Consider the following 122968-nt stretch of genomic DNA (forward strand, 5'->3'; position numbering starts at 1 on the left):
CTTCTCCTGCCTATGTCATTGTTACCAATGTGTACCACGAGCTCTGGCTGCTCCCCCTCCCCCTTAAGAATGCTATGGACTCTATCTGAGACATCTCTGACACTGGCACCTGGGAGGCAACATACCATCCGAGAGTCTCGCACTTGTCCACAGAACGTCCTGTCTGATCCCCTGACCAATGAATTCCCTATTACTACTACTTGCCTCTTCTGCCCCCCTTAGTGACCTGACCACTGTGGCTTTCCCCTGGTAGATTCCCCCAACACTATCTAAAATGATAGATCTGACAGTTCAGAACTGGGCGCCCATGACATCATAAGCGGCAGAAATGTGATGACCACCATCTCATGGCCCGGCACATCCCTCTCGCCATCATTGCTATCAAGTCGGGAAAGCGCCTGATTCAGTGAGGAGTGCAGAGGAATTTGATGGACATACATTAAAAATGGTGACATGCCAGTCTTGCAAAGCTACAATAAGATAAGATATCTTTATTAGTCATATGCGCATCGAAACACACAGTGAAATGCATCTTTTTGCGTAGAGTGTTCTGGGGGCAGCCCGCAAGTGTCGCCACTCTTCCAACGCCAACAAAGCATGCCCACAACTTCCTAACCCGTACACCTTTGGAATGTGGGAGGAAACCAGAGCACCCGGAGGAAACCCACACAGACATGAGGAGAACGTACAAACTCCTTACAGACAGAGGCCGGATTTGAACCCAGGTCCCTGGCTCTATAAAGTGTTACGCTAACCACTACGTATGTGTGCTAAATAACTAAAACAGCATGTAATAGGCAGAGCTGTGATCTTACAACCAGTGGACTAGATCAACGCTCTGCAGGCTTACCACATCTCGTTGCAAATGGACAATTAAACAGCTGACAGGAGGAGGAGGCTCCAAGAGCATCCCCATCCTCAACAATGCAAGGGCCCGTTGTGTGTGCGCGTGCCAAAGGAAAGGCTGATGCATTTGTACTCATGTTCATCCAGAAGTGCTGAATGCGTGGTCCATCTCGGCTTCCTCCTGAGGTCTCCACTGTGCAGGATCCCTCACGGATTGAACCTCGTGTGACTTGAAGTGACCCTGCTCATTTTGTCCCTCTCAGTGGCAGTTGTCGGGACTTTGGGTGGTGTGACAGTGCATTCGTGTATCTGCTCTTAGCTTAGTTTAGCGATCTACAACCCACCCATGTACTAATGGAGATGGTCAGATGCTTTGGGCTCTTCACACTGGCCAATGACACTTGCTGGGAGCGATAGTTAGAAACAAAGAAACATAGAAAACCTACAGCACAATTCAGGCCCTTTGGCCCACAAAGCTGTGCCGAACATGTCCCTACCTTAGAAATTACTAGGCTTACCCATAGCCCTCTATTTTTCTAAGCTCCATGTACCTATCCAAAAGTCTCTTAAAAGACCCTATCGTATCCAACTCCATCACCATTGCCGGCAGCCCAATCCACGCACTCACCACTCTCTGAGTAAAAAACTTACCCCTGACATCTCCTTTCTACCTTCTCCCAGCACCTTAAACCTGCGTCCTCTTGTGGCAACCATTTCAGCCCTGGGAAAAAACCTCTGACTATCTACCCGATCAATGCCTCTCATCATCTTATGCACTTCTCAGGTCCCCCCTCATCCTCCGTTGCTCCAAAGAGAAAAGGCTGAGTTCACTCAACCTGCTTTCATAAGGCATGCTCCCCAATCCAAGCGGCATCCTTGTAAATCTCCTCTGCACCCTTTCTACGGCTTCCACATCCTTCTTTGTAGTGAGGCGAACAGAACTGAGCACAGTACTCTAAGTGGGGTCTGACCAGGGTCCAAAATAGCTGCAACATTACCTCTCGGCTCCTAAATTCAATTGCCCGATTGATGAAGCACAAAATACCGTATGCCTTCTTAACCACAGAGTCAACCTGTGCAGCTGCTTTGAGCGTCCTATGGATTTGGACCCCAAGATCCCTCTGATCCTCCACACCGCCAAGAGTCCTACCATTAATACTATATTCTGCCACCATATTTGACCTACCAAAATGAACCACTTTACACTTATCTGGGTTGAACTCCATCTGCCACTTCTCAGCCCAACTTTGCATCCTATCTATGTCCCGCTGTAACCTCTGACAGCCCTCCACACTATCCACAACACCTCCAACCTTTGTGTCAACAGCGTTTACTAACCCATCCCTCCACTTCCTGATCCAGGTCGCTTATAAAAATCACAAAGGGTAAGGGTCCCAAAACAGATCCCTGAGGCACACCACTGGTCACCGACCTCCATGCAGAATATGACCTGTCAACAACCACTCTTTGCCTTCTGTGGGCCAGCCATTTCTGGATCCACAAAGCACTGTCCCCTTGGATCCCATGCCTCCTTACTTTCTCAATAAGCCTTGTGTGGGGTACCTTATCAAATGCCTTGCTGAAATCCATATACACTACATCTACTACTCTCCCTTCATCAATGCTTGTTCCATACTCACACCACCCTCTGAGTGAAGTTTCCCCTCAGATTCCTCTTATATGTTTCACCTTTCACCCTAAACCGATGACCTCTAGTTCTAGTCTCACCCAACCTGAGAGGAAAAAGCCTGCATGCATTCACCCTATCTATACCCCTCATAATGTTGCATAATTCTATAAGATCTCCCCTCATTCTCCTGCGCTCCAGGGAATAAAGTCCCAACCTATTCAACTTTTCCCTGTAACTCAGGTGCTCAAGTCCCGGCAACATCCGTGTAAATTTTCTCTGCACTCTTTCAAGCTTATTGATATCTTTCTGTAGGTAGGTGACCAGAACTGCATATAATACTCTAATTCTGGCCTCACCAATGTCTTATGCAACTTCAACATAACATTCCAACTCCTGTACTCAATGCCCTGATTTATGAAGGCCAATGTGCCAAAAGCTCTCTTTACGACCCTATCTACCCATGATGCCACTTTCGGGAATTATGGGTCCCTCTGTTCTACTGCAGATCTCAGAGCCCTACCATTCACTGTGTAAGTCTTACCCTGGTTTGTCCTCCCAAAGTGCATCACCTCACACTTGTCTGCATTAAATTCCATCTGCCATTTTTCAGCCCATTTTCCCAGCTGGTCTAGATCACCTTGCAAGCTTTGATAGCCTTCCTCGCTGTCCACTACGCCCCCAATCTTGGTGTCATCTGCAAATTTGCTGATCCAGTTTACCACATTATCATCTAACTCATTATATGGATGATAAACAACAATGGGCCCAGCACCGATCCCCACAGCACACCACTAGTCACAGACCTTCAATCGGAGAGACAACCATCTACTACCTCTCTCTGGCTTCTTCCGCTAAGACAACATTGAATCCAATTGACTACTTCCTCCTGAATGTCAAGCAGCTTAACCTTCTGGATTAGCCTCGCAAAGGGGACTTTGTCAAAGGCCTTGTTAAAGTCCATGTAGACAACGTCCACCGCCTTCCCTTCTTCAACCTTCCTGGTAACCTCTTCCAAAAACTTTATAAGATTGGTTAGACATGACCTACCACGCACAAAGCCATGTTGATTATCCCTAATCAGGCCCTGTCTATCCAAATACTTATATATCCTGTCCCTCTGAATACTTGCCAATAATTTACCCACGACTGACGTCAGGCTCATCAGCCTATAATTTCCCCGCTTATACTTAGAGCCTTTCTTAAACTACAGAACATCATTAGCTATCCTCCCGTCCTCCAGCACCTCACCCGTGGCTAAGGACGTTCTAAATATCTCTTCCAGGGCCCCTGCAATTTCTGCACTAGCCTCCCACAAGGTCTGAGGGGGCACCTCGTCAACTATAATAAAGCAAATGAAACCAACCAATGACGCTTTGTAATAAACTGTAAAAGCTGTGGAATGCTTGGAAATAAAAAAATGATGCCCTGTTGACATATTATAAGTGAACATTATGATATGCTTGGTACAGTGATTGAAATGATGCAACGTTCTGCATCGTATTACTGAATATTTTCTGATGGAAGTACACTCTGGAATAATAATCAAAGTAAACGAAAATAAGAAAAAATACACTCATGATTTATAGTTTGGTGTTGTTCAAGGTAAGGCCTGGGAGATAAATAATTTCTGGAGATCCAGGCCTGTCCTGGGGATAGACCATCCCAGCTTCCAGACCTGAGAGGCCGTGGTGACAACATATCTTGTGGGAAGTTAGTCACAAACATTTGCCAAACTGATGGCAATTCTAGATGAAGCAATCAAAGGCAGTAATTCAGCCCGGTGCCACGAAAGAAGGTGATGAGAAAATGTTGAAGTAATGGTCATGGTGCAACAAAGGAAAGACCAGGGATTTCAGTTTCATTATAACTTTGTTGTTTTTTTCAAATATTTGCAAAATAAGCAAAGGCATCATTGAAAGAAATGCTACAATTCCTCACCCACAGGAATAAGTCCAAACTCACTCGTGCATCTCAGTCATGGAGTCTTATGCGCTTTAGTCTACTGGACCTTGTCCTCGCTGAGTTCCCTGTGGCAGATGGATCTGTCAGTGACAGCACTGACCACCACAGTCTTCACACCAAGGGCACACTCCGTTTTGCGAAATGGGATGGTGTTGGATAGATCTGACAGTTCAGAACTGGAACTGCAATTTCTGCACTAGCCTACCACAAGGTCTGAGGGGGCACCTCATCAGGCCCTGGGAAATTATCCACCCCAATTCACCTCAAGACAGCAAGCACCTCCTCTTCCATAATCCAGATATGGTCCATGACCTCACTACTCTTTTTCTCAGTCGTATAGACTCTGTGTCTGTCTCTTGAGTAAATACAAATGCAAAAAAATCATTTAAGATCTCCCCCATCTCTTTCGGCTCCATGCATAGATGTCCACACTGATCTTCAAGAGGACCAATTTTGTCCCTTGCTATCCTTTTGTTCTTAATATAGCTAAAGAAACCCTTCAAAGAAACTCTTTCACCTTGTCTGCCAGAAAAGCCTCATGTCCTCTTTTAGCCCTCCTGATTTCTCTCTTAAGTGGTCTCTTGCATTTCTTATACTCCCCAAGTGCCTCATTTGATCCTAAGTCTCACTAATAGCTACAACATCATAATTCCACATACAGATCCGTGCTCCAAGTTCATCTGCCTTAACTACAATACTCCTTGCATTGAAATAGCTGCAACTCAGAACATTTGTCCCAAATGCTCAACCTTTCAGTTTCCATCTTTGCTTGTAATCTTAGCATCTACTTTCCCCACAGCCTCTCTACTTGCTGCCCTGCCACTGTGATTCCCACCCCCCTGAAACCCTAGCTTAATCACCCCACCCCCCCCCCCCCGAACAGCGCAAGCAAACCTTCCCACAAGGATATTGATCCCCCTCCAGTTCAGGTGCAAACTGTCCCGTTTGTACAGATCCCACAGATCCCACCTGCCCTGGAAGAGAGCCCAATGCTCTAAAAGTCTGAAGCCCTCCCTCCTGCACCATCTGCTTAGCCACGTGTTAAACTGCACTATCTTCTTATTTCTCGCCTCACTAGCACATGGCACGGGAGCAATCCTGAGATCACCACCCTGGAGGTCCTGTCTTTTACCTTAGCACCTAACTCCCTGAACTCACTTTGCAGGACCTCGTCACTTCTTCTGCCTATGTCATTGGTACCGACGTGGACCACAGCCTCTGGTTGCTCCCCCTCCCCTTAAGAATGCTTTGGACGCAATCTGAGACATCTGGCACCTGGGAGGCAACATACCATCCGAGAGTCTCGCTCGTCCACAGAACCTCCTGTCTGCTCCTCTGACCAATGAATTCCCTATTACTACCACTTGCCTCTTTTCCCCCCTTCCTTTCTGAGCCAAAGAGCCAGACTGAGACCTGACCACTGTGGCTTTCCCCTGGTAGGTTCACCCCCTCTCCAACACTGTCTAAAATGATATACTTGTTATTGAGGGAAACGGCCACAGGGGTAGCCTGCACTGACTGCCCATTTCCTTTCCCACTCCTGACGGTCACCCAGCTACCTGCCACCTGCAACTTAGGTGTGACTGCTTCCCTGTAACTTCTGTCTCCCGAATGATCTGAAGGTCATCCAGCTCCAGTTCCCTAACAGGGTCTGTGAGGAGCTGCAGCCGGATGCACTTCTCACAGGTGTAGTCATCAGGGACACTGCAGGTCTCCCTGACTTCCCACATCCTGCAAGAGGAGCACACCACTGCCCTGGGTGTCGTTCCCACTGCTCTACCTGTGCAATAATAAAGAAAGAGAACTTCACAGCACCTCACCTTAGCCTCCCCCTCTTGCGCCAAAGCCTCAGCTCCCCACTCTAACACTGATCCACTCCCACTCAGCATGAACCTAACTTCTTTTTATTGGTTGCTGCCAATTTTCTAATTTCCCAAACAATTATCGCCCAACAATTTGCAGTTTTTCCTCTTTTATTGTCCCGGAAAAGAATAGGGTCCCGACACTCACCTCTTTACGCGACTCCCACTTCTCACACCGAAGATGTTATCCAGATCCTTGAACTGAGCATCTAGAGACAGAGAGCAGAGGAACTTACATTGCAGATTAAATAAATCTGGAATAAAACACTAATCTCACTGATGACGACCATAGAACTAAGATTATCATAAAAGCTGTCTGGTTCACCATCACTCTGTGTGCGCTCACATGGTCTCAGCCTATCTGATTGGCTTTCAATGGTTTCTAAAATGCCCTCAAGCCATCTAGTTCAAGGGTAATCAGGAACGACCTTGCAAATGACACTCGCAGTGAATTAAGGAAAAGCACATTGGGTGAGACAGAGAGGTTGGGAACCTGTGGTGAAGCAGCCCAGGGAAGGACTAGTTAAAGGAAAAGCGACGTGCTGCCAATCTCTCACTACAACCCCAGGAGGTTTTCAGAATCCATTTAGAGCTGCAGAACTCCCTAACGCCCATTTGCAGTCAGTTACTTCAACATTTACTTGCAACAAGAGCTATAAATTGAATTTTAATTAAGCATTGCCACTGCATTTAGGGCAATGTAATATCAGTATCAAAGTAGCTCATTCTTTCTCCATCAAGCCTTGCCAGTAAAATATCATTCATTGGGAAAATTAACAAACAGCCTGGTGATTTCTGCTGGTGACTTAGCATGTAATACTTTACATTCCTCTTTCTAATCTCATTGAGGACGGGCCTTGGGCTTCGATCCAGCTCATTCAACCTCAACACCATTGGGAAAGCCTGTTCTTTTTTTCTCTTTAATGTTTAATTTTTTGAAAAGTACATAATTAGTTTGCTTCAGATTTTTTTGATTCTGAGAACAAAGCCAAATGCCTGGCTTGCCCTGACCTCAGTTGACCTTGGTTCTGGTGGGGAAGTGCAGCGTCACACTGAGTAAGGCAGACCAGAGGAGTCTGAGCTACAAAGCCCGGTCCGTACTGGGTAAACTCGTTTCAATCTGGCTGACAGCTGGTCCCATTGCTCTCAAGCCAAAGCGGGCAAATGTTTCAGCCTCACATCATTGGTTCGCAACGGTGCTGCTCGACCTGCTGAGTTCCTCCAGTAGAACGTTTGCTGCTCCAGATTCCGGCATCTTGTGTCTCCAGTGACTTCCCCTTACCTTTGTAAATTTAAACTTAAAATCTTGGCCTGGAAATTCAGTCACGTGATGTATACCTGTTCTGCGCTACCTGACTGAACTGTAGGCTAAGATTGATCTCTCAATGCCATTGGGTTTCCCTACAATACAGAAAGCGCTGTGTAACTTTTAACCATGTGTCTCTCTGAGTGTGATGCACCTGTGCACAAGGACACTGCAGTGGCAGTGATGTTTGACGTTGCTGCCTCTATATGTTGGATGCCACAGCATGATGGAGGTGCAGGGTGGGCCCTGAACCGGAGTTAGGCCCTATCAGAAGGAAGTGGGCTACATGTGGTACTTAAAGAGATGGACATAACATGCTCCTTTAAAAATTATAATCCTTTTATTCAAGTCCCTTTACACTCCTCCCTAGATCTTTTCCAACCTACAATCCTTCCAAGATCCTTGTGTTCCACCAATTCTCATCTCTTGTGTATCCCAGTTTTTCCTTTATGCTCGCCTCTTGTGCTCATGCCTTCAGTTGCCGAGGCCCTAAGCTCTGGGATTCCCTCCCTAACCTTCTCTCTCCTCAGTCAGGATGCTTCTAAAGCAGCTATTTGTCAGATTAGGGTTCTCTCCACATAGGATCTAACCACTAACCTTCCTGGCCCTCATTATTTGCTGACAGGTCAAAAAACAACCTTGGGTTCCCTTCAAATTCCCATCACCTCAATTTTCCAGATTGACAGAACAAGGCAACTTCTAATTGGTAGGACAGCAGCATGAACCCTTAACGACTCTGTAGGTGAGTCCCAGGGATCTGGGACTCCTCTCAGTTTGCCCTTTTACTGGAGGGGAAATAGGAAGGAATGTTTGAATTGGGAAGTGCCCAGGGATTAAATGGCAGGCGAGGAAACATTTTGCCATTCCTTCATCATTGCTGGCTTGGAGCCAGGAACCTTCACCAAAGGGACTGCAGTGGTTCAAGACAGACGCTCACCACTACCTTCTCAAGGGCAATTAGGGCTGGTCAATAAAGGCTGCTTTGCCAGCGACACTCACATCCCATGAATGAACTTAAGAAAGTTCTCACTTAGAACGTCTCCTGGAGGGGATCAAGCCTCTCCAAGATTTTGTCAGTCACATTCGGATTGGCCTGTCTGCTGCTGTTTATCTATGTGTCTGCACCACCTTGGTTTAAATGTGCTTTGACATAGCACAGGAAAATAACTTTGGTATGAACAGTGAGAGAAACACTAATGTACATGACGGTCTGGGGAAGGCAGACATGACTTGTTCCGAGTGCATCCTATCAGTCATGGAATTGGCTTTGGACAAATGATGAGAAGGGACATTGCAGCCACTCCAACCTTGTCACCTCTCCAAGAAAGTAGCAGGTACCCTCCAGTCATTGTAAAGTAGGACATTCAGGCCTTTTGACCACAGCAATGTTTCTCCATCAAAGAGGAGCAGGCTGGATGTGGGAGACAATGACTCAGTGGAGGACCAGAATAATTTAGCCCCCACCTCATTAAAGCACACCTCAAATAAAAACCTCCTTGCATGTTGGGCTTTGCAGAATTTTCTACAGTTACCTGGCATTGAAGGAAGGCGTAGTGGTCTACAGACCAAGTGCTAGTAAATGGGATTGGTGTAAATAGGCACTCAATGAACGGCATGGACAAGTTGGGCTGTAGGAGTTTTTTCTGCGGTGTATGAGTCTATGGCTCTATGACTGGAACAGCTTTTAAAAGGGAATTAAATAGTTACTTGAAGAAGAGGGTTGTTGAAGGTTCTGGGACCAGAGCATGGTGCAAACATGAAGAGATGATGGACTTACTGCTGCACTCCCTGGTTCTTTGCATTATTACTTCCCACACTATTACTCAGCTGGCACTCCACTGTGGTACTGAGAACGCTGCACTGTTGAAAGTGCAATCGCTTACATAAAATATTAAACTGAGGCCTCCCACCCCCTTCACCACACCCCCCACACCCCACCATGCTTCTTCCCTTTCCTTTTCTCCTTTTTATCTCTTTCTTTTTTTCTTCTTACCTTTGGCCCATCCCCCAGTGGATCTGCTCTCCCCTCCTCCCCCGCACCTGCCCATCACCATCTCTTACCTGCATCTACCTATCACCTCCCTGTGCCCACCCCGCCTCCCTTCTTTTGTCCACCTATCACCACTCTGCTTTTCCCTCCTATATATTGGGCTTCCCTTTTTCCTATCTTCAGTCCCGTGGAAGGGTCCTGGCCCGAAATGTTGACTGTCCGTTTTTCTCCACGGATGCTGCCTGGCCTGCTGAGTTCCTCCAGCATCATCGTGTTTCATCTGGATTCCAGCATCTGCAGTCCTTTGTTTCTCTAGTATAAACTGAGGCCTCAACTTGCTTTCCAAGTGGATGTAAAGATCTAATGGCATTGCTCTGAAGAATGGAAGTTATTCTCATCCCCTGGACAATATTTCTCCTTTAAATAATGTGAGAGGACAAATTATTTATTCATTATTACATTGTTCTGACTGGTTGCATTGTGGTCTGGGACGGCAATTCGAATGCACAGGAACATAAGAAACTGCAGAGAGTAGTGGACTCTGCCCAATACGTCACGGGCACATCCCTCCCCACCATCGGGAGTATCTACAGGAGGCGCTGCCTCAAGAAGGCAACATCCGTCATCAAAGATCCCCACCATCCGGGCCATGCCATCTTCTCGCAGCTACCATGAGGCAGGAGGTACAGAAGCCTGAAGTCCCACACCACCAGGTTCAAGAACAGCTACTTCCCTTCAACCATTCGGTTCTTGAACCAACCTGCACAACCCTAATCTCTAGAGTTTAGCAACACTATGACCACTTTGAACACTTTGCACTGCAATGGACTTTTCTTTTGTTCTATTTGTGTTCTTTCTTGTATAAATTGTTTAATTCATGTTTTTCTTGTGAATGCTGCTTATCTGATGCTCTGTGCCTGTGATGCTGCTACAAGTAAGTCTTTCATTGCACCTGTGCATACATGGACTTGTGGATATGACAATAAACTCAACTTTGACTCTGTCTGTGGGACTTTGCTGTGCACTAATTGGCTACCACATATCCTGCATTCCAACATTGGCTCTACTTCAAAGCATGGCACTGGCTGCAAATGTCTTTGGAGCACCTTGTAATAGTGAAAGGGGCCAGATAATTCTCTGATGTTCTGTGGTGGATATGGTGCCCAGGAGTGAAATTTAATTTGCATTGGGTTCCTTTTCTATCCGAGAGGGGAATCGGTTGCTGGGTTGTAACTGGCTTGAGGGCATCAGGAAAGGTTAGAATGCAAAGGTGCAAGTTATTGCTAAGTTGTTGAGCTATCACGTGGTGAAATATTTTTAAAGAAATTTCTTTTTGGTGTAAAACGATTCACAGCAAATGGAGTTCGACTCTTTAATGATAAACCCTGCCCCTGTCCTTGTTACCTAATTCACCAGTGACCATAGCAACTAGATTTAGCTATGTCTATACAGCTCACAACAATGCCTTAAATTACACATAAATGCCCACTTGTTGTATTCACCTCCCCCATACTGAAGTCTAATAGTTAACTACTAGTCGCTGTGTAACTGATTCTTTCACACATTTAGTGATATAGGGCACGCCCCTTTCAGAATAACCTTTTTTCAGATTTTGTTAAGACTTGCATTGCAATTAATTTCTCTGTGCACTGTTTAAGCAATAACTGAAATTTAAGTGTCTATTTCTAGTAGAAGAATGGTTGAGTTGGAAAGTGCTACAGACAATAAAAAGCTAAGGGGTTTGCAATTACCTTAAGTGCTGTGGTAGTATAGCTCAAGTGATTAGTTAAGGTCACCTGAACCCTGAGATTGTATTACCATTGGCCACTCCCTGCGGCTGGCTACCCATTCTCTTAACTACCACCCGGGCATGTCTCCGTGTTGTGTGTGTGTTTGTCTGTCTGCATGTGCCTGTGGCCAGTATGTGCGGGTAACCTCATTTGTGTTGGACATGTGACTTTTCTTTGGATAAGTCAACTAATCGTGTACAACCTCTCTAGTTAGAGTGTATAACGTTAACCTTTGCGACAGAGGGGAAGTTATGCGAAAGAATCTCCTGATATATTGGAATTACACAATTCCAGTCTATCTGTATATCTTACAGTAAAATGTTGAGGCATTTTTAGTGCTTTTTTGGCCGTTAAATAGTTTTCCAAACCTGATCCTGGCAGACTATTCATTGTGGGGGAAAGATTTGAATATACAAAGTGTTAACCTCTTTTACACGAAGACTAAGTTTGGAATTGGAATTGGTTCAGTATTGTCAGATGTACTGGGGTCCAGCTTTTGTTTGCTTGTCATTGAAGGCAGATCATTCCATACATAATTACATCGAGGTAGTAAAAAGGAAAACAGAATGCAGAATATAGTGTTACAGTTACAGAGAAAGTGCAGTGCAGGCAGACAATAAGATGCAAGGGCCATGACAAGGTAGATCTGGAGATCAAGAGTTCCTCTTTTAGTATATGAGAGGTCAGTCCGATAACAGTGGGATAGGAGTTCTGCTTGAGGCTGGTGGTACATGTTCTCAGGCTTTTGTATCTTCTGCCCGACGGGAGAGGGGAGAAGAGAGAATGTCCAGGGTGGGACAGGTCTTTGATCATGTTGGCTGCTTTAACAAGGCAGTGGGAGGTGTAGACGGAGTCAATGGAGAGGAGGCTGGTTTGCGTGATGGACTGGGCTGTGTTCACAACTCTCTGCAATTCCTTGTGGAGGTGCTGAGAAGTACAGTGAAAGTGCACAGCTTAGAAAGGCTCAAGAGGTAACATGGATTTATTTCTTGAGAAGGAGGTGATCGGTGGTAGGAAGGGTCACTGAGGTTGAAGTAGGTTCATGGGTCTTTATGAATAACATGATGATGCTGGAGGAACTCAGCAGGCCAGGCAGCATCCTTGGAGAAAAGCAGGCTGTCAACGTTTCGGGTCAGGACCCTTCTTCAGGACTGAAGATAGGAAAAGGGGAAGCCCAATATATAGGAGGGAAAAGCAGAGCGGTGATAGGTGGACAAAAGAGGGGAGGCGGGGTGGGCAGAAGATGGTGATAGGTAGATGCGGGGGGAGGAGGGGAGAGCAGATCCACCGGGGGTTGGGTCAAAGGGAAGGAGAGAAAAAAGGGGGGTAGAAAAAAAGAGACAGACTACAAAAGGGAAGAAAAGAAGAGGCGTGGGTGGGGGTGGGTGTGGGGGGTGAATGGGGTGTGCAGATTACTAAAAGTGGGAGAATTCAATGTTCATCACACCTCCAGCATCTGCAGTCCTTTGTTTCTCCTTCATTGGGTTTTTATCCTTTCGTAAGGGCATGAACACGCCTTGGACTTTGCTTGGGAGCTGACCCTAGGACCTTAGTCAGCCGTCTGCAATTGGCACCGGTAGCATGTGCAATCAGGAGCCTGGAAGGCCCAAGTTCAGATGCCTTTGCGAAGAACTGAGTTTGAGCAACCTGAGGTTACCACCAAAGTCCCTGCAATTCCAGGAGGTTTTCATAAATTAGTGGAGACTGCAGTAGATAAAATCTGGAGAGATCCCAGGTAGGGTGGGCCATTCGACCACTCAGAGAATTCCACCATTTAACAAGATCAGAATCAGAATCAGAATCAGAATCAGATTTATGATCAATTAAGATTAAGATTTCTTTATTAGTCACATGTACATCAAAACACACAGTGAAATGCGTCTTTTGTGTAGAGTGTTCTGGGGGCAGCCTGCAAGTGTCGCCATGTTTCTGGTGCCAACGTAGCACACCCACAACTTCCTAACCCGTACATCTTTGGAACGTAGGAGGAAACCGGAGCACCCGGAGACCCACACAGACACGGGGAGAATGTACAAACTCCTTACAGACAGCGGCTGGAATTGAACCCGGGTCACTGGCGCTGTAAGAGCGTTAAGCTAACCGCTACACTACCGTGCCTGACTTATATGACATGAAATTTGTAGTTTTGAGGCAGTGGTTCAATGCCAAGGCATAAAATTACTATAAATTACAAAAATAAATAAATAGTGCAAAAGAAAGAAATGAACAGGCAGTGTTCATGGGTTCATGGACCATTCAGAAATCTGATGGCAGAGGGAAAGTTGCTGTTCCTGAGTCGTTGAATGTGGGTCTTCAGGCTCCTGTACCTGATGGTAGTAACAAGAAGAGGGCACGTTCCAGATGGTGAGGGTCCTTAGTGATGGATGCTATCTTCTTGAGGCAACGCCTCTTGAAGATGTCCTCGATGGTGGGGAGGGTTGTGCCTGTGATGGAGCTGGCTGAGTCTACAACCCTCTGCAGCCTCTTTCAATACTGTGCATTGGAAGCTCTATACCAGGCGGTGATGCAACCAGTCAGGATGCTCTCCACCGTACATCTGTAGAAATTTGTAAGAGTCTTTAGTGACATATTGAATCTCCTCAAACTCATAATGAAGTAGAGCCACTGGTGTGCCCACATTGCATTGATGTGTTGGGCCCAGGATAGATCCTCTGAGATGTTGACACCCAGAAACTTGAAGCTGCTCACCCTTTCCACCGCTGACCCCTCAATGAGGACTGGTGTGTGTTCTCCCGACTTCCCTTCCCAAGGTCCACAATCAATTCCTTGGTCTTGCTGACGTTAAGTGTGAGGTTGTTGTTGCGACACCACTCAACCAGCTGACCTATCTCACTCCTGTACGCCTCCTCATCGCCAACTCAGATTCTACCAACAACAGTGGTGTCATCGGCAAATTCGGTGAATCTTTATAAAGTAACACTTTATTCTGCATTCTGTTTTTGTTTTTACCTTGAACCACCTCAATTCACTGTTGTAATGAAAAGATCTGTATGGACGGTATGCAAGACAAATTTTTCACTGTACCTCAGTACATGTGGCAATAATAAACCATTTGCCAATTTATCTGTAACCCAACTCCATTTTCCTGCTTCTTCCCATGATTCTTTGGGCTTAGGTCAATAGGAATCTATCAAGCTCATTTGTTAACATTAAAAATTGATCCAGCTTCAACAGTTGTAGGTGAAAGAGAGCTCTAAACTTCCAACACCTTCTGTTTGTAGTAATGTTTCTTAAGCTTCATTTCTAAAAAGCTTGGCACTAATTTCTATCGATAATTAAACCCTGGGGTCCTGGTGGAATTCATGTAAAATTTCCTACTGTTCTTCTCATACAGCTGATGAGGATCTCTCCCCTCTATCATGTGACCCTGTTACCAAGATTAGTTGTGTCACATTGATGGGACATGGTTCCTTTCCTGATCGTACACATGAGATCAATTACAAATGACAGCTACATGCCAAGCAAAAGTAAAGACCCTTCACACGCAGGAGAGACTACACAGGACAGGTGCCATTAATTTCTGCCCTTTGGTAATTTAAAATGGATTTAATATTTTAAAGAAAATATAGAACATAGAATATAGAACAGTACGGCCCCCGATGTTGTGCCAATCTTGATGCCAATTTATACCAAACGTCCTCCTCCTGTGCATCCATTCCAGGCACCTACCACACTCTGCGTAAAACACGTCACCTTTAACTCACCCCCTCTAGCCTTAAAAGCCTCTGGTGTTTGACAATTCTACCCTAGGGAAAATATTCTGACTGTCTACCCTATCTATGCCTGTCATAATTTAAAAAACCTCAGTCAGGTCTCCCCTCAATCTCTGATGCTCTTGGGGAAACAACCCCAGTTTGTCCAACATCTCCTTATAGCTCATACCCTCTAAACCAGGGGCATCCTGGTAAACTTCTTCTGCACCCTCTCCACAGTCTCCACATCCTTCCTATAACAGGTGACCAGAACTGCTCATTAGAGGCATAGATCGAGTGGACAGTCAGAGACTTTTTCCCAGGGCGACAATGGCTAACATGAGGAGACATAATCTTAAGGTGATTGGAGGAAGGTATAAGGGGGATATCAGGGGTAAGTTTTTTACACAGAGAGTGGTGGGTGTGTGGAACACACTGCCGGCAGAGGTTGTGGGGCAGATACATTAGGGACATTACACGAATGATAGAAAAATAGGGGGCTATGTGGGAGGGAAGGGTTAGATAGATCTTAGAGCAGGATAAAATGTTGGCACAACATTGTGGGCCGAAGGGCCTGTACTGTGCTGTCGTGTTCTATGTTCTATACCCCAAGTGCGGTCTGACTAAAGTTTTCTACAGCCGCAGCGTCATTTTCTTACTATTATACTCAACACCCTTGCCAATGAAGGCGAACATGTCATACGCCTTCTTTACCACGTTATCCACTCGCATAGCCACTTCTAGTGACCTCCATTTCTATTGCACCTTTCTCTACATCAGGTTGTCTCACAGTCACTGATGCAATGTGGGAACTGCAGCAGCCATTTGCAAACAACAAGCTTCCTCAAATGTCATGACCGGATAATCTGGGTTTGTGTGATGTAGGATGAAAACTCCAGCTTCCCTCCTCTCACAGCGCCCAGGGACCCTTGCCATGCACTCACGAGGCTCCAGTAAAGATAACAGTCTGCTGTACACAGCACCAGAGCAAGACCAGGAAGCAGAGAATGGATAAAAGAAGCATTGAAGGGAAAGAGGAGCAGAGGAATAAAGAATGTACCAATGGCCAAAAGATAGAGAGAGAGAGAGAGAGAGAGAGAGAGAGAGAAAGGGAGAGAGAGAGGGGGAGAGAGAGAGACGAAGCATTAAGGAAAAAAAATGAATGAGCATATCTACAATAGATAGTAGGAATAATAACAAGGCGGAAGGAGGGAAACAAATCAGTTGTTTAAGTAATTTCATAACCTTGGATAAGTTTGTTGTGTATATAGATGTGTGCAAGCACTTTGGTCATTGGAGAAACTTATCTTTGCTGTTTTCCTGCCTCCTCTTTGATGGCTAGGACCTTGTGGCTTGTAAATTTTTCACAGCCAACAAAGTACCTTTAACACCTCAGTAAATGGGCCATGGAAGCAGGTTGAAGTGAATGGCCTGCTTCTGTATGGTATATGATTTGTCACTCTTTGTTAATCCCACCCAACTAACTCACTCCTGAGTTAGTTGGGAGGGATTAACAAAGAATCCTTTGTTGTACCTTTTCCATGTGAATCCTATATATTCATGCAGAAAAGGTACAACAAAGTTTGAGCCTGATGTGAAAATATCGAAATAATTGCACAATAAAAATGCTGTAAATTGGTAAGTTGGTTTATTATTGTCACATGTACCGAGGTACAGTGAAAAACTTGTTTTGCATACCATTCGTACAGATCAATTCATTACAACGGTGCACTGAGGTAGTACAGGGTTAAACAATTTCTATGTTTAAAGGATGGTTAAAAACTATAAAATGGAAGGTGGAGGGAGAGAAAGTATTTCCACTGGTTGGGTTCAAGGGCCAGAGGAATGTCTAAAGATTCAAGCAAGGCCTTTCAGGGGTGAGTTTGTAAATGATTCTACATGCAGAGTGGAGAACAACCTTTGAACTCTCTTCCACAATCGCAATGATGTTACCACAGTAACGTGTTCACTTAAGTCGGAGATGTACAGAATCCTGTTTGTTTACATGAAGAATAAGGAGGAATAAGTAGGAAGACATCTCACTGAAAGGCAGAACAGACTTATGGAGCGAGATGGTCTTTTAGTGTTCCCACTTTTTATGTTGCAATTTTGAAGTCCCCAGGATGTCGGAAATTCTTCACAGCCAAAGTACTTTTAAATTGTATTCACTGTTGTTCTGGAGAGGAAACACAGTGAAGAGCAAGTTTCCACATTGAGTGATGGATAAATGTTGACCTGGCCATCTACCTTAACCTTTGAATAGCAGCATGGGACTGTTTATATCCATGTGGTTAATGCATCGTCTGAATGATGACACCATTGACAGGTCTGCACTCCCTCACTACCATACCAGGTTAAATGGTTGGATTCTTGGACCTCACAAGCTTCTGAGCTGGAGGCAAGGGTTGCTCTCAAAGTGGAGCTGACACAGGCTTGCAGTTTGTGGGCCAGTTCAGTATCTTTGCCTCTGAATATGTACCTGGAGAGCGCTCATGGGCAGAAATTTCAGGTTGGACTCATTTGCTGATATTACTTAGGCTTTCATATGAAGAATGGACAACCTAAGAAAGGAAAAGATGGCCTTAATGGAGACTGATCCCACCTGAGGGCACCAGTATAAGGAAAAGGTATGAACAGAAGGGCAATGATTGCTTATCTTGCCAGCTGTACCCACGTCACATAAAATGAATAATGGTTGAATGTGGCTGGTCATAGAGAGATACAGACTTGAGTAAGATGGCCCTTTGGTCCATCAAATCAAAACTGACCATCCACTACCCATTTACATTAATCCTACCCCAACCCATTTTATTCTCCCCACATTCCCAGATTCCACGCCTCACCGATACATTTGGGGTCATTTACAGTGGCCGATTAACTTACCGACCACAGAATCAGAATCAGACTTATTATCACTGACATATGACATGAAGTTTGTTGTTTTGCAGCAGCAGTGCAGTGCAAGACATAAAATCTATGTTATAAAAATAATAAATAGTTCCAGAAAAAGGAATAATGAGATAGTGTTCCTGGGTTCATGAACCATTCAGAAATCTGATGGCGGAGGGGAAGAAGCTGTTCCTGAATCATTGAGTTTGGGTCTTTAGACTCCTGTACCTCCTCCCAGATGGTAGTAACGAGAAGAGGGCATGTCCCGGATGGTGAGGGTCCTTAACGATGGATGCCGCCTTCTTGAGTCACCTCCTCTTGAAGATGTCCTTAATGGCGGGGAGGGCTGTGGCTGTGATGGAGCTGGCTGAGTCTACAACCCTCTGCAGCCTCTTGCGATGCTGCATATTGGAGCCTCCATACCAGGCTGTGATGCAACCAGCCAGAATGCTCTCCACCGTACATCTATAGAAATTTGTAAGAGTCTTTTGTGACGTACCAAATCTCCTCAAACTCCAAACAAAGTAGAGCCGCCGGCGTGCCTTCTTCATGATTGAATCAATGTGTTAGGCCCAGGATAGGTCTCCGAGATGTTGATGCCCAGGAACTTGAAGCTGCTCACCCTTTCCACCGCTGACCCCTCAATGAAGACTGGTGTGTGTTCTCCCAACACATCTTCGGGATGTGGGAGGAAACTGAAGCGCTTGGAAGAAACCCATTTGGTCACAGGGAGAACGCACAAGCTCCACACAGGCAGCACCCGAGGTCAGAATTGAACCTGGGTCGTTGGAGATGTGAGGCAGCAGCTTTACTAGCTGTATCACTGTGCCAGTTAGTGGCATCTGATGTCGTCAATGAAATTAGCAACCGTATTCTTTTTTTAAGACCTGCTTAGGCTCATTACAGAAAGATGATATTGTTAATATTTTATTTTGTTTATCTCTCAGGTCCCACCTCCCTTCGCTTCCAAACAACCAGTCAAGAGAGCAATTAGTAGAGCTTCATATATGGAAATTAAGTTATGAGGGAGCAAGGCTTTTCTTTGTATTACATCTTATTACTTTTTTCTGAGTGCTTTCCATCCATCAAAGTACATCAAGGTACTTTGAAGTGCAGCTAGTATTTAGTATTCAAACACAGAAAGATCCCATTAATAATATTGTGATATTCAGTTAATCTGTTGGGGCAAACATGAACTTTGGCCAGGCCTCTGGGAAAATACTTGCATAAACTCATTGAGCAGGACACTCCTCTGTCTAACTTATTATCTAAGTAGAACAAACTCAAACCATGTAGCATTCCCTCTGCACTGGAGGATAAAACTAGATAAGAAATTATGTTCTTCTTAATCCCTTGGGGTTGAAGATGGCTTGCTTCACCTGTGCTGAAGTGGACTCTGCCACCAGTGAGACTTGACAGTGTTGACACTGAGTTGTTTGGTACGTTGTCTGCTCCTTCCACTTGGCCTTTGTATATTCAGTGCCTTCCTCGATGCTCCTCCATTTTGAGTGATCACAGGTCAGGGATTCCCATGAGTCAGTTGCAATTTTTGAAGTACTTCTTGCTGTAATGGAGCTTGGAGAGCTTGTTTCAGGAAGCTGACATCAGGAACGATGTGGCCTGCCCACTGGAGCTGGTTGATGGCTGCTTTGAAGCTGGGGATGTAGGTCTGGGGGAGGAGACTGATGTTGGTTTGTCGATTCTGTCAGTGGATTTGAGGGCACCATTGGTGGTACATCTCCAATGCATTGAAATGTCTGCTACATATTGTCCATGTCTTTGAAGCATACAAGAGATCAAAGGTTACTGAAGCCCAGTAGACCATGAGTTTGTTGCCAAGTCTGAGATCTTGTTCTTTCAACATTCTGTCCATCAGACGAATATGGGAGGAGACAAGGAGATGGGTGTTGGGAAATTGCTGAGATACAGCCTGTGGCAAAAGCTTGAATTTTCTGTGTGTGGGACAAGAGAGTGTGAGGAGCTGTTATGTGAGCATTTGTGTTGTTTTGTTTATATGGTAAATCCACACAGCACAGCCCAGTCTCCAATCATCTGGAACCCTTCCCTCAGACCCACACTTTGGCCAACACCTCACACTGTGAATAAAAACAAGTACCTATTCTGTAAATCTGAAATAAAAAAAATAAAAAAACGTTAGAAGTACTCAGCAGATCATGTTCGACCTGAAACATTAATTCTGCTTTTTATCTCCACAGATGCTGCTTGACCTGCTGAGTGTTTCCAGCATTTTCTGCTTTTAATTCAGATTTCCAGCATCGGCACTTTTTCGATTTTCTCCACAGCACATGGACATCACTGGCAATACCAGCACTTATTGTCTAAACCTAATGGTTCATGAACTGAGGAGGTGGTTAAGTGTCAACTACATTGGTTGGTCTGGAGCCACATTTTGGTGAGACTAGTTAAGGACGGCAGATTTACTTTCCCAAAGGACATTAGTTAACCAGATGGGTTTTTACAACAATCAGGTTACAGGCATTGAAAACTGTTTATAGCTTACACCAATTCCATATTGATATTATTTCTTGGATTTAAGTTACTCAGCTATAGTGGTGGTAAGTGAGCTCATGTCTTTGGGTCAATTGTCCAGATCTCTAGATGCCAGTTGAGGTCAGTGTAGGACAGGCTAATGTGCTGGAGTATGTCGAGGTTAAGAAAGAGGCAATGTTGGAGCTTCTGAAAAATATTGGGATAGATAAGTCCCTGGGGCTGAATAGCATATACCCCAGGTTACTATGGGAAGCAAGGGAAGAGATTGCTGGGACATTTACAATGATCTTTGGGTCCTCCCTGCCCACAGGAGAGGTACCAGAGGACTGGAGGATGGCAAATGTTGTTCCGTTGTTCAAGAAAGGTAATGGGGATAATCCTGAGAATCATAGACCAGCGAGTCTTACATCAGTGGTGGGCAAACTATTGGAGAGGATTCTTAGGGACAAGATTTACGAGCATTTGGAGAAGCATAGTCTTATTAAGGATAGTCAGCATGACTTTGTGAGGGGCAAGTCGTGCCTCATGAGCCTAATTGAGTTTTTCAAGGAGGTGAAAAGACAAATTGATGAAGGTAGAGCTGTGGATGTGGTGTATATGGACTTTAGTAAGGCGTTTGACAAGGTTCCCCATGGTAGGCTCATCAAGAAAGTCATGAGGCATGGGATCCATGGAAACTTGGCTGCATGGATTTGGAATTGGCTTGCCCACAGAAGGCAGAGGGTGGTAGTAGATGGAGCGTATTCTGCCTGGAGGTTGGTAACTAGTGATGTTCCACAGGGATCTGTTCTGGGACCCCTGCTCTTTGTGATCTTTATAAATGACTTGGATGAGAAAGCGGAGGAGTGTGTTAGTAAGTTTGCAGATGACACGAAGGTTGGAGGTGTTGTGGATAGTGTAGAAGGTTCTCGTAGGTTACAACGGGATATAAACAGAATGCAGAGCTGGGCAGAGCAGTGGCGGATGGAGATCAGTCTGGAGAAGAGTGAAGTGATACAATTTGGAAGATTGAACTTGAAGGCAGAGTACAAGGTTAATGGCAGGATTCTTAGCAGTGTGAAGGAACAGAGGAATCTTGGGATCCAAGTCCATAGTTCCCTCAAAGTTGCCACGTAAGTTGATAGGGTGGTTAAGAAGGCGTATGGTGTGCTGGCCTTCATTAGTCGGGGGAATGAGTTCAAGAGCCGCAAGGCAATGTTGCAGCTCTATAGAACTCTGGTTAGACCACACTTGGAGTATTGTGTTCAGTTCTGGTCACCTCATTATGGAAAGGCTGTGAAAGCTTAAGAGATGGTGCAGAGGAGATTTACCAGGATGTTGCCTGGATTGGAGAGCATGTCTTATGAGGAAAGGTTGAGTGAGCTAAGGCTTTTCTGTTTGGTGCGCAGCAAGATAAGAGACAACTTGATAGAGGTGTATGCTTTTTATTTCAAAAATAAACTTTATTCATAATAAAAAAAATCTACAAAGGAAGAACAGAGCAAAATGTAAAAGCTTAACATTAATGGTTGTTACATACAGTAGTGTAAAACATAAAAACCCCCCACAGACATAGCACCATCGCTACTTTGTGGCTCCCTGAGGTGATACCCCTTTCATTGTTCGAGGAGCTTCCCCACCCGACTCAGCCCCTCTGTGTGCGGTAGCGGAAGGAGCCCAGACTGTGGTCCTTCCCCACACAGCCTTTGCATTAGCTGCACTGAGCTTCAGTGCATCCTTCAGCACGTACTCCTGCAGCCTGGACAGTGGCAGTCGGCAGCGTTCCCTCACGGACATCTCGTGGTGCTGGAAGACCAACAGGTTTCGGGCAGACCAAAGGGCGTCCTTCACTGAGTTGATGACCTTCCAGCAGCATTTGCTGTCTGTCTTGGCGTATGAGTTTATGAGAGGCATAGATAGAGTGGACAGCCAGTACCTTTTCCCCAGGGCGGCAATGGCCAATACCAGAGGACATCAGTTTAAGGTGAGTGGAGGAATGGTTAAAGGAGATGTCAGAGGTAGGATTTTTACACAGAGAGTGGTGGGTGCCTGGAACGCACTGCCGGGGTGGTGGTAGAGGCTGATACGATAGGGACATTTAAAAGACACTTAAATAGGCACATGGATGTAAGAAAAATGGAGGGTTATGGGCTGTGTAGGAGAGAAGGGTTAGATTGATCGTGCAGTAGGTTTATATAGGTCGGCACAACATTGTGGGCCAAAGGGCCTGTACTGTGCTGTGCTGTTCTATGTTCTAGTCCAGGAATTTAATCACTACACTACTATACTTTCCTCAAACATATGCACAAAGTCCCACAGACAGTAATGTCTAAATAATCAGTTCCTATTTTGTTGAAAAACAGATGAACATTGGACTGGATATCTCCCTGCACCTCTTCAAAACTTTGGCCATGTGAAAGTTCAGCAAGTGTCTCCGTTCAATGTCTCAAAGATAGAACCTCTTTTCGCCATCTGTCAACCCTTTGTGAGACCATCCCTGTGTATAAGGACTGTCAAATCCTTTTGCTTCAAACCTGCAAGAAATTTTGACTGTGACTGGAAAAAAAACAAATTTTGAAATGTAGAACTAATTCAAAAACATATTATTACAAACATGTAAGATAAAATACGATGTATTCATAGAAATCTGCAGAAAAAGTTTATCCTCCACTGAAATCATTAAAATACAATGAAATGTGATGTAATATCAACATCTTTAACATTGCAATATTATAATCATTATAAAGTTGGATTTTTTGCTCTTTGACCATATGGGGTGACATTGTTATAAATACTGCTTTGAAAACATTCTATTGTTGTATTGTAGGTTTACCTTTGAATTATCTAAGCCCAGTTTAGCCTGCCTCATTCCATTGAAGTCAGATTTAATTAAGGCCAAAATCTCTGCTTATGTGAGATCATTGTCCTTCTCAAGTTTAATGTCAAACACTATCATGTTACTTCAGAATTCTCTGCCTATGCTATTAAAAGTCAGGAGGACAGCACTGTGTATGTGGGTGAGAGAGAGAGAGGGAGAGAGTGTGAGAAGAGAGAGAGAGAAAAAGAGAGAGAGAATTGGAATTGGTTTACTATTGTCACATGTACCGAGGTACAGTGAAAAACTTGTCTTGCATACCATTCGTACAGATCAATTCACTACACAGTGCATTGAGGTAGTATAAGGTAAAACAATGCAGAATGCAGAGTGAAGTGTCACAGCTACAGATAAATTGCAGGTAGACAATAAGGTGCAAGGTCATAATGAGGTAGGTTATAAGGTCAAGAGTCCATCTTATCATACTAGGGAACTGTTCAGTAGTCTTATAACAGCGGGATAGAAGCTGTCCTTGAGCCTGGTTACATGCTTGCGGGCTTTTGTATCTTTTGTCCGATGGGAGAGGGGAGAAGAAAGAATGTCTGGGGTGGGTGGGTCTTTGATTATGCTGGCTGCTTTACCAAGGCAGCGAGAAGTGTAGACAGAGTCCGTGGAGGGGAGGCTGGTTTCTGTGATGTGCTGAGTTGTGTCAACAACTCTCCGCAGTTTCTTGCGGTCCTGGGCAGAGCAGTTGCCGTACCAAGCCGTGATGCACCCAGATAGGATGCTTTTTATGGTGCGTCGATAAAAGTTGGTGAATGTCAAAGGGGATATGCCAAATTTCTTTAGCCTCCTGAGGACGTAGAGGCACTGGTGAGCTTTCTTGGCCATGGCATCCATGTGGTTGGACCAGGACAGGCTATTGGTGATGTTCACTCCTAGGAACTTGTAGCTCTCAACTCTCTCAACCTCAGCACCATTGATGTAGACAGGAGCATGTGCACCGCCCCCTTTCCTGAAGTCAATGACCAGCTCTTTTGTTTTACTGACATTGAGGGAAAGGTTGTTGTCTTGACACCATTCCACTGAGCTCTCTATCTCCTTCCTGTACTCCGACTCATTGTTATTTGAGATCCGGCCCACTACGGTGGTATCATATGCAAACTTGTAGATGGAGTTAGAGCAGAATCTGGGCACACAGTCATGAGTGTATAGGGAGTAGAGTAGGGGGCTGAGGACACAGCCTTGTGGGGCACCAGTGTTGAGAATAATCGTGCTGGAGGTATTGCTGCCTATCCTCACTGATTGTGGTCTGTTGGTCAGAAAGTCAAGGATCCAGTTACAGAGGGAGGTGTTGAGTCCTAGGTCTCGGAGCTTGGTGACGAGTTTGCTTGGAATTATAGTATTGAAGGCAGAGCTGTAGTCAATAAACAATATTCTAACGTAGGTGTCTTTACTGTCCAGATGCTCCAGAGCTGAGTGTAGGGCCAGGGAGATGGCATCCGCTGTAGACTGGTTTCAGCGGTAGGCAAATTGCAGTGGGTCAGAAGAGAGAGAGTCAGGAGAGAGGAGGATCAGGAGAGAGAATCAGAAGAGTAGAAAGAGAGAGGGTCAGTATAGAGGAAAGTCATGAGAGAGTAGAGAAAGAGCGCTTTGAGACAGTCAGAGGGGGAATTGGCAAAGGCAAATAGGGGGATTGGCTAGGAGGGAGGTAAAGAGTATGTGGCATAAAAAGACTTCCATTAGTATTGGGGTTTTCTCGTTCTCCCTCTTCTCCTCCTCCTCTCTCCCTCACAGAGTTGACAGTATGGGAGTCCCTCAATAGAGCAGCGGAGTCTCAGTCTATATGTTTGTGTTTGGGGGGCGAGGAACAACTCTGAAATCAATTACCTTGGAGGAGAGACTACTGTCACCTGAGCCACAGCTGACATTGTATTCTATTACAATAAGGCATGGGTGTTAAGTGCTGAGAGGCCTGGCATTGCTGGTTGAGAGAGAGTGTTGGGGTTGGGTCAGGTGTCAGGTCACCAGTCGGTGGACAGGGGTCAGGTGGTAGATCACCTGAACGTGCTGGTACAAATAACACTTTAACCGGGGGCTGGGCTGCCAAATATCCATGTTAATCGGGGTGCAGGGTTGAGGTTTATTATCTGCATGACATTTCTTATGGTCCTCCAAGTACGGCCAAAAGCACTGTTGGAGCTCAGTAAATGCAACAAACTCAGCATAAGGCTCTTTCTCAGCCTGCTGTGTATTTAACAGCAAGCCATGCCACATAATATTGCTAGTATGACTTGTAGTTAGATTTTGTTCAATAATGAAGTAACCTGAATCATAGTATTATCTAATCAGACACCTTATCTTCAGCTCCCTTTTGAAAACCCTGATTGACTCTGTTTCTCCTACCTGTACAAGCAGTGAGTTCCAGATCATGTACTCCCTGTGTCAAAAGGCTTTTCTTCACATCCTGCTGTGTCATTTGGCCGAAATTTTATATCTGTGTCATTTGGTCTTTGAGGCACCTGTTAATGGGAGTGCCTTCATGGTAGTGTAGGGGTTAGCGTAACCCCATTATGGGGCCAGTGACCCAGGTTCAATTCCGGCCGCTGTCTGTAAGGAGTTTGTATGTTCTCCCCGTGTCTGCATGGGTTTCCTCCAGGTGCTCTGGTTTCCTCCCACATTCCAAAGGTGTACGGGTCAGGAAGTTGTAGGCATGCTATGTTGGCACCGGAAGCGTGGCGACACTTGTGGGCTACCCCTAGAACACTCTATGCAAAGGTACATTTCCTTTATGATCTTGGTCACCTGTATCAAACCTGTGCTCTAAGGCAGACAACCCCAACATCTCCAGTCTCACCTTAAAGATGAAATCCTTCGTCTCTGGTTAACCTGGTAAATTTTTTTCTGCACCTTATCTAGGTCCAAGAACAGCTAACTCCCTTCAACTATTCAGTTCTTGAACCAACCTGCACAACTCTAATCACTACCTCAGTATAGCAACATTTTGACCAATTTGACCACTTTACACTACAATGGACTTTATCTTGTTTTAATTATGTTCTTTCTTGTAAAAACTGTGTATAATTTATGTTTAATTTTTGTTTTCCTTGTGAATGCTGCTTATATGATGCTATGTGCCTGTGATGCTGCTGCAAGTAAGTTTTTCATTGCACCTGTGCGTACATATACTTGTGCATATGATAATAAGCTCGACTTTGACTTTGATTTTGAAATGGAAGTATGCCATCATCAATCCTAAGGGATCATCTAAGAAAAACAATGCAAAGAAGGGATGAGGGCAACAGATACAGATGAAGACCCTGCTATCTTGTAGCATAAAAAAAAGGTAAAAGAGGCCTGAACTGGAGGAATACGGGATTATCATTGGTTTGAGGACTGCTTGGGGTGAGTGAATATAGTGCTCCCTACCACTGAGCAACTTATGGCAACCACAAGACCAGTGCTGTAGAAAAAATATTCAGTACCTAACCTTTCTAATGAACCCAGAAAACTGATTATATAAAGTGTAAATTAAAGAAAAAACATAAACTCTGAATGGTTTGGCCCAGAAACTGAGTAAATAAATATCAGATTTTAACACCTACAGCCTGAAGAAAGAGAGTAGAAGCATTTGAAAGTTATTGCAAGCAGTAAAATTCATGAAAAATATGACTTTTATTCATCTCACTGGGCTATCACGGACTCTGAGACCCCGTCGAAAGATACTCAAGTTGGTTCAGTTGTGGACCTAACAACACAAAGGAATAAATGCCTCAAACTATTGTGAAGTGCCTTTGGCTATCTTGCCGTCAGTTGACTGGATTCTTTCTGCTCGAGACTTGGTCAAGATTTCTGAGTTCCAACGCTCACCATGGCACTTAACAAATCAAATCAAAGGGCAGACACGGTAGCATAGTGGTTAGCGTAATGCTTTACAGCGCCAGCGACCCGGCTTCAAATCCGGCCACTGTCTGTAAGAAGTTTGTACGTTCTCCCCGTGTCTGCGTGGGTTTCCTCCGGGTGCTCTGGTTTCCTCCCACATTCCAAAGACGTACAGGTTAGGAAGTTGTGGGCATGCTATGTTGGCGCCAGAAGCGTGGCGACACTTGCAGGCTGCCCCCCCCCAAAATCACTACGCAAAAGGTGTATTTCACTGTGTTTCGATGTACATGTGACTAATAAAGATCTTATCTTATCTTATCTTATCTTATCAATACTTCCTTGAGGCATTTGGGTTACATTTTAACCAGCCCATTCAAAGGGTTAATTCCAGCTTCTTTTTTTCTCTCCTTAAAGTGTTGATCTGGGAAAGAAAACTTTCATTTATATACCATCTTTCATGGATTCAGTATGTCTCAATGTGTTTTACACCAATGAAGCACTTTTTGAAATGCAGTCACCATTGTAGGAAATATAACATCAAGCTTATATACAGTGAGCTCCTACAAAACGGCAGTGTGATTATTATCATGACAAGTGTTTCAGTAGTCAAAAAACTGCAGATGCTGAAAATCTGAAATAAAAGCTGAAAATGCTATAAACACTCAGCAGGCCAGGCAGCATCTGTGGAGACAGAAACAAAGTTGGTGCTTCAGGCTCATGACCTCTCTTCAGTTTTAGTGGTGTTGCTTAAGTGATTTCAGGACACCATTCAGGGATTTTTGGTACCGACCTGAGAGTAAACTGGGCCTCAGTCTAGAAACTCCTCTGAAAGGCAGTACCTTCAACAATGCAGCACTTTCTGAGTTCTGCTCCGGGGAGTTGGCCCAAATATTCTGCCCAAGTCTCTCGATAGGAGAGCAACGTGAACCCACCTGTACTGTCCCAAGGACAAGACAATGAAGCTTGGTTGGCACAGATTTGTAGCATGGCAACACTTCAACCAAGTGGTTTTCTTCAAAGTATGAACAGGATGTTCTGACAGAACATCTTGTTTATACATCAAATATTACCAGGAATCACAGGTGAGTCTAATTTATCTTTACCTCTGGATTCAATTCCCAAAAATAATTTTTATTCCTGCTTAAGATGTGGACATTGCTGGCAAGGACAACATTTAATGCCCAACTTAATTGTCCTTGAGAGGCTAGTCGGACGCAACCTTATCAAATCGCAGCAGTCCTTTTGGCAAAGATTCTCCCACAATGATGTTGGGTAGGGAGTTCCAGGATGTTGACCCGCCCACAGTGAAGGAATGGCGAAATATTTCGAAGCTGATGTGGAGTATGACCTGGAGAAGAATTGCACGTTATTGGCTCTTACATGTCCTTACCCTGTGTGTGGAAGTTATGTGTTTGTGATGAAGCCTTAGTGCATTGGGGAGTGTATTATTACGATGTCATACACTGCAGCCATTGGACAGCGATGGTGAAGGCAATGAATATTCAGGGCAGCAGATGAACTACTGGTAGTCAGCTGTTTAGTCCTCACAAGATCACAAGACAAAGGAGCAGAAGTAGGCCATTTGGCCCATCGAGTCTGATCCACTACCTCACCATGAGCTAAACTATTCTCCCATCTAGCCTCAATTCTAGTCCTGGCTGATCTGAAGTAAAAGTTGATTGAAGCAGGAACTTTGCTTGATGTTTTCTGACCCTAATCTTGGGTAACGAAGTCCAACATCATAAGGATTCCAGAATCCAGCTACTGCAATGGCCAGAATTAATCCTCAGTTTAGCCAACTGGATTCTCAGGAACTGAACTACCAGGAGGAGCAACTTGCCACCTTTAGCCGCCTCTTGCTAAGATTAGGAATGATAAGGAGAAATATCCTTTCATAATAGTTTTCCATTACCCCTCTGAGCAAAGCATTCCCTGTCTATTTGAAGTTAAAATAAAGAATGGACTTTTATAAGTCTATTGTACATCATGAAAGAGAGGCATAAATTAGGAGCCAATGGCAGTTTGTGAATACAGGCAGTTCCAGGAATATCATGTGTAGGCGAAGATCCATAAAAGGTCAAATATGCAATGCTTCCTGTCATAATAAATACACATTAAACAAATACACACAGATTTTAATCTGTTTTCATATTCTTACTTTCCAGACTTATCCAGGTCACTGTAGAGATGCAGCGATGTTAAAATGAACTCACATAGACCGGCCTCTGTTAATTACAGCAGGGACGGAAGTGCTGGCGTGAGCATTTGAAGTGACAAGTGACGTCGCCCTTGTCCAAAACCTTTCACTGACAAAGGGCTGGCTTCTTTCTTTAAATCGCAGAGCTGAGGAGAATACTATGGTGGGGATGGTCTCATCTCACTGAGATTCACCGGCAAGGGTTTATGTCTCCACAAAATACACAACACATTTGACCAGAGGAGGGAGAGCAGCGGGGATTTGCAGTTAGTTTCCTTCCTGCTGTTCTCTGCGGGTGAAACAAAGGGAGTGAAAACACCGTTTGTTGGAAACTCTCTACTCAGGCACTTTCAGAGAGCCACTGCACTCAGCTACCTGACACTGCAAGTAAACGAGTTCAGCATGTTTCCCCCAACACTGATCCTCCATACCCACCCTCACCACCAGCGTTATTGGTGAGTGCACAGTCCAGTTTGGAAACGAGGCACTCAGTGTGAGGGTGAAGGCCTGGTCTCTGCTGATCTTGTTGATCAGGAGCTGGGTTGCAATTAGAAGGAAAGACTTGCAGTCTATCATGTTATGCACTCAGGCGTGAGCCTCACCCTGACATGGAGCCAGATTTCCCAACACTGGAACCAGTGATCTAAAGCCTAGAGAGAAAAAAATGAGCAAACTTACTTGGAACAAAGATCTAAAAGTTGCCTTGGTTGGAATAAATGCATCAGAAGGAGACAGAAAAATGTCAGAGATTTGACCAAACGTTGACTTTAGACTCTGCACTTTACAATTCTGATTTCAGTATATTATTGCAGTGATTAATTCATTTCCTTTTCACCCCAGATGGATCCCTCATCCAAACACAACAAGTGTATTATGTCATCTTGATCCAAGTGTTGGAATAAGTTCTCCCAATTATTTATACTCCATTCCTCAGTACACTGAAAGAATACTGTCAACCCCTTGTCTGGTTCCACCCAGACTCACCAGCTTGCCTTGCCTGGCTTATTTTCCCCACATCTATACTTTCTTCTAAGTGACTGTTTTGTTAAAAGTATCCAGTTAAAAGGCCACTCTGTTAGTTTTATTCATTCCTAGGGTGTGGGCGTCATTGGCAAAGCTGGCATTTAATGTCCACCCCCAATGCCCTCAAGTTGGTGGTGAGACACCACCTTAAGCCATTGTGGTCAGTGTGGTGAACATACCCCAGCAGAGTGTGGAGGTTTTATACAAGTGAATGACTTGTTGAGCCACTTAACAGGGCAGTTAAGAATCAAATCTGTGGCTCTGGAACTGGAGTCGCATACAGGCTAGTCCAGGCAATCACAGCAGATTTCCTTCCCTAAAGGACATGAGCATCAGAGGCTGAGGGGAGACCTGATAGAGGTTTATAAAATGACGAGAGGCATAGATAGGGTAGACATTCAGAATCTTTTTCCCAGGGTAGAAATGTCAAATACTAGAGGACATGCAGTTAAGGTGAGAGCGGGCAAGTTTTTTTTACACAGGGAGTGGTGGCTGCCTGGAACAGGTTGCCGGGGAGGTGGTGGGAACAGATACAACAGTGGTGTTTAAGAGGCTGTTAGATGGACACATGGATATGCAGGGAATGGAGAGATATGGATCATGTACAGGCAAAAGAGAATTAGTTTAATTTGGCATTGTGTTCGGCACAGACATTGTGGACCAAGGGCCTGTTCCTGTGCTGTACTGTTCTATGTCTATGTTCTATAAGAAGGGGTTTTAATAATAATCCATTAGTTCCATGACTAGAAATCCTTAAACAAGCTTTCTTATTAAAATTCCAGCTTTATTTAATTAAATTTAAGTTCCCCAAATGTCATGGTAGATCTTGAATATACCTCCATGTTATCCAGTAATTTAACCATTATAGTACCATAACAAATATACACGACCAGGCTTTAGTTTTGTTTTCTTGGAGATGGAGCTAGTGACGTGAAATGGAAGAGTTTCCATTTTACCTTGTAGTTTTTTGCATAACTAAAAAAGACAGATCAAACAGTGAAATTTGAAGATTCCTCCCCTGATTTATCCAGTTGACAGAAGTGTGACCAGAGGGTTACCAGCGTTAACAGCAGAACTTGCAGTAATTGGCTCCTTCACCTTGCATGCAACTTCAGAGTATACCAGCAGCCGCCCCAGGAGAAGTCAGCCTATTTTACAGGTCAACAAAAAAGGCCACTTTAATATCCAACCTATGTCTTTCCCTTCACAATCTATATGCATGTCCTCACAACCTAGTCTACTCTTTTCTGAAGAATATAGACCCAGATACCGAAGTCAGGGTAGGTACGATGCTTTAAACTAGGAATAAGTCTTGCCGTTTTCCTCTGAATTTTTCCATTGGAATCCCTTCCAATGTGAGGAGATCAGATTGGACATTGTTTTCCAAATGAAGTATCTCACTGCCTCGGTAAAACAGCCAACATAATCAAGGACCCCACCCAGCCCGGTCATTCTCTCTTCTACCCCCTCCCATCAGGCAGAAGATACAAAAGCCTGAAAGCACGTACCACCAGGCTCAAGGACAGTTTCTATCCTGCTGTTATAAGTCTACTGAACTGTCCCTTAGTACGATAAGATGGAATCTTGACCTCACAATCTACTTTGTTATGGCCTTGCACCTTATTGTCTGCCTACACTGCACTTTCTCTGTAACTGTAACACTATATTCTGCATTCTGCTATTGTTTATCCCTTGTACTACCTCAATGCACTGATGTGATGAAATGATCTGTACGGATGGCATGCAAAACAAAGTTTTTTCACTGTACCTCACTACATGTGACAATAATGAACCAATTACCAACTTTACCATTGCTTTACAGTATCCTGCAATTCACAATACCAGAAAATAGTTCTATAACGAGATGTTGGAGCATATCTCATGATACCCTGCCAGCTCTCCTGGCCTTTTGTTGGAAGAAAGGTAAACAGGCTCAGCCATTGTTTCTCTACACTCTGATCCACTTCTTGTCAATGCAGCAGAGCCTCTGCTGTGACCTTGACCTCTCCATTGAGCTCAGAAACCCAGTAGAAATTTCTGCTCCTTGACTTAGCAAATCAGCGATCAAGGCAGCACTGACGTGAGCCAGCATCAGGACTGGGTCTCGACCCGAAACGTCAAGAATTCCTTTCCTCCCACAGATGCTGCACCACCCGCTGAGTTCCTCCAGCAGATTGTTTGTTGCTCCAGGTTCCAGCACCTGTGGTCTCTTGTGTCTCCATGTGAGTTTGTTGACAATTGATCCATAGCTCATGCCTCCTTGACACGCAACGGATGATGGGAAAGACATTGGCCACAAGATGCCCCTACCTCACAACTGGATACAGATCCAAGATAGAGTTCAAATCAAACCCTCTGCCCTGGAGCCTGGAATATTTCTGTCATCCATCTTGACATGAGACTCCTGCTGGATGTCAATCATGTACTTAGGGACCATGTTGTAGTTTATCCTTGCAGGAGCTGACTGCAAGAGTATTTAAACTCTTTGCCTTGTAACAGAGAGGCAGGTCAATTGAGTACACTGTGCAAGCTCAAACCAATATTATTTTGCTTTTCCAAGCACATGCAATCTGGTTTTGGCACAGAAGTAGCTGCAATAGTTCCACCTGCTGGCAATCTGTAACATCAAGCAGCATGGAGACCTGCAAGGTTGTCAGCGGGGAGGTGATGCTGACGGGGAAATAAGTGGGGCTGAGGCCAAGCTTTGTAGGCATTAGTTCATCCTGCACTGAGGGAATCAGTGGTTGCTTTGTTGCGCTGATCCACAGATGGACAGGCTGGACTGTGCCAAACAACCAGAGAGCCAGAAAGAAAAAATTATCTGATTCTTCAAATGCATTAAGTGACAGCTTGGACGGAGAGAAGGATTGGGTTCTGGGCAGTGGTCATTTATTACTTACAATCCTGGCGCTCACCGCTCCTTCAGACAATGAACAGAAGCTGAGCTGAGCTCCATCACTGTTTGTATGTACATAAGAAAATTCTCTCTGCACTATTCCATCAAACACACCTCTCGGGCAGGGACAGCATGGGCAAGAGACCTTTCTTGTAGGGGCTGCTCTTGCGCATTCTACACTTCCTCACCCTCATCTGTCATCCAAGCACGCTGTGGCGATCCGTTCTGACATCCAGCAACAGTGGCGTCCCCAGTGAAGTCCTTCCCCTTTACATCAGGGACCTGGGGTGGAGATTGTCGCTCAGGGCAGTGACATGCAACAGGCTTTTAAGGTGGTTTGGGGTCCATGTTCCATGTATTTATGGACATGAGAGGTTGCAGCTCCTCTCTGAGTATTGGAAGAGGCTGCTTTGCACTTCAGTCCCACTCTGTTGACCTGGTGTGACGGGTGGGGGGTGGGGAGGGTGTTGGTTTAGGGCACCTCCTCATCAGTCTGCTCTTGGGGCTGGCCAAGGTGGCTATTCACAGGACCAGGCAGAGAGTCACTGAGGGTTCTGCCCGTGCCAACTGCCTGCCCCTCATATGGGGACACATCTGTGCCCGGGTGTCCCTGGAGAGGGAGTACGCGGAGTCCACTAACTGGAGGCCTTCAGGGAACTGTGTACACCTCAGGAGCTGGAGTACATCCTGGACAAGGATGGTAGTTATTTAATTTGAGAAAGTCAAAGTCGAGTTTATTGTCATATACACAAGTACATGTGTGCACAGGTGCAATGAAAAACTTACTTGCAGCAGCATCACAGGCACAGAGCATCATTCACAAGAAAAACATAAATATAAATATAAGAAAAACATAACTATTGAATGGTTCCCTTATACAATGAGATGGACTCTGAACTCACGATCTACCTTGTTGTGACCTTGCACCTTATTGCACTGCACTTTCTCTGTAGCTGTGACACTTTACTCTGTACTGTTATTGTTTTTACCTGTACTACATCAATGCAGTCTGTACTACCTCAATGCACTCTGTACTAACCCAATGTAACCGCACTGTGTAATGAATTGATCTGTACGATCGGTAGCCAAGACAAGTTTTTCACTGTACCTCGGTACAAGTGACAATAATAAACCAGTATCAATATCAATACCAACATTGATGTGTGATAAAGTCTACTCCAGGTCAACCTTTGTAACCACATAATATTTCCTCATTAAAATGTTCCCAATTGTAATTTTCTCTCTATACCACTTGTTTAGTTGAAAGGCTTTTCTGCATGCAAAGCTTTCAGTTATAAGTATGAATGTGTTATTGCCTTTTTCTAGGTTTTTAGTTCCAAACCATTAGCCACCTTCTGCTGAAACATTGTTTCGTTTGTCGGCTGTCTTACGAGCTCTTCTCTACCGAATTGTTTATAAGGGAAATTATTGAGATAATGAGGGTGATCTGTAGAAAGACTCTTCAACTCTATGTCAATTTTGCACCACAGTTTCAACCTTTGAACTCTTCACCACTATAGCAATAGTAAATCTCGAGACAGTGGTGCGAGAATTGCTGGATTCTAAGACTTCAGATTTTCATCGGAGATAGCCTGAGCATAAAACAGGCACTCTGTATAACTATCCACCCTCTGCTGGGGAGGTATTTATGTGCAATTAGAGGGTGAAGTGATACAAGTGATAAGCAACACAATACTACTCTCTGGAGACCATCTCTGGTATGAATGGAATGCACTCCACATACATGTGACACACAGGAGAAACTTTAACCCAAGCCATCCAAGAGGAAACTGAAAGGCTGGTTGCAACATTTTCTACCCCTGCCTTATTTTAGTTACTGGACAGTTCGTTTCCTGCAGACCATGTTAAGTTAAAGTTAGTCCCCTGTTCAAAAAGATATTGGCTTGGATTCTGCAGGAAAATACCAGTAACGTTGCATTGAACTGGCATTCCTCTGTGTCGAAGCCACCATATCTATGGTTTCTATTAACGTGCACATGAACGCAGAGATCCCAAACTTACTTGTTGCAGTTTGCCGGTGATTTCCCAGATGCAATCTAAAATTGGCCTCCTCGTAGAATCCAGTGGCGGATTGCATAGTAGAAACAACTCCTCGACATTTCCACTGGGGAATTTCTTTAACCTTCAGGAGCCAGCTTTGCTCCCACAACAGCATTTATTTCCCATTCCTAAATGCCCCTGAGAAGGTGGTGATAAGCTGTCTTCTTGAATTGCTGCAGTCCTTCTGGTGAAGATATTCTTGCAGTGCTGTTGGGCAAGTGATGATGAAGGACTGGCAATATACTTCTAAGTCAGACTTGGAGGGGAGCCTGGAGATAGTGGTGTTCCATGTGCCTGTGGCCCTTGTCCTTGTAGATAGAGGTCATGGGTTTGCAAGGAGTGGCCAATGGAGCAGGCGGAATAGCCTGAGTGAGTCACTCACATGAAGAGCCTTGCCATCATTGTGGATGGGTATGTTATTGGAACCTGTTCCTCTCCTTAGCTGTTTAACTGCTCACCACCATTCACATCTGGATGTGGTAGGACTGCACAGCTTCGATCTGATCCATTGTTGTGAGATTTATGGCATGCTGTTTTTGTTGTTTAGCATGCAAATACTCCTATATTGTAGCTTCACTCAGTAAGCACTGCCCCCAGAACTCTCTACACAAAAGATGCATTTCACTGTGTGTTTCGATGTACATGTGACTAATAAAGATATCTTATCTTATTCCTGGTACTGCTCCCAGCAAGCCCTTCTGCCCTCCTCATTGAACCAGGGCTGATCCCCTGGCTGGATCACAATGGTGAAGTCAGGAATATGCCAAGCTATGAGATTGCAGATGGTTGTAGTGTACTGCTTGTCGTGTGTCATGGATGCCCAGTTTTGAACTGCCAGATCTGTTCTGAGGCTACCCCATTTAGCACATTTGTATTGTCAAATGACATTCTGGAGTGTGTCCTTAGAGCAAAGATGGGACTTTGTCTACACAAGGATAGTGCAGTTGTCACCTCTACCAATGCTGTCATTGACAGGTGCTTCTGCCACAGGTAGACTGGAAAGGACAAGGTCTCAACATTCTGTGCCACATTTAACCTGAATTATACCTGTATTAATTTGAGTGGAAAGGAATGGCTGCTAGGAAAAATTCAGTTTTTTTGTTATAATTGAGTTTGCTTAAGTATCTTCAACTGATTTAAGTGTACTTAAATGATTTAAAGTGATTTTGCTTTAATTAATGTTTTAAATTTTAAAATTGTTTGACTGATCTTCAATAGTTTTTGAATGACTGTGAAAGTCAGACACATTCTTAAGTATTCAAAGCTTTTGACAAATTTGACAGCCAGCTACACCAAAGGGTATGACTTTGCCAGCTGCCAATTTTTTCAGCTGTTTTGTAGGTGAGGCTTGGTCCAAGATGCCCCTCTTGTGACCACAATTATGTCATTAGGCCTCTGCATTCAAAGCCTCACTGCTGAGAAACCGAAGGACTGCATTCAGCCAACTCAAGCTACCGGAAACACATTAGCCAAGAATGTTCTTCGTACAGATACCTGCTGCAAGTATGGGTGATTTGTCACTGACTAGGTTTTTATTTCATCAAGCAGTGTTTAACCTCATCACCTTGCAGCTCCAGTGACCCAGATTCGATCCTGACCTTCAGTGCTGTCTGTGTGGAACTTTGCATGTTCTCCCTGTGACCACATGGATTTCCTCCGGATGATCCGGTTTCCTCACACCTCCCAAACATGTGTGGGTTGTTAGGTTAAATGGCCACTGTAAATTGCCCCTAGTGTGTGTAGATGAGTTGTAGGATCTGTGAGGGGAGGGGGAGTTGTTGTGAATGTGGAAAGAATAAAGTAGTTTAGCGTAGGATGAGTGTAAATAGGTGGTCAATGGTCGGCATGGATTCAGTGGGCCGAAGGGCCTGCTTACTTGCTGTATCTTTCTATGACTATGCATTTAAAAAAACTATTTTACAGGGTATTAAACCCATTATTTGTGACTGAATTCAGCGACATTTAATCTGTACTTGCTGGCCACAACAAACATTGCTTCATTTACCACATCCTCCCACCCCATAATACTCCGACACCTCAATGTTCCTTCAATTCTAACCTCTTGCACATCTGTGATTTCCATCTCTATCCACTGGCAGCCGTGCCTTCAGCTGCCAAGACCAAAGCTCTAGAATTCCCTCCCTAAACCTCTCCAGTTCTTCTCTTTTAACAAGCACCTTAACATTTTACTCATGTCTTAGTAACAGAAATAGACAATGACAGAAACACTCAGCAGGTCAGGCAGCATCAGTGCGATGAGAAACACGGTAAATTTTTCAAGTTGAAGACCATTCATCCTATTTCAGTGTCTTCAGGTTTGTTTTCTGGTGAAGAGATTCTGAGATGCTTTATTACGTTAGAAGTGTTACATGAGTGGAATTTAATCTTGGTGTTATAAAGGAATTTGATTAAGTTCCTGCCCCTAGTTTTGATGAAGGGCTTTTTTCCCATGAATATTAATCCCTTAGTTGTGAATTTAATAATCCTGCAATGTATTTCCAGTACCTTTTGATTTACATTCACCTTCAACTTTTATCCCACCCAGTGAAGAGGACCCATGAAGAAGCAGTGTGCAAATTCTCAATGGGTGTTTACTGCTGGGTCCCTTATGATCATCCTGCTGACCTGTTCTTCACTGGCCTCAATAATGTTTCCTCGGAAATGAGGGTGGTTCGAATAATGGGATATTAACTTTAAGAAAGAAAGACTTGCCTTCCAATAGCACATTTCCCAGCCACAGCATTCCCCCAAAATATTTTAGGGCCAATGAAGTGCTTTTCAAATGTGGCTATTGTTGTAATGTAGCAGCCAATTTGTGTACGGCAAGCTCCCACAAGCAGTACCACGGTAATAAGCAGATAGTTTGTTTTAATTAAATAAATACAGAAAATGCTGGAAGGTCAGGCAGCATGTTCGACATCAAACATTAACACAGACTGACGCTGCCTGACTTACTGAGCGTTCCCAGCAATTTCTGTTTTTATTTCAGATTTCTTGCATCTGCAGATTTTCTGATTATCAGCTTGTTTTAATGATGTTGGTTGAAGGATAAATATTGTCAAGTACACAGTGGAAACTCCGGTTCTTCTTTGAAACAGCAGCCATGGGATCTTTAATGTCCACCGAACAAGCCAGATGGGGTCTTGGTTTTAACATCTCATCCAAAAGAAGGCACCTCTGACCCACTGCACTCTAAATGGGGTTCTAATGCAAGCCTCTCTTTTTAGATGTGGTGCTGTGGGTGAAGTCCCCTCAGTTTAATAATTGGTAATTGGTTTATTGTTGTCACATGTACTGAGATACAGTGAAAAGCTTTTGTTTGTGTGCCATTTAGACAGATCATTTCATACATAAGTACATCAAGGTAGTACAAAAAGGAAAAACAGAATGTATAGTGTTACAGAGAAAGTACAGTGCAGGTAGACAAATAAAGTGCAAGGGCCATGATGAGGTAGATTGAGAGATCAAGAGTGTATAAGAGGTCCGTTCAAGATTCTGATCTTGAAAAGACTGAAAAGACTGTTTGGGCTCCCAGATGTCAGGAAGGGGAGAGGTGAAAGGCATATTCTTTTGTTTTTTTAGGGAAAGACTATCTATCAGCAAAATGCCACTTTCACAATCCACAACAACTCCATTTATATAACAGCTTGGAGTTGTCCTTGGGACTGGTGGTATGTGTTCTCAAGCTTTTGTATCTTCTGCTCGATGTCGGTGGGGGGGTGGGGAGAGGAGAGAAGAGACAATGATTTGGGTGGGAGGGGTCCTTGATTATGTTGGCTGCTTTCCCGAGACAGCGGGAAGTGTAGAATCCAGTTCTGTATTGATACCCCTTCGTTAAAGTGTGAAGTACCAAGATTGCAACCACCTCTCTTTGGCACAAATCACCCTCCTTGGAGGAGACCCAGACATTTGAGCACATCCCATGTTCCAATTGGCTTTGGATTTCATGATCTGTTACAGCTGAGAGAGTGGATATACTGACAGATCAGGATATTTGACCTTCCCAAATCTCTCTCAAACAATTGGATGATTGGAAGCAGAAACACCTCGGTCTCCAGTGAAGCTTGAGATTTCCCAGACCGCTGTTTGGTTGTGTCTGTTTGCACTAAGCTGTGTTGTATTTTACTGCTATTTGGCTGTACATCTGAAGAATAAGATATTTCTTACAAACTTTGAGAAATGCAGATACCAGGCTCACATGTGGGGAAATACGTGTCAAGTAACAGCCGCCTAAAATATTCGGCATTAGCTTTCGTTAAGTCTATTTTTGGCTTTGGGATTAGGTAAGACACGAAAACAAACTACTGAGTCTTGTATAGCTCCAGCTCTGGGAACGGGAACAAGTTAATACTTTTCCTTATAAATGGGGAGTCCACAAGGATGACTCCTATACAAAAATGTAAGGCTGAAGGTATTTTCACAATTTGGTCTCAAACAAAAAGAACAGGAACAAGAAGAGGACATTCTTTCTGTTTAGGATAGTTAAATAATCTGTTGGTTTTCACTGCCCAGTTTATACACAAGGAGTAGCCCACTGAGGAGCCTGAAAGGCTACTGAAGCAGTTTCTAGTGTCAATATCTCTGGGAAAGATGGCAAGATAAGAGGAAATGCCAGACCTGCACTTGTAGCCCACCTTTCACATTCTTGGGATATCTCAGTGTGCTCTCCAGACAACTGAGTACTTTTGAAGTCCAGTCACTGTTGGAATACATGAAACGTGGCAGCTAAATTGTGCACAGCAAGCTCTACCAATTAGATAATCTGCTTTTGAGAGATAATTCATAACCAGTACACTGGAGGGAACTTCTCTGCTCTGCTTCAGTATAGCATCAAGGGATACTTCATGCCCATTAAAATTTAACATATCATTTAATAGATGGCACCCCTAATTGTGCAGCATTCCCCTGGCACTGCATGGAATATCAGCCCAATATCTGTGGTCAAGTCTCTAGAGTGAGATCTGAACCCATAACCACCAGGTTCAGAAGGGAGGACTCTGTCCACTGAGCCACAACTGACACTGTAGTGGTAACAAAAGATTTTACAACCAATCGAGCATGGTGGTAGACTGAGTCAACCCAGAAGCCTGAACTACCAATCTAACTTCAGAACTCACCATAGCAATTTAAATTCTATTAGTAATCTGGAACTTTAAAAAAGAGCATGGAACTACCAGACTGTCAAAAAAGCCCTTCTCATTCACTAATGCCCTTCAAGGGAGGCTATCCGCCATCCTTACCATGTCAGCTTTATCTAACTTGAGATCCACAACAATGTGGTTGACCCCCAAACAGCCTAGCAAGTCACCCATTTTAGGACATTCAGGAATGGGTTTTGCCCAACGATGTCCATATCCCAAAAAGTGAATGCATTTCAGAAGAAAGACCTCACACTGAAAAAATCTACTCCTGAGTGGAATGAAAGAGTGAATTTGCAAGCACGAGAAATGTTCAAGCACACAAATGCTCACTCTTGTTGGGGGTAGTATTAGCTGGCATTGTGTGAGATAGAAGTAACTTGCCACAGTTCATTTCATGCCTGAATATTGTCTAGGCCTTGCTCCTTGCAGGAGTGCTCTGCTTTAATTTGTTGAATGGAATTGAACACTGTGAACACCTGCACTTCCAACTTTATATTGGAAGTAAGATTGTTGATGAAACAATTGGACGGATGTGTCATGGAACTGCCCCGAGGAACACCTGCAGTGATGTCCCAGGGACAACATGATTGACCAATCACAATCATCTTCCTTTATGTGGGGTATGACACTAACCATTGGAGAGTTTTCCCTTCAATGACCATTGACTTTAGTTTCACCAATGCCCTTTGATGCCACTCTTGGCCAGATGCTGCTTTGATGGCAAAGGCAATCACTCACACCTCACCTCTGGAATTCATTTCTTTGGTAGAAGGCTGTGATGAGTTCAGGAGTGAAGTGGTCCTGGCAAAACCCAAAATGAGCATCCGTGTGCTGGTTATTTGTGAGCAAATGCTGAACACTGTGGATGACACCTTTCATCACTTTCATCTCTGTCTATACTTCTCGCTGCCTCGGGGAAGCAGCCAACGTAATCAAAGACCCCACCCACCCGGACATTCTCTCTTCTCCCCCCTCCCATCAGGTAGAAGATACAAAAGCCTGAAAGCACGTACCACCAGGCTCAAGGACAGCTTCTATCCCGCTGTTATAAGTCCATTGAACCGTCCCCTAGTACGATAAGATGGACTCTTAACCTCACAATCTACCTCGTCATGACCTTGCACCTTATTGTCTGCCTGCAGTGCACTTTCTCTGTAACTGTAACACTCCATTCTGCATTCTGTTGTTGTTTTTCCCTTGTACTACCTCAGTGCACTGATGTGATGAAATGATCTGTATGTACGGCATGAAAAACAAAGTAGAGTGTGACCAATTTACCAGTTTACCAATTTACTTTGCTGATGATTGAGAATACACTGATTGAGCAGTAACTAACTACATTGGATATCTCCTACTTTTTGTGAACAGGACACAGACCACGAATTTTCCATGTTAATGAGTATATGTCAATTTTCATTCCTAGAGCAGCAAAACGTAACACCTGACCCACAGAATGGCTTGCTTCAGCTACACTCTGCATAGCCATCTTAGTTCCTGAAATCAGATCCTGACTGGGACAGCCTTGGGGAGCACATGGTCTCCGTGTCATAAATGCCAAGACCTGGCAGAAATTCCTTGTCTGTCAGTTAAGCCACACCCTGGTTTACTGGCTGTCAGTACTGTCAATGGATTTTAATGGTTAATTTCAAATTACAGAAATTACCTGAAACTACCTACTTCCTTTGGAGCTGTTTCTCTTTGTTAAACATAATGGAGTCACTGGAGCAGTGCCAGGCCTAATAACAGAGAATGCTGAAAATACTCAGCAGATCAGGCAGCATCTGTGGAGAGAGAAACAGAGTTAACATTTCAGCACTGTGATAGGGTAGACGCCCCAGGGAAAATGGATGACAAAGATTTATAATGGTGCAGGTTTAGTGCTGTGATCTCCCTGCTTTTTTCTTTCTTTTTGCATATTTCCTTGCAACAGAGAAGCAGGCCATTCAACCCATCAAACCCATGCTGGCTCCCTGGGCAAACTCATTCCCCACTCATTTCCCCACAATCCACCCTCTGACACATTCTCATTAACCCCCACACGATTCTCCCACCAGCTACCTACACGAGGGGTAATTTTCAGCAGCCAATTAGACTACCAACAGGAACATCTTTGGGATGTGGGAGGAAATTGCAGCACCCAGGGAAAACACACAGAGAGCCACAGGGAAAGCATGTAAACTCCATAGAAACAGCACCAGAATCCAAATGTAGAAACCTATCATTTCTCATGTGGAGTCTAACTTTGGAATGTGGTCAGAATGGCAGCAATGACGGACTTTCGGGAATCTTATGACTTCTGCGTAAGCAACTGGCAATCTATCAGAATGTCAATCTGCTCTTCCTGCAAAAAAAACTGTGCATCATTGTGGTAGAGCCCTGTAGGGTGGAGTGTGGGGAATGGGGGAAGAATCTCACCACTGAAGGATATTGCATTTTTAATTTTATTGGAAACTATTTTGTATCCTTCTAGAGGGAAAAGAAACAGAGCAGCAGATAAACTGTTCTGGCAATGCTCTCATTACAAAAGGCCACACATGCCATTATTCAGGAATCTTAAAGAGGAAGAGACTGACATGGAGCAGACAGAAAATGCCCAAGAAGGCATATAGGTCAGTTCCATTGGCAACCATAGGAGGAGTCAGAAAATAACAAAGGAGATGGGTTAAATCCTGCAGTTGCTCTCCCTGTCATCAGTGTCTGATGTTGTTTATATATCACTGGAGTTCAGCCAACAAGAATTCATAATCCTCTATCAGCTTCAACCCAGACATGACCAGATCAATGCATTTGGAAAAGACAACATCATTCCAACATTTGAGACAACAAGTCTGTCACTGAGAAGGCTTGCACCATCCAAAACAAAGCAGCTCACCTGATTGACACCCAATCCACACCCTCAACATTCAATCACCAGCACACCAATAGTGCAGTGTGCACCATTCACGAAATGCACTGCAGCAACTTATCAAAGGTCCTTTGTCAGCACCTCACAAACCCACAACCTCTAAACCCCCCAGAAAGATGAGGAAAGCAGGTCCCCTTCAAGTTGCACAACATCCGACAAGGAAATATTTTGCTGTTCTTTCATCATTGGTGGTTCTAAATCCTGGAATTCCCTACCCAGCGACACTGCGTGAGTACCTTCACCACGTGGACTAGTCCAAGAAGGCAGCCCACCACCATCTGCTCAAGGGTAATTAGGGATAGGCAATAAATGATGGCCTTGCTATCAATGCCCACACGGTAGTGTAGCAGTTAGCGTAACGCTATTAAAGCGCCAGCGACCCGGGTTCAATTCCCACTGCTGTCTGTAAGGAATTTGTACGTTCTCCCCGTGTCTGCGTGGGTTTCCTCCGGGTGCTCTGGTTTGCTCCCACATTCCAAAGACATACAGGTTAGGTAGTTGTGGGCGTGCTATATTGGCGCCGAAAGAGTGGCGACACTTGCGAGCTGCCCCCCAGAACACTCTACACAAAGATGCATTTCACTGTGTGTTTCGATGTACATGTGGCGAATAAAGAAATCTACTCTACTATCTACTCTACTATCCCATAAGTGAAAAAAAATGGGTCAAGGATGTCAGTTTCTGTAACTGGAGAGATCTGAGGCTTAAACATAAAAAGTCTCTCTGTGTCATCTGTGCCAATAATTCCTTGATATTAAGACCTGCCTGTCTGTTGACTCACTGAGACCTTGGGATACCTGTCTCCTCTCTACCAGCTATCCCTTCTTTTCAGGGTCTCCTGTCATAATCCCATTGTCTGACCTTTGGTATTCTGCTTTTCCTTAAGTCACTCCCAGTATTCCAGTATCAGTGGAATCTCTGCCACAGAACATTCACCCAAAATCCCTAGCCCATACAGTCTTTTCTATTCTGTCTGGGTCTGCACTGTGTAGTCAGAGGTGCTGCCTTTTAGTTGAGATGTTATCTCGAATCCATGCCTCCCCATGCCTCCCTTCTTATGGCATGCAAAAGATCCCATAGCACTACTCTGAAGATCATTCCTTGCACTCAGATCAATGTTCATCCTCATCAAGCATTACTAAAACAGATTAGCTGGTTATTGTCTCATTGCTGTGTTGGGAACTCACTGTGCAAAATGGCTGCCACATTCACTACACTATAACAGGAACTGCACTTTAAAAGTAAGTCAATGGCTGTAGATCATACTGGGGTGGGTAAAACACTATGCAAACAGCCTAGAAATTGCACTACCACCTTTAAATGGCATTACACCGGTTTGTGAGTCACTCTTAAACAGCTTATGGAAGCCCTATAAAGATTGAGATATTCAAATGCAAGGGCTCACAGAACAGTGAAGTTAAATTTTCCTGTGTAAAACCATGCTGTATCAATTCCAGTACTGAGCTATCACATATTCTTATAGCTGCTGATATTTAGTCTTACAGATGTGTGATCTCTGCAGCCAATTCTTATACTACATCTGACCTGAAGCATTAACCCTGTTTCTCTTTCCAGAAATGCTGCCTGACCTGCTGAATATTTCCAGCATTTTCTTTCTATAACACTCACATGGTCTCTTAGACACTATAATCTACAGTGAGATCACTGTTCTGTATAATAATTACAGGGTTTGCCACTCCTGTAATATGCAGAGAATATCCTATTCATCATTTTATAAACAGTACGTCTTATTGCCTAGTCCTGCTGGTCTGAAGGTCTGTTAGTATCTTCGACGTAATCTCATCAGCTATTCTTGATATCGGAAAGACAGGACTGCTATCTGCTGTAATAATAGTGATTTAAATCTTTTCTTTTCTCTTGGTTTGATTAACAAATAGTTTGTGAGACACTACGGGTGAATATTGACCAGCAGATACAATTCAAAGTGTAATAATGAAAGGGTGATAGTTTTTAAATAGATTGGAAGGGGACACATAAACAATGGCAATATGATTAAATAAAACAATAAAGTATCCTTGACTTTATAGCAAGAACCCGATCATCTTCTGGACCTCAGGATGCAGCCAGAACTTTGTAGGCAGATTTACAGTACTTGGGAAAATAGAAATACTGGAAAATTCATTCCTGAGTATTGGACATCACTAGCAAGGCCAGCATTTACTGCCTATCCCCATTTTGCTGAGCCAGTGTAGGGGGGCAATTAGGAGCAGTCACATTTGTGGGGCTGAAGGTACGCCAGCTCACATTGATGTAGGAATGGAGGATTCCCTTCCCCAAATTACATTAGGAAGGTGTAGTGTAGAGTCATTCAGATATCACCAGGAATGAGGTTATAAAGGATGATTTGAGAACTTATGGCTTGTAGTCTATAAATGGTTATTGTATAAATTGAGAAAGATTCCTTACAGTGGTTGGCAGACTCGGAACAAAAGGCAAACATTTTCAGAAAGTTATAAGGATAGTTTGGGAAAGTATCCCCACACAGAGGGTGGACAGAATGTAGAACCTGTGTCTCAAACTTTTAAAATCACATTAACATAATGCCTTGAAAGCCTGGAGCAGTGATGAAAATGTTTGTGTACTGCAACATGGGATTAGAATGGGTGGGAAATCTGACAAAAAGGCAGCAGAATGAATGGGTAAAACAGTCTATTTTTTGATGTAACATTAAGTAGTTTGCGCGGGTTTCCTCTGGGTGCCCCGGTTTCCTCCCACATTCCAAAGGCGTACAGGTTAGGAAGTTGTGGGCATGCTATGTTGGCGCCAGAAGTGTGGCGTCATTCGCGGGCTGCCCTCAGAGCACTCTACACAAAAGATGCATTTCACTGTGTGTTTCGATGTACATGTGACTAATAAAGATACCTTAAATGGCACCATAGTTCATTAATATTATGCATGAATTTGGTTAGAACTGTAATATAAATACGGGCTGTTTTTTCTGCTATATATTGTCCCAACATGCTAGAATTATATGTGTTGTTATTCCATGCAACTTCCACATTGTGGTGCTATTCTCTGTAATAGAGGAGGGATTCACTGTCATATAAATCAGTGATAATAAATCTGATTCTGGCTTTGGGTTACTAACCTCCTGCCTTGAAATCCATCTTTTCTCATTTACTCCATCAAGATCTTTCATAATTTTGAACACCTCTATCAAAATCTTCCCTTAATCCTTTTTTGCATTTAGCTGAAGGCCTCATCTCTTGCATCATTCAATAAATCTTCACTCCTCGACCTTTTCTGCTGAAATGCTATAGTCCCAGCTTTTCTAGTTTTGTATCATTGGCGAAAGCCCTTCCCACAATTTCCTAAATGCACTTTCTCAGTAATGGTATTATTGAGGAAATGTTCTCTCTACATCCATACTCTGGTTCGTACAGTAACATTTTATCAACATTACAAAAATGCCTACAGTGGCTCACAGGAACACCATCACACATAACTGTTTGAAAAGCCAAGTAGGTGATTATTCCAGTCAAGACTCAATTATCCTGATGCCTTTCAAATATCATCTCCTGTAAACGAACTCAGGTAAAAGACTGCTCTCCACATTCCAACAAAAGTCAGGTCCGATACCCCATCACTCACTCCACTCTTAGTTACTAATGTCTCAATTTCAACATTTTCCCTTCTCTGCTGATTTCTCCATAGCTTCATCCCCTGCACATTCCCTCTTCTCCATCTCTGCAATTTCCTCCAGCTTTACAATCCTCTGAGATTCCTCCAATTCTGGCTTCATGAACATCCATTATTGGATTCACCATGAGCAGCCATGCTCTAAGCTCATAAGGCCCCTAGAACCAAAATACCCTCCCGAAATCTCTCCAGCACTCCACCTCCCCTACCTCCTTTAACTCAATTACCTATTCAATTCTCCACATGACTCACATCAAACAAGTAGCTTCTGCAAGAGAACCAATGTTGTCAATCTGTGGCCTATCTGATGATGAAATCCCACCTAAGACTACACATCACTACTAGTCCACACCATGTACCCTTGGTACAACCTTTCCATGCTTCCTATCTGGTGTCTCACACTAGACTATTCTGCGCAATGTGTCATAGAACATAGAACACTACAGCACAGTACAGGCCCTTCAGCCCACAGTGTTGTGCTGACATTTTATCCTGCTCTAATATCTATCTAACCCTTCCCTCCCACATAGCCCTCCATTTCTCTATCATTCATGTGGCTATCTAAGAGTCTCTTAAATGTCCCTAATGTATCTGCCCCTACAACCTCTGCCGGCAGTGCGTTCCATGCATCCACCACTCTCTGTGTAAAAAAACTTACCCCTGACATCCCCCTTATACCTTCCTCCAATCACCTTAAAATTATATCCCCTCGTGTTAGCCATTGTCACCCTGGGAAAAAGTCTCTGACTGTTGTCTTGAAGCACCAAGATTCAAGAAAGGCCAGGAGGCGCGGAGGATTCCCCAAGAATTTAAACTTTTATTTGCAAACAAAAGCTGTGACAGTCAGAGAGTCAATCACCGATCACGCTAGATTGCCCACTGACTGCCCGCTGAATACAGTGCGCAGTCCCCCTTTATAGTACAAGAGTACGTGATTCCAAGCATCCAAGCCCAAATAGCAGAAATTAAAAAACAGAACCAAATGGCCAAAAAACAGAACCAAATGGCCAAAAAACAGAACCAAATGGCCGCACAAAGTAAAATTAGATGCCTAGCGGACAAGATGTCAGATCTCACCATATCAAACGACATCACCCCATCACCATATACGGTTGGCCCTTAGTTATCGACAGAACATTACCATATTCGGATACAATGAAACACTAGTTACCCAGAAGAACATTCTCGATTAGCTTTTTAGCCATCTTGTATAGAGCCATTTTGAAAAACAGAACCAAAGTTATCCAGCCATTTTGTATCAATCAATTTAAGCAAATACCAAGCAACTTAAGCATGCTTTCCATATACTTTCCAATAAATCTCCTATACTGTCCACTTGATCTATGCCTCTTATCATCTTGTACACCTCTATCAAGTCACCTCTCATCCTCCTTCTCTCCAAAGAGAAAAGCCCTAGCTCGCTCAACCTATCCTCATAAGATAGATGTGTTGGCTGGCATTTAAAGCAGGTGTCCAAACCATCCTACCTTTTTCACTGTTAGGGCAATAAGTTTTGTATTCTCCTTGGGTGCAACATTTGGTTTAAGATTCTTCTTGACCAGAAAATGATGAGGATCTAGTTTTGGAAGGTCTCGAGTCTGTAGGATGGTCTCGTTGTGAGCTTCCACCCACTGATCCCTGTAACAAAACACTTAGGACATTGCTGCTGAAGATCTTTGGTTATGCCTTCATTCCCATTTGATGCGTAGATGTTTTTCATAAATGATTTTGCTAATTTTAAATAGACCTTTCTCTCTGTCTCCATCTGTTGCTAGCTTATATCCCAGTGGCATTGCTGTTGATCATGGTTGGATTAGTTAATTTGTCATCTGACTAATCTTCATCAACTCTGCTCATTTTAAGTCCAAGGGTTTTGAGCAATCTCCCGTCAGTCTGTCTGTCTTCTCTTGCACGTCTGACAATTTGACAGCAGGTTGATATCTTTAACTTTATTTACACAGCATGGTAACAGCCCTGTTATGTTTGTTCTTCATCAAGAGACAAACTTCGCGTGGGTTTAACATCTGAACATTTTATTAACCAACATCAGCCTGGTTTGCTTTCCCTCTCTTTTTACAGCCACTTCCTGTCCCCCCATGTGACCCCTTGCATTGCCTACTGAAACTGTAGTTCTTTATTATAACTACATAATAACACAAGGCCCTTCCCGCCCATTACACCCATGTTAACCTACTAACCCGTACGTCTTTGGCATGTGGGGGGAAACCCACGCAGACACAGGGAGAAGGTACAAACTCCTTACAGACAGCAGCTGGAATTGAACCCAGGTTGCTAGCGCTGTGATAGCGTAACGCTAACCCCTACGTCCTTCAAGCAATCTGTAATAACCTCCTATAAGATTTCTTTATTAGTCACTGTACATTGAAACACACAGTGAAATACATCTTTTGCGCGGTGTTCTGGGGGCAGCCCGCAAGCGTCGCCACGCTTCTGGCGCCTTTGACTAAGCTTTGATCATCTGCCCTAATACATCCTTGTGCAGCTTGTCATCACGTTTTGTCTGATAACTCTCCTGCTTTAAGATACTGTTCAGGGTGTCATGTTCATTATTCAAAAGAACGAATAGTTCCAATTTTATGAAGTGAGCAATTTCCCCAACGTTCACTAGGTTGAAAATACATCACAGATAAACAATTCCAAACTGAAGTTCCTCAAAAGATGCAGTGAAACCAGAAATAAAACATTGACTGAGCGGGTTGACGCCTTTCACCACCACTCCTCGTCTCCCCGGGCTGGCCTCAACCGTTGCCCATAGCAACTGCTGCCGGAAAGCATCATCGAGAGCGTTTGCGGCATTTTGTGGCAGCAGGCTGAGCTGTCACCCCGGTTACGTGGCTGCCGTCGGGCGGTTGTGCCTGTGGCGGCGTGGGCTGGGGGTCGGCCGAGTGAGGCGCCGGGAGCTGACCGGGGCCGAGGCCGAGGCCGAGGCCGAGGTAGGGAGAGGGGAGGGTCGGGGTGGGGTTAGAATTAGGGAGAGAAAGGTCAGGGTGGGGTGAAGTCGGGGAGGTGGGTAAGGAGAGGGGACAGGATGGGGTTAAGGAAGGGCTCAGGGGGTTCAGGATAGGGTTAGGGAGGGGGGTCAGGGATAGGGAGAGGGGGGTCAGGGATAGGGAGGGGGGGACAGGGAGAGGGGGGTCAGGGATGGGGAGGGGGGACAGGGAGAGGGGGGTCAGGGATGGGTAGGGGGTCAGGAATAGGGAGGGGGGGTCAGGGATAGGGAGGGGGTTTAGGGTGAGAGGGGTGTCAGGAATAGGGAGAGGGGGGTCAGGAATAGGGGGGGTCAGGGATAGGGAGAGGGGGGTCAGGGATAGGGAGGGGGGTCAGGGATAGGGAAGGGGGACAGGGATGGGGAGGGGGGGTCAGGAATAGGGAGAGGGGGGTCAGGAATATGGAGAGGGGGGTCAGGGATAGGGAGGGGGTGTCAGGGATGGGTAGGGGGTCAGGGATAGGGAGGGGGTTTAGGGTGAGGGGGGTGTCAGGAATAGGGAGAGGGGGGTCAGGGATAGGGAGGGGGGGGTCAGGGATAGGGAGGGGGTTCAGGGTGAGGGGGTGTCAGGGATGGGTAGGGGGTCAGGAATAGGGAGGGGGGTGTCAGGGATAGGGAGGGGGGTTCAGGGTGAGAGGGGTGTCAGGGATAGGGAGGGGTGTCAGGAGTAGGGAGAGGGGGGTCAGGAATAGGGAGGGGGTGTCAGGGGTAGGGAGGGGGTGTCAGGGATAGGGAGTGTCAGGAATAGGGAGGGGGGTGTCAGGAATAGGGAGGGGGGGTCAGGAATAGGGAGGGGGTTCAGGGTGAGGGGGTGTCAGGGATGGGTAGGGGGTCAGGAATAGGGAGGGGGGTCAGGGATAGGGAGGGGTGTCAGGGATGGGGGATCGGTTAGGGAGTGGGTGTCGGATGGAGGGGTGTCAGACGGAGGGGTGTGGGACAGGGTCAGGGAGGGGGGTCAGTGATGGGGAGGGGGTTCAGGGACGGTTTTGGAAAGGGGATCATGAGAAGGTTGGGGGTCGGGGCAGGGTTAGGGATGGGATGAGTTAGGATGAAAATGGGAGTGGACAGGGCAAGTATTGGGAGGGGCTTTAGGATGTGTGTTGTAGAGGGAGGAGGTCAGGGTGGGGACGGACATAGATGGAGGACGTCAGAGTGTGGGTAGGGAGTGGGTCAGAGTAGAATCGGGCAACAGGATGGGCAGGTCAGGGAAATGTAGAGGGAGTCAGGGTGGGAAACAGGTCCGATCTGGGGAAAGAGGCAGGGCTGGGGAGGTGAGGGTTTGAGGAAAAATGGGGATCAGTCCAGGGAGGAGGAGGAAGGTCAAAGTGCAGGGGTCAATGAGAGTGGATGTTCACTGTGAAAGTAGGGAAGGGTGATAGGTGTTGCGTCAGTGTGGGGGAAGAGAAAAGGGGATGTGTTGGCAAAAGGGGTGTCAATGAGGAGGAGAACTTTAATGAAGGGTGGACATTAGTAGTTTGGTTATTGTTGGGGAGGAGGAACAGGTGGAGATGGTCATTGAGTGACAGGGGTTCACTGAGGGGAGATGGTCAGTGGGAGATTTGTCGTTAGGGGGACTGGGAGAGAAGATCATTGTTTAGTGGGAGGGAGGATGATGAGCAGAGAAGAAGCTGAGATGATGAAAGGAGAAGTAGGGAAGTGACGTTGCAGGAGGAAAGAGCAGAAGCAGATGGTTGGAGTAGATTGGAGGGTGTGACGGGATCGAATGCAGCACACTGAATGGAAAGGGAGGAAAAGAAACCATTAAGATGGTAATCATGAAGATTGGGAAACAGATCAATACTTTCAGCTCATCCAAACACTGTTCACAATACAGTTACATGTAAATTTTGAATGGTATCAGCCTGAATTTGCATTCTTTGCCAAACTTTTTACAGGTTTACCCTTGCTTGTGTGTAATTTCCGTGGTACCTAACCCAGTCTCCCATTTCAGAGAGCACATTTCAAAGACTGATGTGTCAGTGGTGTCAAATTATGGCTCATGGTTAACAGTAGAAAAAAGGAAGTCCTCAGAAGATTACAGACAATACAGATATAACTTGCATTTGCTGTATGGTGCATTCATTATATGGTGTGTCTTCTGGCTTTTTTTTTGTTTAGAGCTGCTAAAAATTCAGTAAGCCTGTGGTGATCATATTGCAATGCGCTGGGCATTAGTTGCAAAGGCCTAGGATGATTTTTCGTGCCTGTGGAAAAAACCCACTGATGGCTTTTAATGGCTTAACTCACCTCAAAGAAACCAGGTTTGAATCTAGTCTGTTAACTAGTGATTTTTGGGGGGGTGGTGGTTGGTGTTGGTGGGGGTGGTGGTGGTTGGTGTGGGGTGGGGGGATTGAATGATATAGAAGTTATTCCTTGTATTTCTTTTGTTAAAGTGAAGAAGTACTTGCTATTAGCAAATCAAAAACAAAATCAGATTGAATTGAAGGTCAGGAGCCTATTACAATGATGAATCCATTCATGATTTCTCCTCTGGCAAGCATGGGCAATATTGAGGTTCTCAGAGTTTTAAATAATATTTCACTGCTCTTTTGATTGACTTTGGCAGTCTTGCAGCTACCTTTCAAATCCAATTCATCTTCAGACTATCAGGTGAATTTAAAAAGGTTCACTTTTCATCCTCTTAGTTCTACAGAATGATTCTCAATTTTTCCATGTCATAAGCAGTTTACAATAATGTACTCTTCTAAAATATCTGAAGATTTGTGAAATTGTTTCCTAAGCATGTTGCTTGATATTTTTTGTATTTGGTTCCCTATTTTTTCTATTAGACCTGCACCAATATTTCATAGAATCAAACAACACAAGAGGCTATTGGAATCATATTGATTCTCAGCTTTCCTCAATCAAGTAGTCCTGTTCTTTCCCCATAGACGAAATCTTTCACTTTTCAACTACAATATATACTAGGACACCAGAGACTGCAGAAGCTGGAATCTGGAACGAAAAAACAAACTGCTGGAGGAACTCAGCAGATCAGGCATCATCTGTGGACGGAAATGGGCAGTCAATGTTTTGGGTTGAGACCCTTCCCTCCACAAATGCTTCCTGACCCACTAAGATCTTCCAGCAGCTCATTTTTTACACAATACACATTAATCTCATTTTTAAAAAATATTATAGAATAATTTGGGGGTGGATATTCAGGATAAAATTTCTCAATATGTAGGTGACACAAAGTTTGGAAGTGTGGTAAGCTGTGAGGAGGAAAACAGGTAGAATAAATAGAGCAACACACTAAACTCTGGAGGAACTGAGCGGGTCAGGCAGCATCTATGTAGCGAAATGGACAGTCAATGTTTCAGGCCAAGATTCTTTTCCCAGTGCTGAAGAAGGGTCTTGGCCTGAAACGTCAACTGTCTGTTTCCCTACATAGATGCTGCTGATCTGCTGAGTTCCTCCAGGATTTTGTGTGTTGCTCCAGATTTTCGGCATCAGCAGTCTCTTGTGTCTCCAGAATAAATAGAGGAAAGTTGTTCCTATTTTCAAATGATTCATGGTTTGGGGGGGACACTTTTGGATAAAGGGTAGAAGGAGATGTGAGGAAAATTCTTTTACTCAGCGATTAGTTGATCTGGAATTCACTGCTTGGAAGGGTGTTGGAAATAGAATCAGTTAGTGCCTTCAAAAGGGAATTGGATCAGCACTTGAAAGAGAATTTACAGGGCTATGGGGAAAGAGCAGGCAAATGGGACTGGCATTGCTTTAATGGAGTTGGTCCAAAGTAGATGGGCCAAATGGCCTCCTCTTGTACTGTGACAATTCAGTGATCCTCTGATTCTATGAATCTACTTACACTACCCTTTCAGGCAGTCATTTCACATTCATCCAAGGTTTAAAAAAAAGAAATCCTCATCTCCTGGTTCTTTGATCAGTTAATTCAGCTTGGTGGTCTTAAGTTACTGACCCTCCTGACACTGAAAATAGTTTATCCCCTTTCACCCTACTTTGATTTGCACCTGTTTAAATCTCCCAGAACCTTCTGTGCTCAATGTGAACAATGCTAGTTTCTCCAAACTGTCTTTTCATCACCTGGGAGCAGGTACATAATCATTGACTTCTGCTCTGCAGTTGTCTTGCAAGAGAAACAAGGCTGTATAAGGGCACATCAGTTTTGTGAAAAAAAAACTTTCATTTTGCGGAGAGGTGTTTTGTTTGTTCCGATGTAAAGTCACAGGAAAAGAATAGGGTTCAACTGAGATTGTTTGTCTTCTTGTAAATCATTTTGAGTGAATAGATAGATATTTATTTATTAGTCACATGTACGTCAAAACACACAGTGAAATACGTCTTTTTGTGTTGCTAAGAATGTGCTGTGGGCAGCCCGCAAGTGTCGCCACTCTTACGGCACCAACGTAGCATGCCCACAGCTCCTAACCTGGAATGTGGGAGGAAACCGGAGCACCCGGAGGAAACCCACGCAGACACAGGGAGAACATACAAGCTCCTTACAGACAGCAGTGGGAATTGAACCCCGGTCACTGGCACTGTAATAGCATTACGCTAACCGCTATGCTACTGTGCCGCCCTTTTGAAGTGTATTTCATGAGTGCATTTTGCATTTCTACTCTATTTATGTGTCTTTAACACAGATAAACTATCATTTCACCAAAAATGTTGTAAGGTTAGCTGGAGTAGAAAAGTAAAAGATGCTTCACCAGAGACAAGGATCTTGGGGCTGAGGTATACCAATTGAGACAATTTTACCCAACACTGGACTGTATTTGAGGCTTACACTGGGTGCCCTATAATGTGAGGCTTTCATTCACAAATTTTCATAGTGAGCATAAAATGCACATGCAAACACTTTAAGAACAAGAACAGGAAAAGTTTTATTAATAAACTTCCATGACAATTTGCTGTACAGATTGAAAGATGTGAGGCATTGAAATAGGGAATGAAGCACCCTGATTCAGGCTTTTGACGTCATGGAAAATGGTAGTTTGTATTTGTCAGTAAGTTAATAGCAGATCACCACACTTGCCTGCAAAAGATATTGGGAGGGAAGGAAAAAATGGAAAAATTATGTGCCACTTTCAGTGCATCAGTATTTGTTGCTGAGGTTCAATGTGTTTTATTGTTAATTTTCTGCTTCATTCCAACTTTTTCACTCTGTGTGCTTTTCTTGCTCCACTAATCAGTTAACCTGAGAGTTGCGGATATCAAAAGGAGGCAGGCCTGAGTCACGCTATCAGCAATGTGTACCTGTCGATTCGAGATGTGACGTTCACTCACAGGGCAACTAGTACAGAAGCTGTGTGGTCACCGTCCTTCCTCTCTACCAGTTGTGCCTTTACCATATGGCTAGGTAAGTAATACAACTCTTCGGTAGTGCAATCGCCTGGTAAATCCTTTTGTACTGCAGTTTTTTAATGATTGTGAGATAAACTAGACTACTGAAGGTAAATATATCATTTGGCATTTTCACTCAGTTGAAAGTCACTTGTATTTTGGCTGTTCAGGAATTAGAATTCCAACAACTTAGTTTTTGAAAGAACAGAGTTCTTTAATTTCCAGTGCCAGCAGATAATCAGGGTCCCACTTGATCACTAATTCTCAGTGATCTAGTGGCATACTGTTTATCTGACATGGAGAAGAGGGAATGTACAGGTGTGATGAACAGTCTTTAACAAAAATGATTAGCTGGTTTTACATTTTCACAAATGTAGTAGGTGAAGCAACAGAACAGTAAATACTGCAGTGTACAACAGTGACACAAGAAACTCTGCAGATGCTGGAATCTAGAGCAATACACAAAGTGCTGGAGGAACTCAGCAGGTCAGGCAGCATCCGTGGAGGGAAATAAACAGTCGATGTTTCAGGCTGAGACCCTTCATAAGGACTGGAAAGGAAGAGGGCAGAAGCCAAAAATTTAACCTGTCTATTTCAGTTACCCATGGGCTTAGCTTACTGGCTGCTGTAAGCAGCTGCTTTGTCTCTGTAGGATTCTAATGCATCCAGTAATTTTTTATCAATATGTGTCATTAAACTACCTACTAATTTTTTTTTACTTAAAAAGGGTCCAAGGTTTTGAAAGTGATCTGAGTTTCCCATGCTTTCAGGGCGTATAGCCTGACATCCTACTGGAGTGTGAAATTAGAAATGTCTCTTTGTTTTGGTACCATTGAGAACTTGCTCTACAGTGTAGGCTCTCCTTGCAGGTTTATGGCAGACACGATTACACTCACAAAAATACCTTGCCTTGATATAATGTAGAGAGTTACATTTACAAAATATTACTGTCTCAGATACAACTCCAAGTGTTTTATGTACAAGAATTTTATTTTTCATCATGTGGACAGTATTAATAATTTACCCCTCTGGATGTGGGCACTGCTGGACCTGGTAGTCATTGTCCTTCCTGAATGATTGAGCAACTTTCTAAACCACTTCAGAGGGCGACTCTGAGTCAGACACATATATGACTGCAGCATTCACGTCAATTTTAAATGGCAAGCATCCACGAATAATGAAAATTGGCTTTTTGGCATTGGCGACCTTGGGATGGCATTTCTGTGAGACGTGTCGCAGCATGCTGCAGTGCCATTTTGAGTGACGTTTAGTACTGCTCACGCAATCCTCCTCATGGTTATCAGGAGTACAAATAACTGATATCAGTCTCTGTTGTAATTCCACCTCAAACTGCCAATTGATAATACTAGTGAAAATTTAAAGAATTAGACGAATACAATTCGGTTGCTTTTCTTTAGCATCAAGAACCTTTTTTCCTGTTTCTCTGTTTTCCTCATTTGGCCTTGCAAGCCATAGGTATAGAGTACAGAAACAGGCCTTTTAGACAGAATCTGCCCCAACCAGCAAGCATCTATTTACACCAATCCTACACTAATCCCTTTTTAATTCCTCCTACATTCTCATCAACCCCACCCGTCCCTAGATTCTACATCTCCCACTATACCCACCTACACATTAGGGATAATTTACAGTGGCCAATTAACCCACAAACCTGCATGTTTTTGGCACATGGGAGGAAACCAGAGCATCCGGAGGAAACCCATATTCTCACAGGAAGAATGTGCAAACTCCACAAAGACAACACTTGAGATCAAGATCGAACCCGATTGCTGAAATTTTGAGGCAGTAGATCCACTAGCTGTGCTGACCTGCTGTGCCATGCATCCTCAGAAATTTGACTATGAAAATTACCTCCTTGTCTTGCTTATTGCTCCTGGTGCACTTAAACAGTGCAGAGGTGTGAATGTGAATTGAGTTTTGCATATACTTGGAACGTGGTTGACTTTCTAGAAGTACAACGTTCTGTGTGGTTTTTTTCTCCCCCCTCATTCTAATGATCTGTTCCCAGCTGGAAGTTTCTCACTACAAGGTGTTGTTTATTCAGGTGTCTGTATTTGTTCAGCTTTGGGCATTAGATCCTCCCCATGTTGTTGTACAACAAGTTCTAGGAGCATTGTAACTTTGTTCTTGCTTGAGTCTAATTCTCAGAAGACTGGACAGGTTTTTGCCAAAGAAAAAGAATAGAGAGCATTGGTAATGGTCAGCCGTTCAGGGAGTGTATGTGGAGAGAGAAGCAGTTAACATTTCGAGTTGGTGATCTTCCATTAGCTCACAGGTCTAAAACATTGAATGATGGCACGGAGATAACAATCCTCGCCGCTAACACACCCCTCAGCAACATCTACCTCTTGCAGAAGATGGGGGGGAATACATCCAAGTCCAACTTAATATCAATACTGCAAGTATCAAGTGTGATTTTATTGGCTGATTGGATGTGTATGCTCTCTTCTAAGCATTGCCACTGAGTTCACATTGTTTCTATTTATAGGATTAATTGTGCAGTAATGACCTGTTGAAATTTTAAATCAACAGATCTCACTGTAGTGTGTAGAAATATGCATTTGACATGCTTTGAACGAGACTGTGTTGCTATCTCTTGATGACTGGACTAAAGTTCAAATTCCCAAATCTGTTTTGCAAGATAATTTGATGGCATACAATTTCCAAGACACTAATCAATTAAAATGAACTCTTGTGTGTAACTCTGGGATGTCTTTATTCCCACCTTCCTTAATAATAAAGGGAATTCAGGTGTTTTGGGGATGGACTCAACCCTGGTCAGTAAGCTTCAGATGATTTTTCTACATTGCAAACAACAAAGATATTAATAAATTGATCGTTTAAGAATTAGTGTCTTGAGATTCAGTTGCATTGTCCAATTATAAACTGACTTGCTTGCAAATGGACATGAATACTTACAATAAATGTTATCAGATTATTTGTTTGAATTTACCCAAAGTACAATGCTTCACTACGATGAGAACAGGTTGAGTGAACTCGGCCTTTTCTCCTTGGAACAGCGACGGAGGATGAGGGGTGACCTGATAGAGGTGTATAAGATGATGAGAGGCATTGATCGTGTGGATAGTCAGACTTTTTCCCAGGGTCGAAATGGTTGCCACAAGAGGACACAGGTTTAAGGTGCTGGGAGTAGGTACAGAGATGTCAGGGGTAAGTTTTTTACTCAGAGAGTGGTGAGTGCGTGGAATGGGCTGCCGGCAATGGTAGTGGAGGCGGATACGATAGGGTCTTTTAAGAGACTTTTGGATAGGTACATGGAGCTTAGAAAAATAGAGGGCTATGGGCAAGCCTAGTAATTTCTAAGGTAGGGACATGTTCACCACAGCTTTGTGGGCCGAAGGGCCTGAATTGTGCTGTAGGTTTTCTATGTTCAGGTAGTACACATACTCTGAGTTGGATGATAGTGGATTCAAGTCTCACTCCAGAGATAAGACTAACCTCACACTGCCTTGGACTACATTCCCCCCCCCCCCCCCCCCCCCCCCTCCCCCAACATAGCACTAACGTCGTTATGTTTAGTTTATCTCTCTTGGTTGTGTAAATTATGTATAATTTGTGTTAATTTAAGATTAGGTTAACTTCTGTTTGTCATATTTGTAACGTACTGTGCTACTGCTGCAAAAAGCTAATTTTCACGGCACTTGTATCCTAGGTACGTATGCTTGTGACAATAAACTTGAACTTAAGAAAGCACTTGCCTGCCCTCCTTTGGGAATGGTGCACTGCTTCAGGTGCATTGTTTCAGATGGGACATTAAATAAAGGCTCGGCAGAGGCTGAGGAGAGACCTGATAGAAGTTTATAAGATTATGAGAGGCATAGATAGAGTAGACAGCCGGTATCTTTTTCTCAGGGTCAAAATGCCTAATACTAGAGGGCATGCATTTAAAGTGAGAGCAGGTAAGTGCAAAGGAGATGTGTGGGGCAAGTAAGTTTTTTCACACAGAGTGTTGGGTGCCTGGAATGCGCTGCCAGGGGTGGTAGTGGAGGCAAAGACCATAGAGGTGTTTAAGATGTTCTTAGATAGGCACATGAATGTGCAGAGAATGGAGGGATTGGACTTGTGTAAGCAGAAGGGGCTAGTTAGGCATTTAATTACTAGTTTAATTAGTTTGACACAACACCATGGGCCGATGGGCCTGTTTCTCTGTTGTACTATTCTGTGTTTACATCTTTCTTAGACAAGAAATAAAAATTAATACCACTATTCTGTGAAAAATGAGCAAGTTCTTTTTGTGTTCCTATCATTTATTCGTCAACAACAGCTGAGAAACCCGATTAATTTCAATGGTGCTTGTGGGAGCTTGTTGTCCAAAAATGATGTACTTTGCTTTCTGTATTACAATTACAATAGTATTTGAATGTGAAAGGCAATATACATCTTACTTTGACATTGTCATGGTGAGCAGTAATTATCAATTTTATTTAATGCTTTTTAAAAATAATTAAGCCATTGCTTTTTAATTTCCTTTCAGAGTTTTTTTCTCCTGTTTGTTTCCTGCATCGTGGCACTTCAGTGTGTCTCCCAAAAACACTACAACCAGGCAGAAATTGGCATTTGCAGGTGTCCTCTTCACATTTTGTCTGGTGTTCCTTCTCATCTTCATGGAATATTGGCATTGGAGGCCACAACTCAAGGATAAAGAGCTGGAAAAGTAAGTAAAACTGAAGAATATCACTAATGTCGTGATATAATTACTTATAAGTAAATAGAAAGGACTGTGAGCACTTAACGCTTCAGTCACTAGGGAGTGCTATATTGTTAAGGGTGCAATCTTTCAGTTTGGATATATAAGCAAGGCCACTTTAGAGATGGCATTATTTAAAGATGAGCAGGGCATGCGTGAATATCGAAGAAATGTTTGTAACAGAGCCATTAACCCATTTTCAGATTGTTCTGTTGAAATATTGAATGGCAAAATATGATGCAGGTGTGCTAAGCATTTGTATAACAAATATACCATTGGTATAACAAAATCTTTGGACTTCATTTACTCAACCCACAACAAAAGGTTGGGAAGGTTTTGCAGAAGGTTAGATTGTCTAGAGAAAGTGTGGGCAGCAATGGACCTGCTTATCTTTTCCTCTTTTACTATCTGTATGTGCAGCATTCAGTGGTAACAGTAGCAAGCATTGTATCTATAGCCTTTCTTACCACATCCTCATTTCTTTCATGACTTTATCGCTCTTTTGACTAAGGCCATTCACCCTACGCTCTCTCCACTTGCTGTCATGTATGCTCCATCCACTTCTGGAATTGACAGAGGTTTCCTCACCCTTAAGCACTTCTGCCTCTCTATCTTAAGGGAAGAGATTGATAAACTCGTATAAACTCCTATCAGGTCTCTCCTCAGCCTCTGCCGAGTCTTTATTCAATGTCCCATCTGAAACAATGCACCTGAAGCAGTGCGCCATTCCCAAAGGAGTGCAGGCAAGTGCTTGCTTAAGTTTGTTTATTGTTATAGGCATACATACCTGGGGTAGAATTAAGATTTGTTCAACTGTTCTCTGTATCTGTCCCCTCATTAATCACCTTCCCACCTTAAGCGTTTACATTGACCTTTCCAGTTGCCAGAAACCAGGTGATGGAATTAACTGTCTTCAACTTTCTTTTTGAAAACTGAAGTAATGTTATACATCTTAGACCATAAGATATAGGAGCAGGATTAGGCCATTCAGCTCATCAAGTCTGCTCCACCATTCAATCATGGCTGATTTTTTTTCAACCCCATTGTCTTGCCTTCTCCCTGTAACCCTTGAGACCAATCAAGAACCTATCAATCTCTTGCCTTAAGTAGACCCAATGACTTGGCCTCCACAGCCTTCTGTGGCAATGAATTCCACAGATTCACCACCCTCTGGCTGAAGAAATTCCTTCTCCTCTCAGTTTTAGAGGGACAGCCCTTTATTCTGAGGCTGTGCCCTCGGGTCCTCGACTCCTACTAATGGAAACATCCTCTCCACGTCCACTGTATCCAGGCTTTTTCTTGTGCATTTTCTCTTTAACTGATGTGTGTCCATCTTAGTTTTATCTTGGTTAATTGATTTTTGTCTCCTGTCTATTTGAGCTCATCTTGAATAAACAAGAAGCTTTAGTGTTAAAGAAAAATGTAATTTTTTGTGTAACTGACAGTACCAAATGAAATAGCGGGTTCAGACTTGTGGTGCTCAGGTCTGGAAAACGTATCGACATATAACTCCAGGCTTTTGGGAAAAGCTGATGTTTTAATGCATACTTTGATATAACTATCAATAGGTATCTCAAATAGGACAATTACATTTATCAATTGAACTGTGTAATTTGAAGTAGTTGCTTTGGTTGAACCCTTAATTCGACCTCAGAAATTCTGGGAAGAAAAAAGTTGTGAATAAAATTAATTTCAGAAAGCATTTTGATAATTGTAAGGACCCAATCTATAAATTGGCATCACGAACGTGGACTTAGGAATGTATTACGGAAAACCGTTGAAACACAAAATGTAACAAAAATCCTGTCAGTAAGAATTTGATTGGACTTGCAGTTGCAGTTGAACACACAAGATAATTTTAAATTGTCTGGTATAGTAGGAGTTAAAATCCTGGCTATGACTCAGGATCGATGCCCATAAGTTGTCATAGAAGATTTGTGGGAATCTTACTCTATCTACAGTCCAGATGCAGCCTTCTGCCAAGTTGTTCAGTCATTGTTAGTTATTCTATTCCCATGAAAATCTTCCACTTCGCAGGAACTCAATCAGTCTCTTTATCATCTGTGGCAGAGGACAGCCATCCGATCAAAGATTCAGTCAGCGATTGCTATCAAAACTTGCTGGTATTATTCCTTTTTCCTGTAAGACTTCCACAAGCTGCTGAGCCAAAAGCAATATTTCAATGCTGTGTCAAGATTTCTTAAATCTCTTTCAAACTTGGTTTCCTTTTGGCTTGATTAGCAGTATGTATTGCTGTTTTGTTTGTGAAACAAGAATGGGTATGATGCCACTGATGTACCAAAGGTCCTGCTTCATCTACAACTCTGTCTCCAGGTGTGTTGATAACTCCGGTCATTACATTTGAATCTAGTATATACTGTTCTGTAACCATAGAATCAGATTTATCACTGACTTAAAAAAGACGTGAAACTTGTTGTTTTGCGGCGGCAGTACAATGCAAAGACATAACATGACTATAAATTACAAAAACTAAATAGTGCAAAAAGAAGGAATAACGTTTATGGACCGTTCAAAAATCTGATGGTGGAGGGGAAGAAGCCATTTCTGAATCGTTAATTGTGTGTCTTCAGGCTACTATACCACCTGCCTGATGGCAGTTACAAGAAGAGGGTCCTCAGTGATGGATACCATCTTCTTGAGGCACCACCTCTTGAGGATGTCCTCGGTGGTGGGGAGGGTTGTGCCCGTGATGGAGCTGGCCTCTTGCGATCCTGTGTATTGGAGCCTCCTACCAGACTGTGATGCAACCAGTCAGAATGCTCTCCACCATACATCTATAGAAATGTGTAAGTGTCTTTGGTGACATACCGAATTTCCTCAAACTCCTAACAAAGTAGATCCTCTGGCGTGCCTTCATCAATGTGTTGGGGTCAGGAACTTGAAGCTGCTCACCCTTTCCACCACTGACCCCTCAATGAGGTCTGGTCAACTCCTTAGTCTTGTTGACGTTTAGTGCGATTACCAATGTTTTAAAAATCCTCATGGTAAGGAATATTTATGTTCTTTGTGATCCTCCAAATGCTTTACCTCTCACTGTTCCCCCAGAGGTACTGATTTCTTTCCTATGGCACTATTTTCAGGACACCAGTTGACTTCCACTCATTTGCCTCAAGTAGCCATGAGCAATGCTTGAAGTTTGCCAATGAATTTGGTGGCCCTTCCATTGGAGGTTGCAGTGTAGCCAGTCCTGGTCCTGTGCTTGCTGAGTCTACACTCACACATGTAGGAATGGACCTCAAGCATCTACATGTATATATGGGTTGCTGGATGGGGATTTAGAGTGGATGCTACAACTTGCTCCTCCCAGACCTAGGAGGCCAACTGTCTTCTACTTCTGCCTCAGTTGTAATCAATCAATGCCACAGACTGGAATTTGAACTATGACCATCTTAGTCAGTACATCTGAGCATCAAAAAGAACAGCTTGTGACCTTCATGACTTCAGGATGTCATCCTTGCTTTACACCCATATTTGAAGTGTTGCAGGTAATATAGCCACTAATTTGCAAACAGCAAAACCCTGCACACAGTAATGGAGCAATGACCATATAGCCTGTTCATGTTTTTGGGATGATTATTGGCCAGAGCACTGAGTATGTTGTATTTTGGAATACTTATTGACATAAAACAGTATGTTGTGTTATGCCAGCAGAATCAATATTTAGGATATTGATTGTGGGAACAAGGTGGGACCTCAAGCACTTCTGAAATGAATAGGTCAGCTTTGCCTTTACTGGAAAAACTTACTGGGTGTGACCTTGGTGAGGGAGTAAAACACAAATAAAGCCTCCCTGAAGGTTAACCTTGTTTAAAGAAAGAGCTCACTATTACAGCTGGGACCAGCCTATTCCACTGTCAGCTAACTTGAATATTTCTCACATGTGATATGTTCCCACATGCGATATGTTCCCACATGCTGTAGAAAAAAGGTTTTAGGAGGTATTTTGAGGTGACATACTTAGCTCTAAATTGATCAAAAATCTTGCAATGAAACCTTTTCTTGGGTACAAAAACATTGTGTGTCTAAGACTCCATGTGGCAAGTGATGCACTGGGCTGTGTCCACAACTCTCTGCAGCTTCTTGCGGTCCTGGGCAGAGCAGTTGCCATACCAAGCCGTGATGCATCCAGATAGGATGCTTTCTATGGTGCATCGGTAAAAGTTGGTGAGTGTCAAAGGGGACAAAGCAAATTTCTTTAGCCTCCTGTGGAAGTAGAGGCGCTGGTGAGCTTTCTTGGCCATGGCATCTACGTGATTTGACCAGGACAGGTGATGTTCACACCCAGGAACTTAAAGCTCTCAACCCTCTCGACCTCAGCACCATTGATGTAGACAGGTGCATGTACGCTGCCCCCTTTCCTGAAGTCAATGACCAGCTCTTTTGTTGACATTGAGGGAAAGGTTGTTGTCATGACGCCATGCCACTAAGCTCTCTATCTCCTTCCTGTACTCCGACTCATCGCTGTTTGAGATACGGCCTACAACGGTGATATCATATGCAAACTTGTAGATGGAGTTAGAGCAGAATCTGGCCACACAGTCGTGAGTGCATAAGGAGTAGAGGGCTGAGGACACAGCCTTGTGGGGCACCAGTGTTGAGAATAATCGTGCCGGAGGTATTGCTGCCTATCCTCACTGAAGATGCAAGCTTTGCCCTTCAAGGTAACTCAATTTAGGTGCCAGCATTTTTTCTGAATACCCTTTTCACCATGGATGAGATACCTGAGATTCTGGCCATGTAGAGTCTTGAACACACAATATTTTCTCTTCTTCCTTCTAACATTATTGACTCCATTACTGCAGTAAGATTCCACCAGCAGCTGTTGTGCCTGGAGTTAGGACAAAAGTTTTAGTTAAGTCCCAACGGACTCCAAAAATACTAAACTGGGTCTGCCTAATGTGCAGATGCATTGCATATTAATAAACGAAAAGGTGGAATTCCAGTTATGGACAGCTTTTGTTGTCCTGAGCAGTGAACAATAACAGATGAAGGTTCAGTTTTATGATTTACAGCTCCATTCAAGAGCCTTGGGTAAATTGTGTGTCCTTTCTTGCATTATGGTGTCACTGACAGCCTTTATAGCTCATGTTGCCAAGCAGGTCGTGTTAACTATTTTCTGCAGTTCGTGCAGGGAAGTTGTTCCCAAAATGTTGTTAGTGGAGGTTCCAGGATTTGGACATAAAATAAGATTTCTTTATTAGTTACATGTACATCAAAACACACAGTGAAATACATCTTTTGTGTAGTGTGTTCTGGGGGCAGCCCGCAAGTGTCGCCATGCTTCATCGCTCTGCATTGAGGCAAGAGGCAAGAGTAAACCTGCTGGATCTTTTTTACTTATTGATGTCTGGAGCAGACATTAATTATTTTTTGTGGAGATTTTACAAACTCTTGGGATTAACCCACTTGGTGAGATAAATATGCAAGACACATTTTTATGCTGCTGTGGCTAAAATGTTCCTTCACTTAATTCCACAAGGGATAAAGCTAATTATGTTAAATATTTAGATAAACTCAATCCTGGTTCTCATTAATCCAGTGAATCAGTTTCTGTTTCCAGCCACCACCGTCTTCTAGATGAATAACTCCAATTTACTCTGCCAATACAGTGGTCAGACGAAATAATAGAATTGTGAAAAGTTGAAAATATTACTTGGGTTTAAAAACATTTCTCCCGATTCCTATCTTAAATGAAAAAGCAGAGTATAGAAGGAAGTCACCTCTGACTTCTTCAGGGAATTGCATACACTGAACTTGTAGGTTTTCCTGGTAGTTGAGATGTAAGCACCAAGAGGCTATACAAGATTAAATATTAACTATTATTAGTTCCTCTGCTCTTGCAAAAGGCATGGCCTATTTTTGGGTCTGTTAAATTTGTGTCTCAGAAAACATTTCCTTGTACAATCTAGAACCATCTGCACACATTGTGTTCTGCCACTCATTTTCGTTGCAACTCTGACAGTTTATGTACAATCTCAATTTATAGCTCCATCTGACAGTGACCTTCTTGCATTGCCATGATGGGAATGGTTTCCTCCTATTGAAGGCAGTTCCATGCCCTGCGTAACACTAAGAAAGTACCAGTTCAGTTTTGAGTACAGGACATGCTGCACTTCACATTTTCAGCGATGACTGATGCCTAACTGTTTTGATAACAATCTCCTTCCTATCTTTTAACCTTCATTTTTTTTCTATTTTAAGTTCTTTATCCTCTCTTTCCCACTCTCTTTCCACCCCCCCCCCCTCACCACGTCCCAAACAGTACAAATTATTTAGCACCCCAGGCATCTCTCAACTTCAAAACCATTCTCTAGGGCTTCAATGATGCATCTTCTGAATTATTATTTTTCCCCAGGAGCAAAATTTTCAAGTTAGATATTCTCTCGCTGAAGAAAAAATGGGGCTTTCCTATCTCAATCCTGATTGAAGCCGACTTACTGGGAAAGCTAATTGCGGGCATTCATCCCTACAGTCATGCCACACTGAACTGCCAACTCACCCAATGAATCAACAAGAGCTCCTCTATCTTGAGAGTTCTTTAAGGAAAGAATGATAATTTATAATCAGATTTTTATGGGACGTGGATAGTGTTGGTGAGGACAGAATACGTTGCCCTTGAGAAGTGAGGAATAGTGGGGCCGCTGTGAATCGCTGCAAGCTTTCGGCTGAAGGTATCCAGAAGGTTGTTAGATAGGAAGTTCTGGAAATTAGGCCTAATGATGATGAAGGAAAGGCAGTATGTTTATGAATCTGAATGGTGTGTGTGACTTAGAGACTGTTTTCGTTGATGTCAGATGGTTTGGTTTGGAAAGTGCCCTCAAAGAAACCTTGGCAAATAACTATATTCCTTTTTAAGATGATACACATTGGTCACAGTGTGCCATCAGTGGAGGGAGTGAATGTTTAGGGTGAAGGATGGGGTGCCAAACAAGTGAGCTGCTTTGCCTGGATAGTGTTGAGCATTTTCAGTGTTGATGCTGCATTCATCCAGACAAGTGGCGAGAATTTTGTCACAATCCTGATGTGCCTTGGTAGAAGGTGGGGAAAGCACAGTGAAGTCAGGAATAGGTACATGCTACAGGATATCCAACCTCGGACCTGGTGTAGTAGCCATGGAACTCAAGTGAGTGGTGCGATTACGTTTCTGGTTATTTGTGACCTCCTGGATGCTGATAACAGGGGCCTCTGTAATCCTATTTATGTTGAATATCATGCGGGCTTGTATTTCGGAGGGTCGTGGCTGTCATGTGACAGCACTGCCGACTACCTGGTCGGAAGACACACCACTGCCAATCAAAGTTTGGCCCCGCCCCACCCATCAGCACACATCTGGCCATTGGCCCCTTTAAGTACCTTTGTACTTGGCCTTGGGCCATTGGCCTTGTAATCGATTAGTTCTTGCTGGCTCTGAACCATTGGCCCCCTGTAAATTACCTAGGCTGGAACCCCTCAGCCCTCCAGCACTATATAGGGCGCCATGGGTGCTTGGCTTGCTCTCTTCGCCATCTTCAAGGGACCACTCTGCCTCACTCCAGGCTGAGTACCGTGGAACAGCGCTGGAGAAATCGTTGGTGAGGTGTGCACTGTTGAAGGGTTGGGAGTGTTTTAGTTAGTGTCCCTAGTAGCATAGAGCCATGCCTGCACTGAGTCAAGGGCTGGCAGGTATTGTATTTTTCCTTGACTGTATGTGCCTAGTTCAATGCAAGTGTGTGTGTTTTATCCCCGGTGCAATTTTTCCCACGCTCGCTATGAACTGTGCGTGTGTGTTATTCCTGTTACCATTTTCCCACACTCGTCTTTTGTAAATAAATCATTTACCGCCAGACTGTGTTCAGAGTCCTTGCTTTTGAGACCCATTGAATCTGTTTTCTCACTCACAACAGGACTGTCAGACTCTTTCTTGTCAGAGATGGTCATTGCTCATCAATTGTGTGGCAAGTGTTTTGTTAGTCAGTTAATCATCCCATATGTGCGATGAAGTTTTTGGTGTATGTGGCATTGGGTTGCTTCACTTTGAGAGCTGGGACTGAGACTGGAAATTGTGCATTGATCAGCAATAGTTCTCATTTCTGACCTTGTGGAGGGAAGATCACTGGTAGTTGAAAGTGCTTGGGCCCAGGACAATAACATGAGGAACTCCTGCAGCAGTGGTTGACATCCAGTGTTCCTAAAACCACTCACTCAAATGCTGCCTTAATATCAAGGGAGTCACTTTTATTTAAAATCATGTTTTCATGACATGGATGTCACTGGCAATGTCAAAATTTAATTGCTGCTGAACCGAGGCTGTTAAAAGTCAACCTCGGTGGTGGTCTAGAGTTAAATATAGATGAGACAACTAGAGATAGGAGATCACCATCCCTTTAGGGCGTTAGTGAATCAGGTGGGTTTTTACGAGTATCCAATAGTTCTATGGTTAGCATTAATGAGGTGAGCTCTTTCTTCTATTTAATTATTTGAATTTAAATCACCGGGCTTCTGTGGTGTGGTTCAAACTTGGTCAGAATCAGATTTATTATCACTGACATATGACATGAAATTTGTTTTGTGGCAGCAGTGCAGTGCAAAGACACAAAATCTTTAAATTGCAAAATAAATAGTGCGAAAAAATAAAGAAATAGAGGTAGAGTGCATGGATCGTTCAGAAATCAGATGACGGGGGGGAAGCTGTTCCTGAAGCGTTGAATTTTTTGGATGTTGTGTCTTTTGGACCATTGGTAGTCTGGTAACCACTATACCACTGTACCATATCTCTGTGAAATTCAGCACAACTGTCCATGTTTAAACCAAGGCTGTAACGCAACCAGAAGCTGAGTGGTCCTGGTAAAATCCAAACATAGCACAGGAAGCTTGGTGAAAAGGTTATTAGTAAGTGCCCCATGATGGTGTGAATGATGACCCCTTCATCATCTTACTGTTGATTGAGAACGGACTGAAGAGGTGATTAATAGAGTCGATTTTGTCTTGTAGACATGGCATACCTGGGCAATTTTCCACATTGGGGTACATGTCAGTGTAGTATCTGTACTGGAGCAGTTGTACTTGCTCTCTAGCATATGTCATGAACATTGTTGCTAACATGTTATCTGGTCCCATAGATTTTGCTGTATTCAGTGCTCTCAGCCATTTATTTGTAACATGGAGAGTACAGCATTTCCTGAATACCGGCTTTTGTGAAGTTGGTGACCCTGGGGAGATGGCCAAGATGGATCGTTTTCCAGGCATTTCTGGCTGTGAACTCTAATTTAGACTGGTTTGGAATTCAAAATTATGGAATGCTGTGGCAAACCGCATTATAAAAATATACCACCAACTGAAAATGTTACCTTCTAGTCATTTATTTTATTTTTCAAGCTTTTAGAATGGGCCATCGGCTGATTAGATAGGTACTTGTATAGATATAGCCTTTGTCTGCACAGACTATTGATGCTTCTGACCCTTCAGGTTTTGAGGCAGAAGTGTATGAAGGTTAAGTTTGGGAAGCCTTCTCATTTCCAGAGACTACCCGCAGAGAAGGTGCCGTGTTTGTTATTGGACCAAGTTTCTAATTCAAGCTTAAGAGCATGCTCTGGCTCTGGGAATTCTTGCAATGTTTTTGAATTTGGTGTTGTGAACTAAGTAATTGCTTCTGTGGGGGAAGACATAATGACTACATTGTTGGCCTTCAGTCCTGCGGTACTGCAACAGTTTTAAAACAGAGTTTTACTGGATCTTTAGTTATTATGCTTTGGTGTAGGTATGAGCTATTGTCATTATTGAGCCACTACTTGCTAGCTTGACAACTGAATTCCAAATTATTGTTTTTGTTTTGAATTTTTAAATGCCATGTCTAGTCAGCAATGTTTGGTGAACACTTTGTGGATGTTGTGTGCCCAATTAGTCCTATCACACTGGTAAATTGGTAAGTCCATGCTTTCAATTTTTACTCCCATTGGTCGCTGTGAGGTCTTGGGGGTTTGACTGGTTGTGTTGTCTCTGGAAATGGAATCAAATTATGTTATATTAGGTAAGTTATCATCAGAGTTTGAATTCTGCATGAATAGCAGAGGATGGTCATTCAATTTTTCTTTTAAATTGGGAAGCATTGATTACAACTTGCAGTGGAGAACAGCTACCAAGATTGAAAATGGTGAGGGAAGAACAATGACATTAGATGTTTAAATGCTCCCAGCTTGGATTCAAACAGGCCACAGGTTTTAGCAGCATGTAAAGACCAAGTCAGGCTTGAAGGTTTCAGAAAGCTGTGACTTTTGGAAGAGAGAACCAAATATCTTAATTGTAGCAAGGAGTTGTATTTAAAACTTGAATACAGAAAGGTTAATTGCTGAGGCTGGAGGATCAGGGTAGAGACAAACCTTATTTACAATCTAACATTTTGAAAGCAGTAAAAGCAGAAAATTGTCCCTTACAAATTTCCTTATCAGTCTCTGTAGGGTTTGAAATGTTTTTCTTTTGTAGTGCTCCCTTATTACTCTTTCAAAATTTGAACCCAGAAGCCAAATGACCAATTGAATTGATTATTCTTGGTTGTTTGCTAATGCACACCACACTTAACACTACTTTGCTCTTTAAGTGTTCTATGATGGGCTAAGCACTTTGTAGTGAAGCTGTCCTTCAGTTCTCATGTGCGATAATTTAGCCAAATTGAAGGAAAGTGTGCAGATTAGGTCAATCTCCATGCACTTAATGTGATTTACTTGAATACTGCACAACATCTTATGACCAAAGAGTATAGAATTTCCCAAGCAACAACAGGAAAGTGAAATTTTTGCTTACAGAAACAAATTATGTTGAGCATAAACACTGTTACCAGTGAATACACACTCAATTTCTAATGATCTAATGAGAGCAATCGGAAGCAATTCCTTCTCATTTTGCAGTCTGTCGGCAACAGATACTAATTAAGGTGGCGTTGAACCAACAACTTAGAAAGGCAAGATAGACTTTGGTTGAAATTTAATACAAATCACGCAGCAATTTAGTTGTTGGGAAAGGGCTGCCGACAACTAGTCACCTTTTGACACCACTTTCTAATGCAAACGTCGTCCATCTTTGGAGATTTAAACTTATTATCCCCATAAGCAATATTCAATATCAATTTTCTTCTAGTTAATACAAACCCTTCAGAAGCTGTTATCTTGATGGGTGCTTCGATGGGAGCTCATTACTTACTGCTTTCTCAGATTGTGTGTCAAAGTGCTCCTCGGGGGAGATGTACTTGCAAATCCCCATTTTCCAAGCACTTATCAGCCCAGGAGTGATGTTTCCAGAGTCATTTGATTCTGCTGAAACTCTTGTACGTACCAAACATCGCAACCACCTTCTCAGTATCCTAATTTCTCCTAAAGGTGCCATCTATACATGCCTGCTGGCTGGTTGCCAGTTCTCTAGCACTTCACTTAAGTGGGTACTCTGTGTAGCAGTCATTTGACCACAGGGAGTGTCGCAGCAAACCTAATCCTGACTGGGTTCAAGCATCGTGCAGGTGCACTGTGCAGAGTAGAGATTAACAATGGTTCTGATGTTTTAATCTCCACTTTTTATTCCTATCATTAGCTCTTGCAACCTCCATCTATATTATGACATCTAGTCTGTTAGTTGAATCTCATTTGGTTTTTCCTATTAAACCCCACAGAAATTGGCCAAGATGATGCTGAGGTTTGCAAACTAGTTTGTTGCGTTGTTCTTATTAAATTATGTTTAAAGTAGTTCTGGTAAGTGTCTGTTTTGGTGTTCTTTCATGTATTTTCTTCCTTCTTTGATAAGTCAGGACATGAGTCTGTTCCTCAAAGGTGGGAAACGGAGACTTTGAATGTTTTTTTAAGGCAGATTTGGATAGATTATTATAAGCAAAGGGATGAAAGATTACTGAGGATAGACAGGAATGTGGAAATAAGGTTACTATCACATTAACCATAATCTTTTTGAATGGCGTAGCAGGCTCGAAGAGGCAAATGGCCTCGTTCTGCTCCTAATGTGTGTTTGTTTGTCAGTTACTTGTCCTAGCAACATAGATGTCAACCAGTAGTCAACTTTAATGAAATGTTTTCGTTGGCTTGCCATATAGAACTATACAACGAAGAAGGAGGTCATTTATATCATAACTGTTTTTGAAAGAGTAAGCCAATTAATCCCAGTCCCTCTTCCACTGCTCTACAAATTTTTCCTTGTCAAATTTTCCTTTTGAAAATGCATTTCACCATCAATTGAAATGCTTCCAGTGCTGACAATATTGGCAGTGTTTCCCAGTGCTGCCCTTGATCTTATGATTGCCGTCAGCATCTGCATTATTTTTAATTGTTAATTCTGAAGTCTGTTAACCAGATCGTTCCCATGAACTGTCAACCCTCGTTTTCAAGGCTGCTGGAAATTGGCAACTGATCAAGGGTTCTTTTCATATTTAGCCTGACGGTGAATGTTTGAAGTCCTGATTATTCTATTTATATTGCTCAAATCAAATTGCTAGTATGTATAGATTAAATGTGTTGTTTTTCCATTTTCAAACTTTAGATAAGAAATGGCTGGTGAGGGTGAGATGAAGAAGTTTCAGGTTTCGGATTCTATCAGTTCAGACCTTGTCTTTGTGTTGCGATAATTTGCAGAATCTTCCTCCAAGCTCTGAAAACTTCCATTAGCCACCACCCATACCTTCCTTTGCACTAGTGCCCAGGTCTAATCAGACCCCCACTTCTTTCTCCCCTCACTTATTCCCAGAGTATGGGAAAATTTTGCTATTTTAAGGGTACTACATAAACAGTCATATTTTTGATAACACCTTCGTCAGGCAGTGGTGACATTGCCCAGGAGAATGATTTGCAGAAGCTTACAATGCCTCTCTGTTAGCTGCCAACAGCATTTATTGATTGAGACACAAGAGACTACACATGCTGGAATCTGGAGCAACAAAAAAATCTGCCGGAGGAACTCGGTGGGTCGAGCAGCATCTGTGGGAGGAAAGGAATTGTTGATGCTTTGACGTTGTCAATGAATTTATTGTTAATTTTGTTCAATAAATTGCAATAGGTTTTCTCCGTGAGGGAATGATGCAAAGAAGAAGATCTGGTGTCACAATATAATTTTAGAACCACCAAGGGAAAAATAACAGAAGCAATGACCAAAAATGTTCGAGTGTATTTGCATTGTCATACGTGAAGATACAATCCTTGTCATGTACTGGTCCCCTTGGCCATAGTTGAGAAGGAAGGCCCACTTCCGTGTCTTAAGTACCGTGCTTGTTCAGTCAGGAATGAAAGAGAAAGACATGGTGCCTTGCACATCTTTTCAGGGCTTCCCAAAATGCTTTACAGCCAAGGAAGCAATGTTCCTGTGGTCACTGTTGGAATGCAAGGGTTGCAAGAGCCAGTGACACTGTGAGCTCCCACAGACAGCAGTGTGGAGGCCGGATGATCAGTTTTAGTGATCACTGAATCATAGAAATTTAAAGCATCCTTACCCCCTGTTGACTGAGGTATAGATAACCATTTGGATGCTGGTAATAACCTGCTCTATTTAAAATCTTTGATGTCCACCAGAGAGACCAAACCCAGTTTAATGCCTTGTCCAATAGACGGCTTCTAGAGTGCATCACCCCACCTCTGTGCTGAAGGAACACACTGTGCTTGTAACCTTCTCACGGACGTCGGAGTGTTCCTTACTGAGCCACACCAACAAAGGTATAAATAAATGAAAATCAAAGTAAAAACTGCAGATGCTGGAAATCTGAAATAAAAACAGAAAACGTAGGGAACAGAAAATCGCTGACAGAAAATGTCAGCCGATCAGGCAGCATCTTTGAAAGGAGAAATATTTAATGTTTCAGGTCAAATAACTGCCTGCTCTGGGTGACGATTGCTCAATGAGACGCCACCTTGTGTCCAAATTTGTGCTTCTACTAAGAGTGATGCCACTAACTTTAAATTATTCTGGTTGTTTCCCAGGAGAGTAAATATCATCTGTTAATATGCATGGTGACCAGAACAATGTGGCATTCTACAGATAACATACCGTTTCTAACAGAATCACTTGGGCTAATTATTGTCCTTTTATCGAATTGCTTGCACAGGTACATGGCCAGAATCGAAGACATGGAACCCACAGATATCAATGATGCCGAACTAAACTATGGGGTGGTGATCGACTGCGGAAGTAGTGGGTCTAGGGTGTTTGTATACTTCTGGCCACGGCACAATGGGAACCCTCACGATCTCCTCAACATCAGGCAGATGAAAGACATGAACAGGAAGCCAGTGGTTAAGAAAATCAAACCAGGTAATCGCAGGGCTAGAAGGATCTGCAGACTTCTCGGTTATCAAGCGTAATATGTATGTCGCATCGTTACTCCCACGGTGAAGTGTTACTCTGAATAGCCAAGAAGTTATTTCTTTCTGCCTTCCGGTGTCCACCTCTCTGACAAACTTTTTTCGCGTTCCACGTGCCAGTCAGGCTCAGTCAAGGGATGTGGGTTCAAATCCCACTCCAGAGACTTGAGCACAAGATCTATGCTGACGGTCCAGTGCAGCAATGAGTGAGTGCTGCAATATTGGGGGTTCAGTGGCAGGGCTGCTGCTCTTAATGTGTTCAGCAGAGCTCTGAGCTCTTATTTCTGGTAGTTCAGGTGGGTGTTAAAAGTCCAACAGTACTAATTTAAGGTTATCGGGACGTATTTTCTAGTGTCCCAAGCACCAGTCATCCCTCAGCAACAGTATCAAGAAACTTAACCCACAGTATGAGCTGGGCAAATGTTGAAATTTGCAAGAAAATGACAGGTGAAAATTCAGAAGTGTAAGATGCTGCACTTGGAAAGGGAACACATCAACACTGTGACTGGCGTTTAGCTAGTAGAGTTGGAAGTTTCAGTCTCCAACCATGGCAGATCAGTGATCTAGAAAGACACTGTAGCCGTAAATTTTATCACCACTGCAGTGGAATACAAGCAAGTCATGACCAAACTGTACAACTGTTGTGCTTGGATCACACCTTAAGTACCAGTTCTGGTCATCAACTTGAGCAATAAAGAGACTGCAAATAGATTGCTATTATTAGGAGGAAAGATCCAAGGAAGTATTGGTGCGTACTGCCGAGAAAAGGAATCTACCGTGCCATCTTATCTAAGATTGTAAACTTCAGTGAAATCTTTGGGAATGTTTTGTTAAATTGCAATATTTTGGCGATGAGTTGCATGGGGCAAGCAACTAAAAGGAAATTTGGGACTGATGTTTGTGAGTGCTTTAAATGGTCTTACAACTGTTCTGAGGATATTGCTGTATTTAAACTGCTTTGGCATGGATAACTGTCACTGTTCAATGTTCCTGTGGCATGTTTGAGAGATTTGATAATGTATAATATAAATGCAGGCCTTTAAGTTTTGCTTGGCTCGCACAGTACTACAGAAGCAAGGATAATCTCTCATACTCTGCGGGGAATTAGGTCTTCAATCTACTGACAGCTCATCATTATCATAATGTCACAAAAGTGTTTCCTATGCAGTGAATTACTTTGAAGTGCAATAATTCACCCAGTATGGATAAATGGAAAACAAGTGTCCACAGGCAGTACTGAAATAAAATAGAAGATGCTGGAAAATGTTAGCCCGAGTCTCTGGAAAGAAAAGAATGCTCGTGATTCGTTTCAGTAGTGTGACATTAAGAGGAATAATTGATGTTTACAGTGGTGTCAGGTGCAGTACAGCTGGAATACATAGTCATAGAGTCATACAACAGGGAAACAGGCCCTTAGGCCCATCAAATCTGTGCCAACCATCAAGTACCCCTTTACACTATACACTCATCCACTGTCCTATCAACTCCCCCCTCCCTCCACCCCCCCACCCGTTTCTACCACTCACCAACACACCAGGCACGAACTACAACAGCCAATTAAAGTACTGATCCACACAGATGTGGGAGGAAACCGGAGCACCCAGAGGGTCACAGGGAGGAATTCCACTCAGACAGGACCAGAGATCACGATGAACAAAGGTCTGTAGGGCTGTGAGGCAGCAGTTTGAGTGACTGCACCACTGTACCACCCCAGTAGGACCATTGATAGTGTCATAGGGTTGTATAGCACAGAAACAGGTCCTTCAGCCCACCACATCCATGCCAACCTTGTTGCTAATCCACAGTCATCCCATTTGCCCACAGTAGGGCTGTATCCATCCATGCCTTGCCTATCAAGTGCCTATCTAAACACCTCTTAAACATAGTAATTGTATCTGACTCCACCACCTCCTCTGGCAGTGAGTTCCAGATGTCAACCACTCTCTGTGTAAAACAAAAAAACTCTCCCCTCAGATCCCCTTTAAAACTCTTCCCTCTCACCTTAAACTTTTGCCCTCTTGTATTTGATACCCTCCCATGTGAAGATGATTTTGACTGTCTGCCCTATCTGTCCCTCGTAATTTTTTTATACCTCTGTCAGGTCACCCCTCAGCCGCCTTTGCTCCAGGGAACACAAGCCCAGCCCATCCATTCTCTCCCCATAACAAAGGTCCTCCAATCCGGGCAACATCCTGGTGAATCTCTTCTGCACTCAAGGCAAGAACCTCCTTCCTCTGCTGTGGCGACAAGAACTGAACACAATACACCAAGTGTGGTCTAAGCACTTTGTTGTAAGGTTGCAACATAACCTCCCAACTTTTATATTCTGTGTCCCAACCTGAGACAAGCAAGCCATATTGCTGACTTTGCCATCTTTCCACCTGTGTTGCCGCTTTGAGGACAATGGACTTGAACCCCAAGGTCTTTCTATTCATCAGTATTCCTTAGCGTGTGCTCCTCTCTCTCCCCCCACCTCCTTATTCTGGCGTCCGCCCTCTTCCTTTCCCGTCCTGATGAAGGGTCTCTGCCCGAAACGTCGACTGTTTATTCTCCCTGCACCCCGCCCCCCCCCCCCCCCGCCCCGCCAAGGAGGCTGCCTGACCTGCTGAGTTCCTCCAGCACTTTTTGTGTACCACTTACTGTATGTGCCTTACCCTGTTTGATTCCCATGTACAGCTGTAGACGATTCAGCACTTTGGTCCTGCTTCCCCATTCTAATTAGATCATAACTGACCTTTACTTTGCCTCCACTCGTTCTACATCCTTCAGCACTTCAATAAAATCTATCAGTCGTGGTTTTAAAAGCACTAATTTTCCCAGCACTCAAGGCTTTTTGGGTGAGATGGTTTCATATCTTCAATTCATTTTGTGTAGGAACAAGTTCAAAACTTTCCCATTTTCCCAATGTGTATATTATACAATTAAGTCCTTGACATAACATTTCAGCCAAAGGCCTCTCTGTCCCAGGACTGCAGTCAAGTGGCTTGGCTCAAATTGCTTGTATGTTACCCATGTCCTCAGTCTTCTGACTTGAGCAAGACAACATCTCTCTGAGCCTGGCTGATGCCCTCAGCTGGTCATGCCTTTACAAAGTCGGTTTGAACACAGAGCCACTTTGTGATGTGCGTGTCAGCTGTGGCATGATGGGTGGCACACGTGCCTTGGAGTAGGTTCAACTCACCCTCGGGAGACGTCAGATTGTTGGCTGACACTGCAGTGAGGCACCACCTAAGGTGTTAGCTCTCTGCTGAGACACTTAGCCTTGGCTTCTACGGGTAACCTTTAAACAGTTAGTGTCCTCATTGCCAATGCTCCCTTAAACATCAGCACTAGAAGAAAAAATGAGTTAGTCATTCATTTTGTGGAGAGTTGTTGGAATGCAGCTGAGGCTGATGGTTGTCATACCTTTCACCAACAATTCATGCCATGAAGCAGTTGAGGTTAGAAAGAGATGATGTGCAAGTACAAGTCTTCCTCTCCTATTTCTTGGGTGTATTTTGTGTGCCTAACCAGTCCAAGGCAGCAGAGCTCTACAAAGAAACTGATCAGTTGCAGCGAGTTGAATTCAACTGCATTCTCGTCCAGTAAATAATTGTTCAACTTGCTGTGATGAATCATTTGTTTGTAGAGCTCTGCTGCCTCCCTCTGGTTATGAACCCAGATTGCACCTTCACATTAATACAGTTTTAATGCAGTCAGAAAACAAACCGCTGGAGGAACTCAGCGGGTCAGGCACCATCTATGGAGGGATATGGACAGTCAGAGGCATGTTGAGCCAAATGAGAGAGAAACAAAGGACTGCAGATGCTGAAAACTAGATGAAAAACACCATGATGCTGGAGGAACTCAGCAGGCCGGTGGAGAAAAGCAGGCTGTCAACGTTTCGGGTCAGGACCCTTCTTCAGGACTGAAGATAGGAAAAGGGGAAGCCCAGTATACAGGAGGGAAAAGCAGAGCAGTGATAGGTGGACAAAAGAGGGGAGGTGGGGTGGGTACAGGGTGGTGCTAGGTAGATGCAGGTAAGAGATGGTGATAGGCAGGTGCGGGGGAGGAGGGGAGAGCAGATCCACCGGGGGGTGGGTCAAAGGTAAGGAGGAAAAAAGAGGGGTAGAAAAAAGAGAGGCTGGGAAAAGGAAGATAAGAGGCCTGGGTGGGGGTGGGGTGGGGGGGGGGGTTGGAATTAAAGTGGGAGAATTCAATGTTCATGCTGTTAGGCTACAAGGTTCCAAGATGGAAAATGAGGTGCTGTTCCTGCAGTTTGCGCTTGGAATTCTCCTGACAGTGGAGGAGGCCGAGGACTGACATATCAGTGATGGAGTGGGTGGGGGGGGGGGGGTTGAAGTGACTGGCAACAGGAAGATGCAGATCATGGTTACGGACAGAGCGCAGGTGTTCTGTGAAACGGTCACCTAGTCTGCGTTTGGTCTCACCAATGTAGAGGAGGCCACGCTCGGAGCACCGAATGCAGTAGGTGATATTAAGGGAGGTGCAGGTGAATCTCTGTCTCAAACCAAATGAGCACCAACTGTGATGTTTCAATCTGAGACAGCACTGAGTATTTCTTGGAAGTAATTAGGTGGTTGCCGTCTGAAAATGTTTGACCTCTCGCATTTGCATTATTTAATTGATATTTAACAAGCGTTCATTGTAAATGCTTCTCCAGGTATCTCGACGCTGGCCTCCTCCCCAGATAAAGCCATGGATTATCTCCGTCCTCTCCTGCGCTATGCCGCTGACCACGTTCCTGTTGCAAAGCACAAAGAGACGCCGTTGTACATCCTTTGTACAGCAGGCATGAGGCTTCTACCAGAAAGGTACAGGGATTGAATTTGGGGGGGATTTCACTGCACTTCTCAGCAAATTAAATTACAGCTCGTATGTTATATTTAAAAAAAAACTAGATTTAAGATATCTTTATTAGTCACATGTACATCAAAACACAGTGAAATTGCATAGAGTGTTCTGGGGGCAGACCGCAAGTGTCGCCACGCTTCTGGCGCCGACATAGCATGCCCACAACTTCCTAACCCGTACGTCTTTGGAATGTGGGAGGAAACCAGATCACCCAGAGGAAATCCATGCAGACACGGGGAGAATGTACAAACTCCTTACAGACAGCGGCCGGAATTGAACCCGGGTCGCTGGCACTGTAATAGCGTTGCGCTAACAGCTACACTACCGTGCCTGCCCTATACTTTAAAAACTACTGCTAATGGGGTATGTGAACGGACTGTCGCTGGGACATTTGCAGTTCAGAAAAAAGTTCTTAGGCTGTTGTTCTTGAGTGGGATAGTTTTCCATTAATACCACAGTCCTTCAGTATTGAGCAAACAAGCACATCCCTGATTGATCCCATATTCCACCAAATAACTGGGAACCTCTCCAGTTCTCTCACCAGTGTATATCAGTGTAAGTTCCCAAACAAACTCTGGGGCACTGGATTGTTCTGGTGCCCTCTTGTGCTACATCAGTGTGATCACAGATTCACTCAAATTCCGGTCTGTACAAACGAGTTTTGCAATAGAACCAGTTTTGCAACTCATCAGAGCAGCTCATAATTCACTCAGAGCAAAAATAGCCCAGACACTTCAAATGAAATTTTCCCTTGGTGATGGAAGAGACAAGTCATTTTGTCAGATTTTTTTTCATATTTTAGTTTAAAATCCCAGTTTTAATTGTTGACACAGTCAGACTTGTGCTTTCTTATTGATTTCAGCTACTGGGTACATTTCTGGATCAAGTGCAGAAGCATCCTCAAACTGCAGACTAGTCCAAGAGCAATTTTATGGGTACTGAGGAGAATGTCAAGAAGTTTTGAGGGATATAAGGCAGGATAGGTGAATGAGTTTGGGTGTGGCAGATGAAATATTGCAGAAAAATTCTGTCATCGACTTTGGAGTAAAAAAATTGAAAGGTTTAGTATTTTTTAATGGTGAGAGAATGAATGGTTCAGATGGTCAGAGGAATCTATTGTACAAGAATTACAGAAAGTTAACATGCAGGATCAGCAAGCAGTCAGGAAGGCAAGTGGTTCACTGGCCTTTTTTTGCAAGACAGTTTGAGTACAGGGGAGTCCTGCCTCGCTAACAGAGTTTGAGACTGCATCTGAAATAAATTGGTTTATTATTGTCACGTGTACCGAGGTACATTGAAAAACTTTGTTTTGCATGCCATCCAGACAGATTGTTTCATCACATCAGTATATAGAGGTTGTACAAGGGAAAAACAATAACAGAATGCAGAATAAAGTGTTACATTTACAGTGCAAGGTAGATTGTGAGGTCAAGAGTCCATCTTATTGTTTGTTAATCTTTAATCTTGTAACAGCAGAATAGAAGCTGTCTTTGAGCTTGGTGGTACATGCTTTCAGGCTTTTGTATCTTCTGCATGAAGGGAGGAGAAGAAAAGAGAATGACTGGGGTGGTGGGGTCTTTGATTGTGTTGGCTGCTTTCCCAAGGCAGCAAGAAATGTAGACAGAGTCTAGGGAGAGGAGGCTAGTTTCCGTGATGTGCTGATCTGTGTCCACTGCAGTTTCTTGCGGTCATGGGCAGAGCAGTTGCCATAATTGTGTACAAGTCTGATCTCCCTACCTGAGAAAATATATGCCTGTGATAGACGGAATACAGCAAAGGTTCACCAAGTTGGGTTCATGGAAGGGTAGGTTCATCCTGTGAGAAGAGGTTAAGCAGACTGGCCCTATAAATTCACATGAAAGTTAATGTCATTGAAACATGCAAAACTCTTGCAGGGCTTGATAGAGTAAAGGCAGAGTTAATGTTTATCCTGGCTTGCTTATCAAGAACCACGGACCACAGACTCAAAATAAGGGGTCAGCCACTCAGGACAGAGATGAGAAGAAATTTCTCTATCCAGGAAACCATGGAAGCTCTCTAGCTGAGTATATTCAGATGGATCAATGGATCTGTTTTTGTTAATTAGGGAATTGAGGGATATAGGGTTAGTGCAGGAAAGTGGAGCAAAGGTAAAAGACCAGCCACAATCTTGTTGGGGAGGAGGCATAAGGTTCCTCACCTTTCTTGTGCTCACAGTTTTTTTTGTGCTGTCATTTCCCTGCCGACGACACAGAAGTAGGTGGAAGGGCATGTTGTGATGAGGATATTATGAGCCGGCAGTGGGTTATAGATGGATTGAATGATTGGGCAATAACTTGGCAAATGGAGATTAATGTGGGGAAGTATGAGGCCATGAACTTTGACACGAGGAATCAAGATATGGATTATTATCCCAAAGGGGAGAGAGTGCAAAAGAGTGAAGTACAGAGAGATCTAGGTGTTCTAATTCATGAATCACAAAAAGCTAGAGGCAGGTCCAAAAATAGTTAACTGGCATTTTGTCCTTCATTGAAAAGGGATTGGGGTTTAAAAATAGGTTTTGTTGCAATTGTACAGGGTGTTGGTAAGGCCACATCTGGAGTACAGTTATGATCCTCATATCTGAAAAAGGATATGGTATATTGGACACAATCCCAGAGCAATTGATCGGACTAGTTCCTGGGATGAGAGGGTTGTCTTATTAAGAGAGGCTAAACAGTTTGGGTCTGCATTCTTTGGAGTTTAGAAGAATGAGGGGTGACCTTACTGAGATGTGTATGGTTCTGAGGGGGCATGACAGTAGATATTTGAGACATTTTCACCACAGGGAGAATCTTGAATGATGGGCGTAGTTACAAGATAATGGGCTGGTCATTCAAAGCCGGTGCGCAGAAATTTATTTCTGCAAAGGTTGGTGAATCTCTAGAATTCTCTACCCCCCAGAAGGTTGTGGAGGTTAGATCATAGCAGTATTTAAGGTAGAGGTAAATTTTTGAAAGAGCAGGGAATTGGAGAGGCACAAGAGGAACTGAAGCCAGATTAGATTGGCCGTGATTATATTGAATGGCAGAACAGACAGGAGGGGCCGAGTGGCCTACTTTCCTGCGAGTGTTGGTTGTTCTTCCACCCCATCCCCAGCCTCCACTCAGTGTTAAAACATTTGCCTGTAAAATCTGTTTGAGCCTGCTCCCAGTTGTACATCACGTTCTAATGGAAGTGCAAGTCCAGCAGAGTGCTCGGTAAGTGAAATCTCCCACCATGGAATGCCATTGGAAGCTAAAACTGGAGAATTTGCTGAGAGGGTCATTGGTTTCCAGGGTGGCTCCTGAAAGTGAAGTGATATTGGAGGGAAATCAGATTGGAATTCAAATGTCTCGCACCTCTTCAGCCAACAGGGTGCCATTCTCCAGGACCTTTACACTAACGTGCCGGTCGAATTTGACTTCCTGTTTTCGGAGTCGCAAGCGGAAGTGATATCTGGTAAACAAGAAGGTGTGTATCACAGAGTCATAGAGTTGCCCAGCACGGAAACATGCCCTTTGCCCCGTTCGTGCTGACCAAGGTGCCTTCCTGAGTTAGTCCCGTCTGCCTGCATTTGGCCCATACCCCTCTAAGTCTTTCTATCCATAAACCTGTCCAAGTGTTTTTTAAACATTGTGATTGTAGTGACCTCTACCACTTCCACATACCCACCACCCCCTGTGTGAAAAACTTGCCTCTCAGGTCTCCTTTAAATCTTCCCTCTCTCACCTTAAATCTATGCCCTATAGTTTTGGACTCCTCAAACCTGGGACCATCCACCTTGCCTATGCCCCTTCATGATCATCAAAGAACCGCAGATGTCGGAAATCTAAATAAAAGCAGAAAATACTTGAAGCCCTCAGCAGATCGGGCATAATCCCTGGAAAAGAAAAACAGTTGATGTTTCGGGTCGAAGACCTTTCTTCAGAACTGGTGTGTGTGTAATGGTGCATCCTTTAACAATGTGGTCTCTGCTTGTCAGCAGTACTGTGCATTTTCTGTCGCAGTTCCTCGTCAGAACAACCCAAAAAGCATTGACTCATTGCCATCAGTGGGCAGTTAACTACTTCAATGGACTTGGGTTAATGGGAACCCCAAAGCAAAATACTACAGATGGTGAGAATCTGAAATAAAACAGAAAATGCTAGTAACATGCAGCAGGTGAGGCAGCATCAGTGTAGAGTGAAGCAGTTAACGTCTCAGGTCAATGAAATGGAGAAGTACAAGGCAAGGTCAGTAGTAGGGTAGAGAGCAGAAGAGACTGAAACTGGTGGAGGAGCCAGCTGAAGAAGAATGATAAAAGTTGGTGACTAGCAAAACATATGTGTGAGGGAGGTGTACATAGAGGGAGGTATGTGAAGTCTCCAATTCCCAGAAGAGAGAGGGAGATAACATGAATACTAGAAATGAGTTACAAGGCTGGAATAGCTGATTAATTTGACGTTTTTGAATTCAGAGTCGAGACCAGAAGGGTGTAATGTGCCAAGTTGGAAGGCGTGGGGCTGCTTCTCGAGCTTGTCTTGAGTGTTGTTGGAACAGTGTCAGAGGCCAAAAGCAGAAAGGTCAGAGTGAAAGGAGAAATAAAGTGGCATTCAGGGGTCACCATTACAGATTGTTCCACAAAACGGTCGCCCAATGAAGCCACTGCTGTAAATGACATGTACGCTGATACAGAGACACAGCAATATAGTTGTGTATGTGGCTTCTTGCAAGTTCTCCCAAACTGAGCAGCTGGATGTGTCCTGTGTCCATCCCATTGGCCATGATAGACGATGGCATCAGTGTCAAAGACGCATCATTTCTATCACTGTTGTCGTGGGCAACTGCATCCACAAGCAGATTGAGGAGGGCAAGATCGAGTAGGTTTATCTCTTATGTTGGTTCTCTCTCTACCTCCTGGAGACCCAGTTTTATCCTTCAATGCTTAGACAGCTCAGTCAGAGTGATAGTGCTCCCAAGTTACTGCAGGTGAGGGACATTGATGTCCCCAGCTAGCGCACGTTCTGTGGCGTGCTATTGTCAGAACTTCCATTTGTTATTCAACATTGATCATCTGGGGGAGGATGGTGGGTGGTAACCAGGAGGAGGCTTCCTCACCCATGAGAGTTCATGGATGTGGAGTCAACCGTGAGGATTCCCAAAACTACTACAATCCACTTGTGTATCACTCTGGCTGCCACTTCTGGTGATCACCAATGGACAGGACGTACCCAGGGATTGTGATGAAGGAGTCTGGTGTGCTGTCTGTAAGTTATGCTTGCATAGTGTGAGACATCAGCCCCCAGGCATTTGTAACTACAAGGTCTGCCAGAAAAGGAGAGATTTTATCTCATCCAATTTCATGTCTAGGGTGATATCAAGTTACCTTTACTGTTTTATCCTTTTTCTGCCTCAGTGTAATGATTTGGTACAACTGAATGACTTTCTTGGCCAATTCAGACAGCCAAGAATCAACTCTTTTCCAATGGGTCTGGATTGACATACAGACTAGACCAGATAAAGCAGATTAAGTAAATCAATCTGATTAAATTGAATTAATAAATTAAATCAGATTAAGGTGACCCACTCCTTAAACCACTACAGCCCTTATGGTGAAGGATTCCCACTGTGACGTTGAGTGATCCCAGCATCTCACAGGAAGAGCTAGTGATGGATCTCCAAGTCAGGATGATGTGTGGTTTGGAGGGGAATAATTCTTTGTGCAAGATATGACCCCATCAGAGTGTTTTCCTTTGATACCTATTAACTTCAGTTTTACCAGGGTTCCTTGATGCTGTACTCAATCACATGTTGCCTTGATGTAAGGTGAATCACATTCAGCTCGCCTCCGGAGTTCAGTCTAGTAGTTTTATGGTCACTATTACTGGAGTTTCATTTTTACGTAATTAACTTCATATATTTAGCTTTGTTCAGGTAGAGAGAGAAGGAAGGAGACAACAACGAGATACCCTGCTTAGGTTAAGCATGTAGTTGTCACACCCCGGGTTAACGTGCTTCCATGTCAGAATATTCCAAAACTAATCAGCCTTTGTTTCCTTACCAAGTGGTTTGTGAATTATGGGGGTTAAAAACTAGGTCACTGAAAGGGAGTTCTATTGGAACTTATAAAACAGCAGCAATTTCCCTCCGGTTTTATTTCTGTCTAATCTCTCTGTTGGGCTCCTCATACCAAGGTGATTACTCGGTGTTGGTGTTCTGATCCATAAACTTTGACCAATCCCTGGTAAACTATCTACCTTGTTCATGTGTGGGCATTCCACAACTAGTGTCAGCAGGTTGTTCAAACAGTCTTTGTCAGTGCATCAAAGCCTTGCTTTACCACTTAGTTGTTTCAGCCTTATCATACATGTTGATGTGCAGAAGGCTTTGATTCTTCCAAATTCAGTTGTTAGTTCCCCATTTCGATATCCTCACCTTCGAATTTTGAACCACGTGACTAACCAGATACTGATATTGTGAAGCACTACTATATTTTTTTGTAACAAGTTTCAAGCTTGTAATTAATGTAGAATTATCTTGACAGGGGTTTATGCCTGGATTGGAATCAACTTTGTTCTTGGACGGTTTGACCATATTGAAGACAGTAAGTCTGCCTGTTAATACTGCTGTGTTTCCAATCACACCCAACCTCTGTGTTACAGTATGCAATCTTCACTCCTGTGTCCACTTTGCAGCCTCCTTATTTTATTCACCATCAGTAACAACTTTCATTGTCATTGACCACACCTCTTTAGTTCACTGTCTAAATCTCACAATACTTTTCTGTAGAATAATTAACAGAAAAGCAAAATATTCAGTATGTTTTAAATCTAAAATAAGAACAGAAAATACTGTAAATACCCAGCAGACCAGGCAGCATCTGTGAAGAGAGAAGCAGGATTACCAATTTAAGTTATTGACTTCTCCATTGCCTCCCCTCCATTGACTCTGTCTATACTTCCCGCTGCCTCGAGAAAAGAGCTAACATAATCAAGGACCCCTCTCACCCTGATCATTCTCTCTTCTCCCCCCTTCCTTCCACCGGGAAGATGCAAAAGCTTGGGAACACCTACCGCCTGGCTCAAGGACAGCTTCTATCCTGCTTTTTTATCAGACTCTTGAACAGACCTCTTGTACAATAAAGATGAACTCTTGATCTCTCAGTCTACCTCATCGTGGCCCTTGCACCTTATTTGTCTACCTGCACGGCACTTTGTCTGTAACTGTAACAATATATTCTGCATTCTGATATTGTTTTCCTTTTGTACTACCTTGATGTACTTGTATGTGGAATGATCTGTCTGGATGGCATGGAGACAAAAGGTTTTCACTGTATCTCATTACATGTGACAATAATAAACCAGTTCCAATTCTCTCCACTGTGCTGCCTAGCATGCTGTACTAAGGGAGTCCTACACTGCCAGAGGTGCTGCCTTTTGAATGAGACCTGCTGCACACATGGTTCTTCTCTCACCTTTTCTGCTTTTTGTTCTTGTCTGCATATATTCCAAATGTAAATTCTGCTTCCTCTGTCTGATTTGGACACTTTGTTTGCTGCTTGCTTATTTCATTTAGTCCCAGAAAACTTTCTGTAGCAGCATTTGCACTACCATTCTGTGGAGACTTTAAATTTCAGTGCCTTTACTTCAGACTCATGGAAACTTTCTCATATTACAGAGAATAGTGGCTGTGATCATCAGTGCTTTGACCCACTGGCTGGAAGATTAAGAAATAACCAAAGTCAAACAGAAGCAGACTTTTCCATATCAGTGAGATAATGGGAGACCTTTATCTTAACTCTTTTTATCACCCCCATCACATCTACCAATACTCTTAGCTGGCAAAATTGATGGAGCTCAGATTTAAAATTGATTACATTTACTGTTTCGTTGGAGAGAGTTCTACATTTCCACCACCCCTTGTATGAAGAAGTGTTTCACAATTTCTCTCTTGGCTGTTGACCTTGTCAGCATGCCCCATGTCCCCAGAATGAATATGGAAAAAAAAATCCTGCCTTTATACATAAAAAAACAGAAAATGCTGGAGATACTCTGATCAAGTGGCATCTGTGGAGAGAGAAGCAGTTAATGTTTCGGGTTGAAGTCCCACCATTCATAAGCTGTGCCGTGGTACTGTTGGTAACACTCTTGCCTCTGAGTGTGATGGTTACAATGCAGCTTGCTCTAGAGATCTGGACACAAAAGGTTAGGTCGACATTCTGGTGCAACCCTGAGGGAATCCTCTGCACTGTGAGAGATGCCATCTTTCCTATCCATTAAAGTGAAGCCTGACTGCTCTGTCCTGGCAACTACTCATCCCTCAGTCAAGATCACTGAAACATATTATCTGTTCACCATCACCGTGCCGTTTATGGGAGATTACTGTGGACATATTAGCTCTAATTTTTCCTCCTTGCAACAGTAAATGCATTTCAAAAATTACCTCATTAGCTGGGGATTAGTTTTGGGTCTCTCTGGGGTTCTGAAAGGCACGACAGAAAGGTAATCCTTTCCTTTCTCTTATTTCAACTATCTGTCAGGTTTGAATCAGCCACCAATCTAATTTCAGCTATTTCCTTTTCCCGTTCTCTCCTATTGGCTTTAGATACTGACGCACGTGTTGCTGTGACCGTGTCCAGCAATCCCAACCAAGGTCCCATGATTCGCAAACGGACTGTGGGCATACTGGACATGGGTGGTGCTTCTGTTCAAATTGCCTACGAGGTGACAAATCCTTTAGTGTTTGACTCACTGGAGCAGGTCAGCATCTAAATTTAATTTTAATTGTTTTTGACAATATCTATTCAGGGCACAGTCTACTGTACAAGTAACCCCTGCGTTGAGGCTGTCGGGCTATGGAAACTCGCCCTTTACAGAATTAACAAATCATTACCCAAAAATTTGAGATATGGAATAAATTCCCTCTCATGGAATTTGTGTGAGGAAAATAAGTAAATGAATCAACACATCTTTTAACTTTTGGGTTTTTGTTTCAGCTTCATGTTACAGAAATCATGATACAGCCTGTCTTCTAGGAACACACCCACGTAATACGAGGCTGTCCTGTGAGCTGAAGCTGAGCTGAGCTGAGCTGAGCTGAGCATACGCCACCATTGGCAGGAGGATTTAAATGCAACAAGTTTCCGCAAGCAATTTCAGCATAAATGTGAACTCAAATTTATAATAGAAATGTTGGTGATTCTTGTGACCATAACTTTTCACGATAAAGTGAATCAACTTTGGGACAATTTTTATGAAAGAGTAGCACTTAAATCAAAATGTGGGGCTGCTTTCAGTTGGGCAATGAATGTTGCTGATGCTGGTTTCTAAGACAGGAAAATCATTCTTACCCAGCCATGACCCTGAAAGACTTCTCTGAAAACCTAGTTCTTCCAAAATGTAAAAGAGCAGAAATTGCATTTGCAATCATTTTTAAGATTTCTTTGCAGCTTTATTTTGCAGGAAGGAAGGCTTTTTTGGTGGGAAAAGAAGAAAATGTTCAGTTCCTGTGTGGTTTCTTGTCATTTTTCATTCTAAGCTACAGATTTGTCATTACAGGAAGAAGCTGCTAAGGGTTTACTGGCTGAATTCAACCTTGGTTGTGACGTTCATCACACTGAGCATGTGTACAGGGTTTATGTAACTACCTTCCTGGATTTGGTGGAAATTATGCTCGCCAGCGTTATGAGGATCTAATTTTTAATAATGCCACAACTACAAACAGGTATATTAACAAAAGAGGAACACAGCAAGTTTTCTACTGTTGTAATGGCTCAACTTGTAGGACCATGAAGTTTTGGGTTGACTTGACTTCAGCTGGGATGACTGTTCGGATGTCATCTATATTCAGTGGATGGAAGCAGGGAATCACATGGGATTTTTTTTGCTCTTGTTCCTCATCCAGCAATCACGGCATGAGCAGCCTTTAGCTAAGCACAGGATCAGTTTCTGCTGCATTCCCTTTGTAACCAGCCAATCACCATCTACACAATCCTAATTTAGTTGATCTACAAGAGAGGTGTCAGCAACACTAAGACCTACCCTGGCTATAAAAGGAAGAGCAAAAGATGGGACGGTAGTGAGAAGAGACTTGTTAAGTAAAGGAAAGTGAAGTGATTTTTTTTTTGGCAGATATTGATGTCAGAGTCGAGTTTATTATCATCTGCACAAGTCCATGTGTGAACAGGTGTAAGGAAGAACTTACTTGCAGCAGCATCATGGGCACAGAGCATTCATATAAGCAGCATTCACAAGAAAAACAAATTATACACCATTTTTACAAGAAAGGACACAATTAGAACAAAAAAAAACGAAGTCCATTTTAGTGCCAAGTGATCAGAGTGGTCACAGTGTTGCTAAACTGTAGTGATTAGGGTTTTCCCTGTTGGTTCAAGAACCGAATGTTTGAAGGGAAGTAACTGTTCTTGAACCGGGTGGAGTGGGACTTGAGGCTTCTGTATCTCCTGCCAATGGTAGCTGCGAGAAGGTGGCATGGCCCATATGGTGGGGATCATTGATGATGGATGTTGCCTTCTTGAGGCAGTGCCTGCTGTAGATACTACCGACGGTGGGGAGGGATGTGCCGTGATGTATTGGGCAGAGTCCACTGCTCTCTGCTCTAAATGGGAGTGAATACCTTGTATTTATGTAGTATTTTCCATATTTTAATTGATGAGGGAACATACTGAGATTTTAGATTCTATCATAGTTTTGTATTTTGAGCGAATGGTTGATATCTATTTCCATGAAAATATTAGCAAAACTGTGGTAACAAGTATTTATCACAAACATTTTAAAATTGTGCACTCCAGTCTCTTAGTGGAATCTGAAGTAGTGGAACCGATGTGATTCTCGCTTCTTAACGCTGGTCATTGAGAGGAAGGGTAACATGCCAACCATAGCGCCAATCTGGAGTCATCTACCTCAGACCTACATGATCGGCATGTTGCACCATTACAAATGTGTCCTTCTCAAAGAATGTAGTGCCAAGTAAAGGCCAACTAGTGCCTATTGTAAATGATGCATAGAAAGCAGGAACAAGTTACTGGCTGGCATCTATGCAAGGAATTTGAGCTTTCTAGAATGGGTACCTACAAATCATTTCAAAGCCACACTGTAGTTAAAGGTCAGAAGGCCTGGATTTATTAATGGTCATCTGTATGTGATCAGGACACATTGCATACAAATAAAATTGATCCCAAAAGCCGGGTCTTAAACATCATTAGGCATTATTTTTGAGGCACAGTCTATTTGTAACAGATTGGGAGGGAAGTGGAGAGCATTCGGAATATAAAGCTGTTGTTTCTTTCGCAGATTACTAGGACAACACATGGGTGTCAGTGCAGAGAGCCCCTACCTCGATCCCTGTTTGTCCCTTGAAACAACCGACACCGTTCAGAAGGATGAACAGACCTTGCACTTGAAAGGAGTCGGGAACTTTGACGAGTGTTGCAAGCAAATCAAACCATTCCTGAACAAAGGGAATGAGACCAACACATCCTTCAATGGGGTTATCAGCCACCTATTGATTTCTATACAGTGAATTCTACGGATTCTCTGAGTTCTATTACTGTACTGAAGACGTTTTTGCGCATGGGAGGTCAATATGATGGTATTAGGTACACAAAAGCAGCCAAGGTATGGAAACCCTGTACGTGAAAGGTCATTGATTTTACAAAATACAGCATATAGCATCTGCGACACAAACTGGCTGTTCGATCAATTGGACCGTGAAGGTGTTTATTCCCTGTTCTGGTCTCCTCCCACTTCTCTATTAACATAACTTCATTCCTTTCTTTCTTCTGTTCAATATTCCCATCAAGCATCCATGCATTTTATCTCAATCACTCCTTGTGGTAGCAATTCCATGCTTGAACCAACTTCCTTGACTACCATTGGCTGATATTTCACTGGTGCAATATTCTATCTGCAAGTCCGCCCAGTGGTACAGCAAGTAGAGCTGCTACCTTGGTTCGATCTTGACCTTTGGCGCTGTCTGTGTGGAGTTTGCATGTTCTCCCTGTGAGTTTCCCCCGGGTGTTCTGGTTTTCTCCCGCATCCTAAAGACATGCTGATTGTTAGGTTAAATGGCAGTGTAAATTGCCTCTAATGTTGGTGGGTGCTAGGAGAATCAGAGGGGAATTGATGGGCAAGTGAGTGAAAATAGGTTGCAAGAAGATAAATTGGGAATAGGACTGCTCTGAGAGCCAGCATAGGCCCTGAGCTAAATTATTTCCTTCTATTTCTTAAGAAAATAAAAGAACTAAATATTAAGACAGATTTTGAAGTATTGGCAAGTCTTTCAAAATGATTACGTTCCACTCCATCTTTCTTTTCCAGGATTATTGTGCTACCAAATGGACAACGTTAAAAGAACGGTTTGATCGCAACCTGTTTTCATCTCATGCGGACCTTTACAGATTGAAGTAAGTGTTCCAGGGACTAACCTTGAGCAGCAGAACCATGAGCACAAGCAGAGGCATGAACCTCTATTCAAGTAAATTCTCAGAGATTCTTTATGTACAGACCAGTGTGATGTGGATTGAAATGCTGCAGCAGATCATGTTGTGTGCTGCAACTATACCGACACTTTTGATTTTGATGGTACTCAGGAACTGGGTTAAGAACATAAGAAGTATAAACAGAATTAGGCCATTTGGCACTTCTAACCTGTCCTTGTATTCATCAAGATCGTGACTTAGAGACACAAGAGACTGCTGGAATCTGGTGCAACTGCCTCTGTCTCCCAACTCCACTGCATCCCCTCCCCTACCTAGCTCGATCTACCCATCATCCTTCACCCGTCTTCAGTCCACCAATCATTTACTGGCCCCTGTCTCACCACCCCCACCCCTTGTACTGGCCACCTCCACTCTCAACTGTCTATCCTGATGGAGCGTCGACAATTCATTTCACACACACACAAACCCCCCCCCCCCCCCCCCGCCCCACCCCCACAGATGCTGCTCGACTCTCTGAGTTCCTCCAGCAGATTGTTTGTTGCTCATGACTGAAGAGTCAGGCTGTGTGGAAACAGTCATGCTGACCACCGAGCCCCCATTTACATTAATCCCATCCTTATGTTCTCACCACATTCCTCAAATTGAGTTTTTTGAAGAGGTGACCAAGAGGATTGGAAAAGGCAGAGCAGTAGATGTTGTCTACAAGTGCTTCGGCAAGGCTCTCAATGAGGTCCCACAGGGTTAGCTGGTCTGGAAGGTTAGAACATGTGGGATCCAGGTGGCTAGCAAATTGATACAAGATTGGCTTGTTGTTCGGAGGTAGAGAATGGAACTGCAGGGTTTTGAAGCACCTGCCTTGGTTATGTGGTGTATGGTGGGCAACTTGATCATTGGGTATTTTGTTAATCCAAAAATGTAATCAGCTTCTGACCATCACACAAAGCAAAGGCTTCAGTTTAAAAGCAAATCTTACATTTATAGTAGTACTTTTCACAATTGCAGGCTGTTCCAAAGGATTTTTCTGCCAAGGAAATACATTTGAAGTGTGGGCCCTTTGTTTCATGAAAAAAGTCCTGCAATAGGCTTCATAGTGCAAGAGAGTAATTGGAGGTGTAGGACACACAAAATCGCAATAACACTAGAAAATGGTGGAGATACTCAGCAGTATTAGGCAATGTCTGTGCAGAGAGCTCCCATTTAACTAGACCTTTCTTCGGAACTAATTGGTATCACTGCTGAGTTTCTGATTTTGTTTTCAGGTTTCCAGCACCTGCAGTTCTTTTTCCAAAACAAAATCACAAGATTCCCAATCAAAAACAGCAAATACTGTAAATCTGAAATAAACACAGAAAATGCTGAAAGCATTCAACAGGTTTAGGCATCATCTGTGGAAATGGAAGCAGAGTTAATGTTCAGGTCTGAGATCCTTCTGACAAAGTGTTGAAAGGATCTTCGACCTGAAAGGTCAACTCTGATTCTCCTTCCACAAATGCTGCCCGACCTGTTTTTAATCTGCTTTTAATTTTTGTTTTTAATCGAGTTGTGAAATTCTCTCCTTAAATCTTTTTGCCTCTCTATAGTATCTTTTTTTTGAAATGCTCCCTAAAATCTGCCTCTTTGACTAAGCTTGGTTCCAGTATCTCATGTGACTCAATATCAAATTTTGTTTCTGATGCTCCTGTGAAGTGCTTTGAGCCATTTTTCTGAGAATGGGTGCAAGTTATAGATTGAGGCCTCAGTGGATTATGACAATTTTCTGAACTTGCAGATATCAGTGTTTAAGTCTGCATGGATGCACGAAGTACTGGCCACAGCGGTTTTAACTTTCCAGCCACTATTCCAACTTGAAGACAGCCCGCTGGTGTATGACAAGGAAATACAGTGGACACTGGGAGCAATTCTTTACAAAAACCCGTTTCCTACCTCTTCGGTATGTAGCCTCATTGGCAACGAACAAAAGAATATCAGGTGAAATTGAGCAGGACTTTGAGAAAAAATGTAATTGACAGTTGAGCTGCTATATTGGGGCACAGTGGGTGGATTCTGCAGTCGAAGTAGTCCTCAGGCTAACAGCACTCACCTTTGTGTACAAGGAAAATCTGCAGCAGTTTCCACTGGCTGCACCAGTACAGTTTGTCACAGAATTCATGAAGTTGTTGTCCAGGTGTCCGACTCCAGAAAACTGTTCAAAAATGGTATCTCACTGAGGGACTCGCCCTTGAACTTCACAGAAGGCCATGATGTTGTATGGCCTGAGACCCAACACCTGCTGGAAAATAGAAAGGGCTTGTCTTCTGCAATATAAATATTCTACACCTCTCTAGCACTGAAAAATTGCCTTTATAAGGCTGGAGCCAAATTCCTTCCAATTTTTATTATTTCAAAGGATACAATGAAATACATTTCAAAGAATATAACTAATTTCAGTAAAAAAAAATTAACAAAGTCTGAAAACCTAAGATTCCATACGTTGAAGTTAAGGTTGTATCCCTTAAACAAAGTAGCTGCTTGGCTGTTCAGGGGGCAGTTAGGGGAGGACCTGGGCCTTTCCATCCCAAGACATTAGTGACCCATTGCTTTTTACAGCATTCCAGTAGTTTTCTAGTTACCATAACTTTCATTCTAAAGTTATTTAACTAACTGAATCTAAATGCTCCAACTGCAGTGGGATTTGAACTCCAGTCACTTGATCATCAGTGAAGCCAGTCCAATAACAACGCTACACTAACCATTTTTTGGATAGCTGGCTGACGAACCTCTTGGCATCCTTCTCTGCTCCTTTTCTCCATGTACAGGAGTGTAGCTCAGCAAAGAAGCTGAAAGTGGCTTGCTTACCTTCATCAGAATCAGCCTTATTTTCACTGGCTTGTATGTCGTGAAATTTTGTTGTTTTGCAGCAGCAGTACAGTACAAGACAAAATTACTATCAACTACAAAATAAATAGTGCAAAAGAGGAATAACGAGGTAGTGTTCATGGACTGTTCAGAAATCTGATGGTAGCGGGGAAGAAGCTGTTCCTAAATTGTTAAGTGTGGGTCTTCAGGCTCCTGTACCTCCTCCCCAATGGTAGTAACGAGAAAAGGGGATGTCCTGGATGGTGAGGGTCCTTAGTGATGGATGCCACCCTGAGGCACTGCCTCGACAGTGGGGATGATAGGTTGGGGCATAGAATATCAGAGTTGCAACATTATGTTTCAACTTTACAAAACACCAGTTAGGCAGCACTTGGATATTGTGTGTAGTTCTGGTCGCCACACTATAAGAAAGATCTGGTTGCATTGGAGAGAGTGCAGAGGAGAATCACCAGGACTTGGTTGGATTGGAAGACTTCAATTGGGGGGAGAGATATGATGGGCTGAGCTTCATTTCCCTGGAGTGAAGGGGGCTGATGGGTGACCTGATGGAAGTATATAAAACTATGAGAGGCATAGATAGATTAGATAATCTTTTCCCCCATGGTAGTGGCTACCAAAAAGAAGAGGGCTTAAGTTTAAAGTGAGAGGAAGGAGTTTTAAAGGGGATGTGAGGGGAAAGTTTTTTTTAAACACATAGAGGATTTGATATGTGGAATGTGCTGCTACAGAAGGGGAGGGGGGGGTGGGAATCAGATAATCACGATGTTGAAGAGGTATTGCAAACAGGCAATGCACAGAACAATACAGTCCTAATGCAGGTAAATGGGATCAGTGTCGACGGGTGCAAAGGCCAACCTGGATGAAGAGCCCTTTTCTGTGCTGTACAGCCCTGACCAAAGGCAAGAAATCTGCAGGATTCTGCATTGAGTGGAGGAGGGGGAGTGGAAACGTACACGTTATGCACATTCATTGTTTTCTCTTCACCTTCCTTACTCTCCACAATCTTTATCCCACCAACGATGACAGAGACCTCCGACAAGATGCCATCAAACCAAATCATTCCAGCTGGCTCCGAGTCTCATTCGTCTACAACCACTACCTGTTCTTTGCCTGTTTCTTCGTGGTCCTGCTGGCCATCATCCTGTATGTGCTGAGACTCCGGCGGATTCACAGGAGGGCGCAGCAGGAGCTGCAGTGGTTGGAAGAGGGCGAGTCATTGACTGAGGGAGCATGATCAGCACAGCAAGAGGTGGCAGATCTTTCAAGGTGGAGAATGGATGCCCCGTAATCGGGTTGGGTTGTGGCTCACTGGGAGACATTCCAACATCATCTTCAGCACGTTCAAGGTCAAATCACGTGGACCGTGGTTTATGTGAAAGGGATGGATGCTCAAGCCTCTGGGATACATCAGGTATTTATGTTCATTCTACAGTCTGCAACTCCTTTTAGATGACCGACTGGTTGTAAGACCTGTTCTTACCTTCTCTTCGGATTTGGAACCAGTAGCAAATGCAACGTGGACATTTATTTTTGTGCAGCACATGCTGTTAAGGTGCTAAATTATATAGCTGTCTTCTGATGTTTTGTACAGATTAATTGGACACAATTGTGCCCTTTCTGCATTATCATCCAATATGCGATGGGACAGTGATGAACCACAATTTGGAAAATATTAATTTTTCTTTTTCTTTGGCATTCCTACCACTACTCTAAACTCAAACATACTCACTCAGTGCACCCTCAGTACTGCACTAAAATGACACCTGAGGATATATTCTTGAACCCACAATCTTCCGACTCAACAGAGTCCTACCAGCTGAGCCAAACTTGCATTCCAGAGTTCCCTCAGGTCAAGTGAAGCTGCGATGCAAAAGCTACTTTGCGTGGCTAATACTGAGGAAACCCACGGAAGGTTTCCACTGTTGGGATTGGTGAACACCAAGCCATTGAACTCTCCTGCTCGTGGTAGTTTGGGGGGACAAAGTGTGGAAGATGATCTCAAACTACTGACGCACATCCTTGAATCCACTAGAATTGGTAACAACCAAAAAAAGGCAATGTTTACATGGATTACTTAAAATATTTCTAATTGATCTTAAATTCCAGCTAAGTATTTCATTTCATGTGTCAACCTGTTAATGTGGTCAGACTTCAGTGCTGTACCGAGTATTTCCATTCCAAACAGCACTTGCTGTAGTTATAACGCTTGACCAACTATGTGTTTTAACATCCACTGCCCAAAGTTTCCAAATGACTCTCCTACCTCTACTGAGTTTTGCACGTATTTAATAATCGTCAATTACCTGTCAAATCACACCTGGACGTGTGTTTGGTATTCTGTTCAATGATTTGTATCTTCCATCTCTTATCAACTGCCCTCTTGGTCTTGATTTGCAGCAGAATCTATGTAATGATGTAAATTGTACAGCATTTTAAAGGAAATAAAGTTCCAGATTGACATTCTGTTGATTTCACCCCAGTTTACCACTTAACAAGTGGTTGCACATGGCAGGCACAAGGATCTGGGGGTCTCAGTACCCTAACCATGGCAAGATGGCCACTATTGTAGTCAGTCTGGCAAGGGTGTGATAGGGTGCAGTTCTCCACCTCTCCTTGCTTTGAGTGCAGTGCAGCCTGAGTCAGCCTATCACTGAGTTTTTTTTAATGGTGCTGCACATCCATTGGTACAAAAGAAATTTAATGAGGGTGAATTATTGGGAGAAGGCTGAATCCCATTATACATGGAGAGAGGTTGCATATTTAGGCCTGAAGGTTGATAAAGAGGGACTGTACAAGATAGCAGCAATACAAGCTGCCAGAAAGACCAAATAAATGAGCTTGGCTCTTTCCTGGTCATGCTTAAAGACTTTGGCAGGTTTTTAACCAGCTCTTGTATTGCGTCAGCATCTCTCCTCTCCACCATCGACAGAAGAGGGTGACGATCAACACAGAACATATAACAAATGCAGAGCCAGACTCTTTGGACAACTGTGAGGACTGAAGGGAGCTGAGGATCTCCTGTAATACCAGGTATGATATTGGGGCAGTCATCATACACATAATGGATGCAGGTAAAAGGAAATCAAGAGCACACACTGCTTGTGCACTGACACAGTGAGATAAAATGTACCTAAGCTAGAAGGAGGCATTGGGCAGTATTTGTTTTCACAAATTCCTCTTGGTGTGCACTTTTACACTTGTGTCCTACCACAGAAAATATTCAGGCCATTTTTGGGCCAGAATTGGGCATTTCAACAATGGCAGTGTGGAGACTACAAAGGTGGGTTGAGTTGCAGTCCCAGTGCGATTACACGATTGGATATTGTACATCAAAGCAGAATGTCTTAGCAGATGGCTTCTCAAGGCTTTTCATACTAAGAAGAAAGAATGGATCAGGAACAAATGATTTTCAGGCTGATTTTTGAGTTATACTTGAAAAGATCACTGGGCCACTAAGAAGAATGTTGTACTATGGCAGGGTGTATGAGTTCACTTTGAATGGTTTGAGCCTGACATTGCTGTCAGTGAAGACATTGAACCTTATTAGCAAAGACAAATGATCTACCAACCAGGATTGTGTTAAGTTGTGTCACTAGCTGATGATTCCCAGAACGCTTTAGGGATGGTATTTTAAATGAACTTCATGCTCAATGTAATTCACATGAAGTCACTTACCCATGGATTTGTTTACTGGATTGGGGATGACCAGGATATTGAACGCATAGTCAACAGGTTGGTATTGGTTTATCATAATCACATGTACCCAAATACAGTTTATTTGCCATCCGGACAGATCATTTCTGTACAATTACATTGAGGTAGTAAAAAGAAAAACAGTGCAGAATATAATGCTACAGTTACAGAGAAAGTGCAGTGCAGGTGGACAAATAAAGTGCAAGGGCCACACCAAAGTAGATTGGGAGATCAAGAGTCCATCTTATAGCACATCATTTTAGTGCATCTGGATAGGATGCTTTCTGTGGTGTATCTGTAAAAATTGGTAAGAGTTATCGGGGACATGCCAATTTCCTTAGCCTTCTGGGGAAGTGGAGACGTTGGTGTGCTTTCTTGGCTGTGGCGTCCATGTGGCTGGAGCAGGACAAATTGTTGGTGAAGCTTGAAGCTAGGAACTTGAAGCTCTCAACCACTTCCACCTCAATTGATACAACAGGGGTGTGTACTCCACCCTGCTTCCTGAAGTCAATGACCAGCTCCTTCATTTTGCTGACATTGAGGGAGAGGTTATTGTCTCAACACCACACCACTAGGCTCTCCGTCTCCTTCCTGTACTCCGTCCCATCGTTTGAGATCCGGCCCACTACGGTGGTGTCATCTACACAGTCATGAGTGCATATGGAGAAAGGGGCTGAGGAAGCAGCCTTGCGGGGTACTGAGGATAATCATGGAGGAGGTATTGTTGCCTATCCGTACCGATTGCATTCTGTTGCTCAGGAAGTCAAGATCCAGATGCAGAGGGCTGTGCAGAGACCCAGGTCTAGGAGTTTGGAGATGAGTTTGCTTGGAATTTTGGTGTTGAAGTCTTGACATCAACAGTGGTCAAGACTGTAGGACCCAACCACCTAGAACTCCCATTCAGACGTGGAAGTGTCCTGCAAGACCATGCCAGAGATTTCATGTAGACTGTTGACAGATTGGACCAGCCAATATTTTAACCTAATCAAGAGTCATTCTAATTAGCTGGAGGTGATGCCACATGCTCTGGAGAGAGTGATAGACAAATTGGGAATCATTTTGGCCACACGGTCTTCCAGAAGAACTACCAATACCAAGGAGTCGTGTCCATACCGACCTTTTTGCCTTCCTACCCTAATCCCACTAAACCAGCTCGGCAAAAGGGTCAGCATAGATGTACCATAGAACCATACAGCACAAATGATGTATGTGATGGGCAAAAGGACCTGTATCTATGCTGTACAACTCTGACTCTATGATAAAAGATTTTTGCGCAGTGATATAAAACAAAGCCTGTTTCCTCTGTACAATCGTAGCTCAAATGGAGAAGCATAGTGCTCTGTCAGGACGGTAAGGATTGTAAAGGCTACGGACCTAATGCAGGGAAATGGGATCAGTATAGATGGTTACAATGGGTGTGGTGGGCTGAAGGGCCTGTTTCTGTGCTGTACTGTTCCACGACTAAAAATTAAAGGGAAGCTGGTGAAGCACTACAGCAATTTTCAGTTTGATGTACAGAACAACACCTCCCTCCTCTCTGTCGGTGACTCAGGACCAGGCTTAGAGTGGTTCTGGAAAGCTGGTAGGGAACTTCACAGAGGAGGAAGTTGAGAAGAGGACATGTTTCCAGTCAAGGCAGCACGAAAGAGTGGGCGCCTTGGTGCAGGGCCTTAAAACACCGGGTCTAACCCAGTCACCCAGGTGACACGATGGGAAAGAAGAATGCTGAGGATTTTGGAGCAAAGAACTGTGCTCAGTGAAGCTTGTTGGGAACTTCAGGAAGGTTGAGCGGGATCATTTACCGTTCGCCTACGATCTCCAAGTTCCCAGGATCGATGATAAGCAGACCCACAAAATGCTGGAGGAACTCAGCGGGTCAGGCAGCATCTGTGGCGGGAAATGGACAGTCGACATTTGGGCCTGAGACCCTACATCAGGACTGAAAGATAGCGGGGAGCTCGCCAGTGGAGCAAGAGCTGGGAGGTGGTGGGTGGATCCAGGTGAGATGGGGGGATAGACAGACTGAGGAAGGGAGAGGGGGAGTAGTGATGGAGCCTGGGGAGGTGATAGATGGAATCTGACAGGAGAGGAAGGTGGAGCTTGGAATGAAAGGGGAGGGCAGCTGGGAACAGTGGGGGGGAGGGGAAGATCCAGTGGGAGGAGCGTGTGGGTGACGGGGACCTGGGGTGGTAAATTCTAAAGGTACAATTCCCATCTAAACATCCAACAGCAGGGGCAGCACACAGTCTGCTGGAGGAACTCAGCGGCTCCAACAGCATCTGTGGGAGGAAAGGAATCGGCGACGATTCGGGTCGAAACCCTTCAAGAGGACCGCACGGAACATCAGTGGGCTGTGTAACCTCCGCCCAACCATCCCAGCTCCACACTGTCAATGAACCAGGGTGTCGGTAGAGGCAACACATGGAAGGCAGAGGGGGTGGGGATCACCGGAGGGAGATGTTCCCAGTCACACCCCCCCCCCCCCCCCCCAGTGAATGTCCCGGGTGCACCGGCCGCCGTTTCCCGTTCGGGGCAGTCAGTGGGAGTGGATGAACCGCCCCCGGGACTGGTTCCAACAGGGTGACGTGGCTGAAGATTTGCGGGTTGAAGTGGGTGGGGTCTGTGAGGCGGGCGGTGGCAGAGCCGGCTCGCAGGACGGACCTTGAGACAACCCGGCTCCACTTTCTCCGTTCCCAGCTCGGACTTTTGCCTCCCAGAAGCACCGCAATTGCTCCGAGAGCCGATCAAATTCTTCCTTGGTGATGGGCTCGGACCCGCTGATGTTCCTATCCCCGATCCTACAGTAGGTGAGGGCAGGATCTCCAGGGGGTACCGGGAACGGCGGGGATCCCCGGGGCAGGTGGAAGGCGATACCGACGTGATCCCATCGGCGGAAAGTCGGAAAGTAAATAGTTGTTGGACCAATTGTCTGACCGGTAGAATCGGGTCTCCACGTCCAACCCCGGACTGATTTCGAAACGACCGCCCGGGGATCACTGGGGATGTCGGGGCACTCACTGAACAGGGAGCCCCCCGGAGGGAAGACCACCACAGCGTGCATCACCTCCAGTTTGTATGTGAAAGTGCCCAAGAGCCGGACGCCCGGCGGCTGCCCCTCGCACACCGACCGCTGATACATCTCCATCAGAGTGGCAATATCGTAGGTGAACTTGAAATTCCCATATCGGGATCCAGGCAGGAAAGCGGGAGAGTTGAAGCAATGGGACAACGTGCCCAGGCTTTGACCTCTCCGCCTGATGATGTCTCGGTACCTCTGTCTCTCTCTCTCTAGCTCATCCTGGTCTATTTCGAAACTCCACCAGGAAAAATGTTCTTGCACATTGTCTCCGATCTTCTTCGGCTTTCCGCTGGTGAAGATGCCGCTGGAGAAGATCCCTCTGGCACCGTAGAAGGTAGTGACGTGGGAGAGCCGTGTGGGATGGAAGGTGGGTCGGTCGGTGTCCCCGGTGGCTAACAAAATGTTGTCAGGTACTGCATCGTACGGCGTTGGACCCCACTGCTCCCAGCGCGGGTGGCGTTTGGGGTAAAAGAATTCTTCTCCAAACTTGGCTGTCCCCGTGAGATGCCACCCACCGTTGTTACACATACCCCTCGTTTGCCCACCGTCCAATGCTGCCGAGAGAGACTGTTTACAGTCTCAGATGTTCTTCATAGTCGGGATGGTAACCAACAAACAGCTGGAAGAAAATGAAACAGGAAGCATACGACTGCACTGTTGGCAGATGACTGGGCGTGGTGTGACCGTCGATCCTGGTGAAACCGGTTCTGTAAACGTTTTTCTGTTTCGTTGGTACTCATAACAGCATTTCACCTTCAGCCCTCACCTTGAACCTGGGCACTCGTCAGGTGAAGGTACAGAGCAGTACGGGACCTCATCTTGTTGGCAACCGGGAGAAACAGACTCACCCACCTTCCATCCCACCCAGCTCTCCCACGTCACCCCCTCCTCCGCTGCCAGAGGGATCTTCACAGGCGGAAAACCGAAGAAAGTCGGAGAAAGCGTGAAAGAACGTTTCCCAGGCAGGGAGTTCCATGAATGTCCAACAGCAGTCGTTTCCTGAGCTAGGATGACGTGTGACTTAGAGGGGGGAGCTGTACTAGAGTTCAACACCAGTGCCAAAAACCTGCTGTCTCCAACACCAGTGGAGTGCCTGTTGTCCTTGGTGAAGTTGGGGGGTTTGGGAGGTGGTGTTGGAGTTGCTTAGGTGATTAACCGCAGTGCATTTTCTAGATGCTATAGGTATTGGTATTGGTTTATTATTGTCATTTGTACCGAGGTACAGTGAAAAGCTTGTCTTGCCTACTGATCGTACAGGTCAATTCATTACACAGTGCAGTTACATTGAGTTAGTACAGAGTGCATTGAGGTAGTACAGGTAAAAACAATAACAGTAGAGTAAAGTGTCACAGCTACAGAGAAAGTGCAGTGCAATAAGGTGCAAGGTCACAACAAGGTAGATCGTGAGGTCATAGTCCATCTCATCGTATTAGGGAATCGTTCAATAGTCTTATCACAGTGGGGTAGAAGCTGTCCTTAAGTCTGGTGGTACGTGCCCTCAGGCTCCTGTATCTTCTACCTGATGGAAGAGGAGAGAAGAGAGAATGACCCAGTTGGGAGGGGTCTTCGATTATGCTGGCTGCTTCACCAAGGCAGCGAGAAGTATAGAGTCCAAGGAGGGGAGGCTGGTGTCCGTGACGCGATGGGCTGTGTCCACAACTCTCTGCAGTTTCTTGCTGTCCTGGGCAGAGCAGTAGGGTTGGGATGAAATTAGTCAGTGCTCAGAAGGGTGTAGTACTCACTATCTTATTGTACCTATAAATACTGGAGTCATACAGCACCAACTCCGAGCACTGACAATGACAGCACTGAACAAAGTTCCATTGTTTTAGACACAATAGAAGGGGAGTATTAAAGGGGGAAGGGTGGCATTACTCATCGGGAAAATGTCACGGCAGTGCTCAGAGAGGATGTACTGGAGGGCTGGACTACTGAGGCAATTTTGGGTGGAACTAAGGAATAAAAAAGGGATGACCACGTTAATGGGACTGTATAATAGACCTCCCAATAGTCAACAGGATTTAGAGGAGCAAATTTGTAGAGAGATAGCAGAGAGTTGCAGGAAATATAAAGTTGTGATAGTAGGTGATTTTAACTTTCCACATATTGACTGGGACTCCCGTACTGTAAAAGGACTGGATGATATCAAGTTTGTTAAATGTGTTCAGGAAAGTTTCCTGAATCAATATGTAGAGGTCCCAAGTAGAGAGAATGTGATACTAGATCTCCTCTTAGGGAATGAGACAGGGCAGGTAACAGAAGTGTGTGTAGGGGAACTGGATCTAGCGATCATAATTCCATTAGTTTCAAGATAATTATGGAGAAGGATGGGGTTAAGATTCTAAACTGGAGGAAGGCCAATTTTGATGGCATCAGAAGGGATTTCAACAGATTAATTTCAGGTTGGACTCTATCATGATCTTCTAAGGTTTTTTGAATAAACGAATTGAAGTGAATGAAGCGACTCTTTTGACTTTGGATGGGAAAACTGATGATTTAGAAAAGCTTTGTAAAAAGCAATCAAAGTCTAATGAAAAATTAATGCAGAAGGTTATCAACTTAGAAAACAGAAGCAGAAGAAATATTCTACGTATTTTGGGTCTTAAAGAATCGGTTGAAGGTAACCAGCCTACGGAATTCTTTGCAAATCTTTTGGCTCAATCATTCCCTAGTATTTTAACATCTCCGCCTAAGATTGATCGAGCACACAGATTGCCACTGTACAAACCTCCTGTGGCAGACAGACCCAGGTCAGTTATAATCTGTCTACATAACTTTCAAATTAAAGAGCTTCTGATCCGTGACTCCCGTTGAAGAGGAATGATTAATTACCAAGATTACAAGATAAGAACTGTTGAAGATTTTTCACCTGAGGTTATGAATGAACATGTTAAATTTCAAAAAGGTCATGTCAGAACTTTTTAACAAAGGCTTCAAGCCTTCTCTTCGTTACTCTGCAAGGCTTAGAATCATTCTGAAAAATGGCTTGCAGAAATGGTTTCGTTCGGTTGAAGAGGCTCAAGATTTTTTGGAATTTGAAGATTAATGACTTTGTACTTTTTGGCATGAACATTTATCACTTTTACTCTTGGTGACCCCTTGCAGCTAATGCTTTTTGTGAATCTTTTAGTGTCTTACTAAGAGAATAAGGTTTTAAAGAGTTAATACCTTGAATATATTCTACTTTATGCATATTTTTTGAGGTCTTTCCTTTATTAACAAGGTTTAATATGGATATTTATCATTTTATTATTTTGAAACTTTTTTTTCAATTTACTGTTTTGACTGGGTTGGAACTACCTAATCTTGAAACATAGGGAGCAGGATTTGTTTGGGTAAACACACTGTCTGTAGGATGAGCTGCTGACTGCCTATTGGTCAGCTTTCTATCTTTGGGTGCTGGGAGGGGGGGGGGGATGGGTTCTTTCTTTGGAAGCTGTTTTGGGTTTTTAGCCAAGTCTGTTGCTTAGTTACCTTATCAGAAAGCTCACTGTCTGGTTTGAATTTACACTCCAGTATGGCTTGTTTGCTAACCCTTCTTTTTAATTGCCCTTAAACAATATTAAAAATGGATCAAATTATTAATTTACTTAGTTTTAACATGAAAGGGTTATATCATCCTGTGAAACAAAATACGATTTGTGCTTATATTAAAAAACTCAAGGTCCCAATTATTTTTTTACAAGAAACTCATGTATGTAATTGTGATAACTCATGCTTTTTTAGTCGATGGAGGGGGGTGCAATTCCATTCCTCTTTTTGAGCTAAATCTAGGGGGGGTGTTCAATTTTTATAGATAATACAGTTTCATTTGTTCAACATAAGGTAATATCTGATACTAATGGATGTTTTGTTAAAGTATCAGGAAAAATAGATAATAGATTGATGGTATTTGCTGATGTTTATGCTCCGAACATGGATGACCCAGGGTTTTTTTGAATGATTTTTTGCACTCTTGCCAGATTTCAATCTTTATTCTTTAGTGTTATGAAGAGACTTTAATTGTTGGTTGGATTCAAGGTTAGATAGATCATCTACTAAACCAGCCGTTCTTAATAAATCAGCTTTATTTATTCAATCATTTCTAATGAAATCTGGCCTTTTTGATGTTTGGCGTTTTTTACATCCAGAAGATAGAGAGTATTTTTTTCTCATGTTCACCATATGTATTCCAGGATTGACCACTTTTTTATTGATAGCCAAATGATTCCATCTGTTCGATCCTGTGAATACATAGAGATTGCGCTTTCAGATCATGCTCCCATGTTTTTATCTTAAAACCTCTCTGGACTCCCTCCAGCAAACAGATTTTGGCATTTTAATCTAACTTTATTATCTGATAAAGACTTTTAAAAATTTTTGGGGAAACATTTTTTTAAAGAGAATACACTGGAAGAGACTTCTAGTCTTATTGTATGGGATGCTTTTAAGGCCTTTATTAGAGGACAAATCATTTCTTATATGGCAAGTGTTAAGAAAAAAAATTAACAGAGAGAGAATTGATTTAGCTAATCAATTGAAACTACTAGACCAAAAATATGCCTTGGATCCAGATCCTGCTTTATACAAAAGGTGTATTGAAATTAAAACTAAATATGATCTCCTTTTAACATATCCAATTGAAAGTCAACTTTTGAAAAATAAAAGTCTATTTTATATTCACGGAGACAAAACAGGTAAATTACTGGCTAACCAATTAACAACTTTTGCTAGATGGCAAATTAAAGAAATTTGCAAAGCTAATGGTGAGAGGACAACTGATCATTTAGAAATAAATGATATCTTTAGAGAATTTTATTCTACATTTTATAGTTCTGATTCTCCTAAAGACAATACCGTAATGAATAATTTTTTCTACCAATTAAACATTCCTACACTCTCTGCTGATAACTGAAAACAGTTGGACCAATCTATCTCTTATGAGGAAATTGCCGAGGTTTTATGCTCATTGCATTCTGGGAAGACTCCAGGTCCTGATGGATTTCCTGGAGAATTTTATAAGGCCTTTTCCTCATTGCTTATACCTCATTTATGTTCTGTTTTTTCGGACTCTTTTATATTGGGTAGGTTATCATAATCTTTTTATGAAGCTTCCATCTCACTTATTCTTAAGAAAAATAAGAACCCAGCAGAATGCTCTTCGTATAGACCAATTTCTTTACTTAACGCTGATGTTAAAATTCTATCTAAAGTTTTGGCTCGCACACTGGAAAATACTTTACCATTAATTATATCTGATGATCCAACTGGTTTTATTAAAAATCGCTATTCCCATTTTAATATTCGTCGTTTACTGAACATTATCTATTCTCCCTCGGAATACGTGATATCTTTAGATGCTGAGAAGGCTTTTGATCGGATTGAATGGAGTTACTTAAAACCTTAGAGAAATTTAACTTTGGGCCCAATTTCATTCAATGGATTAAATTACTTTATTTATCCCCCTCTGTGTATGTCCTTACTAATTTTCAAAATTCTAAACCTTTTAAACTTCAACATGGAACCAGATAGGGATGCCCTCTGAGCCCTTTGCTCTTTGATCTGGCTTTAGAACCCTTTGCTTTTCGAGAATCTAGAGATATTGCTGGTATCTCTAGAAGAGGTATTGCCCACAAAGTTTCGCTTTATGCTGATGAATTATTGCTTTTTATCTCTAATGTTGAGACCTCCCTACCTCCTATGCTTTCTCTAGTCTCCTGTTTTAGCCAGTTTTCAGGATATAAACTGAATTTACATAAGAGTGAACTTTTCCCTTTGAACAATCTGATGTCATTGATACTAACTTCCCTTTTAAAATTGTAAGAAATCATTTTACCTATCTGGGTGTAACAATTACTAAAAATTACAAACACCTATTTAAAGAAAATTTTCCCTTTGTGAAAAGGGTTTTATCAAACTGGTCACCCCTCTCCATATCGTTGATTGGCTGAATTAATTCTATTAAAATGAATATTCTACCTAAATTTATATACATTTCAGGCTTTATCTGTTTTTATTCCTAAGTCTTTTTTGATTCTCTTGATTCAATTATATCTTCTTACATATGGAAAAATAAACATCCAAGATTAAATAAAGTTCACTTTCAATTAATCACGAGGCTTGTCCAGTATGGGTTTTTTAGAAGCTAATTCTGTTAAAACATTTTCTTTTATTTCTCTGCTCAGTTCCTCACTTCCTTTATCATTAAATAAACTAACTGATAATCTGATAGTTAAACATACGTTGAAGATTTGGCTACAATTTAGAAAATATTTTGGCTTATCAAGATTTTCTCTGTCTAGTCCCATTTTTTCTAATTGTTTTTTTAAACCTTCTATGACTGGTGTAGTTTTTAAAGAATGGGATAGATTGGGTATTACTTGTTTTCATGATTTGTTTGTTGGAGGAAATCTCTCTTCATTTGAAAAATTGTCAACTAAATATAGCTTACCAAAAACCCATTGTTTTTCGATATTTACAAATTAGAGACTTTCTCCAATCTCAATTACATACATTTCCTATGAGTCTTGGTAAGTACTTTCCAGATCTAATTTTTAATTTGAAGCCTTTTTATGATGGCTCAATATCTAATGTTTATGGTATGTTATTAGGAATGAGTAAGGTTCCTTTAGACAAAATTAAAAATGCTTGGGAACAAAATTTACAGATTTCAATCTCTGAAGAAACTTGGAATGAAATTTTTAAATTGTTCAATATTTCATCATTATGCGCCCGTCACTCTCTCCTTCAATTTAAAGTGGTCCACAGAGCTCACTTGTCCAAAGAAAAGGTTTCTCGTTTTATCCGGATATATCTCCCTATTGTGTTAAATGCAACACTGGAGAGGCTTCTCTAATCCATCTGTTTTGTTCATGTCCCAGTCTTTATAGAAGTATTTCAAACTTTTTCTGCTCTTCTTAAAATAAATTTTAAGCCTAATCCTTTGACTGCACTTTTTGGGATTGTTGGAGAAAAAGGCCTAACTTTGGAGACTTCTGATCTACATATATTGGCTCTTATTTCTCTTATAGCCAGGAGGGCTGTGTTGCTTAAGTGGAAGGAACTTACTCTGCCTACTCATGTTGAATGGTCACGTGACGTTATGCCATATCTAAATTTAGAGAAGATCTGTTGTTCAATTTCTGAATCTAACTTCGACTTTTGAACATTGTGGGGACCTTTTTAAAACTATTTTCAAAACCTTTGACTTGGTGGTTTAAGTACAGATATTGGCTAGTATCATTAGGTGATAAGGGTTTCTTTTTGTTTTTCTTTTTTTACCAAACAGCTTCAGTCTTGGTAGTGGGTTTAGATTTTTTTTTGTAATAAAATTATTCCAATTTAATTGTTGTTAATTAATTATAATTTTTGATTACCATTATGAGGTATTGTGATTTTCAGTATGATTTAGGATTATTTTATCTATTTTCTGATTCATGTACTCTGCATTCCTTATGTGGAATCAATAAAAGTATTGTAAAGAAAGAGAAGGGATCTGGCAGGCATGGATTGGAACAGGTTGTTTTCTGGCAAAGAGACGCTTGGTAAGTGGGAGGCCTTCAAGAGTGTAATATTGAGAGTACAGAATCTGTATGTTCCTGTTAGTATAAAAAGCAAGGCTAACAGGTTTAGGGAACCTTGGTTATCGAGGGATATTGAGGCCCTGGTAAAGAAAAAGAAGGAGGTGCATATCAGGTAGGATCAAATGAGATGGGGGAGATTTTAAATTGATTTTTTACATCAGTGTTTACTTGGGAGACTGAGTCTATAGAACTGAGGAAAAAGAGTAGTGAGGTCATGGACCATACCTGGATTACGGAAGAGGAGGTGCTTACTGTCTTGAGGCGAATTAGGGTGGATTAATCCCCAGGGCCTGACAAGGTGTCCCCTCAGACCTTGTGGGAGGCTAGTGCAGAAATTGCAGGGGCCCTGGCAGAGATATTTAGAACGTCCTTAGCCACAGGTGAGGTGCCAGTGGATAGTTAATGTTGTTCCGTTGTTTAAGAAAGGCTGTAAGAATAAGCTGGGAAATTATAGGCTGGTGATCCTGACGTCAGTCATGGGTAAATTATTGGAAGATATTCTGAGGGACAGGATATATAAGTATTTGGATAGACAGGGCCTGATTAGGGATCGTCAACATGACTTTGTGCGAGGCAGGTCATATCTAACCAATCTAATAAAGTTTTTGGAGGAGGTTACCAGGAAGGTTGATGAAGGGAAGACGGTGGATGTTGTCTACATGGACTTTAGCAAGGCCTTTGACAAAGTCCCGCATGGGAGGCTGCTCCAGTTAAGTCGCTTGGCATTCAGGATGAAGTAATCAATTGGATTCAACGTTGGCTTAGCGAGAGAAGCCAGTGAGTGGTAGTAGATGGTTGTCTCTCTGATTGAAGGCCTGTGACTAGTGGTGTGCCGCAGGGTTCTGTGCTGGGTCATTTGTTGTTTATCATCTATATTAATGAGTTAGATGATAATGTGGTAAACTGGATCAGCAAATTTATAGATGACACCCAGATTGGGGGCGTAGTGGACAGCGAGGAAGGCTATCAAAGCTTGCAAGGTGATCTAGACCAGCTGGGAAAATGGGCTGAAAAATGGCAGATGGAATTTACTGCAGACAGGTATGAGGTGATGCACTTTGAGAGGACAAACCAGGGGAAGACTTACACAGTGAATGATAGGGCTCTGAAGTGTGCAGTGGAACAGAGGGACCTGGGAATACTGATCCACAATTCCTGGAAAGTGGCATCACAGGTAGATAGGGTTGTAAAGAGAGCTTTTGGCACTTTGGCCTTCATAAATCAGAGCATTGAATACAGGAGTTGGGATGTTATGTTGAAGTTGTATACGACATTGGTGAGGCCATATTTAAGGTATTGTGTGGAGTTCTGGTCACCTACCTACAGGAAAGATATCAATAAGCTTGAAAGAGTGCAGAGAAAATTTACACGGATGTTGCTGGGACTTGAGGACCTGAGTTACAGGGAAAGGTTGAATAGGTTGGGACTTTATTCCCTGGATCGCAGGAGAATGAGGGGAGATCTTAGAGAGATACACAAAATTTTGAGGGGTGTAGATAGGGTGAATGCAGGTTGGATGAGACTAGAACTAGAGGTCATAGGTTGAGGGTGAAAGGTGAAATATTTAAGGGAAATCTTAGGGGGAACTACTTAACTCAGAGGGTGGTGCGAGTGTGGAACGAGTTGCCAGTAGAAGTGGTGGATGCGGGTTCAATCGTAACAATTAATAGAAGTTTGGATAGGTACATGGATGAGAGAGGTATGGAGGGCTATGATCTGGGTGGAGGTAGATGGGACTAGGCTGGCATGGACTGGATGGGCCAAAGGGCCTGTTTCTGTGCTGTAGTGCTCTATGACCCAACTGGTCCCTGCTGACCAAGATGCCCCATCCAAGCTAGTCCCATTTGCCTGCATTTGGCCCACAACCTTTTAAACTTTACCTATCCACGTACCTGTCCAAGCACCTTTTTAAATATTACTATTGTACCTGCCTCAACCACTTCCTCTGGCAGCTCGTTCCACACACTGACCACCCTCTGGATGAAAAAGTTGCCGCTCAGGTTCCAATTAAATCTCTCCCCTCTCACCTTAAACCTATGCCCTCTGGTTCTTGGTCCCCCAACCCTGGGAAAAATACTGTGTGCATTGAACAAACTAAAACTCTGGAAAGTAACCAGTACAAATTAAGAATCTTATATAAAACACCGGAAATACAAAGTAAAATCGATGTACTGGGCTTGGAGAGAAGGAGGAGAGAGACAGACAGGAGAGAGAAAGCTGATGTGAGTTACAGAGCAGAGATAAATACAGAATTAAAAAGTATCTAAGAGTTTCTGGGATCTCTGGCAGGATAGAGAAAGCATTTCCAGAATTTTCCACAAACCTCCATCGCTATCACATAACATCCTCACTGACTCGTGGGTGCTCAAAATGCAGAACAAGCATCCAGAAAGCTGTTGACCATCGTGCTTTACCACATGGAGCCCACCCAATGGAGGGCACATCCTGCCAAACCACCCAGTCATTCAGCTTGCTCCTTCAAGCTCCACCTGCTCCACCTGTGGCGGAGGCTGTGGATCCCGCTGTATGATTCATCAGCCACTCAGAACATACAGAACTGGAGTGGAAGCAGATCTTTGATCCAGTGGGACTGCCCAATAAGAAGAAAATCATGGTGTGGAATCCATCCATCGAAAGGCACTGTGGAAACCATCTTCACTGCATGACAATGCCAAGAAAAATCTGCAGAGTAGAACCGGCCACTCTCTGTGGCCATTTTTGACCTAACCAAAGGCTTCCTTTACTAAATACAAACTGGAGGAACAGCACCTCATATTCCAGCAGGGCAGTCTACAACCCAACAGCATGAACAGTGAAGTCTCCAATTTCAAATGAACTGCTCCCCTCTGTCCCTTTTCTCTCTCCTCCTGATGCACAAAGTTCCTCCCACACCCACCCCACGTCCCATCACCCTGATTCTTTCCCCACCTCCAACTTCTCCATCTGCCCGTCACCCACACATCCCCCCAGTGGTTCCCACCACCCACTGTCCCCACCCGCCCTCCCCACCTCCCTCACTCGATTCCAGGCTCCACCTTCCTCTCCTATCAATCCCACCATCTGCAGCCCTCTGTCACCTCCATCTATCCCCTCCCGGCCTCCGTCGCCATTCCCACCCTCCCCTCCCTCATCTGCCCATCACCCCTCCTCACCTGGATCCACCTATTGCTTGCCAGCTCTTGCTCCATGCTTCCCCTTGTCTTTTTGTATGAACTAACCCCCTCTATCTTTCAGTCCAGATTAAGGGTCTCAACCTAAAGCTGTCCATTTCCCTCCACAGATGCCATCTGACCCATTGAGATCCTCCAGCAGTTTGTTTATTGCATTGATTCCATTAACAGATAGGGACTGTAGAACACCCTCCTCAAGTATATTTGTCCACAGAATCTCATCTCCATCTTACACAATGCAAAACAAACCTAGATATTAATCATGGTCTATGATAGAACCATTATCAGTGAAGACCAATGACAAACAAGGCCACATGGTTGCTCCAATGTTTTACTCAATCTTTCTTGTCATAGCGTTGCACTTCATCTGCAATAAACTACCTATTGGAGAAAACCAAACCTTCAGAAGCTGTTCGATCTTTGATGATTACATTCCAGAACCATGATTACCCAGCATCCCCTCCATGGACTCTGTCTATACTTCTCGCTGCCTCAGTAAAACAGCCAGCATAATCAAAGAGCCCTCCCACCCTGGACATTCTCTCTTCTCCCCCTCCCATCAGGCAGAAGATACCAAAGCCTGAAGGCATGTACCACCAGGCTCAAGGACAGCTTCCTGCTGTTACAAGACTACTGAATGGACCTCTTGTACGAAAAGACCACAATCTACCTCATCGTGACCTTGCACCTTATTGTATGCCTGCACTGCACTTTCCCTGTAACACTTTATTCTGCATTCTGTTATTACTTTCCCTTGTACAACCTCAATGCACTGATGCGATGAAATGATCTGTCTGGATGGCATGCAAAGTTTTTCACTGTACTTTGGTACATGTGACAATAATAAACCAATTTACCAATTTACTCAGAGTCTAAGTTGCAATATGCAGATGATGCTTGCGATGAGAGAATGGGCATTGCACTCAGTATTCGCACTCTTCCAACCTCCTTCTGCTCCAGTACACCTCCCTTTGATAATAATTGGTAAATTGTTTTATTATTGTCATGTGTACTGATTATTTATTAATCCGGGTATTGAGTACAGGAGTCAAGAACTTATGATGCATCTCTATAGAACTCTGGTTAGGCCGCATTTGGAGTATTGCGTGCAGTTCTGGTCACCTCACTATAGGAAGGATGTCGAGGCTTCAGAGAGGGTGCAGAGGAGGTTTACTAGGATGCTGCCCGGATCAGAGGGCATGTGCTATCAGGAGAGACTGGACAATCTTGGGCTCTTTTCTCTGGAGCGGCGGAAGCTGAGGGGTGATCTGTTGGAAGTGTATAAAATTATGAGGGGCATAGATAGAGTGGACAAGCAATATCTTTTTCCCCATTATTGAGCGATCCAATACCAGAGGGCATGCATTTAAGGTGAGAGGAGGTAGGTTCAGGAGAGACGTGAGGGGTAAGCTTTTTACTCAGAGAGTGGTGGATGCCTGGAATGCGTTGCCTGATAGGGTGGTGGAGGCAAATTCATTGAGGGCCTTTAAGAGGGGCTTGGATGGGCACATGAATGAGAGGAAAATGCAGGGATATGGGCATTCTGTAGGTAGGAGGGATTAGCTATGTCGGCACAACATTGTGGGCCGAAGGGCCTGTTCTGTGCTGTACTGTTCTATGTTCTAAATTCACTTTGTACTTTGAACATTTGAATGGCCACTGCATAGAAGGCCAAGTGCTGGTAGGTAGGATTGGTGTAGTTAAGATATTCATGCTGGCCTCTCTGGTGTGTAACTCTATGTGTCGAAGGCAAGTAACAGAACAGAACTTTCAACAAAACACCCTTTAATGAATCAGCAACACTCCACTAACAGCAGTGACAGGTACAGCAATGCATCAACGTTAAAATCACGTGCAAGGCAGAGTTTCCAAAGGGACATTCAAATGCCGATATCGAGCGCCAGAGGACCATTTACCACCGACCAAGCTGTCTACACATTGTAAGGCAATCCGGATTTCGTCATAGGAAGCAAGCTATGGAGGGCAGAGGGGTGGGTATCGTCGGAGGGAGATGTTCCCAGTCACCCCCAGTGAATGTCCCGGGTGCACCGGCCACCGTTTCCCGTCCGGGGCAGTCAGTGGGAGTGGATGAACCGCCCCCGGGACTGGTTCCAACAGGGTGACGGGGCTGAAGATTTGCGGGTTGAAGCGGGTGGGGTCTGTGAGGCGGGCGGTGGCAGAGCCGGGTCCTAGAACGGACCCCGAGAAAATCTGGCTCGGCCACCTCTGTTCCCAGCTCGGACTTTTGCCTCCCAGATCTGCCACAATTCCTCCGAGAGCCAGTGAAATTTATGCCTGTTTATGGGCTTGGACCCGCTGAGATCTATACCCCTGATCCTACAGTAGGTGAGGGCAGGATATCCAGGGGGTACCGAGAACGGCGGGGATCCCCGGGGCAGGTGGAAGGCGATACCGACGTGATCCCATGAGCGGAAAGGCGGATTGGAACCAGTTGACGTTCCGGTAGAATCGGGTCTCCACCTCCAACCCCGGCGTGATTTCGAAACGACCGCCCGGGGATGACGGGGAATGTAGCGGTACTCACTGAACAGGGAGCCCCCCGGAGGGAAGACCACCACAGCGTGCATCACCTCCTGTTTGTATGTGAAAGTGCCCAAGAGCCGCACGCCCGGCGGCTGCCCCTCGCACACCGACCACTGATACATCTCCATCAGAGTGGCAATATCGTAGGTGAACTTGAAATTCCCATATCGGGATCCAGGCAGGAAAGCGGGAGAGTTGAAGCAATGGAACAACGTGCCCAGGCTTTGACCTCTCCGCCTGATGATGTCTCGGTACCTCTGTCTCTCTCTCTTGATCTCACCCCGGTCTATTTCGAAACTCCACCAGGAGAAATCTCCTTCCACATTGTCTCCGATCTCCTTCGGCTTTTCGCTGGTGAAGATGCCGCTGGAGAAGATCCCTCTGGCACCGTAGAAGGTAGTGACGTGGGAGAGCCGTGTGGGATGGAAGGTGGGTCGGTCCTTGTCCTTGGTCCATAACAAGAGGTGGTCTGGAACTACTGGGTACTTCATGTGATCCAATTCCTTCCAGCGAAGATGTCTATTCCGGTAAAATGATTCATTGCCCACCTTCGCCGCTCCCGTTTCTCGCCACCCACCGTAGTTAGACATGGTCCCGCTGCCGATGTCCGAGAGACTGTCTCCACACACGGGTATTTCTCAGAAACTAATTGGACGGGTGAGGAAATGGACGATTTGAAGGAAATGAAACTGAACGTATCTTAGGCACCACTTCAGTGCTGGTGACGAAGGAGGTGACAGGATGTGGTGGGACCTTCTGCACCCCTGATCCTCGGTGTGTGAGCTTCACGGGGGTAGGGATGGTCGCTTCACATCCTCTGATAACCAGCCTGATTGTCCCCTGAGCTCCGACCTTGAACCTCCGCACCTTTCATAGAACATCACAGCACGGTACAGGCCCTTCGGCCCACGGTGCTGTGCCGACGTTTTATCCTGCTCTAACCCTTCCCTCCCACACAGCCCGCCATTTCAGGTGGAGGTACCCGCCAATGTTTCGGCAAAGCCGCAGGGTTTAGACCCAGTCATGAATGTCCAAGAATTCCTCCCCCTCTGCCCTGCCCGCCCGGACACCCCCACCCTACACCACTCTCTGCCTCCTCCCAACCACCCCCCCCCCACTTCCTCCCCCTCTCCAGGCTTCTCCTCCTGTTGCCTCTGCTCTGTCTCTTCCCCGCATCCACTTCTAATTCCACTTCCTACCTTGTACCTCCTCCAGCCCACTCCCAGCCCACCTTATCCCCTCCCCCTACCCGGACCCCTCCCCTCCATCCACCTCCTACCCTACATAACCCTCTTCACCCCTGTACCACTGCCAGCCCCTCTCACCAGCCCAGCCCCCCAACCCCCTCAACCTTCCTCCTCACCCCAATTCTAACCCCAGCCGAGCCTTTACCATCCCCCCTGCCCCCCTCTCTGAGGCTGAGTGGTCTGTTATCAGCAAAGGCTTCACCTTCGTACCCCTGCGCTCCCACCTCAACGAATTCCCAGCCCGGCACGTTGCCGAGCTCTTTTTCTGCCGCCTCCGCCTCTGAGCCGCCTTCTCCTTCGGTGAGGAGTCCTCTGCCCCTTCTGATGACCCCTTCTCCTGCCTCCAGCCCCCTTCTTCCATTTAATAAACCCTGCGATTGAAAGCTGTCATATATCAGAGGGAAATGTGTTCATCAGACCAGAGAAACCAATCCAAGTTCCAAAACAGTTGCAAGAAAGTGAAAGATGCTGGTCTGAATGGCCAGACAGTTTCTCATTTGCGGTGGTTTCTGATAAGATTATAAATTATGAATGTTTTGCAACTTTTTGGGGGTTAAACTAATTCCTTAATTCATTATCTGGTTCCACACAAGCGAACAATGAAATAGAAATGTGTGATGAAGGAAGTGATTGCAGTATCAGACAGGAGCAGGCATTTTATTTCCTTCCCACTGTATTAGCAGGGAAGCTGATTATGCGTAAAGCTCACGGTGTGACCCCTGTAGATCTGCCCTCCCCGACCTGCAGGACATGCCCAGCTTGTTCAGTTCATTGCATGCCAGTGTTGCCGTTCGTTGAAAGTGCTGGGTCCCTGATGACCCTCACCAATTTTGATAGATGCACCATAGAAAGCATCCTATCTGGATGTATCATGGCTTGGTACGGCAACTGCTCTGCCCAGGACCTCAAGAAACTGCGGAGAGTTGTGGACTCAGTCCAGGGTGTCACGGAAAGCAGCCTCCCCTCCACGGACTCTGTCTATACCTCTTGCTGCTTTGGTGAAGCAGCCAGCATAATCAAAGACCCCAACCACATGGGTCATTCTCTCTTCTCTCCTCTCCCATCAGGCAGAAGATACAGGAGCCTGAGGGCACATACCACCAGGCTCCAGGACAGCTTCTATCCCACTGTGATAAGACTATTGAACAGTTCCCTTGTACAATGAGATGGATTCTTGACCTCACAATCTACCTTGTTATGACCTTGCACCTTATTGTCTACCTGCAATACACTTCCCTGTAGCTGTGACACTTTACTCTGTACTCTGTGATTGTCTTTACCCTGTACTACTTCAATGCACTCTGTACCAACTCAATGTATCTGCACTGTGTAATGAATTGACCTTATGCAAGACAAGTTTTTCACTGTACCTTGGTACGTGACAATAATAAACCAATACCAATACCAAGTTTTGTTGGAAGCTCTGTCTGTTATTTGTCTTGTTACGGACTCAGTGAAAGTCCCTTTAAGATAGAGAGTGTGTGTGTATGTGTGTGGGGGGCGTACTTACATCAATAGAAGATAAAGGACGTAATGACGTTGTTGAAGAAGTAAGAAGAAGAAGAAGAAAGAGAGAGAGAAGGGAGAGAGACACCAGCCTGCTTGTTTTCTCTATCAATGGATGAGAAACAATAACTGTGTTTGCCACTGAAATCCATGTATGGAAGTTGGAAGTAATCCGGTGGAGTTCACTTTGTTGCTGACCTGTAGAAGGAAACAGGTATTTGTATGTGGACGACCACGGTTCGGATGCTTTTCGGGGTGAGGAAGTCACTACCGAGTAAACACTGGAGTGTCGTTTGGGTTCCATCGTGGAACATTTGGATTTCGTATGTACTCTCTCTATGTTTTTCTACATCTACATCTTATCTTCAGACAACGGTGGTTGTTGAAGAAGCCCTTGCTCATGTTTCACCTTAAGGCTTGCGGAACTGAACTTTAAGAACCATTCAGGAACTGGGAGTTTTGGACTTTGTCACACACACACACGAAGAGTTTAGTTTTGGGGTTAACGTTCGAGGTTTAACATTTTTGAATTCTAACATACTAACATTTTTTTTTAACTTTTATTTTACGTTTTATCATAAGTAGTGATTAATAAAATAGTTTTTAACACTGAATCATGCTCAGTGTGTTTCCTTTGTTGCTGGTTTGTGACAGTCTATTGAACAGTAACACAACAATAGACACTACAGTCGGGTTCTACAGAATCTCCTGGAGAAATCTGAACTGAGTTTACGATCAGTATTAGTAATGAGTAATATGAAAGGTCATGGAATCAAGTGGGCAGATGGAGGAACAGTGTAGATCTAGCTGTTGGCCATGAAGGAATTAAAAATCTGCAATGCAGCTTACTGGAATGAGTCAAGGGTAGTGGAAGCAGACAAAATAAATGTCTTTGTTTTTGCTGTGTGGTGGAAGGAATGGAGGCCGCCATTTTGTGGGACTGCTCTTGCGACCAATATTTTGTGAACTGGTTCTTGCTCGGGGATGGCTGGATCAGAGCAACTGAAAGTGAACATAACACAACCCCTACCGATAACTTGCTGCAGACGTATGGCAAGAGCCGTCTGTGTCTGAACTGAAGTAACCCGAGCCCAGTGTCTGACTTGAGCTGGCTGTAACTGGTTTAAAATGGGCTGACTCAGGGAAAATGCAAGGGAATGACATCAGAGGGGTGCACTTATTTGGAGGAAGAGCAATGAGCTAATGCTACCCGTAGCTTTGAGCCAGAGCCAATGAAACGTGGACACAGGCTAGTCGGATAAGCCAGAACCAATGGAATCAAAGTATAATGGTGCAGAACCGATGTAAAGAGAATAATATTGAAGGATTTCAGATGTAGGGCAGCGAGGACTCCTGAGACTAACTATCGCAAGGAAGTCCCTTGTGCCGGGGGCAAGGAAAAGGAGGATCAATTGTTTGGTCAACAGGAGATCCCCTATTTCGGTGTTATATGTTGGGTGAGTACTGGTACAAAAGGAGTAATAGCATTCAGGAATTTGTGACCCAGGGTCAGCATAACGTATGTGGATATTTGCATTGATACAATAAAGTTGACACAATAAACTTGATTGGTATTGGTATTGGTTTATTATTGTCACTTGTACCGAGGTACAGTGAAAAACTTGTCTTGCATACCAATCGTACAGGTCAACTCATTACACAGTGCAGTTACATTGAGGTAGTACAGAGTGCATTGATGTAGTACAGGTAAAAACAATAACAGTACAGAGTAAAGTGTCACAGCTACAGAGAAAGTGCAGTGCAATAAGGTGCAAGGTCACATCAAGGTAGATTGTGAGGTCAGAGTCCATCTCGTCGTATAAGGGAACCGTTCAATATCTTATCACAGTGGGGTAGAAGCTGTCCTTAAGTCTGGTGGTACGTGCCCTCAGGCTCCTGTATCTTCTACCTGATGGGAGAAGAGAGAATGACCCTGGTGGGTGGGGTCTTCAATTATGCTGGCTGCTTGTGTGAGTTTTCAATTAATTATGATTCATGTGGTCATTTTCCTAACATAAGTTAGTTGACCAAGGTAAGGGTCAACATGGCTGAACAGTGGATTAGGTTTAGATAGGAACCTGAGTAATTGGAGCAGGAGTGAGCCATTCAACCCCTCTGTGTCTGCTCCAGCAGGCTCAGGGTCACCCGTGCAGACTGAATGCGGGAAAAGCAGTCACTCAATCTGCGTTTGTTTTCTCCAGGTTAGGGGAGGCCACACTGGAACACTCCCGGTTACCCGACACTTTCATTCACCACCCCTTTCCCACATCAACCTCTCTCTCTGTGGCCTCCTGCACTGTTACAATGAACCTCAAAGCAAGCTCGAGGAACAGCACCTCCCCTTTCCTCTGGGTACGTCACAACCCAGAGGAATTCTCTGACTTCAGACAACTTACTATGTCTCCCAAGACTGGCCATTTTTGCCTGCTGTACCTTCTTTTATTTCTATGGACTAACCCGCTGGGCATGTCCCACTAGGCCAGACTATATGAGCAACACATTGCATAGGCAAAGGAGCTTGACTTACCTTAACAGCCATGGTATTTCATCCTATCGGAGACATTTCTTTTGTTCCACTCCTGCCAGGCTCAAGGACAGCTTCTATACCACTGTTATAAGACTATTGAATGATCCCCCAGTATGATAAGATGGATTCTTGACCTCACAAAGTACCTCCTTATGGCCTTGCACCTTATTGTCTGCCTGCACTGCACTTTCTCTGTAACTGTGACGCTGTATTCTGCATTCTGTTATTAGAGTCATAGAGTCTTACAGCACAGAAAGAGGCCCTTCGGCCCAACTCGTCCATGCCGACTGTGTTATCCAGCGAGCTAGTCCCATTTGCCCGCGTTTGGCCCATAGCCCTCTAAACGCCTCCTATCCATGTACTTATCTAGATGGCTTTTAAATGTTGCTAATGTGCCCGCCTCACCCACTATTTCTGGCAGGTCATTCCAAATACACATCACCCTTTGCGTGAAGAAGCTGCCCCTAATATCCCTTGTAAATCTCTCGCCTCTGATCTTAAACCTACACCCTCTTGTTTTTACCCCCCCCGGGAAAAAGACTGTGTGCTTTCACCCTGTCTATGCCCCTCATGATCTTATATACCTCTATCAGGCCACCCCTCAATCTCCTACGTTCCAGGGAATAAAGTCCTAGTCTAGGCAACCTCTCCTTTTAACTTGGGCCCCCAAGTCCAGGCAACATCCTGGTAAATCTTTTCTGAACTCTTTCTAGTTTAGTAACATCTTTCCTATAACAGGGTGACCAAATCTGAACACAATACTCCAAGTGCAGCCTCACCAATGTCTTATACAACTCCAACCTAACTTCCCAATTCCTATACTCAGTGTGCTGACTGATGAAGACCAGCATGCCAAACGCCTTCTTCACCACCTCATCTACCCGTGACGTCACTTTCAGCGAACTATGCGCTTGCGCTCCCAGGTCCCTCCATTCCGTAACACTCCCCGGGGCCCTACCATTCACTGTACAAGTCCTACCCTGGTTTGATCTCCCCAAATGCAATACCTCACATTTATCTGGATTGAAAGCCATTTGCCAATCCTCAGCCCACACACCCAGCTGACCAAGATCCCCCTGTAATTTTTCATAACCTTCTTCACTGTCTACACCACCATCTATTTTAGTATCACCCTCAAACTTACTAACCATGCCTTGTACATTCACATCCAAATCATTTATATAAATTACAAACAACAAATGTCCCAGCACTGACCCTTGTGGTACACCACTGGACATGCCTCCAGTCCGAGAAACAACCCTCAACCGTCACCCTCTGCTTCCTACCACTGAGCCACTTATGAATCCAATCCACTATCTCCCCCTGGATCCAGTGCGATCTAACCTTCCAAACTAGCATGCCATGAGGGACCTTGCTGAAGTCCATATAGACAACATCCACTGCCCTACCCTCATCTACCCTCTTAGTTAGCTCCTCAAAGAATTCCAAGAGATTTGTCGGACACAACTTCCCACGCACAAAGCCGTGCTGACTGTCCCAAGTCAGACCCTGACTCTCCAAATGTTTGTGGATCCAGCCCTTCAGAATCCCTTCCCGCAATTTCCCCACCACTGCAGACTCACCGGCCTGTAGTTTCCAGGCTTGTTTTCGTGACCCTTTTTAAACAATGGTACCACATTAGCCACTCTCCAGTCCTCACCTGTGGCCAGAGATGAAGCAAAAATCTCTGAAAGGGCCTCCGTAATTTCTTCTCCAGCTTCACACAAGGTCCGAAAATGCACCAGGTCAGGCCCTGGAGACTTAACCACCTCAATGCATTTTAAGGCCTCCAATACCTCCTTCCCTGTTAACTTGTATGTGGTCCAAGACATCACCACTCATTTCCTCAGCTTCCATCATTTTCTCCACAGTAAAAACTGAAGAGAAATATTAATTAAAAATCGCTCTCATTTCCTTTGGTTCCACACACAAACAGCCATTCTGATCTTTAAGGGGACCTATTCTCTCCCTCACCACCCTTTTACTCTTAATATACCAATAGAATCTCCTGGGATTTTGCCTCACCTTGCTTGCCAGATCCTTCCCATATCCTCTTTTTGTCCTCTTAACTTCTCTCCTAAGTGCAGTCCTACACTTCTTGTAATCAAGAGACTCACTAGTTCCCAATTACTTATGCACAGTGTATGCCTCCCTCTTTTAACCAGAGCCTCAATATCTCTCATCAACCAAGGTTCCCGTAACCTGCCAGCCTTGCCCTTCACCCTAACAGGAACATGCAGGCCCTGAACTATTGACCTCACACTTTTAAAGGCCTCCCACTTGGCAGACGCTCCTTTCCCTGCAAACAATGTTGCCCAATCAACCACCGCAAGATCCTGCCTAATAGGCTCCAAAGTTTGAACAGCCCCAGTTCAGGACCCTAACCTGTGAACTGGTCATATCCTTCTCCATAACTATTTGAAAACTAATAGAATTATGGTCACTGGACCCAAAGTGCTCACTGACCAACACTCCCACCACTTGCCCATACCTCATTCCCACGGAGGTGCGGGAAATGGCAGAGATATGGGTGCGAGCACCCTCGACCACTGTCTGGGGGAAGCCCCGATTAGAAGAGAAATTGGACACCTCGGATGTCCAGGAGTGGAAAGCCTCATCATGGGAGCAGATGCATTGGAGGCAGAGAAACTGAGAAAAAGGGACAGCGTCCTTGCAAGAGACCGGGTGGAAGGAGCTGTAATCGAGGTAGCTGTGGGTGTCAGTGGGTTTGTTGAAGATGTCGGTGGATAAGGTATCCCCGGAGATGGAGACGGAAAGATCGAGGAAGGAGAGAGAGGTGTCAGAGATAGTCCAAGTGAATTGGAGAGAAGGGTGAGAATTTGCGGTGAAATTTATGAAACTGTCGCGTTCCGCACGGGTACAAGAGGTGGCACCAATGCAGTTGTCGATATAGCGGAGAAAGAGTTGAGGAATGCATCCAGAGTAGACTTGGAACAGAGACAGTTCAACGTAGCCAACAAAGAGGCAGGCATAGCCGGGGCCCATGTGAGTGTCCATAGCTATGCCCTTGGTCTGTAGGTAGTGAGA

General features: G+C 43.9%; 2 protein-coding genes across 2 annotated transcripts; one reads left to right on the forward strand and one right to left on the reverse strand.

The window, feature by feature from the left end:
• Nucleotides 1-51409: 51409 nt before the first annotated feature.
• Nucleotides 51410-97046, forward strand: LOC127576656 (ectonucleoside triphosphate diphosphohydrolase 4-like). The gene is given in 19 exon segments (XM_052027243.1): nt 51410-51834; nt 52184-52326; nt 55225-55391; nt 59892-60071; nt 74188-74393; nt 79107-79257; nt 82665-82768; nt 85821-85880; nt 87881-88035; nt 88834-88924; nt 88927-88999; nt 90589-90782; nt 90785-90805; nt 90808-90860; nt 90862-90912; nt 91615-91704; nt 93505-93642; nt 93644-93666; nt 95619-97046. Coding segments are annotated over 17 exon segments (1806 nt in total). The 5' UTR covers nt 51410-51834; nt 52184-52326; nt 55225-55383; the 3' UTR covers nt 95827-97046.
• A 1308-nt stretch (nt 97047-98354) lies between these two features.
• LOC127576654 (uncharacterized) lies at nt 98355-115629 on the reverse strand. The gene is made up of 2 exons (XM_052027240.1): nt 114870-115629; nt 98355-101531 (listed from the first exon to the last, which is right to left on the reverse strand). The coding sequence occupies exons 1-2, from the start codon at nt 115228-115230 to the stop codon at nt 100822-100824; spliced, it is 1071 nt and encodes a 356-aa protein (XP_051883200.1). The 5' UTR covers nt 115231-115629; the 3' UTR covers nt 98355-100821.
• Between the last annotated feature and the right edge of the window lie 7339 nt (nt 115630-122968).

Source organism: Pristis pectinata, chromosome 12, assembly GCF_009764475.1.
Source record: "Pristis pectinata isolate sPriPec2 chromosome 12, sPriPec2.1.pri, whole genome shotgun sequence".
In the NCBI taxonomy this organism is placed as follows: domain Eukaryota; kingdom Metazoa; phylum Chordata; class Chondrichthyes; order Rhinopristiformes; family Pristidae; genus Pristis; species Pristis pectinata.

What these genes read in the sequence shown, in the direction of transcription:
- LOC127576654 (XM_052027240.1), bottom strand. Translation starts at nt 115,230, where the DNA reads ATGTCTAACTACGGTGGGTGGCGAGAAACGGGAGCGGCGAAGGTGGGC. An exon ending in AGACATCATCAGGCGGAGAG is followed by an intron (nt 101,532 to 114,869) that starts GTCAAAGCCTGG and finishes TCAGGCGGAGAG; the next exon opens with GTCAAAGCCTGGGCACGTTG.